The sequence below is a fragment of the Muscardinus avellanarius genome, assembly GCF_963383645.1.
Source record: "Muscardinus avellanarius genome assembly, chromosome: 21".
In the NCBI taxonomy this organism is placed as follows: domain Eukaryota; kingdom Metazoa; phylum Chordata; class Mammalia; order Rodentia; family Gliridae; genus Muscardinus; species Muscardinus avellanarius.
This window is the reverse complement of record NC_137807.1, coordinates 1,945,667-2,085,344: the sequence shown is the minus strand read 5'-3', so window position 1 is coordinate 2,085,344 and position 139,678 is coordinate 1,945,667. Positions and strand designations below refer to the sequence as shown.

Sequence of the window (139,678 nt, the reverse complement as noted above, 5' to 3'; positions counted from 1 at the left end):
AGGGGCATTCTACCTTTGAGCTACACCCCCAGCCCCATTTTTTATTCTTTATTTTGAAATAGGGTCTCACTGACCTGCAAAGGGCCTCACTGAGCAGCTGAGGCTGTCTGCGAACCATGATCCTCCATCAGCCTTCCAAATGCTGGGATTACAAGCGTTATTGGAAGCAACAGGGAATGGGGGGAGAGTGGCTGAATGCCCCGGAACTCCGGGGTCTAGTAGCTGCCTTCAGGGTCACTGTGACCCGAGTGTCACCCGAGCCAAGTGCCCATCAGTTGCAAACTACTTTCTCCCAGAGTCCACGCGATCAGCCAGAAAAGAGGTACAGGTCACCCCTAGGGTCCTGGCCAGCCATGATATCCAACAGAGGCCTTCAGGTCACTACTCGAGAGTCGCCCGAGCCACGTGCCCTCAGATGCACTCTGCCTTCTCTCAGAGCCAACCTGCGAGAGAGAGAACAGCTCCCCAAAAGGGGAGGGGGTCCCGAGCAGGAAAGTCCCCCCTTTTGCCATCCGACTGGCCAAGGCCTGACCGCTTGCAAGTCCATTTTGGTTAGGGTGACTTTTGGGATTCCAAGGAGAATTTGCATAGGACATTTGCAAGTCCTTTGAAGGGTCTCCTTTCATTCAGTAGGAGTGTCCGACTTGCTCTGTGCTGGCTCCTGGGTTTGTTGTTAGTAAACAGATGGCTTTGTGAAGCTCTGGCCTTCTTGTCTCTGAGCCTTTGGAGTTTCAGGGATTTGTCGCCCCTCAGGAAACTCAGGAAATTCGCTTTTTTCTACCAAGGCCTTTTCCCTATCTGCCTATTTCCTTTCTATCTCCTCACAATGTGGTTTTTACTTAAAAAAAAAAAAAAAAAAAAAAAAAGCTGGGCATGGTGGCGCACACTTGCAATCCCAGAGGTTGGGAGGCGGAGACAGGAGGATTGTGCAGGTTCAAAGCCAGCCTCACTGGCTTAAGAGACCCTGTTTCCAAATTAAAAAAAAAAAAAAAAATATGAAAAATAGGTGTCTGGGACTGTAGCCCGGAGGTAGACGGGTTTCCAGGAACCCCAGTACCACCAAAATAATAATAATAATAATAATAATAATAATAATAATAGAGCTGAATGTGATAGTTGATGCCTATAATTCTAGTACTTGGGAGTCTGAGACAAGAGGATTGCAAGTTTGAGGCCAGCCTCAGGAACTTAGTGAGGGTGTTAGCAATTTAGCAAGACCCTGTTTTCAAATAAAAAAATAAAATTGGGCTAGGGGTGTAACCTAGAGGTAGAATGCGCCTGGGTTCAATCCCCAGTACCACCAAAAAATAAAATAAAAAGCTGGTACTAGGCAAGAATGAAACCCATCAGTCAGGCATGGTGGTGGTTCACATCTGTAACCCCAGCACTTGGGAGGCAGAGACAGGAAGATCTCAGGTTCGTGGCCAGCCTCAGCTACTTAGTGAGCCCCTCTGCAACTTAGTGAGACCCTGTTTCCAAATAAAGAAGAAAACAGGCCTGAGGATGTATCCCAGAGGTAGAATGCTCCTGGGTTCAATCCTCAGTACCCCCATAAAATAAAATAAAACAAGATAAAATAAAACAAAATAGAAGAAAGAGATGTGGGGGCGGGGGAGGACTGGTGCCACAAGAGAACAGGGTGTTCAAGGGCCGCTGGCAGGAAGAAACTGGGCCTTCTGTGGGCCTGGGTGGGCAGTGGAGCGGATGGGGAGGATGTCAGGGAGGGAGGCGGGACAGGAAGGCCAGTGGGCAGGGACGAGAGAGCAGGCCCCAGGGAGGCGGCCGGCTTTTAACTGGAAGGCATTGGAAGGTTTGATCAGGGCGTGAAATGATTCCCCCTGTGGCTCCTGTGGGGAGCGGAGTGGACGGCCAAGACAGGCCACATCCGCCCCAGGTTGCCCGGCCAGGGCTCAGCCGCCCTGTCTAGGAGGAAGCGCCGTCCACAGCGAGGGAGGGGGCGCACAGCAGTTCCATCTGCGCTGGGCCCCCCTGTAATAACCGTTCAGGATGTCCGGCTGGTATTTATAACCGAAGGAACTGACGCGTTCAGATCACTTGCAGAAACGTTGTAAGGAACTGACCGTCTACATAGTAGCCAGGCAGCGAGGGTCCGGTCCGGGGGCAGCGGGCCAGACGTGGGGCCAGGCCCAGTACAGCTCCCCTGGCCCCAGACCAGGGCCCCACACACCCTGAGGCCATTAGCGACTCTGAGGCCTGGAAGGAGTGACTCATGGTTATGTAAGGGTATGAGACCCCGCCCAAGGCCCTGCCTGGCCCGCCCAGGTCCCAGGTGTGAAGTTCCTGAACCCTGGCCCTAATTACCTGGCTTTTCTAAACAATGACCTGAAAAGCGGAAGGTTTTATGCAGGAGACGGATGGTGGCGTTGGCCCTATCAGTGTGCCTTCCCAGAACAGGAAGACGCTGACCAGGATGTCCAGAGTGGCCCTCTGTCTGGTCCCGGCCTCCAGGCTGTCTCCTGGATTCTCACTGCTCAGCTCGTCCCCATCCTCACTGGCCCGTGTGGGCTTCCCTGGCCTGCTGCCTGCTCTCCACACATTCTAGAAAATCATTTTTGTGTTTGTGTATGTGGTACTGTGAATTGAACTCAGAGGCACTCTGCTTTCTAGCTAGAGCCCCAGCCTGGTTTTATTTCTAATTTGGAGACAGGATCTCGCCAGGTTGCCGTCCTCCTGGCTCAGACTCCCAAGTACTGAGATTATAGACATGTGCTACCATGGCCGGCTCTAAAGGATCCCTTTTTCTCCTCTTCCTCCTCCCCCTCTTCATCTTCCTCCTCCTCTTCCTCCTTCTTCTTCCTCCTCTTTTTCTCTTCCTCCTTCTTTGTCCTGGTGATTGAGCCCAGGGGCATTCTATCATTGAGCTACACCCCCCAGCCCTTTTTCTCTTTTTATTTTGACATAGGGTCTTGAACCTGTGAGCCTCCTGTCCCAGCCTCCCAAGTACAGGGATTGAAGGCCTGCGCCACTACCCTGGGCTCATTAGAAGCCTCTTCTCCTCCTTTATTTTTTTTTGGGTGGGGTGGGGGGAGATACTGGGTATTGAACCCAGAGGCATTCTACTTCCAAGTTATTTATACCCCCAGCCCCAATTTTATTCCTTATTTGGAAACATAATCTCACTACATTGCAGAGGGCCTCACTAGTCTGCCCAGGCTGGCTTTGAAAGGAGATCCTCCTATCTGAGCTTCCCAAGTGCTGAGATTAGAGGCACGTGCCACCACGCCCGGCTCCATCTTCCTTCCTTCCTTCCTTCCTTCCTTCCTTCATTTATTTATTTATTTATTTATTTATTTATTTAAGTACTGGGATTACAAGTGTGCGCCACCGTGGCCCAGCTCCTGTATTTATGTATTTATTTATTTATTTATTTATTTATTTATTTGTGGTACTGGGGGTGGAACCCAGAGGCTTTCTCCCTCCGGGCTGTACTCCCAGACCTTTTTTATATTTTATTTGGAAACAGGGTCTTGAAAGGTAGATGGGGGGTGTCCCCCAGTCGCACAGAGAGACACACGGAGATCCATAATCGGTATTACGGATGTCTTTATTCGTGGGAGGTGGCGGGGGAGAGTGCGTCTCTCTCTCTCTGCCGGGCTCCCCTCTGAACTCTAAACCCTCTTCTTCCTGACCGGGAGGCCTGGTCCCCTCCCAGAATCACCTCCTAGCTTCCTGCCCTGCCCCCTTTTTGGGGGCTGGTGCAGCTCTAACCTTTCAGGTCTCACTAAGTTGCTGAGAGCCTCACTAAGTAGCTGAAGCTGGCTTCGAACCTGTGCGATCCTCCTGTCTCAGCCTCCCAAGTGCGGGGATTACAAGCGTGCGCCACCATGCCCGGCTTATTTATTTAATGTATTTATTTATTTTGCGGGTTTGGGGATGGAACCCAGGGGCATTCTACCTCTGCACTACACCCCAAGCCCTATTTTTGATTCTTTATTTTGAAACAGAGTCTCACTGAGTTGCAGAGGGCCTCACCAAGTAGCTGAGGCTGTCCTCAAACCGTGATCCTCCGGTCTCAGCCTCCCAAGTGCTGGGATTACAAGCGTGCGCCTCCATGCCTGGCTTGCCAGCATTAGTCATATAAACTTACTCTCTTTCCCCCATTTCCATACAGAGCTCTTGAAAGAAAGTCACTACACACAGTCCACACCTAAGGGGGCTGAATCAAGATCATAAAATATAAGTCAGATCTTTTTCTGTTTTTTTTTTTTTTTTGTACCAAGGATTGAACCCAGAGGCTTTCTACCTCTGAGCTACACCTCTAGTCCTATTTTTTATTCTTTATTGGGGTGTGTACCTCAGAGGTAGAAGGGCCCTCGGTTCAATACCCAGTGCTATAGAAAGAAAGAAAGAGAGAAAGAAAGAAAGAAAGAGAGAGAGAGAGAGAGACAGGGAGCACAAATATCCCCATAGAAGTGGTTGCTTCAGTTCTGCGCACCCACAAATACATGTGGACTGGGTACCAGGCACAGAGGCTGGACGTCTGCGCGGTGGCTCTGGCAGTGGCCCCGAGAGCTTGGCAGACCTGTCTGCAGAAGGCAGCTCACTCCTGGGCTGCAGAGTCCCTGCGGATAAGCAGAGAAAACAGCTCCTAGGTTTGGACATGGTTCCATGAAACAAGGTCTCTTAAGCCAGCGCGGCTGGCTTCGAACCTGCGCGATCCTCCTGTCTCCGCCTCCCAAGCGCGGGGATTACAAGCGTGTGCCACCATGCCTGGCTTGAATTTTATTTTTAAGGTACCAAAGGCTAAACCAGGGGCATTCTACCTCTGAGGTACACCTCCAGCTCTGTTTTGTTTTTTAGTTTGAAATAGGGTCTCACTAGGTTGCTGAAAGTCTCACTACTTACTGAGGTTGTCCTCACCTGTGATCCCCCTGTCTCAGCCTCCCAAGTGCTGGGATGACAGGCGTGGGCCCCTTCACCTAGGTGTTCTGAGTTACAACTTAATCTCTATTATGAGATATTGAGGTTGGAAACTTAATCCAACTATGGTGTTTCAAGGTGGGGCCTCTGAGCGGTGATTAGGGCTGCATGATGTCACTGGGGTGGGGCCGGGGACTAGAAAAGACACACATGTATTTCCTGTCTCTTGTCACGATGCTCTGTGTCACCTGAGGACTCTGTCCTGTAACACGCAGGCTAGCCCACAGGAAATAAAGCAACACGAGGTGGGCCCCGCAGGACCAGCGGCTCGCTGAGTGGGGAGGCACACACTGCAATTCCAGGGCTTAGGAGGCTGAGACAGGAGGATCACAGTTAGAGGCCAGCATGCTGTAACTTAGGAAGAGGGAGACTGTTTCAAAATAAATAATAAAAAGGGCTGGGAACACACACACACACACACACACACACACACACACGGTTGGGGAGGTAGAAGGTAGAATACTCCTGGGTTCAATCCCTAGTACCACAAGAAAAAAGAAAGAAAGAAAAAGAAGCCAGGTGTGGTGGCACACGCTTATAATCCCAGTACTTGGGAGGCTAAGACAAGAGGATCCAGGTTCGCAGCCAGCCTCAGCTACTTAGTGAGGCCCTCTGCAACTTAGTGAGACCCTGTTTCCAAGTAAAAAGTAAAATTGGGCTGGAGGTATCGCTCAGAGGTAGAATGCCCCTAGGTTCAATTTTCAGGACCAGAATAAAGAGAGGAGGTAAAGGAGGAAGAGGAGGAGGAGGAAGAGGAATTACGTGCAGCAGAAACCGGCCTGTACGGACGTCAGCTATTGGAATTATCCAACCCAAATTCCAAGAGAATTATACTTAACTATTTAAAGCAGTAATCAACAAGCTGGAAAATGTTTACAAGGAATCGAAAGCTATAAAAAGTGACATGGATGCCAGGCGTGGTGGCGCACTCTTGTAATTGGGAGGCTGAGACAGGAGGATCACAGGTTCGAAGCCAGCCTCAGCTACTTAGTGAGGCTCTCAGCAATTTAGTGAGACCCTGTTTCCAAATAAAGTATATATTAAAAAAATAGGTCTGGGAGTATAGCCCGGAGGTAGAAAGCCTCTGGGTTCCACCCCCAGTACCATTAAAAAAAAAAAATGACATGGAAGATCTGAAAAAGGACAAAATAGGCTTTTAGACATTTAAAAAAAAAAAAAAAGCCAGTCTTGATGGCGCAGGCTCCTAATCCTCGTACCTGAGAGGAGGAGACAGGAGGATTGGAGGTTTGAGGCCAGCCTCAGCAGCGAAGCGAGATCGTCAGCAACCTAGCAAGACCCTATTTCAATTAATAAAAAATAAGGCGTGCTGGCGCACGCTTGTGGTCCCAGCATTCGGGAGGCTGAGACAGGAGGATCGTGGTTCAAGAAGAGCCTCAGCTACTACTTAGTGAGGCCCTTTGCAATCAGTGAGACCCTGTTTCAAAATAAAGAATAAAAAATAGGGCTGGGGGTGTAGCTCGGAGGTAGAATGCCCCTGGGCTCCATCTTCAGTACCTAAAAAAAAATAGGGCCGGGCGTGGTGGTGCACGCTTGTAATCCCCGCGCTTGGGAGGCTGAGACAGGAGGATCGCACAGGTTCGAAGCCAGCCTCAGCTGGCTTAAGAGACCCTGTTTTCTTTCTTTTTTTTTTTTTTTTTTTTGGTGGTGGTGGTACTGGGGTTCCTGGAAGCCCTGCTGCCTCCGGGCTACACTGCGGGAGCCGCCTTATCACTGGACGCCCGTCAGCCGGCCGCTGCCCTCCCTGCCAGCTGTCCTTCACCCACCACACTGGCTCACCGCCTCCGCCTCCCTGGTTATCTGTGGGTTTAAAATAGACTGGCAAGGGAGGAATGCAGCCCAGCGAGCCCAGCTGGCAGCCTCCGGGTTTGGCAGACGCTCCCCTTGGGAAGAGCTTCAGCCCCACCTGGTTAGCAGCCTTTCTCTCCTGGGTCAGAAGGAAAACAGTTGGAACTCAAAACACAACCCAGATACCATTGCAACTGAGAGGGTAGGAGAGAAGAGGGCCAGAAAGGTCTCTGGAAAACACACTCGGCAGACAGACCGGCTGTCGGGCCGACTCGTTACAGCAGCAGGCTCTGCCCCATGCGTGCCCTTTTGTCAAGTCATCGCTGTATCATCGCAGTCAAGGAGCCAAGAGCTGAGTCATCATATTTTTCCAGCAGGGACTACTGAGCTCCAAGAAACAAGGTGTGTTGTTCTTTCTGTCCCTGGCCAGGACCCACGTTGGCCCCGCCAGGACGTCTCTTCTCGTCCAGATAGCTCATGGGCACCGTGAATCGGATTCCTGTCGCGCACAGGGCGCGCCGCCAGGCTCTGTAGAGAAAGCCGGTTGGTTTATCCTGATCCCCAGAGTTTACAGATAATTGGCAGGGACAGGTCAAACCCAGGGGCACAAGGTTCAGACAACTTGCAAGAAAACAAAATAGCCGGGTATGGTGATGCGCGCGTGTAGGCCCAGCATTCGGGAGGCTGAGATGGGGAGGCCCTTTGCAACTCAGTGAGACCCTGTGTCAAAAATAAAGAATAAAAAATAGGGCTGGGGGTGTAGCTTGGAGATAGAATGCCCCTGGGTTCCATCCCCAAGTACCGCAAAAAAATAAAAAATAAAAAATAAAAAATAGGGCTTGAGCCGAGGTACATGAATGTCCCTCCATTTCATCCCCAGTAACACACACACACACACACACACACACACACACACACACACACAAAAGCATAAGTAAAATTACATAAAATAAAAATCAAAAAGGTAGGAGTAGCCAGGTATGGTGGCGCACGCTTGTAATCCCCGCACTTGGGAGGCGGAGACAGGAGGATGGCGCTGGTTCGAAGCCAGCCTTGATGGCTTAAGAGACCCTGTTTCTAAATAAAATATAAAATAGGTCTGGGAGTGTAGCCCGGAGGTAGAAGGGTTCCATCCCCGGTACCACCAAAAAAAGAAAATAAGAAGAGAAATGAAAAAGGCAGGAGTAAAGCTTGTGACTGTATCTAGCAGATCCCCATATTTTTTGTTCGTGTTTTGTTTTGTGGAACTGAGTATTGAACCCAGGGGCATTCTACCCTGCGCTGCACCTCCAGCTCCACTTTTTATTCTTTATTTTGTTTTTATTTTTTATTTTATTTATTTTATTTTTTTTGCAGGTGGTCTGGGGGTGGAGCCCAGAGGCATTCGATCTTCGAGCTCCACCCCCTGCCCAATTTTTTATTCTTTATTTTGAAACAGGGTCTCACTGAGTTGCGGAGGGCCTCACTAAGTAGCGGAGGCTGTCCGCGAACCACGATCCTCCGGTCTCAGCCTCCCGAATGCTGGGATGACGAGCGTGCGCCACCACGCCCGGCTTTATTCTTCATTTTGAAGCTGGGCCTTACTGAGTTGCAGAGGGCCTCACTATATAGCTGAGGCTGACCTTAAATTGTGATCCTCCTGTCTCAGCCTCCCAAGTACTGGGATTACAAGTGTGTACCACCACACCCAGCTCCCTAGCCCTATTGCCCTATTTTTATTTTTATTTTGTTGTTGTTGTTTGCAGGTCTGGGAATGGAACCCAGGATCATTCGACCTCCGAGCTACACCCCCTGCCCTATTTTTTATTCTTGCAGAGGGCCTCACTAAGTAGCTGAGGCTGTTGGCGAACCGCGATCCTCCGGTCTCCGCCTCCCAAATGCTGGGATCACAAGCGTGCACCACCACGCCCGGCTCCCTAGCCCTATTTTTATTCTTTATTTTGAAACAAGGTCTCACTAATTTGCGGGTAACGGGGGGGGGGGGGGGCTCACTGAGTAGCTGAGGCTGGCTGCGAACCTGTGACCCTCCTGTCTCCGCCTCTCAAGTGTTGGGATGACAAGCATACGCCACTACTCTTGGCTTTGGTCTCTTCTTTTGAGAGGGGCTTCCTTTTCTGATATACCCCAAGTCACTAGTGTTTGTGTGTTTGTTTTTGTGTGTATGGTACAGGGGATGGAACCCAGGGGCATTCTTCCTCGGAGCTACACCCCCGGCCCTATTTTTTATTTTTATTTTGAAACAGGGTCTCCCTAGGTTGCTGAGAGCCTCACTACTTGCTGAGGCTGGGCTCAAAACTGTGATCCTCCTGTCTCAGCCTCCCAAGTCCTGGGATTATAGGCGTGCACCACTGTGCCTGGCTTGGTTTTTTATTTCTAGGATTTTATAATGCTTCTGAAGGACACCAGAAGGGCGTAGCAGAAGATAGTGCCATTTTTTTTTGGGGGGGGGGGAAGGGGCGGCTTTTGGGTGGATCAAAGAAAGCTGCTTCTCTTGAAGGGAGGCAGCCAAGCAAGGCTTCTGGAACCCCACGGTTAGGAACTGGAGGTGGAGGAGGTGGGCAACCCAAGCGCCAAATGATGTAAGATCGGCCCTGCAGAGCCGCCTCCGGGAGCCACTCAAGGTGTGTGTGAAATTAACTCACATCTTCACACATCTGCCTAAGAAGAGGCATGTGCAATTTCACAGCAACTAGAGCTCCGGATTTAGTGTCCGCATTAACGCCTTCTGCTGGGAAGAATGTGTGTGTGTGTGTGTGTGTGTGTGTGTGTGTGTGCGCGTGCGCGCGCGTGGTACGGTACTGGAGATGAAACCCAGGGGCATTTTACCTCTGATCTACACCCCAGCCCTGTTTTTTATTCCTTATTTTGAAACAGGGTCTCACTGAGTTGTAGAGGGCCTCACTAAGTAGCTGAGGCTGGCTGCGAACCTGCATGGCACTGGCATGACAGGTGTGCCCCACCACGTCCAGCTTCTTGTAGCAATATTGAAAATGGTTTGAGTGTTGTTTTTTAAGTCCATGCAGGATTCTTTTCCCTCTTCAAGTGAAGATTCTTTCCAAGCCGGGCGTGGTGGCGCACGCTTGTCATCCCAGCATTCGGGAGGCTGAGACAGGAGGATCGCGGTTTGTGGCCAGCCTCAGCTACTTAGGCCCTTTGCATCTCAGTGGGACCCTGTTTCAAAATACAGAATAAAAAAGTAATAGGGTTGGGGATATAACTCAGAGGTAGAATGCCCCTGTGTTCAATACCTAGTACCACAAAAAAAGGGGGGAAAAAAAGGAAGCCAGGCATGGTGGTACATGCTTGTAATCCCAATATTTACCTTTTTTTTTTTCTTTTTGGTGGTACTGGGGTTCCTGGAACCTCTGGGCTACACACACACACACACACACACACACACACACACACATATTTCTTTTTTTTTTTGAAACAGGGTCTCTTAAGCCAGCGCGGCTGGCTTCGAACCTGCACCATCCTCCTGTCTCTGCCTCCCAAGCGCAGGGATTACAAGCGTGCGCCACCAGGCCCGGCTTGTACTCCCAATATTTGAGAGGCTAAGACAGGAGGATCACAGGTTCACAGCCAGCCTCAGCTGCTTAGTGAGGTCCGCCGCAACTTAGACCTTGTTTCAAAAATAAAGAATAGCCGGGCGTGGTGGCGCACGCTTGTAATCCCCGCGCTTGGGAGGCGGAGACAGGAGGATCACGCAGGTTCGAAGCCAGCCGTGCCCTGGCTTAGGAGACCCTGTTTCCAAAATGAAAATGTAAAAATAGGTCTGGGAGTATAGCCTCGAGGTAGAAGGGCTTCCAGGAACCCCAGTACCACCAATAAATAAATAAAGAAAGAATAAAAAATAAGACTATTGATGGTATAGCTTGGAGGTACCATGCTCCTGGGTCCAATCTCCAGTACCACACACACACACAAAAGACCGCAAGGGTAGCCCGTGGCAGAGAACCCCTGTGTTTCATCTGCAGGAAAAAAGACAAAAAGAAATAGAAAGATGTAAATTACTTTCATGATGGAAAAAAATCTGTAAATCTTCTTTTTAAAAATATCACCTTGAGAAGGTTTCAGTTTCTAGTTTCTCCCTAGAGAGCTTGCAAGCCCCGTTCCTCAAAGTCGAGTCTCCGCGGTTGTACCGGGCGCCAGCCAGCTCGGGGCGGCAGCCAGGCTCCCATTAGGCTGCGCGTCCTCGCTAGCTTCTGGGTGCATGGACCTGACATCTTTTTTCTTTTTTCTTTTTTGGTGGTACTGGGGTTTCTGGAAGCCTTTCTACCTCCGGGCTACACTCCCAGACCTATTTTATTTGGAAACAGGGTCTCTTAAGCCAGCGTGGCTGGCTTCGAACCTCCTGTCTCCGCCTCCCAAGCACAGGGATTACAAGCCTGCGCCACCATGCCCGGCCCCTCTTTTTATTCTTTATTTTGAAGCAGGGTCTCACTGAGTTGCGGAGGGCCTCACTAAGTAGCTGAGGTTGTCCCTGAACCACGATCCTCCGGTCTCAGCCTCCCGAATGCTGAATGCTGGGATGACGAGCTGAGCGTGCACCACCACGCCCGGCTTGAACCTGACCTTAAAGCTGTCAGGCCTCTCCCGAGGACACACGCTTAGATGTTCATTGCCTCTGGGTTTTATCTGTGGTGTCAAGGCAAAAGAGGCAAAGAAAATTACTAGGCTGTCATCGCCATAGTAGTCGTCTCCTCCTCCTCCTCCTCCTCCTCCTCCTCCTCCTCCTCCTCCTCCTCTTCCTCCTCCTTTTCTCCTCCTCCTCTTCCTCCTCCTCCTCCTCCTCTTCCTCCTCCTTTTCTCCTCCTCCTCCTCCTCCTCCTCCTCTTCCTCCTCCTTTTCTCCTCCTCCTCTTCCTCCTCCTCCTCCTCCTCTTCCTCCTCCTTTTCTCCTCCTCCTCCTCCTCCTCCTCCTCCTCCTCCTCTTCCTCCTCCTCCTCCTCCTCTTCCTCCTCCTCTTCCTCCTCCTTTTCTCCTCCTCCTCTTCCTCCTCCTCTTCCTCCTCCTTTTCTCCTCTTCCTCCTCCTCCTCCTCCTCTTCCTCCTCTTCCTCCTCCTCTTCTCCTCCTCCTCTTCCTCCTCCTCCTCCTCCTTTTCTCCTCTTCTTCCTCCTCCTCCTCCTCTTCCTCCTCCTCCTCCTCCTCTTCCTCCTCCTCCTCCTCCTCTTCCTCCTCCTCTTCCTCCTCCTCCTCTTCCTCCTCCTCTTCCTCCTCCTCCTCTTCCTCCTCCTCTTCCTCCTCCTCCTCCTCTTCCTCCTCCTCTTCCTCCTCCTCTTCCTCCTCCTCTTCCTCCTCCTCCTCCTCCTCCTCCTCTTCCTCCTCCTCCTCCTCCTCTTCCTCCTCCTCCTCCTCCTCTTCCTTTTCTCCTCCTCCTTTCCATCTCCCTCCCTCACTTCCTTCTCCCCATCTACCTTACTTCCTTTTTGGTACTGAGGATTGAACCCAGAGGCCTTCTACCTCCAAGGTGTACTCCCAACTCTTTTTTTGTGTGTGTGGTACTGGGGTTCCTGGAAGCCCTTCTACCTCCGGGCTACACTCCCAGACCTATTTTATATTTTATTTGGAAACAGGGTCTCCTAAGCCAGCACGGCTGGTTTCGAACCTGTGTGATCCTACTGTCTCCGCCTCACCAGCGCGCACCACCATGCTCGGCCTCCCAATTCTTTTTACGTTTTCTTTTGAAACAGGGTCTCTGTGAGTTGCTGAGGGCCTTGCTAAGTTGCTGAGGCTGTCCTCGAACCTGTGACTCTCCTGTTCCAACCCAAGTACTGAAATGACAGGCATGTACCACCATGCCCAGCTCTTTTATTTTTATTTTCCTTTCCTTTCTTTCTTTCTCTCTTCCTTTTCTCCCCTCCCCCACTCTCTCTGTTATTGGGGATAGAACCCAGGGGCATTCTACCTCTGAACCACACTCCCAGCCCTAGTTTTTATTCTTTATTTTGAAACCGGGTCTCACTGAGTTGCGGAGGGCCTAAGTAGCTGAGGCTGGCCGCGAACCGCGGTCCTCCTCTCTCAGCCTCTCAAAGGCTGGGATTACAAGCGTGTGCCACACCTGGTTTATTTTTTAAATTTTGAAATAGGGTCTCCCGATTGTGCTACCAGGGGGACTCCAGATAAGGGAGGAGAAACCCCAGTGGAGCCAGGGAGGTGGTCTAGGGGAAGAGCAAGGCTCAGTGAAGGAGCCATGTCCGTCCGCTCTGTGTGCGTGTGGGAGAATACCAAAGTCCTCCTCTGTACCCTGTGCCCGCGCTGCAGAGGGGACCCGCCCAGGGCCGTGCGCGTGCGCGTCACTGCCACGCGGGCTGGGTTAGGAATGCACCAAAAAAGGTATATTAGAAAAAGAAAAGAGCCGGGCGTGGTGGCGCACGCTTGTCATCCCAGCATTCAGGAGGCTGAGGCAGGAGGATCGCGGTTCGCGGCCAGCCTCAGCTACTTAGTGAGGCCCTCTGCAACTCAGTGAGACCCTGTTTCAAAATAAAGAATAAAATATAGGGCTGGGGTGTAGCTGGGAGGTTGAATGCCCCTGGGTTCCATCCCCAGTACCGCAAACAAACAAACAAACAAACAAAACACTCAAATAACCACAACCTTCAATATAATTATTAAAATACTGCCCCCGTGTTTAGGAATCTTCTCCTCCTGTCCAAAGGCGGGAGGGAGTGTGCCTACAAGAATCTGTCCTTCTGGGTGGCTGGTATGTCATCATCGTAGGAGAATGCGGGTGTTCGCGTGACAGTGACGTGGTGGTGATATCAGGCTGAGTCCTAGAGGGGGTGCCCCGGGGAGAATTCCTCCAGGACCACATGGTGTGCGATGGACACCTCTTATCGTGGGGACACAGGTTCTCCCTGCTCCTCAACCTGGGAGCCATTTATCAATAATTCTACCAGAGAAAAACAGTTCAAATTCTAAGACTAGGAGATCTTAAGGTTCAATCAGGGAAGGCTATTTTTAAATATTTTTAATTGATTTATTTTTGTGGTGCTGGGCATTGAACCCAGGGGCATTCTACCTCTGAGCGACACCACCAGCTCTATTTTATTTTTTATTTTGAAAGAGGGTCTCACTAGGTTAACGAGTCTCACTACTTGCTGAAGCTGGTCTCGAACCTGCGATCCGCCCTCTCAGCCTTCCAAGTGCGGGGATTAAAAGCGTGTGCCATGATGCCTGCCTTTTTTTTTTTTTTAAGAGCATGTTTTCCAGAGCCGGGCATGGTGGTGCACGCCTAAAATCCCAGTACTTGAGAAACTGAGACAGGTCGAAAGCCAGCCTCAGCAATTTAATGAGGCTGTCCACAACTTAGTGGGAGACCCTCTTTCCAAATAAAAAATAAAATAGGGCTGGGGTATAGCTCAAGAGATAGAATGCCCTTGGGTTCAATCCCCAGGACCAAAAGCAAAACAAAAGAAAAAAAAACCAAAAACAGAGCATCCTTTCTCAGTAATTCCTGATACTATGTAACAGGAGATTGGTGGTTTAGACTGCAACAAGGTTCCCCTTTTTGAAAAAGAAGGTCTAGAAGCCATAATCCCAGCATTCAGGAGGCTGAGACAAGAGGATCATGGTTCACAGACAGCCTCAGCTACTTAGTGAGGTCCTCTACAACCTAGTGAGACCCTGTTCAAAATAAAGAATAAAAAATGGGGCTGGGGGTGTAGCTGGGAGGTAGAATGCCCCTGGGTTCCATCCCCAGTACCACAAAAAAAAAAAAAAAAGAAAGAAAGAAAGAAAGAGAGAGAGAAAGAAAGAGAAGGTCTGGTATATACATACTGCATACATTACCTGGGTTCATCAGAGAAAAATCCTGGTTAATCCATAAATATTAGAGACTTTTATCTGTAGGAACCCCTCCCTCCCCCCAAAAAAAGGGAAAAGTGAGCCAGGCATGGGGGCCTGCACACTGTTTATGCCAGTAGCTGGGGCATTGAGACAGGAGGATCGCAGGTTCGAGGTCAGCCTCAGCAAGCAGTGAGACTCTCATCAACCTAGAGAGACCCTGTTTCAAAATAAAAATAAAAGCCGGGCATGGCGGAGCATTCTTGTAATCCCAGTACTTGGGAGGCTGGGACAGGAGGATCTCAGGCTCACAGCCAGCCTCAGCCACTTAGTGAGGCCCTCTGCAACTTAATGAGAGCCGGTTTCAAATTAAAGAATAAAAAATAGGGCTGGGGGTGTAGCTGGGAGGTAGAATGCCCCTGGGTTCCATCCCCAGTACCGCAAAATAGTAACAAATAATAATAATAATTAATAATAGTAAAAATAAAATAAAAATAGAGCTGGGGTTGTTGCTCAGAGGTAGAATGTCCCTCGGTTCAATCCACAGCCTCTGCCTACCCCCCCCACACACACACGGAAAAGTATACAGGTTTGTTCCCGCATTCAGTTGACAGGTTTGATCAGGGCAGGGAACTTGGCACTGGTTTTCTTTTTTCTCTCAGGCACTTTGAAGTGACGGGAAGCTCTGGGAACAGCAAATAAGGTGACTGTGTGGTTCGCCCTGTTTGACAGAGGAAGCGGAGTGCGACTCGAATGGGTGGACGGCAGAAAACGGGTTTGAGGAGTTAGAAAAGGAACCGGAAGCTGGGTGTCCTGGCACACGCCCGTAATCCCAGTCCTTGGGAGGCTGAGACAGGAGGACCGCAGGTTCAAGAAGAGAGTCAGCCATTTAGTGAGACCCTGTTTCAAAAAAACAATAAAATAAAATAGGGCTGGGGGTGTAGCCCAGAGGTAGAATGTCCCTGGGTTCAGTCCCCAGTAATAACACACACACACACACACACACACACACACACACACACACTGGGTTGGTTGTTTTTATTTTTATTTTTTCTTTACTTTTTTTGGGGACTGAATACAGGAGCTTTCTACCTCTGAGCTACACCCCCAGCCCTATCTTATCATTTATTTATTTATTTATTTATTTAGTGTATGTGTAACTGGGGATGAAACCCAGGGAACTTCTACCTCCAGGCTACAGCCCCAGATCTATTTTTATATTTTACTTGGAAACAGGGTCTCACTAAGTTGCTGACAGCCTCACTAAGTAGCTGAGGCTGGCTTCGAACCTGCGCGATCCTCCTGTCTCAGCCTCCCAAGTGCTGGGATTACAAGCGTGCGCCACCACGCCCGGCTTTCTCTTTTATTTTGAAACAGGGTCTCACTAAGTTACTGAGAGCCTCACTAAATTGCTGAGGCTGACCTCCCATCTGCCGTCCTCCCGCCTCAGCTTCCCAAGTCCTGGGATTCCAGGTGTGCGCCACCCCCAGCATCATTTTTCAGAAGTGGGAAGACAAACTGGGTCGGCAGAGTCCGCACGTGTGCGTGGAAGCTCAGACCGCACGTCCTGCGGACAGTCAGAGAATTATTTTCTCACACAAAGCCCGTCCGCAAGCCAGCACATCTTCACTGAATGCCTGGCCTGGGCTCAGGGCTGAGTCACAGGGCATCTCGGAGGGAGGATGCCAGGCGGGGAGGCAGGGGACCCAATAATTCTTCAATTTAGGAGGAAAAAAAGAAGAAACTTCCTTCTCTGTGGCCTGTTTCCCTGTGTTTCAAATTCGGAGGCCGTAACGATTAGTTTTCTTCCGACTAGAATCGTGGTGGACTCCAGTGCAGGATGAATTCCCAGACTCCTGCATGTCGAGGGGCTTCCATAGCTGGGGTGATGGAGTCGTGGCGAGAACACAGAACCACCATCTGGATGTCGACGCCTCCCTTTGAGTAGGCGCTAGGGCTGCTCACACGTCCTTAGCTGCAAGGCCCTGGCATATTTGCTTTCTGTTTTCTGTGTGTGTGGTGCTGGGGGTGGAACCCAGGGGCTTTCTACCCCCTGACTACACTCCCAGACCTATTTTCTATTTTATTTGGAAACAGGGTCTCACTAGGTTGCTGAGAGCCCCACTCAGTAGCTGAGGCTGGCTTCGAACCCACGATCCTCCTGTCTCCGCCTCCCAAGCGCGGGGATTACAGCGTGCGCCCCCCGCCCGGCTGCATACTTGCTTTCTGACCATTCCTCAAACATACCACAAGAATCCTGACTCGGGGCCTTTGCCAGGGCGAGACCGTTGCGCTTCCTCCATAGATGGCGGCCGGTTCCTCCTGTCTTACTCTTCAGCGCTCTTTGTATGCTGTCTTTTCTGACAGGGTCATCTCTCCCTCTCTAAAGCAGGTCTTCCCTGTTATTCTCTGATTCCGGCAGCCATTTCTTCTTTGAGCTCTCCCAGTGTCCAGCCACCGAACTTGTTTTTCTTGGGCGGGGTCCCCTGTCAGTCTGTTAGCTCCGTAAGCTGGGCTCCGTTTTTGATTTTTACCAAACTGTATCCCTGGCGTCCAGTCCACATACATCTCAATGTTTGTCGCCTGGATGATCTGGCAGCCCCACGGTTCTGAGGAAACTGGTGGACCTAGAACGGTTACGCCATTAGCTCGTCTTCTTTGGGGCTCTCTGCTTTCCTTGATATCCCCCCCCCCCCTCAGTCATGGGGATTGAGTCCCGTCTATACCCTCAACCCACTAAAAATTTTTTTTTCTTAAATTTTGAAACAGGCTCTCACTAAGTTGGTGTGGACCTTCCTAATTTACTGAGGTGGGTCTTGAACTTGTGATCCTCCGTCTCACCCTCCCCAGTACCGGGATTACAGGTGGGCACTACCACGCCCAGCCTATTTTACTTTTGTGTGTGTGTGGTACTGGGGACGGAACCCAGGGGCATTCTATCTCCCGGCTACACCCCCAGTCCTAGTGTTTATTTTTATTTTTTGAAACAGGGCCTCACTGAGTTGCGAAGGGCTAAGCAGCTGAGGCTGTCCACGGACCGCGATCCTCCGTCTCTGCCCCCGAATGCCGGGATGACAAGCGTGGCCCCCGCGCCCGGCTCTATTTTACTTTTCAAAACAAGGTCTCCCGAAGTTCCTGAGGGGCTCGCTAAATTACCGAGACTAGCCTCGAACCTGCGACTCTGTCTAACCTCAGAATTTATTTTTTAAAATGATACTGGGGACGGAACCCAGGGCCATTCTACCTCCGGGCTACACCCTTCGCCCTATTCTAACTTTGTAACAGGGTCTCGCCAAGTTGCAAGGGCCCAGCTAAATAGCTGAGGCTGTCCACGAACCTGCGATTCCCGCTCGGCCGTCCAGGCACTGGGATTACAGCGTGCACCACCACGCGGGGCGTTTTATTTTATTTTATTTTATTTTATTTTATTTGCGGTACTGGGAGTTGAACCCGGGGCATTCTGCCTTCGAGCTGCACACCCCCAGCCCTATTTTGTCCTCTACTCTGAAACAGGGCCTGAGTCGCAAAGGGCCTAAGGAGCTGAGCCCGTCCTCCGACCTCCGATCCTCCTGCCTCCATCACCACGCTGGGCCTGTTTTATTTTATTTTATTTGCGGTACTGGGAGTTGAACCCGGGGCATTCTGCCTTCGAGCTGCACACCCCCAGCCCTGTTTTGTCCTCTACTGAAACGGCCTGAGTCGCAAAGGGCCCCTCTAAGGGCGGCGCCCGTCCTCCGACCCCCAGCCTCCCGCCTCGGCCTCCCGCTGCCGGGCTCCCGGGCGCGCCGCACGCCCAGCCGGGTCTTCTTTAACTCCTCCAGGAAGCCGGCCCCGGCGCCGCCCCGCCCTGACGTCACGTCCGCCCGCCCGCGCGATGACGTCACGGCCCAGGGCTGGCGTCACGCGCCCCCCCGCGAGGGGCGTGGCCTGCGGCGCTTCCGGTCGGCGGCCTGGCGGCGGCGGCGGCGGCGGCGGCGGCGGCCGGGCTCGGGGATGGCGGGCGCCGGCGGCGAGGCCCGCTTCGCGGGGCTGTCGCTGGTGCAGCTGAACGAGCTGCTGGAGGACGAGGGCCAGCTGGCCGCCATGGTGCAGAAGATGGAGGAGGTGGGCGGCGCGGGGGCGGGGCGCGGCGGAGGGGCCCGGGGCGCGCAGGTGGGGCTCGGCGGCTGGAGGCCCCAAGGCTGGTTGGGGTTTTTTTTCTTTTTTTGGGGGGGTCGCTAGGGTTGAACCCAGGGAAGTTCTACCGCCGAGCTGCACCCCCATCCCTATTTTATTTTTTATTTTGGATCGGGATCTCGCGAAGTTGTCAAGGCTCTCCCCGAATCGCGGAGGCTGGCCTCCAATCCGCGATCCTCCTGTCTCGGCTCCCCAGTGCGTGTGAAGCGGGGGCCCGGGATGGGGATCGGGGGCTCGAGGGCGATGGCTGAACAGGGACTTGGGGGGCAGGGAGGGAGTCGGGGGCTGAGATTGGATCCGCAGGGTGGAGGGGACGGAGTCGGGGTCTCATCAGGAGGCGAGGGTTAGGGGGTTTGGGCTGAGCAGGAATTGGGTTTCGAAGGGGAAGTCGGAATGTCTTGGGGGCCGAAGGCAGTTACTGTGGGTCTTAGCATAGATTTTGGGGGGAGAGTTAAGATTCTGCGGCTGGATCCGGGGGGAGGGTTTCGGGGGCCTTAGGGCTGGGCAGGCGTCCACCAAGTTGGACGGAGGAGGCGGAGCGGGGTTGGGTGTGAAGGGTCTACTTCTGAGGGGTCCCAGGAATGGCCCCGAAATTGCCTTTGCTTGGAAGTGTTCCACCAGACCGTTCTATTTTCCTCGGCCTGGGGGGTATTATGAGCGGATCGGGGTCCCTGGCACCCCAGGGTTGCCTCCCCCCTGGAAGACTTCTGCTATGGCTGGCTCTGTGCCTCAGTGCTCTGGCCCTCTGGGTTCCTGGAGCTCTTTCTGGGAGAGACCGGCCTCCTTGGTCGTCAAGGGCCAGCCCAGCCTCTGGAAGGCATGTGCCCGCCCCGTTGGCTTCTGCTTATCTTCCTCCATGCCTCCTGTGTAGGGCAGCGTATGGTTCATTCTTTTGCATTCTCCCAACGCTTTGGGGAATCTTTCTTTGAAAGTCAGATTCGGTGCCTGGGTCTCCACCAGGTGAGCGCGGCCGTCTAGCTGTCCCAGCCCACCTACCACTCCTCCTTTTGTCTACGGTCTGCGCCTTCCCACGGCCGAGGGCGCTGAGCTGTCCACCCCAAGCCCAAGTGTGGGGGCTTTTGACTCTCTTTCCGAAGAGGGATTGTTTAGCATCGAGCCAGCCCCGTTAAAGGGGGGCTTGTATGGAGTTTGCACATTCAAAATCCCTGGAAAACCCTCAACAGAGCATTGTGTGGCGCTACAGAGAGGCCACTGTAGTAAGATGGTATCGGTCTTCCCGTTAATACACCCCTTGTATTCACGGGCTTTGTAGCTTGGCGCACAGAACATTGCGCCGAGATGCCATTTACCCCATTTATGGTCTCCATGCGGCACTTTCCATTGTAGAGCAGGATAAGCGACAAAATCCATCTTTCTCCACTGAATGAGAGTTTCATGTCCACAGAGAAAGAAAATCTTGGCTTAGTTTCCCTGCTTTTGAGTTGCCAGGAGACCTTTGGTTGCTGTCAGCAGGGCATCGTTCTAGTTTTAATAATAAAACGATACGTGTGTGCCTCTGCTGCGTCTGCCCGCAGGTTGCTCTGTGATAGGTGACTGTTCTGTTTCAGTTAGAACCCGGCTGAGGCTTTATTGGTGGGACATTAATAGAAATAGGCTGCCCGGGGGGGGGGGGGGTGAGCCAGTTTGATTCTGGTAACTCCAAGGCTGTTGGGATGGACCTCGCTTATTTCCCCGACCCAAGAACCTGGCAGTTATTTTTTAAAGAGAAAGGCAAGTTAGCCTAGCAGGATTTTTTTGTTTTTTAATAAAAGTGGTTGTCGTACCAGAATACCCTACCAGTGATTAGCCGCAGCAATTCAATTTAAGTCACTCAACAATAGTTCATCTGGGTGTAGAGCCTTTATTTATTGGTGTGTTTATTTAGTACTGGGAATTGAGCCCAGGGGCATTGGACCTCTGAGTTAGGGTGTAGTGCTTTTAAAACAAGGAAACTGAATTTGGAAACTAAAGTACCTTAAGCAGCTCGCCTACCCACGGTGACACTGGCAAATCCGGTTGCCCTGGTTAAGGGAAGCCCGTCTCCAAAGGAGTGGATGTGATGCCTACCACCACTGTATTTGCTACGGTACTTCCACTCACCTGGGAATGCCAGGCATTGTCCTGCTTTGGGAGTGTTTTGAGACACAGAGGAAAATATTTTGTGAACGGTCTCCGCTTGACCGAGTGGAACGTTTATGATAGGGGTGTCAAAGAGTGTTCAGGCTTCGGAATCGCACACTCGAGGCTGGACGTGGCCACTCTGAGCTCTGTGATTGCAGGCGTCCCTCCCCTCAGACGGCTTCTGGAAAGGATGCTGTGATACCGTATCTTCTCATCAGTCGACACGAGGATCGGGTGCGGTAGCGACTTAGACACTTGGCACAGCCCGGAGGTAGCGCTCGGCAAAGAGTAACTGCAGCCCCACGCGGGGTTTGGGGCCAGCCTGGGCAGCTTACGGGGAGACCTGGTCTCAAAATAAAATAATAAATGGGGCCGGAGAAGTAGCTCAGCAGTAGAGTGCTTACCCAGCATATGCAAAGTCCTGGATTTAATATCTAGTATACAAAAAAAAAACAACAACAGTAATTACAACTAGTAATAATCACTGGAAGTTCTCTGCTTGAAAGATTACTGCCAATCATTAATACCTAGTCATCCTGACAGGTTAATGTCTCGTCTCAGAAACACTTCAGTAAACTTGATGAGCCGTCAACTTAGCAAACGCTGCCCGGTTCTGTCGTGGCCGCGGTACGGATCTCAGCGGGTCAGACAGTAAAGGGAACGGTTTCCCAGCATAGAATCCCTTAACCTGAATGGAAGGCTTTTTTTTTTTTTAATTGGCAGAAGGAAGTGTTTTAAATTGTAGAGTAGGCATCTTCCAGCCCGAGGGGATAGTTAGCGGCGGCCAGAAAGCGTGGCAGGGCTTTGGAGGCATTCATAAACGCAGCTGCGCGTTGTGCTCTCTACGCCGTTTTAATTGCGGTGTGTGCGTGGATTGAAAATGGTTTTAATTGCGGTGTGTGCGTGGATTGAAAATGATGTTGGAGCCCCAGGGCCGCGGGTTTGCCCTTTCTCCTCTGCCTGCCCCTGACTGGCTGTGGCCACCCCCAGCTGGAGCTCACCCCCCGGTGGTTTGCTCCGTCCAAGGCCTCCTATGCACACGCTTATCTTACTTTATTGGTACTGGGAATTGAACCCAGGGCCATTCTGCCTCTGAGCTGCAGTTCAGATTTTATTTATTTAATTTTTTGGTACTGGGGATTGAACCCAGTGGAGTTCTACCTCCAAGCTACACCCCCAGCACGATTTTTTTCTTTCTTTTTTGCATTACTGGGGATAGAACCCAGGGGCATTCTACCTCCAAGCTACACTCCCAGTGCTATTTTTTATTCTTTATTTTATTTTTATTTTATTTATTTTTGTGGTACTGGGGGTGGAACCCAGAGGCTTTCTACCTCCGGGCCATACTCCCAGACCTATTTTTATATTTTATTTGGAAACAGGGTCTCACTAAGTTGCCGAGAGCCTCACTAAGTAGCCGAGGCTGGCTTTGAACCTGCACGATCCTCCTGTCTCAGCCTCCCGAGCGCGGGGATTACAAGCGTGTTGCCACCACGCTCAGCTTATTCTTTATTTTGAAACAGGGTCTCACTAAGTTGCAGAGGTCTCGCTAAGTAGCCGAGGCTGGCCGCGAACCTCTGATCCTCCCGTCTCAGCCTCCTGAGTACTGGGATTGCAAGTGTACACCACCACGCCCGGCTCCATCTTATTTTTACTATTTATTTCTTTAGACTGTTGGCCGGGCTGGCCTCCAATCCATGATCCTCCCGCCTCAGCCTTCTAAGTAGCTGGGATTATAGGTGCACACTGCCAAGTCCCGCTCGTTTTTATTTTTATTTCAAGTTATTTTTGCGTGGCACTGGAATGAGCCTTTGTCCACTTCAGCCCCGCTGGGACCTGCAGGGCACTCCCTTAAAAGGAACCGTCCTTCACGGGGTTAGGCAAGTCAACGGCCTCTTGGGTCACTTCCCCGTCTGCCCCTGAGGCTGCGCTGCCCAGCCGGTTGGTGCTGACCGTCAGGCGGCGCGTGAGCCCAGAGCCTGAAAGCCAGATTGTCTGGGAAGCGAGCGCCCTGGCCTGGCGGCTTCCTAGAGGCCTGGGCTGTGAGTGGTGCGTGAGGCTGTGAAGCTTCTGCTTGAATCCTGATTGCTCGTTGAAGGGGAGCGCCCTTGCTTGAATCCAGGGCTTCTTCCCAGCATGCGGGTTGCTGAATGCCGGCGGGCCTGGGCTGAGGTCCCTGGCTGTGTGCTTCTGGGGCTGGCTTCTGTCCGTGTTGCTGGTCACCGTGGTCACCGTGGTCCGCGCGGAGGCTTCGTCCAGCTTGCCTGGTTCAGTCTCTTCTGTGATCTGTCGCTTTGTTGCCGACTAAACAAAACCGCTGTGCTCGTGAATGTCTTCTGAGGTCAGCTCTGGCTGATTTTCCATTTCCCAAGGAGGCATCCTGGTTTCTTGAGAAGGACGTAAGAGCTTGGTACTCTGCTTGGGAGGCCGAGCCAGAGGATCCATGGCAGGTTCGGGGGCAGCCTCACCAGTGTAGCAGGACCCTCGGCAATCTAGGGAGAGCCTGTTTGAAAAGAAAAAATAAAGTGGGGCTGGGGGTGTGTAGCTCAGAGGTGGCATAGCCCTGCGCTCAGCCCCGTCTTTCACACGCACCAGTAGAAGAGTATGTGCGTGCGTTTCAGTTCGGTTCTGTGTTCGGTTTCCTTATCTGTGAAGTGAGCACGGCCCTGGGGCCTGCCGTTAGCTGAGGGGTCCTGAGAGGGTAAGCGTTAGCCCTGGCCGGGAGGAGGCACCGCCAGAGGCCAGCGCGTTTTCGTTGTTCCAGAGCTGTTAGACCGTCTAGATGAAGCTGGAGCCGCGTCTAGATGAAGCTCTCGGCTCAGGGCGGCGGGCTCCAGCACGGCGAGGGCGAGTCCGGGCTGCCTCCTGCGGCCTTTGCCCAGTAGGTAATCTCTCCTATTGTGTTTCCTTGTTGGGAAGAGAGGGGATAATAACAGTTGCCTCCTCCGGAGTTACTGTGCGGATTGAGTAAGTGTGTAAGACGCTTGCCGCGGTGCCCAGCACAGGGAACACTTGGCAGATGGTTGTTACCATTACTGCCCAGACTTACGGGCATCGTCGTCTCGCTGCTGCAGTGGAAGGCTCCGCTCCCGTCCCCAGCTGTTGAGCCCTCACGGGTGCGAGGCAAGGTCACCCGCCTCGTCGTCGTCTCTCCCGGCTGTTACCCCCGAGCTCAGCCCCCAGCTTCACGACCTCGCTGAGGTCTTGCAAAATTGCCAAGTCTCGCCTTGAAGCCGCCATCCTCCAGTTCAGCCTCTTGTGTCCTGGGATTGCCGGCGTGCACTGCCATCCCTGGGCTTGTGCGTGACCCCCGTGGTAGGGTTTGGGCCTAATGAAGCACACAGACTTCTGCCGCAGGAGAGAAAGGTGCATCCGCCCGCGTTTCAGCTTGGGAACAGCCCTGGAGGCGGCCCAGCAGCTGGGTGCGCTCACGCCGCAGGCTGGCGCTCAAAGCAGTTATGGGGGAGGCTTTACGTTGCCAGCGCCGTGAGCCTGGTGGACTCCATCCTAGCACGCTTCTCCCCTCCAGCCAGCCCTGAGCGAGGCGGCTCTTTAAGCAGGCTTTGATGGACCAGTCAAAGGGACCAGTTGGTCGGGAAGGGACTGTGGGCGCAGAGGCAGAGGAGCGGGGCAGATTGCACACGGTGGGCCCTGTGGGCCCCTCCAGATGGCCCGGAGCCCAGAAGCAGCGGGGTTGGAGCGCCTGGGAAGATCGCTGTGGCGCCCGCCGAGGCCGGGTTGGTGTGGGAGGTGCAGGAAGAGCGGGTTGGAGGGGGGAATGACGCGCCCGTTAAGATGCAGTTAGGAAGCTGGGCGAGGTGGCCCACGCTTGTAATCGTGGTATTTGGGAGGCTGAGACAGGAGGATCACAAGTTCGAGGCCAGCCTTGGCAACGTGGAAGATCCTGTTTCAAAATAAAAAAAAGAAAAGGGCTGGGGATGTAGTTTGGAGGTAGAACACCTGCGGGTTCAACCCCGTTCCCTCCCCCCAAAAAAGCAGCAGCAGCAGCTGGGGTTTGAGCTAGGGTTGGGAGGGGGTGGGAGCAGCTTTACCCCCCCTCCCAGGACCTCTCAGCTGTCGCGGCCGCTGGCCCTAAGCCTCTCCCTGCCTCCTGCCTGGCACTCCTGGCGTCTTGCCAGTGCTGTGCCTCCCTGTGTGTGACTGGCCTGGGGGCACCTTTGTCCTCTTCATCTTTTTGGTTAGTGCTGCTGGAGGGCAGAGGTGACTGGGCCACGTGGCAGAGCAGGAGGGCGCCCCCCACCCCCGCGACCCAGCTGGGCTGTGAGGGACGGCCACCAGCGTGGAGCCGTGACGCCGCCCACCCGGCAGGCAGGAGGAGGTCTCTGGGCACCCTGCGAGCCAGGGGCACACGGGGCTTGTGGATGGGGAGAGGGAGAGCGAGCAGCAAGCCCCGCGGCCGCGCCTTGTACTGTTGGTGCCCTCTCCAGCGCCCGTGGCAGGCGTGGGAACCTCACCCTCGCCATGGCCTCCGGGAAGGCCAGGCGCCCATCATGGTAGCTGGGTGTCGCCGTGGAGCTCGGCGGGGTGGCTGCAAAGACCTCTGCTGTGGGCTCAGCTCTGCGGCGGGCGCGGCGGCCACGTTCCGGAGCCCTTCCTCCCCAGGCACGAGGGCAGGGAAGCTCTTTCCAGCGATTTTTTATGGTTGTTCTGGGGTTGGGTCCCAGGGGCCCTCTACCTCCGAGTTACACCCCAGCCCTATTCTTGTTTGTTTTGAACCAGGGTCTCGCTAGGTGGCTGTCTCCTAGTGGCCGAGGCTGGCTTACCTTTGGTCCTCCTATCTCAGCCTCCCGAGTACTGGGATTACCTGCCTGCGTCACACCTGGCTCTGCAGACAGCTTTTAAAAGTACTTTTCATAGAATTGTGAGGAGCCTTGTTTGTGGAAAGTAGTATTTGAATAATTACTTCTATTTCAAGCAGTGTCTTTGTTGGTGTTTCTTTTCAATCAGACCCTTTGTGCCCCCAGGTTAATTACAGCACCTGCAGTTATTATCCATAGCCCAGCCCTAGGATGGTGGAGGGGGCGTGAGAGCCAAGTAATGTTCACCCCAGGTAGCAGGGAAATTTACTTCTTACCCAGCCTTTACGGAGTCTCGCACGTAACACTTTGGAGATGTGAAACCAGTAAGCCAGCTTTTTTTTTTTTTCTGGTGGTACTGGGGATGGAATCCAGGGATGTTCTGCCTCTGAGCTACACCTCCAGCCCTTTCTAGTTTTTATTCTGAGGACCTCGCTAAGTTGCTGAGGCTGGCCTCAAACTTGCGATCCTCCTGTCTTGGTCTCCCAGGTGCTGAGATTCCAGGCATGCGCCACCACGCCCGGCCCGGCCAGTTCTTTTTTTTTTTTTTTTCCTTTTTCTTTCTCTCTCTCTCTCTTTTTTTTTTTTTGTACTGGGGTTTCTGGAAACCCTTCTCCTTCTGGGGTACACTCCCAGACCTATTTTTATATTTTTACTTGGAAACAGAGTCTCTTAAGCCAGCGGCTGGCTTCGAACCTGCGCGATCCTCCCGTCTCCGCCTCCCCAGCGCGGGGATGACACGCGTGGCCACCGCGCCCGGCCCGGCCACTTCTTCCTCTTCCTCTTGGGTGATGCTGGGGATTGAGCCCAGGGCTTCGCGCGGCCAGACGAGCACTGCCCGCTGAGCTGCACTTCAGCACCAGGTTTTCATCCTAGGATCGCGCAGATGTACAGAAGCCGACTTCACACACACATTGCGCACTGTGGGAAGTAGCAGAGCCCGCTCACCCCGGCTTGCCTGGGGCTTGGGCAGCTATGGAGGACTCGGGACTGTGACTCAGGAGAGTTAGCGCTAAGCAGGCAGCCAGGGGGCAGGGCAGGACCCGAGCCAGGGGAAGCTGAGCAGATGGCCTCGCAGGCGCGCGCCTGGGCTCCGTCCTCCACCAGCAGCCGTGGGGCTCACAGCTGGCCTGCGTCTGTGTGGATGGCTCTGGCCGCCGGGGAGGACGATGGAGAGGGATCAGACTAGAACCAGGGGCTCCGTTAGGGGCCGGGAGACCTTGATACCCTTGAACTTTGGGCAGCCAGGGTGGCAGTGCGAGGGCACGGGCTGGCTCACCTCACCGCAGGCCTTGCTGAGGCTGCCCAGTGTGAATGATGCGCTCGGTCATAGGACGGATCCTACAGCAGCGCCGTCTAGGAGGAAGCGGGAAAAACGAGCAGAGCTGGTATCATCAGGAAGAAACACCGCCGCTGGGCTGGGGGGCGCACACTCGTAATCAGCTCATCAGAAGGCCGAGGCGGGGCCGCAAGTCCAAAGCCCACCTGGGCAACTTAGGCTGTTGTTACTCGGAGGCTGGCTTCCAGTCTGCGGTCTTCCTGTCTCGGCCTACCAAGTATTGGGATTACAGGTATGCACAAACACACCGGGCTCTGGATAGGCATTTTCTTATTTGCATTTATGGAAAGGCTAGTCTGAAAATGCCCGCCCATCCACCCATCCACCCATCCATCCCTCTTTCTGTCTCTGGTGCTGGAGATTAAACCAGGAGCACACTCTAGCTGTCCCCTCAGCCCAATTTTATTTCTTGTTTGGAAGCAGCTTCTCACTAGGTTACTGAGCGTCGAGAGACTTGCTAAATTACCAAAGCGGCTTTGAGCCTGTGATCTTCCTGTCTCAGTCTCCCAAACACTGGGGTCACAGGCGTGAGCCACCACACCCCGCTTCTTACATGAATTTCTTGAAATTGTGGTTAAAGGAAATAAAGACCAGGAAAAAAAAAAAAAAGACTAAGCTCTTACTAAACACTGAATGCGTTGGTTGTTGATTCTGGCCAGAAACTAGGAGTAAATAAGAAAATCAGGGCCCAAAGGGGCCTGGTGGCACATGCCTAGGACCCGGAGCCCACAAGCTCCAGGCCAGCGTGGGCAATATAGGGAGACCTGGGAGGGAGGGAGGGAGGGAAGAAGAGAGAGAAGAGAAAGATGGGAGAGAAAGAGAATCGAAGTTTAGAAACTGTCGTCCATAGGCTGATTTTGTGGGGAGATGGAGAGGAGAATGTTGATTTTGTTACTGTTGTTTTACTGGAGATTGAATCAGAGGCCTTCTACCTCTGAGCTACACCCCAGCCCAGTTTTAGGTTTTGTTTGGAAGCAGGCTCTTGATAAGTTACTGAGGCTGGCCTCAAACCTGCAGTCCTCATGACTCAGCCTCTTAGTATAGGAATTACAGGCGTGCACTGCCACGACCGGCTCATTTTGGCTTTGTTTAGTTATTATGTGATTTCAGTAAATACTCCAGCAACTGATGAGCCGTGAGTAAAAAGAGAAAGAGTTGTTTCTGTGAAAATCATAAGCTGAGCGCTTTAGGGGAAAAAAAGATTCACCAGAACAAACTTCAGCCAGGTCGGTGGCGCACACCTGTGATCCCAGAGTGTAGGGAGTGAGGCAGGTAGGACGCCGCCAACTGCAGGCCCCAGTGCCCGCTCAGTGGTCTCGGTGTAAACCCAGGGTCTATCTGGAGAGATGTTTTCTCTTTCCTTTTCGTTTCTTTCTTTTTTTTGGTATTCTTCCTTTCTCTTTCTTTGTTTCTGAATAAGAAATAAAATCGGGGTGGGGGTGTAGGTTGAAGGCAAAATGCCTGTGGGTTCAATCCTGACTCAGTACCACACACACAAATCTTGCTAATTAATTAGGTGTGGACTAGATGTGGGGAAATGGGAGGATTCCGGGAGTGCTCCTGTGCCGCTGGCGTCACGCCTGAGTCGTCACTTTAGATGAAAGACTGTCCTGTGTAGAAAGGAAAGCTAAGCTAGCAGGCCAGTTCTTTTAAGAAAAGACCTTTATCTTAAATGGAAAATAGGCGTATGTTAAATTTGCATGTACATTCTTGAACCAAACTGCTTGTTTGTTTTTATTTTATTTATTTTATTCTTTGGTTCAGAAGATTGAGCCCAAGAGCATCCTACCTCCACTCCCAGCTCTGTTTTATTTTTCTTTGGGAACAGGGTCTCACCAGGCTGATAAAGTCTCACTACCTGCCGAGGCTGTCCTCAGACCTCTCATCCTCGTGTCTCAGCCTCCCAAGTACTGGGATGACAGGCATGCGCCGCCATGTCTGGCCAGATCGCTCACTTAAATTGGTATGTAGCCGGGCGTGGTGGCGCAGGCTTGTCATCCCAGCATTCGGGAGGCTGAGACAGGAGGATCGCGGTTCGCGGACAGCCTCAGCTGCTTAGTGAGGCCCTCTGCAACTCAGTGAGACCCTGTTTCAAAATGAAGAATAAAAGGCCGGGCGTGGTGGCGCACGCTTGTAATCCCCGCGCTTGGGAGGCGGAGACAGGAGGATCGCGCAGGTTCGAAGCCAGCCGCGCGCGCTGGCTTAGGAGACCCTGTTTCCAAATAAAAATGTAAAAATAGGTCTGGGAGTGTAGCCCGGAGGTAGAAGGGCTTCCAGGAACCCCAGTACCACCAAAAAAAAAAAAAAAAAAAAAAAAAGAAGAATAAAACATAGGGCTGGGGGTGGAGCTTGGAGGTAGAACGCCCCTGGGTTCCATCCCCAGACCCGCCAAACAAACAAACAAACAAACAAATTGATATCTAACTGGTTCTGGTTCTGGTTCTGTGGGGTGGAGGGTTCCGAGGCTCAGCTGCTGGGATTACTTTTCAGTAAGACTGGTGCTGAGTTTGGTAACCTCCTTGCTGTTGGAGGACTAGTCAGATAGCATTGCCGTTTCTGTGGGGGAGGGGTCCTGTTGTCTGACCCTCCCCAAGTTCCTATTATAAAGCCAGTAAATACCCCAGTTTAGGGGCTTGGGGTTGTTTGGTTTGGTTTGGGGAAGGGGGTTACTGGGGCAGTTCACCTCTAAACTATACCCCCAGCCATATTTTATTTTTATTTTGAAACAGGGTCTCACTAAATTGCAAAGGGCCTCACTAAGTAGCTGAGGCTGGCCTTGAACTTTCCAGCTTTCTGTCTCAGCCTCCCACGTACTGGGATTACAGGTGTGCGCCACCATGCCCGGTTATGCACCAGTTATTTTAAAACTCTTCCTACAAGCCGGGCGTGGCGCACACTTGTAATCCCGATACTTGGGAGGCTGAGACAGGAGGATCGCAGGTTCCTAGTCAGCCTCAGCTACTTAGTGAGGCCCTCATAACTTAGTGAGACCCTGTTTCAGAATAAAAGAAAAAAAATAGGGCCGGGGGTATAGCTTGGAGGTAAAATACCCCTGGGATCAATCCCTGGTACCACAAAAAACAAGTCTCTTCATACCTGTGATTATATTTCCTTGCTCTTCACCCTGTTGAGTAAGTCTGAGAAGTAGGGAGGGCTCGTTTTTCCTCTGAGTACTGGGAAATGAGTCTTCCAGGAGCACCAGACCTTGGCGTGCTCGCCTGCAGAGCTGAAAGGCTGCCAGGGCGGCCCGAGACACTCGGGTCTCCTTCGGGACTGGCGCGCTGATTCTCCAGCCTGGTCTTTTGCGTTCCCGTGGTCACCTAAGTGAAGGGCGTGGTGATTTTTAGACGCACGCCTCCGTCACCTGGAGGGATGGAGTGTGGACCTCTGCCTCCTGCCTTCTGAGGGAAGCAGATCTCTCCACAAGAAGGGTCTGGGCATCTTTAGCCAAGAGGCGACCTGAATTAATTCAGCAGTTGGAGGCGCCGTGTTGCGTGGGTGGAGTGGGTGGTTTGGTGGGGTTTCTGATAAGCACCCAATAAACCTCCTTCCTGAGTAGGCTGTAGTCTTGGAGACGATCCTGCAGCCCCCAGGGTAGTTGTATTTTAGGACAGTTTCATAATGTTCCGCAGCTCTTAGGCTGTATTTTCAGATCTTTTAATCTTGTCACCGTGTTAAAACAGTCCAACTCTGCAGCTGTCAAGTTGTTGGCTGTATTTTTCCCTCAGTAGAACGTATGAAGGGAGTTTTAAATCGAAATCAGCTGCACGGGGTTGTTTACAAGCACTCTAGGAAAGTGTAGCTTGGGTTACAGGCTTCCTCTGGAAACCTGAAGTCACTGGGAGACGGTAAACCTCAGCACTGGTGAGTTTGTTCTAAGTGGAAGATGAAGGCCAGGCCAGGCGTGGTGGTGCGCGCCTGTAACCCCACACCTGGCTCGGCTCGCATGTGGGTTTTCTAATAACCTAACCTTTGAGGCAAAGCCCAGGCTCAGATGGCCTGTGACTTCCGTAAGCTTTACCTGCGATTAGGTGGTGCCAGGTCAACCTGGTACGAGAGGAGACGCGGTTTCATGGCTGAGCCACCCAGCCTCGTCCATCGCAAGCTGCCTGCCGTACTGGAGGGCAGAAGGGACGAGAGCTTTACATTCACTTCATGTGTTAGAAATAGCTTCGCGTGTGTGCGCTGCTGGGGATGGACCCAGGGTAGCCGACCTCCAAGCTGCACCCAGCCCGACTTCTCTGTTCTTTATTTCAAAACAGGGTCTCAGTGAGTTGCAGAGGCCTCGCTAAGTAGCTGAGGCTGCCCGCGAACCTCAGTCCTCCTGTCTCAGCCTCCCGAATGCTGGGATGACAAGCGTGCGCCACCACGCCCGGCTTATAAATAGCTTTGAATTTAATATTTTCTGGAGAGGAGAACATGAAAATCAAAACAGGTTTCCCAGTAAAGGGAGCCAGTGTCCCTCTGAGAGGGGCCAGCCCAGTCGGGAGCAGTGGGCAGCCCTGGGGAGCAGGGCAGCGAGCGAGGGGCGGCAACTGCAGCCAATGGACACACCCCAGGGGGAAGCTAGCTTGGGGCTCGCCTGGGCCCGTTTTATTTATTTATTTATTCATTCATTGCGGTGCTGGAGATTGAACACAGGGGCATTCTACCTCTATGCTACACCCCTAGCCCTATTTTATTCTTTTGAAACAGGACCTCACTAAATAGCTGAGGCTGGCTGAGAACCTGCGACCCTCCTGTCTCAGCCTCTTGAGTACTGGGATTACAAGTGTGCACCACACACCCAGCTCCTATTTTATTTTGAAGCAGGATCTCAATTGTGGAGGGCCATGCTAAGTACTAGGATGGGATTTGATTTTTTTTTTTTTTTTTTTTTGGTACTAGGGGTAGAACCCAGGGGCATTCTACCCTGAGCTACACACCAGTGCCATTTTTTAGTCTTTTTAAAAAATTTTTAAATTATTATTATTATTATTATTTTTTTTTTTTTTGGTGGTACTGGGGTTCCTGGAAGCCCTTCAACCTCCGGGATACACTCCCACGGGCTACACTCCCAGATCTATTTTTTAACTCTTTTATGTGGAAACAGGGTCTCTTAAGCCAGTGAGGCTGGCTCCGAACCTGTGCGATCCTCCTGTCTTCGCCTCCCAAGCGTGGGGATTACAAGCGTGCGCCACCACGCCCAGCCTAGTCTTTTATTTTTTGAAACTGGGTCTCACTGAGTTTCGAAGGGCCTTGCTAAGTAGCTGAGGCTGTCCGCGAACTGGGGTCCCGAGTGCTGAGATTACAGCGTGTGCCCCCACGCCTGGCTGGGTTTGATTCTTAATGGAGGGAGGGATTCCCTACGCGGAGTGATGCGCAGACCCCAGGGCGGTGCAGGCTGGGCAACAGGTGCCCTTCTCCAGGGACCGGGCAGGGGAGAGGAGCTGCCTGCCACCACACCAGCCACAGGAGAGCCCGGGCGGCCTCGCCTCGCCCTGCCGTCGCCCTCAGTCGTGCCGTGGGCCTGTAACAGGGCTGTGGCTGGGGGGTAGCTCTGTGGTCCAGGTACTTGCCTGGTGTGTGCAAGGCCCTGGGTTCAGTCCCCAACACACACACACACGCGTGCCTCGGGCACAGCTCTGCAGAGCAGAAGTTGGCATCAGTGCCGCCACCCTCTGAGGCGCGGGGAGAGCCCATTCCTTGCCGTCAGCGGGCCTGCGGCCTCGGAGCCTGCGCGGCCCTCGAGGGGGAAGAGTGGCTTCGGGGTGGGCGGGGAGCCGCCTTTGTCCTGCAGAGTGCTTGCCTGTGAAAGGGCGCCTTCGCTCTGTGCACCGGGGCCCAGGATCCTGGGCGGCGGCAGGGCGCTCCCCAGCCCACCAAGGACCTGGCCCTCCCCAGGGCGCCAGCACACCCGCTGCTGTCCAGGGCTTCCGTTCTAACTGAAGTCAGTGGTGACGTTTACTCTGTTACGATGAGGGTCGTGCTGTAGTGCGGATCCGCTACCCAGCGCACTTTTCCACGGAAACACGAGCTTCGGCGGCGTGGACAGATTTGTCTGCCGTGGCGTCCAGGAAGGCACAGTTATAATTACCATGAAGGACCAGACTGTGGGCAGCTCGGATCAGAATTGCACGTTGTAGAAGTGGCGGGTTTGGAAGGCGGCCCTGGAAACCCGGCCTGGCCTGCACCGGCCGCAGGGGCCCCGCCGCCCGGCCGCCGCGCTGCAGTAGCTTGTGTGCCATGTTTTTGTCTGTTTTCTTTCTTACCGGTTTATTTCTTACCTTAATCATCAACCAAAATGAGAAGTAACCACGTGCCCCCCTGGTAGAATGTGCATTCTGAAAGTCCTGCACATCCTGAGGATGGGGCCGCTGTTTCGGCTGGAGGCAGCGCATAAGGGAATTTCCTCCCTCCTAAAACAAAGGCAGCTTATCTTCTTAGGACACCTGCCTGTCCTATTGTTGTAATATCTGGCAGTGTGTGTGTGTGCGGTACTGGGAATAGAACCCAGGGCCATTGTACCTCTGATCTACATCCCCAGCCCTATTTTGTTTTTATTTGGAAACCAGGTCTCACTAATTTGCAGAGGCCTAAGTAGCTGCAGCTGTCCTCAAACTTGCAATCCTCCTGTCTCAGCCTTTCAAGTACTGGGATTACAGACACGTGCCACCATGCCCAGTCCTAATAGGTGTTTTTTTTTTAATTTAAGAAAATGACCCTTTTCTGTAAAAATAAAATGGGTGAGCCAAGCATGGTGGTACATACCTACAGTCCCTGTACCTAGAGACTGAGACAGGTTTATCACAGGTTCAAGGCCAGCCTCAGCAATTTAGTGGGACCCTGTTTCAAAATAGAAAGGGAGCTGGGCGTGGTGGCTCAGGCTTGTCATCCCAGCCTTTGGGAGGCTGAGACTGGAGGATCGCGGTTCGCAGACAGACTCAACTACTTAGTGAGGCCCTCAGCTATTCAGTGAGACCCTGTTTCAAAATAGAGAATAAAAAAATTTAACAGGGGGTGTAGCTCGGAGGTCAAATGCTTCTGGGTTCCATCCCCAGACCCGCAAAAAAAAAAAAAAAGGGTTGAGGGTGTAGCTTGGAGGCAGAATGACCCTTGGTTCAGTCCCTAGTACCAACAAAGTACACACACACACACACACACACACACACTATAATGAATCAAACATGACAGCTAAAAGTAAAAAGGGGAAGGTAAAAATAAAATCCCACTGCTCGGGGTCGCCGTGGGACAGACAGCTGTCTGTACTTAAGGACAGACGCACGGGCAGAAATAACTTGATGCAGACGGCTCCTCACTAGAAACGCCACCGCGCATCTCATTTTTCTTTAGAAGAAAAAGGGAAACTGAAGTGGAACCGTGCATTTATAAAATGTCTCTTCAACACCGTGAGATGATTTCCTGAAAAGCCTTCTCTCTGCTTAAGCAGCAGCGTGGTGAGGAGGCCTCGGTGCGGCCTGGTGCCGGCTGCCACGCCCAGGCTGTGGCAGTGGCAGTGCCACGAGCCCGATGGCGCCTGCGGCCCTGGGCTTCCCCGGGGTGGACGGTCGTCCTCCTCCAGTCGTCCTCCACCGGGAGGCCGGGGCCTTTGCTTGTGTGGCAGGCGTGGTGAGTCCTCCCTGCCCTCCTCCCCTGGCCGTCACCGAGGAGCGCCCTGGGCGGAGTCTGGCCCTCTGATGGCTGGGGCTGCACTCACCGCCAGGAGACCCTGCCGCGGCGCAGGCACACGCTGGCCCCCGCGGCCCACCTGAGGGCCAAGAATCCTGGGCGGCCACTTGGAATTTGCAGCCCCGCCGCAGCACACACCTGTCGTCCCAGCACTTGGAGCGCAGGTTCAAGGCCAGCCTCAGCAACTTAGTGAGACCCTGAAAATAAAAAGGGCTGGAGGTAGAGCTTGGAGGTGGATGCCGTGTTCAGTCCCCAGCACCAGAAAAGGACGCTCAAAGGCGGGCCAGCCGCGGCGCCTGCCGTCGCTGCTGCCACCGTTGGCGTTTGGTTCGGCTCCCTTGCCGACTGGCGGCTGGGCTTTCCGTGTCCTGTTCAGAGGAATTGCTCTTTGCCAACAGCCGTGCTTCCCGGTCCCTCTTGGGACCACCTAACGTGCCCGACAGAGGATTTGGGCTCTACTTAAACCTCCAGGAGTGAGGTACTGGAGATGGGTTTTCAGTGAAACTGAGGCAGGGGCTTCCAGCGGAGCTGTGACGCGATCACCTGGGCGGGGGTCTTGGGCGAGGGCCTGGCTGGGAGCCCGGCTCACCGGCCCCGTGTGGGCAGCTTGCTGGGACCTCGCCTCCTGCGCCGCCTCTGCCTGGGACTCTCGGGCTTTGGGGGACGCCCGCCTCCCACGCGTGACCCCCACGCCGCTCGGCGTCAAGGACTTCATTGGGCCCAGCCGGTGCGCGAGGGTTTGAGCGCTCTGACAGCAAGGCCCTCCTTTCAGCTGGGACCGAACCCCGGGGCCACCTCACGCCAGGCGAGTGCTGCCTCCGAGCCACATCCCGCCGGCTTGCTCTTGGCTCGCTCTTGCTACGTAGTTTGTTATCCCTTTTTCTCAGACTGGGCCCCCAGTGGCTCCCGGCTTTTCGGGGGTGGAGGGGTCTGGATTGTTGAGCAGATCGTCACCAGGTGCCATGCCAGAGACGGCAGCTGGGGCTTGTATCTTACACCGCTGTGCGGGGAGGAGGCCAGCTGGGCAGGCCCGGCCGCCCTGAGCCGACGGGCTGGTCGAGGCTCCTGGGGGAGCAGCCGCTCCTGGCCGTCCGGTCCTCACCCGGCCCCTTCCCTTCGAGAGCTGTGGTTTGTTTGTAATTAGGCTTTGCGCCCGCGTCCCTCCGCCTTGCCCCGTGGACGCTGGTGGCCTTCTGCACATGCTCTCTCGGCCAGGCGTCCACCGGGTGCCGTCAGGGGCAGAACTGAGGACGTCCGGCAGCAGGAGGCCGCCTCCCCTCAGCTCAGCTCACCGGCTTTGTTTTTGTGGTTTTGTTCATGGAGAACGCTGTGCACAGCGTCACGGGCTGGGCCCGTGGGCTCGGCTTTTCCCTGCAGCATCACTAATTCCTCGTAGTCTTTTGGGGCGGGGGCTGTGCTGGGGTGGAACCCAGGGCGGTCTGCCTCTGAGTCACACCCACAGCCCTATTTTTTATCCTTTATTTTGAAGTGGGGTCTCCCTGAGTTGCAGGAGGCCTCACTAAGTAGCTGAGGTTGGCTGCAGACCGGACCCTCCCGTGTCAGCCTCTCGAATGCTGGGATCACAAGCGTGCGCCCCACGCCCGGCTCCTTGTGTGTTTGCTGAGCTGCATGTCTGGGTAGTGTCCTTTTCATTGCTGAGTAGTATTCCATGGTATGGCTGTATCACCACAGTTAATTTAAGTATTCACGTGGTAGATACCTAAATCCTGCTCAGAACATTCATGCAAGTTTTTGTATGATAATCGGCTTTCATTTTTCTGGGACAAATTCCCAAGATTACAGTTTCTAGGTCATATGGGAGTTACATGTTTTGGGGTGTGTGTGTGTGTGTGTGTGTGTGTGTGTGTGTGTAGTACTGGAGGCTGAACCCAGGAGCGTGTTACCTCTGAGCTACATCTTCAGCCCTATTTTATTATTATTTTATTCTCACTAAGTTTTGGAGGAGCTAAGTAGCGGAGCTGACCGCGTTCCTCCTGTCTCAGCCTCTCAAGTATTGGGATTACAAGCGTTCGTCACCATGCCCGGCTTTGTTCACTTAAATGAGACAGACTGCTCCGCTGCACCTTGGCGCATACGGCCCTAAAGCCCCCCCCCCCAGGAGCGGCTGCCTGGGGGAGGGCACCTGCCTCCGGGCCAGGTTGAAGTAGGCCTTCCCAGCGCGAGACCCCCTTGCTTCCTGAGGGCGGTGAGCCTGGCAAGCGCCCGGTGCTGCGCTAGTGTTGGGGAGCCCTCCTGGCGTGTGCAGTGCGGGGCTGGAGGTGCAGCGCCAGTGGGGATTGGGAGGGAGCGCGTGGGTTATAAGTGGGTGTGGGAGGTGGAGCGTGGAGGAGGAAGGGCGGGGCGGAGGGGAGGGAGGCGGCCAGCGCAGGGCGCAGAGCACTCCTGGCGCGGGGTGTTGGCCATGGAGACAGGGCGAGGGGGAGGTAAGCCACAGCCTGACGTGTGTGTGTCTTCCTTTAAAAACACTTGGGCTGTTTTCCTTCCCTCCTTCTCAGACCTCCCTCTCCCCCAGGGTCTGCTCCGCAGTCCCCACTAGTAGCCGCTGTTCCCACCAGAGCCTCTCGTGCCGGCCGCACCTGTGACCCCAAGCCTCGGGAAGCTGAGAGGAGGAGCAGCCTGGAGGCCAGCCTCCCCGCGGGCTGTCATGGAGGGGACGAGCTGGGCAGGCAGGCCCTCCCCACGGTGGGCACTCGGCAGCTCACCCGAGGCGCCTCTGGCTGCTTCCTTGATCTCGTCTGCTTACAAAGCTTGGGTTGGCGTTGTGCCAACTGGTCACCCTCTGATAAAACCGATTCTTCAACAAACTTTACACCGGCCTCGCTCAGCCCCCAGCCCCGTGCCCTCCGCAGCACAGTGGCAGCAGTAGTGAGGACAGGTCACAGCTCAGCCTCGAAGCAAGAGTTGTGCGCAGCGCAGGACAGAAGCCTGGCCTGCAGAGGTGCTGGAGAAGAAGCCGGGTTCCCTACAGACGGAACCGAGGCCAAGCCACGTCCCTCAGCGGGGCTGGTGTGGTGGCAGCGGGCTGCCCGCGGCAGGCGGGCAGCGGCCCCTGGGCCTGGCCGGCGGGCTCACCCTCCTGTGCTCCTTGCAGACGCAGACTGTCCAGCTTAACAAAGAGATGACGCTCGCCAGCAACCGGAGCCTGGCGGAGGGAAACCTTCTGTATCAGCCCCAGCTGGACACGCGGAAAGCGCGCTTGACCCAGAAATACCAGGAGCTGCAGGTTCTCTTCGAAGCCTATCAGATAAAGAAGACCAAATTAGGTAACTTTCTGGGAGGATCTTTTGAGAATAGAGTTGGGGGGGGGGATAGACTTTCAAGTTATTGCCCTATCAGGAAATAAATATTATCATGGAAAACACCAGGCTAAGACAGTGACTTTACAGCCACAAGACAGTGGTTTCTATATAAAATAGTGTTGCCAGTTTGGGAAGAGACCACTTTTTAAACTCAAGACGCCATCTCCAGCTGGGCGTGGCGGCGCACAGCTGTAATCCCTGTTCTTGGAAGGCCGAGACAGGAGGGCGCAGGCCTCCACCAGCCCCCGCAAACGAACAAGGCCTCCGTGACCTAGTGAGACCCTGTTTTAAGGATAAAATGGGGCAAGGGGTGCAACTCGGCGGCAGAAGTAGCTGAGGCTGGCCGGGAACCACTATCCTGTCTCAGCCTCCCAAATGCTTGGGTTACAAGCGTGCACCACCATGCCCGGCTTTAATGTCACACTCTAATATGTAGTCCTTATGAAGAAACGTAGGAATTAAATGTTAAGAATCCAGGAGCCGGGCGTGGTGGCGCACCTTGTAATCCCCGCGCTTGGGAGGCTGAGACAGGAGGATCGTGCAGGTTTGAAGCCAGCCTCTGCTACTAGTGAGGCTCTCGGCAACTTAGTGAGACCCTGTTTCCAAATAAAAAAATAGGTCTAGGAGTATAGCCCAGAAAACCTCTGGGTTCCACCCCCAGTACCACCACCACCAAAAAAAAAAAAGAATCCAGGGTGCTTTTGAGAGCTCTCAAGGGGACGCTTGGGTAAAGTGACCCCCTCAGCGCGGTTTACAGCGATGTCTGATGTGTGTGCTGTAATCCCCGCTCCCTGCGGTAGAAGTTCACGGTCTCACACCCAACCGAGAGAACTTGGAAAAGCGAAAAGCTTGCACCGTGGGTGCTGGTGAGTGTGTGTGACTCCCTCACTGCTGGGAAGGCATGTGTGAAGCCTGGGGGTGCTGGCAGCGCCTCCAGCTGGGTGTGAGCTGGGTGGGTGGTGCACACCTGCTGTACCAGTACCTGGGGAGGCTGAGGCAGGAGGATCTCGGATTCAAGGTCAGCCTCAGCAACAGACCAGTTAAAAATAAAATAAATATGCAGTGTGGCTGCAGGCGTAGCTCAGAGCTAGAAGGGCCTGGGCTCAAGCACCAGCAACACACGCGCACACACACACTCACTCCATCTGTGATCATCATTTGCACACATGGGCATACACCTGGCAGAAATGGATTTTGTGTCTATCAAAAGGTAAGTACAGCCGGGCACGGTGGCACACTTGTGATCCCCACGCTCGGGAGGCTGAGACAGGATCGCACAGGTTCGCAGCCAGCCTCCGCTACGTAGTGAGGCTCTCAGCGACTTAGTGAGACCCTGTTTCCAAATGAAATATAAAATAGGTCTGGGAGTATAGCCCGGAGGTAGAAAGCCTCTGGGTTCCACCCCCAGTACCACCAAAAAAAAAAAAAAAGTATAAAACTGTCGTGGCTCTATTTGTAATAGCTAAATTTGGAAACAGCCTAAATGTCCACCTGTGGAGTGAAGGGCAAGTGAGTTGTGAGGTTAACACGCAGTGCTGCGGCCGTGGGAGCGAGCGAGGCGTGCGCCCAGAGGTGGCGGAGGGCGGCGGGCGGTGCCTGGGCAGGCGCTGTCCTGAGGGAGGGTGGCCGGGCTTAGGTGGACCTCCAGGTCATCGCTCAGAAGCAGAAGCTGTGACCACAGCATCATCGTCCCTACTCAGAGCCGCTCTGCGGGAACCCAGGGGCACTCTACCTCCAAGGTACACCCCCAGCCCAATTTTTTATTCTTTAGTTTGAAACAGGGCCTCACTAAGTAGCTGAGGCTGGGCATGAACCTCGATCCTCCTGTCTCTGCCTCCCAAATGCTGGGGTTACAGTGTGCGCCACCACGCCTGGCTTCCCTCCCTCCCTCCCTTTTTTTTTTTTTTTTTTAATTTTTTGTGGTACTGGGAATTAAACTTCTGGACATTCTACCTCCAAACTACACCCTAGCCCTTTTTATTTTTTGTTTTAGGAACCGGTCTCCTTACGTTGCTGAGTCTCAGTACATTGCTGAGGCTGTCCTTGAACCTCTGACCCTCCCATCTTCAGCCTGACACGCCCTTTGCTTTTTCAGATAAGCAGTCCAACAGCGCCTCCCTGGAGACCCTCTTAGCTCTTCTTCAAGCAGAAGGGGCCAAGATCGAGGAAGATACCGAGGTGAGGCAGCCAGTCCTGGTGGGAGCCAGGGCGCCTTTCCCGCATTCAGGGCCACTGGCCGTCCACGGCTCACCCTCAGGACAGTGAGCCCCAGGTCTCCACGCCAGGAGGGGGCACGTCCCAGGAATGCAGGCTCCAGGGGCGGCCCAGGTGAGGGCTGTGGCCAGAGGGCGAGGCAGGGCGTCTCCGTGTCCTGCGTTCCTTGGAGCGAGTCAGGGCTGGCAGTGTGTGGCCGCCGTGGTCATCAGCCGCAAGGCTTTGGTGGGGGCATCATGAGCACAAGCAAGTCTGTTCCGCTGACCTCCAGGGCTCTTCTGCCAGCCGGGCACAGCCGCACGGAGCACCAGGGCGCTGGGGTCGGCGGCACCTCTCAGGCAGCGCGGCGGTGCAGGCCTGTGTCCTGCCAGGCCTGGCGTGGGCCACAGCGGCACCGCCCCTTCGCCCTGCTCTGCCTGGAGGTGGCTCGGGAGGTCGGCCAGGGCGGGCGCACCTGGGCCTGGCGCCCGGCAGGCCTCGGCACCTGAGCCCTGCGCCGCACGTCCTGTGACCGGCTTTCTCCTCTCTCAGAACATGGCAGAGAAGTTTCTGGACGGAGAGGTCCCTCTGGACGCCTTCATCGACGTCTACCAGAGCAGGCGGAAGCTGGCGCACATGCGGCGCGTGAAGGTGGAGAAGCTGCAGGAGCTGGTGCTCAAGGGCCAGAGACTCCCGCGGGCCCCGGCCCCCGAGCCCACGCCCGTCGCGCTGCCCTACCCGGCCCTGGAGGCCAGCGGGGCCCCCTGCGCCCTGCCCCGGCGTGTGCCCCCGCCGCCACCTCCGGTGCCTTCGGTGCGAGTGCCCACCGCCTTCACCGCTGCCATGGGCTCGGGCCCCACCGCTCCGTACCCAGGATTGCAGTGCCCGCCCCTGCCCCCCCGCGTGGGCCTCCCCCCTCAGCAAGGATTCTCCGCACAGCTGGTGTCGCCGTACCCCCCGGCTCTCCCCCAGAGACCCCCTCCCCGGCTGCCTCCGCACCAGCCGGGCTTCATCCTCCAGTGAGCGCCGCGCCCGCAGGGAGACCCTCGTCCAGGGCGCCCTGTGCACGGAGGCTGCGGGGCCCAGCCGCCGGCCGGGGCTGAGCTTCCTGTGGGGGCCGCGTGTCCGCCGGTTCTAGAACTGTAGGTCAGCGGTGAGTAGAGTAGAGCCCGGGTTCCGCGCACTGATGGCCGTGTGCCACCGCCGGCGTGGCATCCGTCTGCGTCCAGGTGGGGTCTCCAAGTACGCTAGTGTTGACAGACGCATTTCAGAAGAGCCCCCCCCCGTTCATTTACAGATGTGGCTCTGATATACTGCCACTTTATTTAATAAGCATGGCTAACTATCTGTTCTGTTTTGAAAACAGTGCTGTGTCTCAGCCCACCGTGCGTGGCCCGGGTCGCTCGCGGAGCTGTGGGGCGGCCGTCTCGCCCAGGCCCGCGCAGCCCAGCCGCTCCGCCCGAGCCCCCGCCGCAGCGCTTGGCTCCCGGCTGGGCCCGGAGCCAGGAGGCCGGCAGAGCTGCCCGCGCCGCCAGCCCGGGGCGCTGGCAAATGCCCGAGTTTTACTACAGGTGTATTTTTCTCTTTTATATTGGGAAAGAAGACTTTTTTGACACTCACAAGACCATTCAGGGAAACTTAAAAATGCAGATATTGTTTTGAGCAAATTGAAATGCAAATGGAGCCGATGCAGTCTTCCTGCCGCAGTGCGTGGTCACGCCAGGCCGCGCTGTGCCTTAGCTCCCCCGGTGCCAGGCTCCACGCCCGCAGGCTGCCAGCCACGCTGCCCTCAGGCCACAGCCGGCAGGGCCTGCAGCCCGCGTCCCAGAAGGGCTCGTCCATGCTCCCTGTAACCGGGGGAGAGACCACCTGCCACCTTCAGGCAGGATTCTCCCAGCCATCGCTCCCCCGGCTGGCCGGGCCTGGGCCAGGAGGGTTGCAGAAGGCCGGCCCTGGGGTTGGCAGTGCACGCCGGCTCTCCCTCCTCCCTGGGATCTTAGCTACAGGTGCCACGTTTGTGAATTCCCAGGGCCCAGCTGGGGGAGGGACTGCCCCTCACACCTGTGCCCAGGCATGTGCGCGCCCGCCCGCCGTGTCGCCAGCTCTTGACCTGTGGCCAGCTGCCGGCCAGCCACCACGCAGCGGACAGGGCCGAGGCGGTGCCGAGGAAGCTCGGCCGCCGGCCTGTCTTCTTACTGAGCTCTCCCGTCCCTGGACCTGAACTCTGCTTCCGTGGCTCTTGTGAAGACACAGCCGTGGAGGGCACGTGCCATCACGGGGCCGCACGCTGGGTGACTCTCCAGGAGTGGAGCCACCCCCATACCTCGGCTGCCGGCCCGGCCGCAGCCCGACAAGCACAGGGGTGTCGTGGGCCGCCAGGCTGCTCACCGTTGCCGCCCAGCGCCTTGCCGGGCACCGGTTGTAAAACTGTAGGACCCTTTTTAATAAAGTGAGGATTATTAGTACCAGCCTGTCACCTCTTTGTCTGGGGTGCGCGGTGTGTGTGGTCCTTGGGCGTCAGTGAACGGGGCCCAGCGGCTGCTGGCGGAGCCTCTGTCCTTGCTGTTAAAGACAAGCCACCATGGCTGAAGCCCGTCCGCGTCCCGGCACTAAGAGCGGGGCCTTGTGTCCTATTTTTTTTTTTTTGGTGGTGGTACTGGGGTTCCTGGAAGCCCTTCTACCTCCGGGCTACACTCCCAGCCCGACCTCAGGGCCGGGCAGCTGGGGGAAGCCTGGCTCGTGTCCCTCCCGGTGGAGGAATTCAGCGGCTCCAAAGGTCTGTCTTGAGGTGTGTCGAGGCGCGGAGACACTGCCCACACCGAGCCCAGCGGGCGCTGCGGACGTCACCCCAGCACCCTGGGTGGAGCTGCATGCCTGGGCCCCCGGGTGCCCGCCACTCGGCTGTGCTGCTGGTCTTGGGCACCTGCCCAGCCCAGCACACTTCTGCCCTCACCTCTGCCCCAACTGAGGTGTGCGTGGGTGCGAGGGCCTTGGGAGAACAGCCAGTGCGGCTTACCCCGGCCCCCGGAGCCTGGCAGGAAGCCCCTGCGCTCCCAGGACAGGCAGCAGGGTTTCTGTTTTAAAATAAAAAAAAAAAAATACAACAGGGCTGGGGATGTAGCATGATGCCTCTGGGTTCAACTTCCAGCACCAAAAACAAGGAGAAAAAAGCCTGGAGTTGCTCTTCTGGTGGCTGACAGGAAGCTTGGCCGATCTGTCGCCCTCTGCAGGGAGGTGGCTGACCTGCGCATGGGCTTGTGCCCACCTCAAAGTCACAGCCGGTCCTCTCCTGTCCTCAGCCCTCTTTGCTCATGAGAAGGACCAAGGAGGGGGAGGGACAGTGGCCAGGAGCGAGCAGTAGGGGGGAGGGGGAGGGGGAGGGGAGGGCCCGCCCACACGCCTGCTTGCTCCAACACCCTGTGCTGGGTCTCCAGCTCAAGTCGGATCACTTAGGACTTAGGCCACATCAGGTTTTGTTAAATACAGTAAAGGCGGGCATGGTGGCACACAATTGTCATCCCAGCATTTGGGAGGCTGAGACAGGAGGAGCACAGTCAGGAGGAGCACAGTTCGAGGCCAGCCTCAGATACTTGGGCCCTCTGCAACTCAGTGAGACCATGTCTCAAAGAATAAAAAATAGGCCGGGCGTGGTGGCGCACGCTTGTAATCCCCGCGCTTGGGAGGCAGAGACAGGAGGATCGCGCAGGTTCGAAGCCAGCCGCGCGCGCTGGCTTAGGAGACCCTGTTTCCAAATAAAAATGTAAAAAATAGGTCTGGGAGTGTAGCCCGGAGGTAGAAGGGCTTCCAGGAACCCCAGTACCACACACACACACACAAAAAAAAAAGAATAAAAAATAGGGCTGGGGGTGTAGCTCAGAGGTAGAATGCCCCTGGACTCCATTCCCAGTACCCCCCAAAGTGTAGCTCATCCCATGTTTTGCTGTATCTAGCAGGGTCCTTTGCAAGCCATGACATCTCATAAATGAAGCCCAGACCTGTGGCCCAGCTCAGTAGCCCTCGTGGGGCACGCCTCGCAGGCCTCGCACTGGGACACAGGCTCCTGGCATCCCAGGGTGTGAGGAGCACCTGGTGGGAGCCCGTCTTGAGGTTCGCAGCTGCACTGGTGGGCTTTCTCCCCGAACCTGAGCTGTCCTTCGATCCAGTAAATGCCAGTGACCTGGGGTAGGGGCCGCGCCGCCTTCCCTCTGACGTGCTCCTGGGGACGTGGGTGTTTGTAAGGCCAGCTCCAGGCTCGGGAGTGGAGGCCCTTCGGTCTCACTGATAAATAGAGCAGCAGCCGGTGGCAGTCAGACCCGGCCAGCAGGGAGCCAGGTGCCCACCACATACTCAGACCCCAGGAGATTGGACCTGTCGCCCCAACCAGCCAGCAGCCACCCCTCTCCCATCCACTCCTGGGCAGTGGGGGATTAGCGGCCGGTGGGCAGGGGCACAGTGGGGTTCCAGGCCAGGAAAGGGGTGGCCTTGGCCGGAGGGGGTTGGTGGTTGCTGGCCCTGTGTTAGGGCCCGAGCGCACCATCGGAGGAAAGCTGGCGCTGCAGAACCTGCTGGCACCAGCAGGCTCCCTGCGTCCCGAGCGCTCTGCTGACACCTGTGTGACCTGTGGGAAACCGGGCCCCACGAGGGGCCTCGTGCCACGCACAAAGGAATAGACAGGCCTCGCTGGGGCACCGCTTTATTGCAGCGTGGGAATTCCACGCAGGGCACGGGCTGGCGGGCCCGCATCCTCAGGCCCTGCCCAGTCCTGCAGCCCCAGGGCGGAGGGTGGAGGGCGCAGGGAGGCCGGGCACCTGTCCCGATCAGCTGAGGCTCTGCCCTCCCTGCCCGCCCCCCTCTCGGTCCCAGGAATACACATTCATGAACTCCACCGGGGCTGGGCAAGGCCGGGGCTCCGGGCTCAGGCTGCCCCTCCCTGAGCTTCCATGTAGGGAGGGCTGGGGACCATCTGAGGTGGGAGACAGAAGACGAGAGGGCAGCCACAGAGTCCAGCTGGAAATGCGGGTTCCAGGCGCACAGGTGCCCCGGGCCGGGGCTGCTCGCAGGTGCCGGCCCAGCGCGGCCCACTCCTCACGCTTGGCTCCCCGACGGCCTCCTGGGCTCCCCTCATGGACCCCTAGCACCAGGCCACCTCAGGACTCCCCGCTCCACAGAGCCACGTGCCCGCGAAGGCCCCGGAGGACGCGCTCTTGTCCCTGAGAGCCAGCAGGGACCGCCTGGCTCCTCATGTTCAGCTTCAGACTCCATGTCTAGAAGGCGGAGGCTGGTCGTCACGTGGCCCTGTTTCCCAGTGTGCTGACTATGAGTGGAGATCTTTAAACGCGGAATATTAAAAATGTTCCGTTTCCTGCCGAGTCGCGGCTCAGGCCTGCTGGGTCCTGGCGGCTCTCAGTAGAGCAGATAAATAGACGCATCCGACTGACCAGCCTGCGTGGCCCGGGCCTCCTCGGGTTCAGCGGAGGCCAGAGCTCTGGAGGACACCGATCCGGGCGGTGGGTGGGAGGGGATCCTGGGCACCAGAGGCAGGGCTGGGCCCTTGGGGTCCTCTCCAAGCCCCGGACCCTCTCAGGACAGCCATGCGCGGGCCAGGCCTGACCCCCGGCGCCCTGCTGACCCCGGGGGGCCTAATAGTTGAGGAGCTGAGCTGTGTAGACGCCGTCCTTTTTATCAAGCTGCAGGGACAGAGGACAGGGCTCAGGGGACATGGCCAGGGGCCCGGGGGCAGCCACCCACTTGGGCATGCCTGGCACCTGGTGGTCCGGTCTGGGGGCCACGCTGGGCTTCTGGGCCAGGGGTGGCTTCTTGGCGGCCCCGCTCCGGGGGGCTGCAGTGGGCCGGCTGGTCTCCTCGCCGGGGGTCCCCACGCCCCCCGCCAGCACGTAATGCTGTTTCCGCAGCTCCCCCAGCCGCACGCGCTCCGCCTCCAGCGTCTTCTCCAGCTCCAGGACTCGCACCTGCAGCCGGCACCGCCCGCTCAGTGCCACCGCCACCCCGGAGCCCTCCCGGAGCCCGGCCCGCGGAGGGACGGGCGGGGGCCGCGCCTACCTGGGTCTCCATCTCCTGCTTCTTCAGCTTGATGAGGGACAGGCCGGAGAAGTCCATGGTGTCTGTGGCGGGGGACAGGGGCGTGTCGGGATGTCCGTCCGCCCAGCCCCGGGAAGCCATGCCCCCGCCCACACCCAGGCCTCACCTCGGTCCTCGATCTGCTCCTGGCCTGACTTGGTAGAGGCCACGACGTTGGCGGCCCGCTCGTTGACGGTGCGGGAGCACTCCTGCAGGCGGCTCAGGTGGGGGCTGTGCTTGCTGGCCTTTACCTGGGGACGGGCGTGGTCAGAGCCGGCCACCCTGAGAGGGCCCCACCTCTGAAGGCCCAGGCCCGGCCACGGAGCTGGGGAGGCGGGCGGACCTCACCTTAGAGGCGGCCACCAGCTGGGCGGTGCTGGCCGCGATCTCGTGGGAGCAGACGATGAGCTCCTCGTACTTGCCCGTGTGCAGAACCACCTTGTCAGCCGACTCCCTGAGGACGGGCAGGGCCGGTCAGAGCCTGGGTCTGCCTGCCGGACAGCCAGACACCCCCACGCTCCGCACCTCCAGACCCTAGAGTCCCCAAGCCACTTGCCACTGGCGGGAGCCGGCCCCCGCCCACCCCTCCCCGGCTGGGATGACGAGGACTCACACCAGCTGCGTGGCGCCCCAGCCCACCGCCTTGGAGGCAGAGATGAGGCCCTCCGTCCACCGCGAGTTCTTGGCATAGAATTCCTGCTGCGTGGCTGCCCCCTGGTGGCGATGGGAGGACAGGGCAGGCGCCAGTCAAGGACAGGGCTGGCTGGAGAGGTCCCCCTCAAACCGCCACAGGGCACCTCTGAGGCGCCCGAGGCCAGGCTCACCCTGCCGCTGTCCACGATCTCCTTCTGCAGGCTGGTGGACGTCATCACCAGGAGGCGGATGGCCTGGCGAGACCAGGACACGCGTGAGTCCCGGGGCCTGGCGCAGCGCCCTCCCTGGGGCCACGGCGCCCACTCACCTTCATGAGGTCTGTGCAGGAGTTGAGGATTCTGAGGAGCAGCCGCAGGCAAAGGGGAGAGAAGGAGAGGGGCTGGTCGGGAGGCCCAGAGACCGCGCAGGGTGGGGGACGCCGCGAGGCCACGTACCCTGCTGCTCCCAGGACCCCGCTTCTGGGGAGCAGCAGTCAGGAGGAGCCTCCTGGAGGGACGGGCTGGGGGCAGAAGCGGGCTCACCTCTCGTTCACCTCCAGCTTCACCCCTGAGCTCGCGTGGCGGGCCTGGTTCATCATGTCCTACACCCAATGACACAGCCGTGAGCTGGCGGGGGATGGTGTGGGCAGAGGGGACCCCAAAGCTGCCATCCTGAGGCCTGGGAAGCCAGGGCCACCTCCTGCCCTTTCAGCTCAGAGACCCCGGAAACCCTGTCTGCCTCCTGCCCAAAGGCTGCGTCCAGGAGGCCAGGCGGCCGGCACCCACCCCAAGGCCCTGCAGGAGCCGGGGAGCCATCCGCCTGGCCCTTACCTCCATCCTCCGCACAGCGTCCTCGATGGCCGCGGATGTGGCCGCCATCTCCTTGTCGACCATGGCCCCCAACTCCTCCTGCCGCACGTCCAGGCTCTTGGGCTTTAGCTCCTGGGACAAGGGTCAGGCAGGTAGGGGGCAGAGGAGAGGCCCAGGGACCACAGCTGGGGGGCAGTCTCTGCCCCACGTCCTGAGGCTAAAGCTCCACACACGAACACCCCTTTCACCCAGCCCGGGTGATCGCAGAGTGTGGGCCCACGACCCCATCCCACGCGGAGCGTCTCACCTGGCCCAGCTGGAGGATGCCTTCCAGCGGGGTCCGCACCAGGCCGGGCTGGGCCTGGGGCAGAGCCTCTCGGTCCTGCAGCTGCCCCAGGAGCTCGAGAGCCTGCGCCCCGCACTTCCTGCAGGTGTCCATCAGGCCTGCCGCGGGAGAGGACGGGAAACACGGCGCGGCTGCCGAGACCCATAGGGACCATGTGCTGCCGCCTTCCCCTGCAGAGACCCGGGCCCCACTTACGGTCAGCAGGGTCAGTGGGGGCCAGGTGGGCGGTGGCCCCACCGTTGACGATGGTGTCGGCAGCCAGGTGGGAGAAGCGAGACAGGGTCGCCACCAGGGCAGAGGCGTCTGTGTGGACAGACAGGGCGAGGTCACTGATGGGGGGCACGGGACCTGAACGCCTGGAAGCCCTGCGGCATCCAGTCACCTGCCCAGGAAGCCAGATGAGCCCCAGTGCCCCCGTTCGGGGAGAGGAGAAGGGAACTCAGAAAGAAGGCGCTGCTCAGAGTCAGGTGTCCAGGAGCCAGCAGGGTGGTGACCACTGGGTGACCCGGCTCCTTGCTCCCCAGCAGACCCTGACGGCCCACAGGCACAGGGCTGTCTGCCTGCAGGGCCAGGGTGTTGGGTGACATGGACAGGGCCACCTGCTCAGCTTCCCCGAGCTGGCCAGAGACCGCCGCGAGGCAGGAGGCAGCCAGGCTGCAGCCTCCGCCTGCCCGTCCCCACCCCGTCCACTCACCTGCCAAGGCCAGGTAGTGAGCGTGGCCGTCCTCCAGGGCACTCACGGTGTCCAAAGCCGCCTGGGCCCGGCTCACCAGGTAGTCTGCAAACGCAGGGGGAGAGCAAGGTCAGGGCTGGGGCGGGGCCGGGCGGGCGCAGGCGGCGGGCGGGCGCCCACCTGGGGAGCTGGTGCAGCACAGATGCAGGGGGTCGTCCAGCCGGCTCACGGCGTCCTGCAGGATGCTCTCGGCCTCGGCGGCTGCGCCCCGCAGCACCGCGAACTGCTGGTCCTGCAGCTGCTGCCGCAGCCCCTGCTCCTGAGACTCCTGCGGGAGAGAGGAGCTCAGCCAGGGAAGCATCCAGAGGCCCCGACAGACAGCTCTCCAGAGACGCACAGATGGCCCCTGCGCTCACAGGAGGCTGCTCTCCTGCACCGGCCACTGGGAAAAGGCAGATCAAACCCCCAGGAGCAGCCCGGCAGGCGGCTGGCGCACGCCTGTGATCCCAGACCTCGGGAGGCAGCAACAGCTCACAGGCTGGAGGACAGCCTCAGCCACCAGAGACCCTGGTTTTTGTTTTGTTTTGTTTTGTTGCGGTACTGGGGATGGAACCCAGGGGCATTCTACCTCCAAGCTACATCCCTAGCCCCATTTTTATTCTTTATTGGAAACAGGATCTCACTGAGTTACAAAGAACCTCACTAAATAGCTGAGGCTGTCCACAAACCGGGAGCCTCCTGTCTCGGCCTCTCGAATGCTGGGATTACAAGCGTGCGCCACCCCGCCTGGCTAAGACCCTGTTTCAAGGCAAAAAAATTTAAAAGCGGGGGAGGTTCTGGGGGTGAAGCTTGGGGGTAGAAGACCCCTAAGTTCAAGATCCCTAGTACCAGGAAAAAAATGGAAGTGGCCACTTTCTGCCCACAAGACAGGCAGTAGGTGCTGGTGAGGGTGTGGGGACCCCGGAGCCTGGGGCTCCTGGTCTGGGCTTCTCTGGGGGGTGCTGAGAATGTTCTGGCAAGTGGGATTCCTGACTCAGAAGGAGCCTGCGCAGTGAGCACTGAGCTGCATGGCGAGAACCCGTCGGGGCGCGGCGGGCAGGGGACCGCACCTTCTGGGCCAGGCGCTCCTGCAGCGCGCCCCTCTCCTGTGCGCTGCGCTGCTGCTCCTGGCTCAGGGCCTCCTCCTTCTCGCGCACCAGGCTCTGGGCCGCCAGCAGGTCAGCCTCCCGCTGCCGCACAGCCCCGCTCAGCAAGTCCTTCTCTGCACTGAGCGCGTCCAGCCGCGAGCTCAGCTCCGACCCGCTCTGTGGACACGGGGCGCTCACGTGAGCAGGCGTCCGGGCCCTGCCCGCCTCACCCCGTATTTCAGCCGCACCGCCCCCATTATGCAGCACGATTTCTGAGGGTCAGAGCTGGCCTGGGACCAGCCGGGCGGTGCCAGCGGTGCCCCAGCCGGCCCTGCTCACGCAGGAGAGGCCCGACTTCCCTCCCGGCCGGCCCGGCACCTGCTCCCTGCGGCTCAGGGCCTCCTGCACGAGCGCCAGCTCCCCGGCCTTGGCCTCCAACTCCCGCCTGAGCGTTTCCATCCGGTCACTCTGCTCCTCCAGCTGGGACGGGGCGGGACAGCACAGCGCGGGCGTCACGGGCGCGGGGCTGGGCACCGGCGGGCCGCGCGCGCTCGGCGGGGACGACGCACCTTCATGTCGGACTCCCGCCTGGCCTGCTCCACCTGGAAGGCCAGCTGCTCCTTCACCCGCGCCACCTCCTCCTGGCTCTGCTGCGTCACCGTCAGCTGCTTGGCCGTGTCTGCGTTCTGCAGGACAAAGGACGGGCTCGCGCCGGCCACCTGGGCCCCGGGTCCCCCGCGGCCGCCGGGCACCCACCTTCCTGAGCAGCTCGGCGTGTGTGCGGACGAGCTCGCCGTGCTTCTCCTTCAGCTTGCTGTAGCGCGCCTCGGTGGCGCTGGCCTTCCCTAGACGGCAGGACGGGGCGTGAGCCGGGCAGGAGCGGCCGCGCCCTCGCCCGCCCGGGCGCCCCACGCACTCTCGGCCTCCTCGCGCAGGCCCTGGTTCCGGGCGCCGTCCAGCTGCGCGGCCCTCAGCTGGGCCAGCTCGTGCCGCAGCTGCTCGTTGTCCACCAGGGCCCTCTGCTTCTGCTTGCGCTGCTCCTCCAGCTCGGCCTCCAGCGCGTTCACCTGGCCCTTGAGCTGCGCGATGTAGCGCTGCGCCTGCGGCGGCACCCAGGGAGGCGTGGGGTCCTGCCCGCCCGCGGCCGCCCCGCCGCCGCCCGCCCGCCGCCCGCACCTCCAGCTTGATCTTCTCCAGCTCCGCGCGCAGCAGCTCCCCCTCTCTCCTCAAGCTCTCGATCTGAAGGTCCCTGGGCACACAAAGCCGGTTCTGTCGAGCAGCAGGTGTAGACCTGGGCACAGGGCCGCCCCGCGCCCCGTGGGGTTAGGGCAGCTCGTGGTCGGTCTTTCCAGACAGACGTGGCCTGACGGGCTCAGGCCGTTCGTTCCCCGGCCCCCCGCGCCCCGCGCCCAGCACCTGTCATCCTTCATGGAGCCGTTGGGGGGTCCGAAGGTCTGATCAAACAGGTCAGCCACCACCTGCAGAGGCGAGTAACCCGCGCTCAGTACCTGCGCCTCTAGCGGGAACCCACCCCTGTGCCCCAGCTGGGCAGGGGAGGCCCCATCACCCCGACACCCCCAGCCCCGTGCTGAGCCAGGCGTCCCTGGTGAGCAGGACCCGGGGCTCACCGCTGGCTCCCCGGCAGGGGGCCCCGTGCCGATTTCGATGAGGTTCTCGGGCTCCTCGTCCTCAGGGGCCTCCTCCGGGATCACCACCACCGGCTTGATGTGCTCGGCCAGCGCGGAGGCCCGGAGGAAGTTGGGGGGTCCCTGCAGGGGCGGCAGGAAGGGGCTGCCCAATCAGCCCTGAGGGCGCAGGCCCTCGCTGCCCCTGCCTGTGCGGGGCCGGCCAGCCGCCCCGGGCCCCTGAGAGACCGGCTGAGGGACCGGGCTGGGGCCGGGCGCGCACCTCGGGCAGCCGGGGGATCTGGATGAGTCTTTTGAAGTAGAGCATGTCCGAGGCTCTGCGGAAGAAGTTCCTGAGGCTGCGGGTGGGGGGAGGCAGGATGGTCACAGGGAGCCCCGTGGCCCGGGAGCCCCGAGGTGTCCTCCCAGCTGCGGCCGCCCTGCCCCTCCTGGTACCTGTGGAACTGCTCGTGGAACCGGTCCCTGTGGCCCTGCAGGGTGTCTGCCGGGAGACCTGGGGACAGACGGGTCTATGGGGCTCCCTGCAGGCCCATGTGCCGCGTCCCCCCTCCCTGGTGCCCGCAACCCTCGGAGACTGCAGTGACCCCACGCGCTGCCCCCCCCCACGCTCTGGCTTTCTGAGCCAAGGAAGCCAGGGGGTGGGTGACGTCACAGCAGTGCCAAGCCGTGCCCATGCCTGGCTTTGGGGACACCATGAAGCCCCCATGACAACTGGTAGGTAAACAGCGCAGCACACATCCTAAACCGGTGTGTCTCAGCCTGGGCCGAGGGCGGGAGCTCCTGGGGGTGGCGAGGCCAAAACCTTTTTCTGAACGCTTCAGCAACACGTGCTTTTTTGGTCCTGTTCCCCACAGAGCATAGCAGGACATACTCCAGTGCCCGCGAGGGGCCGTCCCCTCCTGAGCCAGGGGTTCAGCAAGTCATAAAAACATAAAACTGGCCAAGCGTGGTGGCGCACACTTGTCATCCCAGCATTCGGGAGGCAGAGACAGGAGGACTGAGGTTCGTGGACAGCCTCAGCTACTTAGTGCCTTTGCAACTTAGTAAGACCCTGTTTCAAAATAAAGAATAAAAATCGGGCTGGAGGTGTAGCTTGGAGGTAGAATGCCCCTGGGTTCCACCCCCAGTACCACCAAAAAAAAAAAAAAAAAAAAATCATAAAACTACAAAGCTGGGTTTGGTGGCACACACCAGTAATCCTAGTACTTGGGAGGCTGAGACAGGAGGATTGCAGGTTCAAGGCCAGCCTCAGCAAGTTAGTGAGGCTCTCAGCAATGTAACAATAAGACCCTATTTCAAAATAAAAAATTGGGCTGGAGCCAGGTTGGTGGCGCAGGTTTATAACCAGTACTTGGGAGGTTGAGACAGGAGGATTATGAATTCCCGGCCAGCCTCAGCTACTTAGTGAGGCCCTCCGCAGCTTAGTGAGACCCTGTCTCAAAATAAGAATAAAAAATAGGGCTGGGGGCGTAGCTCGGAGGTTGAATGCCCCTGGTCTCCATCCCCAGAACCACAAAAAATAAAAATAAATTGATTGATAAATAATATATTTTTTTTTAAAAGGGCTGGGAATGTAGCTCGGAGTAGAATGTGCTTGGGTGTTTCTCTGTCCCTCTCTTGCACACACACACACACACACACACACACACACACACACACACCTACACTATTCTGTTCACTGAGTCCTTTTTCTGAAACACATTTATATTCATGGGCACTGAGTTTACTACTACCGCGTTTTGTTTTTTTTTTTTTTTTTTTATACTGGGAATGGAACCCAGGGGCCTTCTACCTCCGGACTACACTCCCAGACCTATTTTTTATATTTTATTTGGAAACAGGGTCTCTTTTTTTTTTTTTCCGTGTCTGGGGATGGAACCCAGGGGCATTTGAAACAGGGTCTCTTACGCCAGCGCGGCTGGCTTCGAACCCGCACGATCCTCCCGTCTCCGCCTCCCAAGCGCGGGGATGACAAGCGCGCCCACCGCGCCCGGCTCTATTTTATTTGGAAGCGGGTCTCACTGAGTTGCTGAGAGGCTCGCTAAGTAGCTGAGGCTGTTCGCACACCGCGATCCTCCCGTCTCAGCCTCCCCAGTGCTGGGATGACTTGCTATTTATCTTTTATTCTGTTTTCCTTCTTCCTTCCCCTCCGACGCAGTAGCGCGGCTGGACGCGGGCCGCGGACTCACAGGAGTGCAGCTTGAACATGAGCTTGACCGTGTAGTGGTAGAGGTGGCTGCAGTCCTGGATGACCTGGATGAGCGGGGCCAGGCGGCACTGGCCGGAGGACATCTGGGACACGGCGATGGCCGTGTTGAGCTGCCGGAAGACTGCGAGGCAGACGGGGAGGGAGCGTGAGCCGACGCGGCCGGAGGCGGCACAGGGCAGCCCGCTCTAGGGACAGCCCGGCCGCCTGCTTCGAGACCCCTCATCGCCCAACGTAGTGGCACACTCCTAATAATCCCAGGACTTGGGAGGCTGAGGCAGGACGATCGCAGGTTCGAGGCCAGCCTCAGCAAGTACTGAGACTCTCGTCAACCCAGCGAGACCCTGGGTCCAAATAAAAATAAAATAGGGCTGGGGGTGTAGCTGGGCGGTAGAAGGCCTCTGGATTTAATCCCCAGTACTAAAAGAAAAATAAAATTCCCAGAAGGCCGGCTCAGGACAGGGCTGACAGTGCTTCAAGCCCTCTGGTCTCAAACCTTCTCTGGACTTTGGAGACGGGAGGGGGCTCAAGACGGTCACCCTGTCTAAAGACGCAGGGCTTGTTCAAAGTCACGGAGGACGAGGCTCTGCGAGCCCCAGTGACCTGGGACCTGACCTGCCGCCGGGGCCTCGGCAATCAGGAGGGCCGGCGGCGCAGGAGCCCCTCCTCGGCTGGCACCCGCTCTGGGGCAGAGAGGGGAACGACAGAGGGCGGGTGCAGCCGCCCGCCGGGCACCGCTCAGGCCCCGGGGTCCTGCTCCGGCCTTGCAGACCTCTGCAGTGACAGGAGGAGCAGGGAGGGGAGGGAAGGAGGAGGCGCCCCCCCCCCGCCCGGGGTTAAACATCTAATTACACGGCACGCTCGCTTTGCAAAGCCCGCAGAAGGCACTGCTGTGGGGCTGAGATATGACAGTAAGCACAGCCCTCCATCCCCGGGCCTCAGGCGGCAAGTCAGCTGCTAGCTGGCTCTCTCTCCCTCTCTCTCCCTCTCTCTCCCTCTCTCTCTCTCTTCCTCTCTCTCTCTCTGTACTTGGGATTGAACCCAGGAGCATCCCATTTTGAAACAGGGTCTTGCTAAGTTGCCGAGGCTGGCCTCGAACCTGCCGTCCTCCTGTCTCAGCCTCCCAGGTACCGGGATGACAGGCACTTGCGTGAGTTCCTTCCTACACACACGACGCCGCAGCCAGCTCTCTGCTGAGGATGTTGGGACGCTCTGCTTTCTGCTTAGGGGCTGAGGCAGGGCGGGCACCTGCTGATGAGCAGCTCCGGGAGTTTCCCAGGAGTCACCGGTGCCTGGCTGCCTCGGCGACCCGTTTCTGAGCTGCACCAGTGCGTCGTGTCTTGGGGGAGGGGCTGCGTGCTCTTGCCCAGGGCAGCGGGGCTGAGGGCTCTAGTCTCATGGCCTCTGCTGTGGGGGGCTTGGGCTGGGCATGTCTCTGTCTGGACTCAGAGCCCGGCGCCCCAGTCCAGCAGCACCGCGCCTCGGGCTCCAGGCTGGTCTCTGCCACTGGAACTGACTGCCTGGGGCTCAGACTGCAGACCCGGAGCCCTGGGGGGGGCAGCCCCGCCTCTCCTGACTCTCAGGCCCCCTCTGAAAGGAATTCCCCGGGGAGGGAGGAGGAGGATGGGTGCGGAGGGAAAGAGACCGAGTGCTTCCTGCATGGATGAACGCGGGACTCTGAATCCCACTGTACAATCACAGCGCACCAACAAGTAGAGAAAGGAGCCGGGCATGACCCCAGCATTCGGGAGGCTGAGACAGGAGGATCGAGCTTCGAGGCCAGCCTCAGCTACTTAGCGAGGCCCTTTGCAACTCAGTGAGACCCTGTTTCAAAATAAAGAATAAAGTAAGGCTGAGGGTGTAGCTTGGAGGTAGAATGCCCCTGGGTTCCATCCCTAGTACCACAAAAAAAAAAATAATTAATTAAAATAAAAATAAAAAGGCCTCTGCGGCCCATCCTGCCAAGTGGCGCACCAGGTCACCCACAGGCTGTTTTGACGCCAGCGCCCAGAACAGCCACCTGGCAGCCCGCGCGGCCTCCGAGCCGTCCTGTCCAAGGGCTGCCGGCTCCTGGCCAGGAAGCCTGCGTGACTCAGAGGCTTCCGTAGGGCAGAGAACAGGGCTGGAAAGATGGCTCGTGCGCGGAGGCGGCAGCGGCCCCGGGGCCGGCGGGACCTGGGGATTGAACCCCAGGGCATTCTACCTCTGAGCTCTACCCCCAGCCCTATTTTCTTTTCTTTTTTGTATGGTGCTGGGGATTGAACCCAGGGGCACTCTACCTCCAAACTACACCCTCAGCCCAATTTTATTTTATTTTTTTAATTTGGAAACAGGTCCCACCAACTTGCTGAGAGTCTAAGTAGCTGAGGCCGGCTTTGAACCTAGGATCCTCCTGTCTCAGCCTCCCAAGTACTGGGATTACAAGCGTGGCCACCACGCCCGGCCTGGTCACTGGTATCTTAACGCGCTCAGTCTCTGTCTTTGTCCTGCAGAGCCGGGATGGAGCCTAGGGATGGAGCCTAGGCCCCGAGCCGCACCCAGCCGCCATTCCTCTTACCCCGGCTCACCTGACTCAGAAAGCTTCAGCTCGCAGTCCATGTAGTCAAACATCTCCACGGTGAGCTGGAAGCTGCAGTGGGCAGGGAGGGAGGGAGGGGTCGGCGGGCGGCTGGGCACACCTGCCTGTGGCGAGGCCCCTGGGGGACCGCGGTCCTTCAACACCACTACACAGGACAAGTGAGCGGATCCCATCAACCTCCCTCCACCCACAAGGCCGTGGCCTCACCCCGCACTGCCACTAGGGGGCGCGCTGGGCCCGGCGCCGCAGACTCACATGTTGTTGACATCGGTCCCAGCAGCCTTCTCCAGCACCTCGTCCGTCACCTCCAGGCCAGCAGGAAACTGGGGGTGCTGCGGAGAGACCCCACCAGCTGCAGCCATGCTGGGCGGCCCGCAGGCTGCTCCCGGCCCCCGCTCCTGGCAGGGCTGCTGTGTCGAGGGCCTGTGTTCGCTATTTTTATTTCTTATTTTTGTAGTGCTGGGGATGAAACCCAGGGGCCCTCTCCCTCCCAGCTATACCTTCAGCCTGTTGTTGTTGTTGTTATTATTATTATTATTTGGAGATAAGGTTAAGGTCTTGCTAAGTAGCTGAGGCTGGCTTCAAACCCGCGATCCTCCTGTCTCAGCCTCCCAAGTCCTGGGAGGACAGGCGTGCGCCCCCACGCCCGGCTCTGTTCTAGCTCTCCGGGGAGGGGAGCGGCGGGGGGAGCCCCTCAGTCCTCTGCAGCCCCTCAGTGCTGTGGCGGGGCCGGGGGGCTTGGGGCGGAGAAAGGCCAGTCAGGGGCCGCAGGTGCAGCTGCGGCGGCTGGCGCCAAGGCCGGGCTGGGCCCTGTGGACTGTGCGGGAATGCCAGAGGGTCCTGGGCACTCCTGGTGCCCCGCCGAGGGGTGGACCCCGCGCCCAGGCCCCTCAGCCCCGCGACTCTCTGGGGAAGATACCTTGAGGTGGAAGGAGATTTTGGTCAGCAACAATTTGGTGTAGACATTGACCAGCTGCCCGTAGCGGTCATGCAGGTGGCCCTGTGGAGGACAGACGTCAGGGTGAGCGTCCGCCGCCCCAGAGCGTGCCCGGGAATCCAGGGACCGGGCAGGCGTTGGGGCAAAGAAAAGACGTGAGCGCCACGGCACCACGGCTCTGCCGTCCTGTCCCCCACGAGCCACTTACTCAGTCAACAAACATCTCCCAGCCTCCGTCAACCAACACCTCTCCCTCCCTCCCTCCCTCTCTCTCTCTCTTTGCAGTACTGGGGTTGGAACCCAGGGCATTCTACCTCTGAGCTATGCCCCCATCCCTATTTATTTATTTATTTTAGTGTTACTGGGGTTCCTGGAAACCCTTCTACCTCCGGGCTATTTTATACTTTTTTTTTTTTTTTAATTTGGAAACAGGGTCTCTTAAACCAGCACGGCTGGCTTCAAACCTGCGCGATCCTCCTGTCTCCGCCTCCCAAGTGCAGGGATTACAAGCGTGCGCCACCACGCCCAGCTGCCCATCCCTATTTTTTATTCTTTTAGTTTGAAACAAGGTCTCACTGAGTTGCAAAGGGCCTCACTAAGTAGTAACTGAGGCTACCTGCAAACTGCGATTCTCCAGTCTCAGCCTCCCAAATACTGGGATTACAGCCGGGCGTGGCGGCGCACGCTTGCAATCCCCGCGCTTGGGAGGCGGAGACAGGAGGATCGCGCAGGTTCCAAGCCAGCCTCAGCTACTGAGTGAGGCCTCAGCAACTTAGTGAGACCCTGTTTCCAAATAAAGTATAAAATCAGTCTGGGAGTATGGCCTAGAGGTAGAAAAGCCCCTGGGTTCCACCACAAAACAATAACAACAAAATACTGGGATTACAAGCATGCGCCACCATGCCTGGCTCCAGCTTGCTTTTCTTTCTTTCTTTCTTTCTTTCTTTCTTTCTTTCTTTCTTTCTTTCTTTCTTTCGTACTGGGGGTTGAGCCCAGGGGAGTTCAAGCCACATCCCAGCCCTATTTATTTATTATTCGTTTTATTTAAAACAGGTCTCACTGAATTTCTGAGGGCCTCACTAGTTGCCGAGGCTGGCCTTAAACCCGGGCTCTTCCTCTCAGCCTCCCAGGTACTGGGTGGCAGGCGTGCGCCCCCGTGCCCGGCTTCTCGTTTCTTTTTCATCTTAGTTTTGTTGTGCTTGCCAGAGAAACTCTTGTGAGGAGAGCTCTTTGTCCAGGGCAACGGGCCAGTTCCGAGCTGGGACGCTTATTAAAGTGGCTGTGGGTGGCAGGGCAGCGAGTCGGGCTGGGCACACTCCTCCGCCTCCCTCCTCCGACGGCCTGGGGCCTCACCAGCCTGGCCCGCCCGCGTCTGAGATCACCAGGGAGCTACTGCTCCCACTCCAGGGACCTAAGTGAATATGGTGGTTCTAGGCAGGGCGGGCCCTCCGCTGGAGCCCTGGCCTCCCTCCAAGCTGGCTGTGGGGCCAACTGTCAAGACGCCGTTGTCAAGAGGCGCAGCCATTGGGCCAGGCATGGAGATGGATGCCTGTCACCCCAGCGCTTGGAAGGCTGAGGCAGGAGGACCTCAGGCTCGAGGCCAGCCTCAGCAACTTACTGAAGCCCTCATCAACCTAGTGAGACCCTGTTTCAAAATAAAATATAAAATATGGCTGGGGGTGTATCTCAGAGGTAGAAGGCTCCTGGGTTGAGTTCCCAGTGCCACAAAAACAAACAAACAAACAAACAAACAAATAATAAAAAGAGGCCTAGTGGTGTCTGTCCAGAGGGAGCATTAGGCCCTCTTCCCAGCCCAGCACCTCTGAATCCTGGGGGTCTGGGGTGGATCCAGGACCTGGGCTAGCCAGGACTCTCTGATTACTGAAAGATATCTGGGAAGCAAGTGGGCAGGCAGATCCCACCCCTAATATCTCTCTCTCTCTCTCCCTCTCTCTCTCTCTCTCTCTCTCTCTCTCTCTCTCTCTCTCTGGTGCTGGGGATTGAACCCAGGGGCATTCTACCTTGGAGCTACACCCCCAGCCCTATTTAATTTTTTATTTTGAAACAGAGTCCTGCTAAGTTCCTGAAGCTAGCCTCAATCCCACAGATGCTCTGGCCTCAGCCTCCCATGTCCTGGGCCAACCTCCATTCTAAAGAGGCGGTCCTGGGAGGGCCCCGGGGAGCTGTGCCCACCACCCGGGTCTCGCAGTGTCACCCGGGTCGCCTGGCAGGGGCTGCCACATTTGCCAACTCGCAGGGACTGAACGCCCTGTGCCAGGCCCTGAGAGCAAAGCTTCGCACGGCCTGATGCCCGCGATGCCCGCGGCGGCCCCAGTGACCCTCCAGCCTAGGCTGGGAGAGGAGGAGGCCCTGGGGCCCCAGGCGCCGCCATTCGTTCAGCCTCCGTGCCCGCTAGGCCCGGCCTCCCTCGGCACCCACCCACCCACAGGCCCCCCGAGGTACCCGCCCACCCACAGGCCCGCACGTACCCACAGGTCTCCAGTCTCGCGGATGTTGCTGCGGTACCTCTGGCAGTCGTGCAGCACCTGGCGGGAAGGGCCGTCAGGACGGGGCCTGGGGGCGGCCCCCCTGCACCCCGGGACCCTGCCAGCCACTCACGTTGGGGTGCCCGTCGCGGAGGACCTTGTGGAGGACGTGGCAGAACTTCCAGCTGAGGATGGAGCTGCTGGGCAGCGGCAGGCCGATGGCGTAGGACCAGAAGGTGAAGGCGCCTTTCTCGTGGTGCGTACCCAGAATGATGCCTGCGGCGTCAAGGCCAAGCGCGGAGGGCCGGAGGGAGGGCGGCCCCGCCCCGAAAGACCACGCCCAGCCAGACACGCCCCGGCCACGCCCCGGCCCCGCCCCAACCCTGCCCGGCCCCGCCCCCGCCCCGCGCCGGGCCCTCACGCTCCCGGGTCCCCGCACGTCCAGGGCGGGCCCAGCCCCGCTCCCCGCCTGCGGACCCAGGTGCGGGCAGGATACGCCGGGCGTGTTTCTCCTTCACCGGGGCCTCCTGGCTGTTGATGGCTTTGCTGATGCTGATGGCCTGTGAGGGGCAGCGGAGGCCGAGTTCAGAACGGCCCCCAACCATCCAGGGAGAGCAGCCCAGAAAGACCCGGCAGGCAGGGGGCGGCCGGCCGGCGGGGTAGCGAGGCCCTCTCCACGGACCCGCAGGGCCTTCTGATGGTTGACTCACGCGCCCCCGCGGCCACGAGGCTCCGGGACGGAGGGAGGGAGGGAGAAGCGGGGCTCCGGGCTCAGGACACACGGGCCACCCTTGTTTATCCTCCGCCCAGGCGCTGCAGGAAGGCGAGGCCCCCCAGCCCTGCTCAGCATCCTCCACCCCACCTCTCCTCGCAAAGCCCTCCACGGCCAGAGCCCGGCCACTCAAACTGCTTCCTCCCGAGGTACAGTAACCCCTCTGCTGTCAGACGCCCCAGCCCACACTGGAGCATCAGCCCACACTGGAGCATCAGCCCACACTGGAGCATCCCTGTTGCGAGGCCGGAGGAGGGCCAGCTGGGCACCCCACCAGCAGCACCTGAGACGCACAGGGAGGCAGCCTCCTGCCAGCAAGGCCGGTGTCCTGGTGCCCAAAGGCTGTGCCCACCACTGCTGCAGCAGCCCACCCCCACCTCCTCTGAGCCGGCTTCCTGGGAGACTCAGGGACCCACAGCAGGTCCCGTCCCCAGCCTAACCTGGTGTCAGGTGTGAAGACCTCTAAGGACCTCAAGGACTGAGGAGAGCCCCCCCCCCCGCTGTGCTCACCCCCAGCCTCTGAGCCATAGCTGCCCCTGCCCCAGGGCAGAGGTGACCTGTGTGCTGTGAGACCCAGCGCCCTGTCCTGTTAGAGGAGCAGCCCTGTGGGGTCAGATGCACAGACCCCGGGGCTGCCAGGCCGGGAGCGGGCAGCAGCTGAGCGGCCCTGGTGCCCCACCACCAGCGAGCGCGCTGACCCCCTTTCACACACAGGGCCCATTGTGGCAGCTCCGTGGACGTGGGGCCCTGGGGCTGCAGCCAACTTCCCGCAAGGGTCCTAAGGAAGGGCAGGCAGGAGCTGGTGGCTCTAGTTTGCAAAGCCCTGGCCGCAGGCTCAGTGCAGTGGGGCCCCCTGTTGTCCTGTTTGCTGAGCCTGGGCCTTGCCTCCCGGGCCTCCGCTCCTTTGCAAACCAAGAGCAACACAAGGCCACAGTGAAACCCACGTGAGCCTGCGGCCTGCGCCCGGTGGGCATCACCCCACACAGGAAGAACCCTCCCATCACGGCGATTCAGACGCCAGCACAGGCCACACGCCTGGCAGAACGCGTGTGTCTCTCTCCCTCTCTCTCTCTCTCTCTCTCTCTCTCTCTCTCTCTCTCTGCAGTACTGGGGATGGAACCCAGGGGCATTCTACCTCCAAGCTACACCCCATGCCCTATTTTTTATTCTTTATTTTGAAACAGGGTCTCATTGAGTTGCAGAGGGCCTCACTAAGTAGCTGAGGCTGTCCGCGAACCCCAATCCTCCTGTCCCAGCCTCCCGAATGCTGGGATGACAAGCGTGCCCACCACACCCGGCACGATGCCATTTCCTTGAGAAGTAAGCTGAGGCTCGGAGGAGTTGGGAATCAGCTGTCTGTCCCTCTAACAAAGCCAAGCCAGGACCAAGGGACTCCACGACCCGTGTCCTTAGCGGCAGTGACTCAGCCCCCAGGGACTGCCTTCCCTGGTGGGGGGCTCCCGGGCAGGGTGAGCCACACCTCCGCAGGTGCAGGTGGCCGGCCAGCAGCTATGGTCACAAGCCAGGCATGTCCTGGCTCAGGGGTGTGTAATCCCAGCCTCAGATGCCCTGACACATGAGCTGCCTCAGACGACAACTGCCACCTGGTCCAGAGGGTTCCGGCAAGAAGGGTGGAGGAAGCCGCCCCCGCACAGGCTGCAGACCAGGGCGCCCTCTCATCTGAGCCCGGAAGGCTGTGGGGGAAGTCAGGGGGAAGTCCCCTCAGCATGTGCCCCCAAGCACGGAGTGCCAGCTTTCTCGGGGCCCCAGGTGCACCCCACTCCCCTCTCACTGTGGGGCTTGAGCCCTGTACAAATCTGATTTATGAGCTGGGCTTGGGGATGCATGCCCATCATCCCAGTACTTGGGAGGCTGAAATAGGAGGATCATAGGTTTGCCGCCAGCCTCAGCTACTTAGTGAGGCCCTGTACAAGTTAGTGAGACCTTGTTTCAAAATAAAGAATAAAAATTAGAGCCGGGCGTGGTGGCGCACCCTTGTAATCCCCGCGCTTGGGAGGCAGAGACAGGAGGATCGTGCAGGTTCGAAGCCAGCCGTGCGCGCTGGCTTAGGAGACCCTGTTTCCAAATAAAAATGTAAAAATAGGTCTGGAAGTGTAGCCCGGAGGTAGAAGGGCTTCCAGGAACCCCAGTACCACCCAAAAAAAAAAAAAAGAATAAAAATTAGGGCTGGGGGTGTAGCTCGGATATAGAATGTAGAATGTCCCTGGGTTCCATCCCCAGTATCTCTACCCCCCCCTCACACAAACACACACACACACACACACACACAAAACCTGGAGCCGGGCGTGGTGGCACACACTTGTAATCCCAGCATTTGGGAGGCTGAGACTGGAGAATCGCGGTTCGCAGACAGCCTCAGCTACCTAGTGAGACCCTCCACAACTCAGTGAGACCCTGTTTCTAAAGAAAGAATAAAAAATTGGGCAGGGGTGTAGCTCGGAGGTCAAATGTCTCTGGGTTCCATCCCCAGACCCGCAAAAAAAAAAAAAAAAAAAATCTGATTTATGGCTAATAGTAGTAACATGTTCTATATTCTCATCTGTCCCCACTCCAGGGCGTCAGCATGGAGGAACTGTCCCCCCTGTGTGGACGCGCGGGACCCCAGCTCTCTCTGGCGCCTGGCACCTGGGGGACCACGGGCAGGGAGCCCGGGAGCTCCGGGGAGCGCGGCCCCAGGAGGGCACCCGCGCGGGGGGCCTGGGCGCCGCCCGAGCAGGACAGGCTGGCAGCTGGCCTCCTGCAGCGGGCGCTGGTGGGTGCCCGGGAACACAGCCCCGTTGTGTGCGGGCAGGCAGATGTGTGGGCTGCCGGGCGCTGCACAAGGAGCCAGTGTCATACAGTGGGGGTTTGTGGCCCGTCCCAGGAGAGGGCCAGGCAGCCCGGGTGACCCCAACCCGCCCCCAGGAAGCATCAGGTTGGGCAGAGGGGGCGCGCCTGGGGTCCTCTCTGTGTGGGGTCTCTGCCGGGCGTGCCACACAACCCTGCTCAGGTGAGAGTGTCCAGGAGGGCTAACATTAATTTTTTCTTTTGGTACTAGAGATTGAACCTCAAAGTTATAGCCTTGACCCGATTTTATTTATTTATTTATTTATTTATTTATTTTTGTGGTACTGGGGATGGAACCCAGGGGCATTCTACCTCTGAGCTACACCCCCAGCTTTATTTTTTAAATTACTCTTTATTTGAAAACAGGGTCTCACTGAATTGCAAAGGACCTCACTAAGTAGCTGAGGCTGGCCGCGAACCTGTGATCCTGCCTGTCTCAGCCTCCAAGTACTGGGATGACAAGTGTGCACTACCAGGCCCGGCTTCAAAATAAATTTTTTTTTTTTTTTTTTTTTTTTGGTGGTACCAGGAACGGAACCCAGGGGCTTTCTACCTCTGGGCTCTACTCCCAGACCTATTTTATACTTTAGTTGGAAACAGGGTCTCACTAAGTTGCTGAGAGCCTCACTCAGGAACTGGGACTGGGACTGGCTTCGAACCTGTGCCATCCTCCTGTCTAGCCTCCCAAACCCTGGGATGACAAGCGTGCGCCACCACGCCCGGAAAAATACATTTTTAAAAAGGGCTGGGGGAAAGCTGGGCGTGTGGGCGCACGCTTGTCATCCCAGTACTTGGGAGGCTGAAACAGGAGGATCGCAGGTTTGCGGTCAGCTTCGGCAGACACACCTCCAGGGGACCTGCCCACTTATCAGCACCCCAACTCCTGCCTGACCCTGGGGAGAGGAGCCTCGGGCAGCCAGGAAGAGCAGTTGGCGCACAGTTGTGAGTTGCTGGGGGGCAGGAGGTGCACCTGGGGACCGCGGGGGGCCTCCCTGGTCGCGCTGGGGGCATCTCTGGCGGAAGCCGGGCAGGCACAACAGTGCGGGTTCCATGGAAGCGGTAAGGCATCCCGGAAATTGCTAGGGGTCCCGGAGAAGGGAGATGGGGTGTGCAGAGACAGAAGGTGGACCAGGGCAGGGGACCAGTTTTGCAGCAAACGGACGCCTGCCTCTCTCTCTGCACTGGAACACCCAGCAGGTCCCTGTGGGAGCCATGAGAGCCACGCTGAGGCGCCCCCAGTCACGTCTTACTGGCCTGGGGCCAGGCAACAGGAGAGGCCTGACCTTTGGCGGGCAGAGCGTGGGGACCAAGCCCAAGTGCCCACATGGAGTCCAGGGTGGGTGAGGCTCCCCGCGCCCTGGAGACACTCAGGGTCACCAGCGTCGTCACCCTTGGAAAGTACCCGGGTGCTGTAAGCTCGGCACACTGGCTTCAGTGACCCAGTGACCAGGGTTGCTGAGCGGGACCTGGCTCTGCCCGCGGCACCCCAGCCAGCCCTCGCCAGACTCCTGTAAGTGTGGGCAAGGTAACGGGTGCCCATGAAGCCCTCCCGCAGCCCGCACTGCTGCGCCGAGGGGCAGCGGGACAGAGGCTGCCTGTCCGGGGTCTCTCAGCTACCGAGGGCCGGCAGGACTGGCGCCCACGCCCCGGGGAACCCACCTGGGCACCTGGCTGGGTCCCAGGGCTCGGTGGCCTCCAGGAACGATGGGCGGGAGGAGGGAGAGTGTGCCAACACAGGCGTCCCTCTGGGCCCTAAGAGGAACCTGGGGACCACCAACACTCAGAGGCCCCCGCCTGACTGTAAACTGGGGCACAGATTCTAGATGGGGGGGGTCTGTCCATATGGGGGCTGAGAGGGCAGGCAGAGCAGGTGGCCCCCACATCCCACTCCGTGAGGCTCCACCCTGACGCTGGCCTGGCTCTAGTCTCCCCTCTAGGATCCCTCCAGGGACTCCTGTGCTAAGGCTGGGGGCTGAGCCCGCAGGATACCCTGCCCCGCTTCTGGGATGGCCCAGCCTTGTCCGGCTCAGAAAACCCACTGAAAGCCAGGCTTGGGGCAGGGTGTGGTGGCGCACACTTGTAATCCCAGTACTTGGGAGGCAAGACAGGAGGATCACAGGTTTGAGGCCAGCCTCAGCTACTTAGTAAGGCCTTCTGCAACCTAGGGAGACTCTGTTTCAAAACAAAACAAAAAATTAAAAAAGAAAAAAAAAAGGGGCGAAAGCCAGGCGTGGTGGCGCATGTTTGTAATCCCGGTACTGGAGAGGCCTGGACAGGAGGATCGCAACTCGGGGACAGCCTCAGCCACTTAGTAATGCCCTCCATGACTTAGTGAGAACTTGTTTCAAAATAACGAATTAAAAAAAAAATAGGACTGGGGTGTAGCTCGAAGGTGGAATCACCCTGAGTTCCATACTACCACAAAAAAAAAAAAAAAGAAAGGAAGGAAGGAAGGAAGAAAGAAGGAAAGAAAGGAGCACGCTTGTAATCCCCACGCTTGGGAGGCAGAGACAGGAGGATCGCGCAGGTTTGAAGCCAGCCGCGCAGGTTCGAAGCCAGCCGCGCTGGCTTAGGAGACCCTGTTTCCAAATAAAATATAAAAATAGGTCTGGGAGTGTAGCCTGAAGGTAGAAGGGCTTCCAGGGACCCAGTACCACAAGGAAGGAAGGAAGGAAGGGAAAGGAGGGAGGGAGGGAAGGAAGGAAGGAAGAAAGGGAGGGAGAAAGAAAGAGAGAAAGAAAGGGAGAGAAGAAAGAAAAAGAAAACAAATTGGACTGGGGATTAAGCTTGAAAGTAGAGTGTCCCTGGGCTCCATCCCCAGTACCACACACACAAAAAAAGGGCTGGGGTGTTACTTGGAGGTAGAATGTTCTTGTGTTCAATTCCTAGGGGGTGTGTGTGTGTATATATATTATATATAGTAATATGATATATTAAATATGTTTATAATATAAATATTATACAAAATAAATATATATAAATACACACACACACAAGAGGATATGTGGGCTCTATTAAACACTCCCCCACCGTGTACAAGGGAGTTGAGCATCGGATGGTCCCATTCTGATGCCGCTGGGGTCCGGGGTCCCGCCGCACCTCCAAGACCTGAACCAGCGCCTGGCGGTCAATAGATCTTTCTGGGACACCCGAGAGCCCTCTCCTTCCCGTGCACAAAAGCTCTTTCAATCACCAGTGTTGACTAAGGCAGGCGCTCTCTCTTCAGCTAATAATTTACCCACTAGAGTTAAATAGTAAAGTAAGTATAAAACAATTTCTATTTTTAAAAGCAACCCCGAAACGAATCAGACTGAAGCCTCCTTGTGTGCTGTCACGAGGCCCCACGGCGCGGCTCTCGGCGGGGACAGAGGCGTCCTTCAGGGAGCGGGGCGCAGGGGCACCGACCGAGCGGGTGGGAGCTTTTTTCTCTGCCTGGCTTGAAGGACAGAGAGCCCTCATTCACACGCTGGGGCCACCTCAAAGGCCTTTGATGGCCGCGGACACAGGCTTTCTGTAGCCCAGCAGGCCAGGAGGGCCACGTGGGAAGCGGTGGGCAGCCCACGCCGGATCAGGGCCGTAGGCAGGAAGTCAGGACAGCCAGGTCCTTCCCCACCCTGCGCCTCGCTCCCCTCTGAGTCCCCTGTCCCGTGGGGAATGTGGCTCCGACATTCCGAAGCTCAGGGGATGCTTCCCAGGCCAGCGTGGCAGCCTGCCCTGGGTGCTACTGACAAACCCAGAGCCAGACTCGCCATCGCCGGCTTAGCGGTGACGCATGGGAGGCCTGCCCGGAGTCGGAGCCGGCCAGGAGCTGTCTAGGTGACATCACCTGGACCTGTCTGTCCCACAAGCCAAGGGGCTGAGTCACCACTGCTTTTGGAGGCCGGTGTTTACCCTAGCCCTGCCTTCAGAGCTCAACCCTCTCCACGGGCTCGCTCATTCACAGAATGGCGCCACTGCCCTCCCCAGCCTCAACGAGAGGACAGTGCCAGCGGGGCGACGGCAGGCCACTGCTCCCCCGCAGCAGCACCGGCTGGGCACGGCCCGGCCCAGCACGGGGTCTCCACCGAGGAGCTCAGGGGCAGCGCTCGGGGCACGTCTCCAAGGCTACAGAGCCTGAATGGAAACACACGCCAGGATCACGTCTGTCCAGTTCTTCTTTTATTTTATTTTATTTTTTTTGTGGTACTGGGGATGAACCCAGGGACATTCTGCCTCTGAGCTGCACCCTTAGCCTTATTTTATTTTATTTTTTTGTTTTGTTTTGAAACAGAGTCTTGCTAAGTTGCTGAGGTTGGCTTCAAACCTGTGATCCTTCTGTCTCAGCCTCCCAAGTACTGGGATTACAGGCACGTGCCACCACGCCTGGCAACATCTAAACATCTATCCCTTCCTTCCTTCCTTCCTTCCTTCCTTCCTTCCTTTTTTTTTTTTTTTTTTGTGTGTGGGTGGTATTGGGGATTGAACCCAGGGCATTCTACCTTCAAGCTACACCTGTTGTCCTATTTTTATTCTTTTTTTTTTTTTTTTTTTTTTTTGTGTGTGTGTAGCACTGGGGATGGAAGCCAGGGGCATTCTACCTCCGAGCGACACCCCCAGCCCTATTTCTTATTCTTTATTTTGAAACAGGTTCTCACTGAGTTGCAAAGGGCCTCGCTAAGTAGCTGAGGCTGGCTGCGAACCTCCATCTCCTGTCTCAGCCTCCCAGGTCCTGGGATGACAAGCGTGTGCCACCACGCCCAGCTAAGTCTGTCTACTTCTTCCCGTCCTGCAGGTTGGTTGCAGTGTGTCAGGGCACAGGGACACGGAGTCCATAGTGCCGTTGGGTCTGGGAAAGCGCAGGAAGGGCGAGGCGGAGGGGGCGGGCAGCGTCACAAACAGGGCGACATTCTAGACGGCCCTGAAATTAATAGGGGCTGGCAGGTGGAGGGGAGGCGGGCGGGCTGGCGGGCGCAGCTGGCCAGCTGGGCTTCCCCGTCCCTCCACTGGGAGCCTCGGGCTGGGCCGCGGCTGGGATCCGGTGGCCGGCTGGGTTTCATTCATAGGTGCCCAGGGCCGCGCGGGCTGGATGCCGCCTGGCCTGGAGGGCTGGGGGGCCTCGCCTGCGCGGCCTCCCTCTTAGGAGGCTCTGCAGGAGTCCCGCATCCCTGACCTCTACACCACCCTGGAACACCTCCTCTGGGTGCTCTGGAGGCCCGGCCTCCTGGAGGGCGCCTCAAGGGGGCACACCGGTGGCTCCCTCTCCCAGGGACAGCTGTTCCCGCCCTCCTGAGCGCCCCAGCCCCTGCCGGGCCATGCTTCTCACCTCTGCAGCCCAGCCCCACTTCCTGTCCTGGCCACTTACGGAGGGTGGAACTCGGGGCACGGGCAGACCCAAGGGGGACACTGTTTCTAGCTCTGCAGGCCTGTCTGCTCTTCTGTACACAGTGTGACCAGGGACACAGCTTTTTTTTTTTTTTTTTGTGGTACTGGGGGTTCCTGGAAACCCTTCTACCTCCAGGTTATACTCCGAGACCTATTTTATTTTATTTGTTTGTTTGTTTGTTTGTTTGTTTTGGTGGTACTGGGGTTCCTGGAAGCCCTTCTATCTCCGGGCTACACTCCCAGACCTATTTTACACTTTTTTATTTAGAAACAGGGTCTCTTGAGCCAGCGCGGCTGGCTTTGAACCTGCGCGATCCTCCTGTCTCCGCCTCCCAAGCGCGGGGATTACAAGCGTGCGCCACCACGCCCGGCTGGGACACAGCATTCACTACACACCAGCACACACGCCCCACCACAGGGGGATCCCGTGATCATCCCCTTTGCAGATGGGGAAACTGAAGCGGGTGGCGGTGAAGCGAGAGTGACAGGCCTGACTCGGGCCTCTTTTTTATTTTCTGTGGCACTGGGGAGTGAACCCAGGGGCGTTCTACCTCAGCTGCACTCCTTGCTCTTTTTGAGACAGGGTCTCGCTAAGTTGCTGAGGGTGTCACTACCTTGCTGAGGCTTTCTTCAAATCCGGGATCCTCCTGTCTCAGTCTCTCAAGTACTGAAGTTCCAGGCATGTGCCACCATGCCTGGCTTCTATTTTTTATTTTGAAACAGGTTCTCACTAAATTGCGGAGGCTGGCCTCAAACCTGCAATCCGCCTTTCCTAGCCTCCCAAGTCCTGGGATTACAGGTGTGTACTTGCCTGCGCTCCCCTGCAGTTTGTACAGGGCGGCGCGGCTGTATCGTGCAGCCAGCGACAAAGGCCTGAGTTGTCAATAAATGTTAAACTTTACAAAATTTTGGCCCTGCGAGGCTGCCTAGGAGAGGTGCCACTGACCTGGAAAACCAGACCTATGAACCATCCGCGCTCTCTGCTCTTCTCCCCTCGGACCTGGGCTGTTTTCTCTGTAGTTAACGTCCACCCACGGGGCTTGGCTGGCTGTGCAGTGGCCTGGTGGCCACAGTGGGATAAAGTTTCCCTCATCCTGACCTGAGAGGAAGCTTCTAGCTCTGTCTGCAGATACGGAGGCAAACTATGGCTCAGAAAAGCCAGTGGGCGCAAAGAAAGAAAACAGCAGGACTCCTCAATCAGCACACCCCAGGCTCCTACCTGCTGGGGCCTCGGCCATGACAGGCTCCTAAAACGGCTTTCCTCTCTCAATCTCAGACTTTTAACTTACTTTTTTTGGGGGTGGGGGAAAGGCCAGTTAGATGTCTATTTGCTGAGGCCCTAGAACATGCTAGGCGCTCCACTACGCTTTACATTCAGAAGGTATCAGTCCCCTATGGCTGCTATAACAAACTGCCACAAATTTAGTGGCTTAAACGACATGCATTTATCATCTTACGGTTTGAGAGGTCAGATGTCTGGAATGGGTCTTACAGAGCTAAAAGCAAGGTGCTGGGCAGGCTGCTTGCCTTCCTGGAGGCTTCGTGGGCCACTCCCGTGCCTTTTCTGGCTGTAGAAGACCCACATTCCTTGGCCAGCGGCCCCTTCCTCTGTCTTCAAAGCTATTCCTGGCCAGAGGGATCCACCTTTCCTTCCTTCCTTCCTTCCTTCCCTTCTTTATTTCTTTTCCTCCCTCCTCCTCCTTTGTGCCACGAGGGGTTTTTTTTCTTTTTTACCTCTGAGATACACTCCCAGCCCTATTTTATGGTTTTTAATTTTGAAACAGGGTCTCACTAAATTGCTAAGGGCCTAAATTGCTCAGGCTGGCCTCAAACCTGTGATCCTCCTGTCTCAGTCTCCCAGGTACCGGGATTATAGCCATGTGCCACAATGGTCAGTTATTATTATTATTTTTTTAAACAGGCTCTAAGTTGCTGAGAGCTTTTTTTAAACAGTGTCTCACTAAGTTGCTGGGAGCCTTGTTAAGTTACTGAGGTTGTCCTCAAACCTGTGATCCTCCTGTCTCAGCCTCCTAAACACTGGGATGACAGACGTGAGCCACCGTGCCCAGCTTGGGGAAGTCTTATGTTTAGATCTCCTCTCCTCCACAACCTCATCCACTTTTTTTTTTTTTTTTAAGTACTGGAAGTTGAGTCCAGAGACATTCTACCTCCAAGCTACACCTCTAGCCCAATTTTATTTTTTTATTTTGAAACAGGGTCTCCCTAAGTTGCTGAGACTGGCCTTGAATCTGCGCTTCTCGGGTCTAGCTTCCCAGTACTGGGATGACAGGTGTAGGCCACCAGGCCCAGCACTTCTTTCAAATTTAAAGACTCTGTGATCGCACTGGGCCACCCGATGACCCTGCAGGATCTCCCCATCTCGAGGCCAGATGCTGAGCAACCCAATTCCATCTGCAACTCAAATTCCCTAACCGAAAAATGCAACAGTTACTGGCCCTCTTGGAGGAGCTGTCTCTCTTATCCCTCCCTTTTTTTTGCAGTAATGGGGATTGAACCCAGGGGCATTCTACCTCTGAATTACACCCCGAGCCCCTCTTTTTTAGTGTGTGTGTGTGTGTGTGTGTGTGTGTGTGTGTTGCTAGGGATTGAACTCAGGAGCATTATACCTCTGAGCTACATCCCCACATCCCCAGCCCTATTTTTTTTTTTTTTTCGGTACTGGGGATGGAACCCAGATTCATTCTTCCTCCGAGTGACACCCCCCAGCCCTATTTTCTTTTTCTTTCTTTCTTTTCTTTTCTTTTCTTTTCTTTTCTTTCTTTTGGTGGTACTGGGGCTCCTGGAAACCCTTCTACATCCGGGCTACACTCCCAGACTTATTTTTACTTTTTTTTTATTATTTGGAAACAGGGTCTCCTAAGCCAGCGCGGCTGGCTTTGAACCTGCGCGATCCTCCTGTCTCCGCCTCCCAAGCGCGGGGATGACAAGCGTGCGCCACCACGCCCGGCTTTATTCTTTATTTTGAAACAGGGTCTCACTGAGTTGCAAAGGGCCTAAGTAGCTGAGGCTGTCTACTAACCGCGATCCTCCAGTCTCAGCCTCCTGGTTACAAGCGTGCGCCACCACGGCCCGGCTCCTATTTTTTATTCTATATTTTGAAACGGGGGTCTCACTAAGTAGTAGCTGAGGCTGTCTTCTCACGTCGATCCTCCTGTCTCAGCCTCCCAAATGCTGGGATGACAAAGCCACCACGCCCGGCTTGTTTTTGTTTTGAAACAGGGTCTCCCTAGGTTGCTTGAGTCTCACTCAATTGCTAAGGTAGTCCTTGAACCTTCATACCCGTCTCAGCCTCTCAAGTACCGGGTTTACAGGCACGCAGCACCATGCCCAGCTCTGGCTTGAAAAGGGGTCTTATCAGCACTGGGACTAAAGTCACAGGAAGAGCAGGCTCGCTCGCTCTCTGGACATCTCACCGGGGTCACACGCGGGCTGTCACCCAGCCACAGCCACCAGCACCGGCTACCAGCGGGGGAGAAACATCCCAGAAAGCTAACCACAGAGATCTGTGCAAAACAGGGCGTGTCCCGTCCAACGAGCGGCCTGGAAGGAAGCCCTTCTCCTGCTCGGGCCCTCGGAGCCCAGGAGGGGAGAGACGAGGCTGCCCCAGGTTTGCGGCCCAGCTCTCCGCGGCGCATGCGCGCCGGGCCAGCGTCAGCCCGCAGCACGGTCCCCAGCGAGGCCTTGGCGCGATTGGATGTACCATTTTCTGTCCCGAAGGAGACCCGGCAGCAGCGACCTCAGCTCTCCAAGTCTCCTCCACCTTGGGGCCTGACTGGCAGCTCACTGGATATTTCTGGGAACGATCTCATTAAATATTAACCACTTACAAAACCTCATTCTTATATCCCTCGATAAGTCACGGTGAGGATTGGCAAGCCCTTACCCTGAACACCTGTGCCCAAAATGGGGCCCTGGGGCAGACTCGCCCGATGCAAAGTTGTTCATTACAGGTAACCCTTTCAGCCGGGCGTGGTGGCGCACGCTTGTCATCCCAGCATCCGGGAGGCTGAGACAGGAGGACCGCGGTTCGCAGACAGCCTCAGCTACTTAGTGAGGCCCTCTGCAACTCAGTGAGACCCGGTTTTGAAATAAAGAATAAAAATAGGGCTGGGGGTGTAGCTCAGAGGTAGATGCCCCTGGGTTCTATCCCCAGTACGCCAAACAAAGAACTCATCCTTTCAGCCTGGCCTGGTGGTTCATGCTTGTAATCCCAGTCCTTGGGAGGCTGAGATAGGAGGATCACAGGTTCAAGGACAGCTCCAGCAATTTAGCTATGCTTTCGGGACCTATCAAGACCCTGTTTCAAAATAGAAGATAAAACAGGGCTAGGGTGGAGCTCAGAGGTAGAATGCCCCTGGGCTCCATACCCAGTACCAAAAATAAAAATAAAAAAGTAACCCTTTCAGCCGCGTGTCGGCGCACACTTGTAATCCCAGTCCTCCGGAGGCTGAGACAGGAGGATGGGAGGTTTGTGGCCAGCCGCAGCTACTTAGTGAGGCTCTCTGCAACTTAGTGAGACCCTGTTTCAAAATAAGGGATAAAAAAATCGGTCTGGTGGGTGTAACTGGGAGGTAGAATGCCCTGAGTTCATCCCCAGTTACACACACACACACACACACACACACACACACACACACACACAGAGTAACCCTTTCAATCCCTCAAAAAGCACCGCCCCAAAAGCCTCAAAAAGCAAAACAAAACAAGCCACTTTGCGAACCACCAAGATCTATAGTAGAACCTCTCTGACATTCAGTAAGGTCGCCCTTGACTTAGCATTTAAGGGTAAGATCAATGGACTTGGCCTTTTAAGTCGCATCTTTTCATCTCCTCAAAAGCAAGAAAGTCAGGCGTGGTGGTGCAAACTTGTAATCTCAGGACTTAGGAGGCTGAGACAGTTAAAAAATATATATATATAAAGTTAATTTAAAAATAATAAAAATAAAAAAGGGCTAGAGGTGTAGCTCAGCAGTAGAAAGCCCCTGGGTTCAATCTCCAGTACTACAAAAATAAATAAATAAATAAATAAATAAATAAATAAATAAAGGAAAAATCTAAAAATCGGTGAGTTAACAAAGTTGTCAATAACACCCAGAGTCTCCTTGTCAATTAAATGTCTCTTCCTGTGTTCTACAAGTTTTTGGTACAATTAATTATATATTAATGACTTTAAATTATAGCTGGGCGTGGTGGTGCATGCCTGTAATCGCAGTATTTGCGAGGCTGAGCCAGGGGGATCGCAAGTTCCAGGACAGCCTCAGCAAGTAACGAGACTTTCATCAACCCGGCAAGATTCTATTTCAAAAGAAAAATAAAACAGGGCTGGGAGTGTAGCTCAAAGATAGAAAGCTTTCTGGGTTCCATCCCCAGTACCCCCAAAATAATAATAATAATAATAATAATAATAATAATAATAAATAAAAATTAAATGCCGCATTTGTTTTCATGACAGGCTTTCCGGGCCGGGCCAGATAACAACTATCTCAAGAATAAATGAATCATTTACGGGCAGGTCGGTGCTGGCGCTCGGCATGTGCGGAGTCTCTGCACCTTGAGGTTTTACTATCATTTTCGTTGTGATCACAGGCCCAAAGCTTAGCGAGTCCTCCTGGGTTTTCTCTTCCTCCTGAAGGAGCGCTGGGGTAATGTGCATGTGCTAACCTGTTTGGAAAGCAACCGCAGAAAGCCACCGCTCTCTCCACTAGCTCACCGCTCGATCTCGCTGGCTCGGACAAGGGGGAAGGAATTGGTAACAAAAGCAAATGTCACCACCTGCCGCGACAGAGGTGGGAGGAGTTCTCTGGCTTCCTTTAATTCTATGTAAGAAAAAGCCTTCAGCCATCTCAGTCTCGGTGGACTTATTTAGGCAAATAGACAACTAGGCCTCCCTCCACCCGGGCTCCCCGGACAGAAGGACACCTCAGAGTGTGTAAATAAATACAGAGGAACAGAACAGCAGACACCCAGCGACGCCTCCGCCCCGGTCCCCCGGCACCGACAATGTACAAACACACACACCCGCGCCATTATTTAATTTCCCAGCCACCTTCCCTGGATAGGCCCTCATTTGGGAGAGAGGCAGGCGCGTAGGAGCTCAGGAAGAGAGACGGGGAAGTTTCCGTCTGTCGGGCGCCGGTGTGTAACGAGGGGGTGGCAGCCTATTTATACGTGGGCCCCCGCGCTGGCAAACAAGTCTGGCGACATACATGAAACTTTTCACCAGGGCACGAAATAAGGGACTCAGCCGCCCTGGATGCAGCTCGGGAGAAAAGGAAGCAGGGAGTTTCCTTCAAGGAAATGCATGGCTTCCCGGGGCGGGGGCATCTGTTCTCGGCAGGGGAGAAGGTGGCAGAGCCGGGAGGGGCCGCTCAGCCCGGCACAGGAACCCAGGGCTGCAGCCACCGGAGACCCCAGCGCTCCCAGACCCACAGCCACCCGGCGGCCCCTACACCCTGGGCCACCGTGACCCTTGGCCACCTCAGTCCCCACAACCCCAGGCCACCTTGACCCACGCCACCGCCACCCTGTTCTCCTCCACCCTGGGGCCACGGCGACCCTCGGCAGCTACCCTGGTACCTTCAACCCCAGGCCACCCGGATCCATGGCCACCTCGGCCCCCTCGACCCCGGGCACCTTGATCCATGGCCACCTGGGTCCTCTTGACCCCGGGGCCACCCTGATTTATGGCCACCCTGGTCCCCTCAACCCCAGGCCTGATTCTCGGCCACCCTGGTCCTCTCGACCCTGGGCCACCTTGATTCTCAAGCCGCTTGGGTCTTCTCGACCCCCCCCCCATGGCGGCCACCCTGGTCCCCTCGACCCCGGGCCACCTTGATCTATGGCCACCCTGGTCCCCTTGACCCCAGGCCTGATTCTCGGCCACCCTGGCCCCCTCGACCCTGGGCCACCTTGATTCTCAAGCTGCTTGGGTCTTCTCGACCCCCCCCCCATAGCGGCCACCCTGGCCCCCTCGACCCTGGGCCTGATTCCCGGGCACCCTGGCCCCCTCGACCCCCAGGCCACCCTGATTCTCAAGCCGCCGGGGTCCTCTCGACCCCCCCACGGCGGCCACCCTGGTCCCCCGGCTCTGGGCCACCCTAGCCCCGGCCGCCTCGACCCGTGGCCACCTCGGGCCCTCGACCCCGGGCACCTTGATCCATGGCCATCTGGGTCCTCTTGACCCCGGGCCATCCTGATCTATGGCCACCCTGGCCCCCTTGACCCCCAGGCCACCCTGATTCTCAAGCCGCCCGGGTCCTCTCGACCCCCCCACGGCGGCCACCCTGGTCCCTCGGCTCTGGGCCACCCTAGCCCCGGCCGCCTCGACCCATGGCCACCTCGGGCCCTCGACCCCGGTGGCGGCCCGACTCCGGCCCGCGATCGCGGCCCCCCCCGCGGACACAGGCCCCCGCCCGCTCGCCTGCGTCTTGTCGAACTGCTCGCGCTCGGCCTCCAGGCTGTGGCCCGGCCTGCGGCTCAGCACCCGCGCCGGCACGCTCTTGATGCCGTTCATCCTGCCGCCGCCGCCCGGCTCCGCGTCTGGAGCGTCAGGCCCGGCCCCAGCCTAGGCACGGCGCGCCGGCCCCCGCCGCCGAGGGGCGGAGCCTCCGGCCACGCCCACGGCCACGCCCACCGGCCGAGGCCCCGCCCCGCAGGAGCCCAGGGCGCCCGGGACGCCCCGCCCTGCGCCTCCAGGCCCAGGACTCCTGGCCCCGCACACCCCCGCTTCCAGCAGGCCTGCGCCCTGCACCCCAGCGCCCCGGGACGCCCAGCCCCTCCCAGGGCTCCGGGACGCCCCCTGGCTCCCCAAGCCCCAGGACCTCTGGCCGGCCACGGCCCCGCCTGCCAGGACTCGAGGCTCGCCAGCCCTGTACCCAGGTCCCCACGACCCCAGGCACCCCGTCCACTGCCTGCGTACCCTCAAGCCCCAGAATCCGCAGGCACCCTTCCCCCCAAACTCGGCCATCCAAACCAAACGCGCCCCAGCCCTGTCGCCACACCCTCTAAAACCAAGCAAAACAAAACAAAAAAACTGTCTCTCTGCTCTCTGGCTGGGGACACTGCCGATTCCCCGCTAGCCCTGAGCTAAGTCTACACCCTGCCAGGGAAACTGGGGGGAAACTGGGTCTCCATGAATCTGGGTAATTGTAGCCCAACCAAGAGTGGTTTTTTTCTCTTTCTTTCTTTTCTTTCCTTCCTTCCTTTCTTTCTTTCTTTCTTTCTTTCTTCCTTTTCAGTACTGAGGATGGAACCCAGGGGCATTCTACCACCAACCCACACCCCCAGCCTTATTTTTTATTCTTTATTTTTTGTGGTACTGGAGGTGGAACCCAGGGGCATTCTATCTCCCAGCTCCACCCCCAGTCCTGTTTTTATTCTTTATTTTGAAACAGGGTCTCACTGGGTTGCAGAGGGCCTCACTAAGTAGCTGAGGCTGTCCAAGAACTGCAATCCTCCTGTCTCAGCCTCCCGAATGCTGGGATTGTGCCACCACACCCGGAATATAGCAAGACTGATTTTTAACTTTGGAGTGGGAGGTGCCCGAGGGTTCCTACAACGTGAGGCTGGCTGGGCGGGCAGAACCGGACAAAGCAGGAGGGACCACCAAAGTCACCCAGAAGATGCCAAGGAGCAAATATTGCTGCTTTAGGGGGATCAGAGGCTCAGGGCCAGCCTCTGGAACTTAATGAGACTCTGTTTCAAAATAAAAAATAAACCAGAGCCAGGCGTGGTGGCGCACGCTTGTAATTCCAGCATTTGGGAGACTGAGACAGGAAGATCGCAGTTTGTGGACAGCCTCAGCTACTTAGTGAGGCCCTCTGCAGCTCAGTGAGGCCTTTTCAAAATAAAAAATAAAGAAATAGATCCAGGTGTGGTGGCGCACGCTTGTAATCCCAACACTCGGGAGGCTGAGACCAAAGGATCGCGGTTCGCAGACAGCCTCAGCTACTTAGTGAGGCCCTCTGCAACTCAGTGAAACCCGGTTTCAAAATAAAGAATAAAAATAGGGCAGGGGGTGTAGCTCAGAGGTCGAATGCCCCTGGGTTCCATCCTCAAACCCGCAAAAACAAAAAAATAGGTCTGGGGGTGTAGCTCAGAGGTAGAAATGCACCTGTGTTTCTTCCCCAGTACCACCCCCCAAAAAAAGAAAGAAAGAAAAAAAAGAAGCCGGGTGTGGTTGCGCACACTTGTAATCCCAGCCTTTGGGAGGCTGAGGTGGGAGAATGGCAGGTTCACAGCCAGCCTCAGCTACTTAGTGGGGCCCTCCGCGGGAGCTCCGGGAGGCAGGGGCCTTCTTCTTTACCTCTCTGGTTCCTCTCGTCCCACTCAAGAGCTGGCACCAAACCTTTGAAAGTTGTACACGCAAGGCTCCCCTCTCACGCCACGGGAAAGAGAGAGTCAGCATGCGTTTCCTAATTCCAATCACCGAAAAGCTGCTTTGCCAGAATAACAGAGACTAACAACACTAGCTGATGTTTACTGAATGCTTGTGGCCCAACACCGGGCTAAGCCCTTTCCGTGTATTATCTCGACTTTAATTCTCAGCAATTCAGTCAATAGTCCCGGCCCCCAAAAAAGATCACAACAAAGGGCTTGTTCCTCCTGTGCCAGCTGTTTCTCAGACTCCTTTACCCACACGGACAAAGCAATTATCCTGTGACCTTCAGAATGGACGAGGCCCCAGCCCCTGCGGGCTAGAATATCTGCCAGCGACTTCTCAGTAGCAAACATCTACCATTCTGTTCATCCATTCTTTCTTTTTTCCTCTCTTTCGTGTGTGTGTGTGTGTGTGTGTGTGTGTGTGTGTGTGCACATTCTACCTCCGAGCCACACCCTTAGCCTTATTTTATTTTTTTTAATGTTAAAACTGGGTGTTGCAGGGCATGGTGGCGCACTTGGGAGGCTGAGACAGGAGGATTGCAGGTTCAAGGACAGCCTCAGCTACGGCTTAGTGAGATCCTCCGCAACTTAGCAAAACCCGGTTTCAAAATAAAAAAATAGCCGGGCGTGATGGCGCACGCTTGTCATCCCAGCATTCGGGAGGCTGAGACTGGAGGATCCTGGTTCATGGACAGCCTCAGCTACTTAGTGAGGCCCTCTGCAACTCAGTGAGACCCTGTTTTAAAATAAAGAATAAAAAATAGGGCAGGGGGTGTACCTCGGAGGTAGAATGCCCCTGGGTTCCATCCCCAGACCCACAATAAATAAATAAATAAATAAATAAATAAATAAATAAATAAAATTGGAGGATCAAAGCAGGGCCATGACAGGCTTCATCCATACAGCAAACACGCTAGGCCTGAGTTTCAGTTTCCCAGGAATACAACTGTTAAGTGCGAGTTTTGGCCCTTGGGTCAGGATGAAAAACTCCCAACCAACCCCAGGAGGCAGGAACCACATGGGAGGCACCGAGGATCCTGTCCGTTGCTTGTGTTAACAGCAGCAAAGATTCCTTTTGGTCTAAAGATAACTCCTCTGTAAATCACAGCCCACCCAGATGACGGAAATGTATAAAACTGCCTCGGACCAAAGACTCGGGTCCTTGTCAAGACTTGGACCCCAGCTCGAGCCAGTCCCCCAGTGAACCCTTCCTGCCTTTGCAGTATTGTGTGTGGTGGTCTCTGTCACCCTGGGGTCCTGGACTTTTGAGTATAAGAAAATAAAGAATAAAATATAGAGCTGGGGGTCTAGCTCAGAAATAGGACACCCCTGGGTTCAATCCCCAGTACCACAAAAATAAATAAGTAAATAAATATAAAACTGGGTCTCACTGCAAACCTGAGGTCTTCCTATTCCAGCCTCCCAAGTGCTAGGATTACAAGCAGGTGCCTTCACATTCCGTTTGCTTCTTTCTTTCTTTCTTCCTTCCCTCCTTTCTTTCTTTCTGTACTGGGGATTGAACCCAGGTTTTTGTTTTTTGTTTTTTGTTTTTTGCAGGTCTGGGGATGTAACCCAGGGCCATTCGAACTCCAAGCTACACCCCCTGCCCGTTTTTATTCTTTTTAATTTGAAACAGGGTCTCACTGAGTTGCAGAGGGCCTCCCTAAGTAGCTGAGGCTGGCTTTGAACCTGTGATCCTCCTGTCTCAGCCTCCCAAGTGCTGGGATTACAGGTGCGGGCCACTGCGCCCGGGGAATGTGGCTTATCCTATGAAGGCGCATTCCTGGGGCTACAAGGATATAAACTACCCCATCCTGAGCCTGGTGGCTCATCTCCCAGGCCGTCGTCAGGAGCGGGCCTGGTCCACACTGGTCATCGCTGACCATCATCAGATTCAAGTGCCATTGGACCACCTCTTAAGTGCTATTTAATTCCCCTAACCCCCAGGCTATTAGAAAGACAATACATTTTGGTGTTAACTTTGACCCATTTCTGGGAATACTCAACAAGACGGTTCACACACTCTGGGCTTACGAAAAGGATGTGAGCTACGGCACCCAGGCTGCCTGGCAGACACACACGCACACACGCATGTCCAGGCCCCAGCCTCCCCCTCCCCCTTCATCTTACGCCATCCCGGCCCATCAGGTCTTTGAATGTGTCACCCGCCTTCCTGCCCCTGAGCCTTTGCACATGCTGTTACTGGTGTCTGGAATTATGTCCCACTTCTCGTTTGCCTGGTTAGCACCCACTCCTTCTTTAGCTCTTGGGCTCCGAAGCTGCTTCTTCAGGGAAGCCCGCCCTGAACTGTCTGCCTGACCTCTGTCCCTTTTTATGCTGTCCCAGAATCTCCAAGCCTGACCTCATGACCTCTACGTGATGATTTGATTAAGGCCCGCCTTCCCCGGCTAGGATGTCGCCGGGATTAAACCGGCTTTGCACACAGCTGTGTCTTTTAGGGGCCGGCAAAGCAGGACTGTGGGGTCGACGTGGGGGTGCGTGCCTGTCACCCCAGCCCTTGGGAGGCTGCGATGGATGGTCATAGGTTCAAGGACAGCCTCAGAAAGCGGTGAGACTTTCATCACCCAGCAAGACCCTGTTTCAAAATCAAATATGAATATAGGAGCCGGGCGCGGTGGCGCACGCTTGTCGTCCCAGCATTTGGGAGGCTGAGACACGAAGATCACAGTTTGTGGCCAGCCTCAGCTACTTAGTGAGGCCTTCCGCAACTGTTTCAAAATAAAGAATAAAAAATCGGGCTGGGGGTGTAGCTCGGAGGTAGAATGCCCCTGGGTTCCATCCCCAGTACCGCCAAAAAAAAAAAAAAAAAATCAAATATAGATACAGGGCTGGGAGTGTGGCTCAGAGGTAGAAAACCCTTAGGTTCCATCCCCAACCCTGCAGTGGGGAGGGAGGGTGAGCCCACATAAAAATCTAAATTTTATTTTTCTCCTTTTTGATTTTTGGTACTAGGGATTGAGTTCAGGAACATTCTATCTCTAAGCTACACTTTCAGCCCTATTTTATTTTTTATTTTGAAAGTAGGTCTCCCTAAGTTACGGAGGGATGTCACTAAGTTGCTGAGGCTTGACTCAAACCTGCAATCCTCCTGTCTCAGTTTCCCAAGTACTAAGATTACAGGCATGCAATACTGTGTCCAAAGCCAGACATGATGAGTGGCGCACACTTGTCATCCCAGGATTTGGGAGGCTGAGACAGGAGGATCGCAGGTTCAAGGCCAGCCTCAGCAAGCAGTGAGACTCTCATCAACCTAGCAAACCCATTTCAAAATAAAAATCGCAGCTGGGCATGGTGGCACCCAGCATTTGGGAGACTGAGGCTGTCCATGAACCGCGATCCTCCAGTCTCAGCCTCCCAAATGCTGGGATTACAAGCGTGCGCCACGACGTCCGGCTGCTAGGTTTGTTTTTTATTTTGTTGTTTGTGTTAGGGCTTGTCCCCAGGGGCATTCAAATTCCAAGCCAAACCCCCAGCCCTTTTTTATTTTGAAGCAGGTTCTCACTAAGTTGCTGAGGTCTTTCTAAATTGTCGAGGCTGGCTTTGAACCTGATTCTTCTGTCTACCAAGTAATGAGATTACTGGCACACGCCACCACACCCTGCTGAGCGTTCTGGTTTTTAACCTACTTTGGTCCTGATGACTGTCTCGTTTGCTTAATCTGATCTTACTCACTGTCCCCTAGCACGTGAGGTTGCTAGACTCCTCTCCCAAAGGCGTACTCCTCACAGCATCCGCATCAGACACAGGCTTGCACAACTGCAAAGCCAGGGGTGGCCACGGACAGGGAGGCTCCCAGGGCAGGGCCAGGGCCGCCCCAGGACTGCTCCGCCAGGGCACCGCCAGGCTCCCATCCTCGGCCTCCTTCTGCAAGGTCTCTCTGCAGAGCACGCTATTGGCACCTTTTGGGCAAAACTGTGTGTGTGTGTGTGTGTGTGTGTGTGTGTGTGTGTGTGTGTGTGTGTGTGTGTGGTATTGGGGATGGAACCCAGGGGCATTCTACCTCCCAGCTCCACCTCCGGCCCTATTTTTTATTTTGAAACAGGGTCTGAGTTGTAAAGGGCCTCCATAAGTAGCTGAGGCTGTTGGCAAAATGCAATCCTCCTGTCTTAGCCTCCCAAATGTTGGGATGACAAGCGTGCGTCACCACGCCCGGCCTAACCTGTTTTTTTTTTTTTTTTTACTGTTTATGTATTGTCTTGGTTCAGAATTTCTTTCTTCAGGGATCTATTTCTGCTCACAAATTCTTTTCCAATGCTGAGATCATTTCTGGCAGGCAAGCTATAGCATAGTTCACCTGCCTCGTCTTCAGATGCTGTGCTGAGAGCCAGGCGCAGTGGCGCACGCCTGTAACCCCAGGACCTGCGAGGCTGAGACAGGAGGATCGCGGTTCGTGGCCAGCCTCAGCTGCTTAGGCCCATTGCAACTCAGTGAGACCCTGTTTCAAAATAAAAGATAGCCGGGCGTGGTGGGGCACGCTTGAAATCCCTGCGCTTGGGAGGCAGAGACAGGAGGATCGCGCAGGTTCGAAGACAGCTGCGCGCGCTGCCTTAAGAGACCCTGTTTCCAAATAAAAATATAAAATAGGTCTGGGAGTGTAGCCTGGAGGTTTAAGGGCTTCCAGGAACCCCAGTACCACCAAATAAATAAATAAATAAATAAATAAATAAATAAATAAATAAATAAATAGGGCTGGGGTGGAGCTAGGAGATAGAATGCCCCTGGGTTCCACCCCCAGTACTGAAAAAAAAAAAAAAAGAAAGAAAGAAAAAAGAAAAGAAAAAAGAAAAAAATTACAATATTGGGCTGGGGGGCGGGTGGAGCTCAAAGGTAGAACATTCCTGGGTTCCTTTCCTAGTATCACGCACGTGCGCGCGCATACACACACACACACACACGTTCTTGTTAAACTGCCCAGGCCGGCCCCAAATTTGCAATCAAACTTGGAGCACAGGCAGGTGCCACTGTGCCTGGCTAAAATTTGCCATCTTTGAATTGTATATGAAACACTTCACAAGAAGTGGTGGGGGTAAGAACAGGTGTTATCGGCATTATAATCCCCTAAGCTAGAAACCCCTCATCTGTAAAATACGTCTGTATTCCTTTCAAATCCTTTAGTCCGGAGTTTTCCTGGCTGGCGCCCACTCAGTCGGTCGGCCCGGGCCTCGGCCTCAACTGCGGCCCGCCGCGGCCTTCGCTCCGCACGGCAGCCTGGGGAGGAGGCCGCGCTCCCGAGGCGGCCTAAACTCACCCGCTTTCTTTTCAGCACCCTAATTAAAAAGGCTAACTGGGGTGGTTCTTCCACTCTGCTGAAAATCATCTCTCGAGAAACCGTGAACAAAGGCCCGTCTATCCCGCACAATAGAGCTTTGATATCTGCGATGCTTAGAAAAACACATTCCCATTGCTGAGCAGAGCGACTCGCCAGGTTTGGTTTTAAATGACTAACCTTCCCTACTTTGTTCCTGGCGAATTTTCACAAAACAACAAAGAAGCGTCTTTTTCTTTATTATTAAAAATATTTTTTATTGACTGAAGCTGATCAGTTCTCTTAGAAGGGACAGAGAGGCACGTAGAATATTCTTGAAAAAAATTAAGTTACAAGTTAAAACGGAAGTGTTTTTAGTCTTTTACACAAAATTTTAAAAAAATCCACATACACTTGATCTTCCGGCAGGACTGATGTGGGTGGATGGACTGCGGACCGGGCAGACGGGGCTCTGCTGGCTTGGGACGGACAGACCTCCGCAGCCCGGTCCCCCGAGAGCCTTTCCGTCGCTTCAGTCGTGCTTAGTGACACGAGGGAGCCCCGCGCTCACGCCGGGCGTGTGAGGGGACACCCCATTTCCCGTGTGCGGTGCTGGCTCTGCTCCGCCGCTGTTTAACCGTGCACCGGGCAAGGGCTTCTCTGCGTCTTCACAGAAGCCTTCCTTCTGAGCATAATTCCAAGTTTGTGTACGCACAATAGGCGTCGCTTCTTACAAATGGAAATAGTTCTTACATACAAAAGTGGCGAGTGGGAACAGATGCTTCAGAACGAAGCTCTCGGCGCCCGGGACGGCGCGGCTCGGACGCGGCTCCGGGGGTCGCGGTCCTGTCGTGAGGTGAAGCCGCCGCCTGCTTCTGGGGGGAGGAAACGGTAATCAGTGAGTCCTAGCACACTCCTCCACAATAGAAAGTGTGTGTGTGTGTGTGTGCGCGCGCGCGCTTGTGCGTGTTGCTGGGATTGAAACCAGGGGCGCTCTACCTCTGAGCTACACCTGACCCTGCCCTTTTTCAAAATTTTTATTTGGAAACAGGGCCTCACTAGGCTGATGAGTCTCACTACTTGCTGAGGCTGTCCTCGAACCTGTGATCCTCCTGTCTCAGCCTCCTACGTCCAGGGATGACAGGTGTGCACCACCATGCTCAGCTAGATTTCGTGTGTGTGTGTGTGTGTGTGTGTGTGTGTGTGTGTGTGTGTGTGAGAGAGAGAGAGAGAGAGAGAGAGAGATATTCAGTTCTACCTCCAAGCTACATCCCCAGTCCTATTTCATTTTTTTTTTATTCTGAAACAAGGTCTCGCCAGGTTGCCGACGGTCTCGCTCAGGTCTGCCTCAAGCCTGCCATTCTCCTGTCTCAACTTCCCAAGTACCAGGATCCCAGGTGTGCGCCATGGCGTCTGGCTAGATTTTTTGAGTGTGTGTGGTACTGGGGATGGATCCCGGGGTATTCTACCTCCAAGCTACATCCCAGTTCTATTTTATTATTTTACTTTGGAACAGTGTCTCACTAAGTAGCTGTGTTATTGGGGCTTGAACCTAAAGACATTCTACCTCTGAGATAAACCTCCAGTCCTTTTATTTATTTATGCTTTTTGTTTTGAAACAGAGTCTTGCTAGGTTACTGAAAACCTCCCTAAGTAGCTGAGGCTGACCTTGAACCTGCGGCCCTCCTGTCTCAGCCCCCAGCACTGGGGTCACAGGCATAAGCCTTCGTGCCCAGTTTAGATTCTACATTTTAAAACTGGGTCTAAGCCGGGCGTGGCGGGCACACTTGTCATCCCAGCATTCGGGAGGCTGAGACCGGAGGATCACGGTTCATGGACAGCCTCAGCTACTTAGTGAGGCCCTCTGCAACTCAGTGAGACCCGGTTTCAAAATAAAAAATAAAAACTGGGGCAGGGGTGTAGCTCGGAGGTTGGATGCCCCTGGGTTCCATCCCCAGACCCGCAAAAATAAAATAAAATAAAATAAAACCGGCTCTATGTATTCCGTGGATTTAAAATTCTAGAAACTAGCTGGGTGTGGTGGCTCATGCTTGTAATCTCAGTATTTGGGAGGCTGAGACAGGAGGATCGCAGTTCAAAGCCAGCCTCAGCAACTCAGTGAGACCCTGTTTCCAGATAAAGATAAAAAAATAGGGCTGGGGTATAGCTCAGAGGTAGAATGCTCCTGGGTCCAATCCCCAGTACTGCAAAATAATAATAATTATTATTATATTTATTTATTTTTTTTTTGGTGGTACTGGGGTTCCTGGAAGCCCTTCTACCTCTGGGCTACACTCCCAGATCTATTTTTTATATTTTTATTTGGAAACAAGGTCTCTTAAGCCAGTGCAGCTGGCTTCGAACCTGCACGGTCCTCCTGTCTCTGCCTCCCAAGCGCAGGCCACCACGCCCGGCACTAATAATTATTATTATAAAACTGTAGAGACTGAGCTAGAGCTGTTTTTCCTGCATTTCTCTTAGTAACTGGCCTTTACTCTGAATTTGGAAGGTATGTACAGTATACAGAGGTCAATAAAAGAGAAAGGATTGCTGGTCAAACAAACGCGGGCCTCGACTGCCCACTATCAGTGTCCCGGTTACTTATTAAGTGTCAATTCAGGCACAAGCGAGACGAGCAGGGAGACTTGCCCAGGATCACGCGAAGGCCCGGGCTCTGCCCTCTTCAGTGACTGCCAGAGGTATTCTTTTGAGCTGACTCTTCTGAGATGTCTAAGTTCTGGAAAACAATACCCAAGTTAGTGACCAGGATGGAGAAACCGGAAGCCACTTAACAAGACTGAACCCAGGGGCGTTCTATCTCACACCCCCCGTCCAATTTTTTATTCTTTATTTTGAAACAGGGTCTCGCCGAGTTGCAGAGGGCCTCGTCAAGTTGCTGAGGCTGGCCGCGAACCTGTGATCCTCCTGTCTCGGCCTCCCAAGTCCTGGGATGACAGGTGAGTGCCACCACGCCCGGCTTTAGTTTCTTTTCTTTTCTTTTTTTTTTTTTGAACTGGGGTTCCTGGAAGCCCTTCTACCTCTGGGCTACACTCCCAGACCTATTTTAATATTTTTTTTGGAAACAGGGTCTCCTAAGCCAGCGCGCGTGGCTGGCTTCGAACCTGCGCGATCCTCCTGTCTCCGCCTCCCAAGCGCGGGGATGACAAGCGTGCGCCACCACGCCCGGCTTTAGTTTCATTTTAATGGAAAAGTATTTAGATGTTCTTGCAGAGCTTTTTGTTATTTGATAGGAACACAGAAACGTTGAACTCCACGTCTTCCAACTATCTTTCTGCACCGGGCGTGTCTGAGCCATGACCCTTGATTACTAAGTCCAGGCTCCAGCTCCTGGCTTACAAGGAGGGCGCTGGTGACCGCTGCTCTCAGGCCCGGTGCTGGGTGCGCACCAGGGCTGGAGACCACAGAGCCGCTCGGAACGAGCAGTTACGCTAACACGTGAAACACTGACACTTACAAAGACCCACTCTGCGGCTCTGCGTGGAGTAAGCCCTGAGTAACACTCATGGGTGAATGCCAAGGTCATCAAGTACACTGTAGGGGGCTTTACGGTATTAAAGCTCAGCCGATGAACTACGATGCGGCCGGGCTGGTGGTGCCCGCCTGCAATCCTAGCCCTGGGGCGGCTGAGACAGGAGGGTCGCAGGCTGCGGGGCGGCCGCAGCGAGTAGCAAGGTGCTCAGTGACCGAGCAAGACCCTGTTTCAAAAACACAAAATAAAACAGGGCTGGGGCCGTGTGGCTCGGAGGCAGAAGGCCCCTGGGCTCCATCCTCAGGATCTCAAAAAGAGCAAAAGAGGCCGCCCTGTGTGATGATGGCGCCCGCCCGGCCCACGCGGTTGGGGAGAGGGACCCACGCTGTCGCTGCCGGCGCTGCCGTCCACGTTCTCGCTGCTGATGGGCAGCAGCGTGTTGAGCTCCAGGTTGGTGACCATCTGCCGCGACTCCGCCAGCAAGCGCTGCAGCTTACTGGTGGGCGAACAGTCGTCCTGCCGGGGAGCAGAGAGTCAGCCAGGAAACCGCCACGGGGTGTGTTCTTAAGAGTTTATGCTTCTAAGTACAACTGACGCAGATACCTGCTTTATTGGCCTTTAGAGGAGCGGGGCGTGGCGGCGCACGCTTGTCATCCCAGCATTCGGGAGGCTGAGACAGGGGGATCGCGGTTCACGGCCAGCCTCAGCTACTTAGGGAGGCCCTCGGCAACTCAGTGAGACCCTGTTTCAAAATGAAGAATAAAATATAGGGCAGGGGGTGTAGCTCGGAGGTCAAATGCCTCTGGGTTCCATCCCCAAACCCGCCAAAAAAAAAAAAAAAAGAAACATAAAGCACACATGCCAAAATGTACAGATCTGTTAGGTCCTAACGTAGGTGAGCAATTGCTGGCTGTCCTGTATTCATTTTCTTAATGTTTAAAATACTTATTTCAGCCGGGCGTGGTGGCGCACGCTCGTCATCCCAGCATTTGGGAGGCCGAGACAGGAGGATCGCAGTTGGCAGACAGCCTCAGCTACTTAGGGAGGCCCTCTGCAACTCAGTGAGACCCTGCTTCCAAATAAAGAATAAAAAATAGGGCAGGGGGTGTAGCCTGGAGGTAGAATGCCCCTGGGTTCCATCCCCAGTACTGTAAAAAAAAAAAAAAAATATATATATATATATATATATATATACATATATATAATTTCCCATTGGAAAAGGCTCTTTCCAAGGTCCCTTAGACAAACTGACATAATAGGCCGCAAGCCCCACCGAGGAGGCTGCAGGCTGCAGCTACTGCAGAAAATACTAACAAAAATCAAAAGTCGTGTCGGCGCCCACCTGCGCTCCCAGGGATGCAGGCTGGGGCAGGACGAGCAGTTTGAAGACAGCGCCTGCAATTAGTAAACTCCTACCTCAAAAATAAAAATTGCTGCGGGTGGGCTTGGTGGTAGAATCCCTCTGGGTCAATCCCTAGGACCACAAGGAAAAAGAAAAAAAAAGAAAAGATCCGTGAAGGCTGAGTACTGGGGACTGAGCCCAGGAGGACTGGAGCAGTGAGCTCCGCCCCAGCCGCGCCGAGGCCCTCAACGTCAGCACACATCGGGATCAGTCTTAGGAACGTGGTCTTCAAGCCGGGCACAGTGGCACACACCTGTGATCCGATACACAGGAGGCAGAGGCAGGAGGACCGCAGGTTGGAGGATAAATATTATCTTCAAAAACTTAGCGAGACTCTGTTTAATAAAAATAGGGCTGGGGTGTAGCGCAGAGGTGGGACATCCTTGGGCTCAGTGCCCAGTACCCATTAACAGAGAAACGCCACCTCTTTTCTCTCCTTCCTCCAGGGTCTATAGGTAAAAAACCATAATGTGAAAATTAAAAACATTTCTCTAAAATTCAACTTGTTGAATCAAAGTCATTTGACCTGCTCACCCTTTGAAATCAACTAGTAAGTCCGTGTGTGTGTGTGTGTGTGTGTGTGTGTGTGTGTGTGTGTGTGTGACTGAGGATTGAACCCAGAGGCATTCTACCTCTGAACTATACCCCAGCTCTGTTTTGTTTTTTATTTGAAACAGGGCTAAGTTGCTGAGGCTGGCCTTGAGCCTGCGATTCCACTCCCAAGCCTCCCAAGCACTAGGATTACAGATGTGTGCCACCATGCCCAGCTGAATTATGTGTGTGTGTGTGGGGGGGGGTACTGCGACATTCTACCTCTAAGCTACACCTCCGGCCCATTTTTAATTTTTTTTTTTCGGTACTGGGGATGGAACCCAGGGACATTCTACCTCCGAGCTATCCCCTCAGCCCTATTTTTTTTTATTCCTTGAGACAGGGTCTCACTGAGTTGCAAAGGGCCTCACTGAGTAGTAGCTGAGGCTGTCAGTGAACAGTGATCCTCCTGTCTCAGCCTCCCAAAGGCTGGGATGACAAGCGTGCATCACCACGCCCATTTTTTGTTGTTTCGAAATAGGGTCTTTCTAGGTTCCTGAGTCTCATTAATTTGCTGAGGTAGTCCTCAAACCTGTGATCTTCCTGTCTCAGCTTCCCAAGTACTGGGATTACAGGTGTGCGCTATTTATTATTTATTTATTCACTTATTTTTTATTTTTTTGCAGTACTGGGGATAGAATCCAGGGGCATTCTACCTCTGAGCTACACCCCAGCCCTATTTTTTATTCTTTATTTTGAAACAGGGTCTCACCGAGTTGCAGAGGGCCTACGTAGTAGCTGAGGCTGTCTGCGAACCTTGATCCTTCTGTCTCAGCCTCCCAAATGCTGAGATGACAAGCGTGTGCCACCACGCCCAGCTTATTTTTTATTTTAAAAGGGGTTCTACCTAAGTTGCAGAGGGCCTTGCTAAATTGCTGAGGCTGGCCTTAAACCAGTGACCCTCCAGTCTCAGCCTCCCAACTACTGCAATTATAAGGGCTTGCTCCTATTTTTTTTTTTTCTTAAAAAAAAATGAACAGAGCCGGGCGTGGTGGTGCACGCTTGTAATCCCCGCACTTGGGAGGCTGAGACAGGAGGAGCGCACGGGTTCGAAGTCAGCCTCGGCTACTTAGTGAGGCTCTCAGCAACTTAGTGAGACCCTGTTTCCAAATAAAATAGAAAAAATAGGTCTGGGAGTATAGCCCAGAGGTAGAAAAGCCTCTGGGTTTAAAAAAAAAAAAAAAACATGTATCAGCTTGCCAAAAAAAATTGCCAAAAAAAATGATTGCTTACAAAGAGCCTTGAAGTGCTATAGTTTGAAACATGGAGGAACGGGAGGAACGGCAGTCAGGCTAAGCAGGAGTGCTCCTGAGGAACTGAGGGCCTGTGGAGAGGTGCCCGGTGGGAGCGGGCAGGGCTGGGCACAACACACCTTCTCGCGGCCCAGCACCGCGTCTCTGGCCGTCAGCGAGCCCTCGGGTGGGTCCTTTTTCTCGGGCGGGGCGGCTGGCTCGCCCTCTCTCGGGGGTTTTGAGGCGTTCACACAAGGAGACTGCTGGATGGCGATGAGCTCACTGCGAAGGAGACGACAGGACGGGCGCTCAGCATCACGCGCACGCTTGTGCGGGTGCGCTCCACCTGCGGGCGGGGCGCACGCCTGGGACCCCTGGACCCGGGAGGCTGTGACGGGGAGGCCGAGGTGGGGAGGCCGAGACAGGGAGGCCGAGACAGGGAGGCCGAGACAGGGAGGCCGAGACAGGGAGGCCGCAGGTTCCAGGCCAGCACCAGGAACTCTGGAGACCCTGAGCAACATGGCAAGACTGATTCAAATAGTAAGTAAAGAGTTCTGGGGAGGTGTGGCTTGGAGATGGAATGCGCACCAGAGAGAGAGAGCTCGAGTAGAATACTGTAGACCCGAGTAGAATATTATAAAGTAATGCATACGTGTGTGTGTGTGTGTGTGTGTGTGTGTGTGTGTGTGTGTGACTGGGAAATGAACCCAGGGGCTTTCTACCTCTGTGCTATACTCCCAGCCCTATTTTTTATTCTTTGCGTTTTTTGAGGGGTGCACCGAGGGTGGAACCCAGGGGCATTCTGGCCTCTGAGCGACAGGCAGGCATGACCATACCCTGCTGTGTGACTCTATTTCAAAATAAAAAATAAAGTAGGGCTGGGGGTATAGCTCAGAGGCAGAGTGTCCCTGGGTTTAATCCCTTGCACACACACACACACACACACACACACACACACACACACACACACACACCACGGGCTCTGGGAACAGGATCACTCAAGAGGGGGGGAAATTGGACAGACGAAAGTCGGGCCTGTGGCGAGAACGTTAAGGTGAGCTCAGCTGGCGATGGGAAGGCCCTGGGGTGGGAGTGGAGGCGCCGCGGGGCTCACGAACCCCCCGGGAGGCCCTGGTCTCAGGAAGCAGAGAAGCAGGTGCCGCTTCTCCTGGCAGGCGACCTTTGTGTCAGGTGGGGCGGGATGCAGGCGTGCATATTTAGACAACAGAGTGGATACACGGGTTCTCGGACTCCGCGGAAAACATCATTATCTTCTTTACTTAATCTTGTGTTTGCGTGCGATGTCCTGGCATGTGCCTCGGCTGGCAGAGCAAGGGCAGCTCCATTATTTTCAGTAAGCGAGGTCATAAGGGCGTTCAAAGAAGATTCTCGGTGTGACTCTGAATTTATTTTATACACTGAATTGTGTATTCGGTATCATCTCAACTAGCAACCTTAACCGTGCCAGTTATTCAAAGATATGTATTTATTCACTCACTCATTCCTTTCTGCGGTGCTGAGGTTTGAACCCAGGGGCGTTCTATCTCCGAGCTACACCTCCAGACCCATTTTTTTCCTTCATTTTGAAACAGGGTCTCACTGAGTTGCAGAGGGCCTCACTAAGTAGCCGAGGCCGGCCGCGAACCGCCATCCTCCTGCCTCGGCCTCCCGAATGCTGGGATGACAAGCGTGCGCCACCACGCCCAGCTTTACAAAGATCTTTAAAAACCAAATATAACTAGAAGACATTAAGTGTAACAACCAAGTTTTTAAAATTTTAAGTTGGCAGAATGTGATTTAAAAAAAAAAAAAAACCCTGAAGCTTCTCAAAGGAACAAAGACTCCTGTAAATAATATTAAGTACCAGGAAGAAATTTTAATCGTGAATTCCTATGAAGGCCAATGCGATGATTAAGATGAGGTTCTCAACATAGAAACTCCACGCCTTCTGTACTTTAAGGCTGGAGAGCTATGCGCATTTCAAAATAGCAGCCGTCATAACGGCGCCACTCAGCCACAAAACTCAGCAGTTCTAACAGTAAGGGGGTCTGAACAACTCTACCTATGCTAGTATCTACTCCCTTCTCGTCTCTTTAAAAAAAAACCAACAGTAACTTTTATCAGCTTCTTAAACACAATACAAAAATTCTCTTACATGATTTTTAAAAAGGAAGGAAGCCTGGGAAACGTAAAGTTAAAGAGACAGGAGCTGAAGGAGGAGAAGCGCCCGGGCGTGCCGTGCCAGGACCCCGAGGCGGGCAGGGACCGCGGTGCCCGGGACGCGGGCTCGGCTGCCACAGCCCAGAGCGGGCGCCGGCGGCCCGGGACTCGTGTTTACACAAGACAGCCCGCCCGGCCCTCCTGGCAGCTGCTTTGCTTTTCTCCTTTGCTTTTATTTTTGTGGTACTAAGAATTGAATCCAGGGGCATTCTACCTCCAAGCTACACCCCCAGCCCTATTTTTTATTCTTTTTCTTTCTTTTTTTTCTTCCTTCCTTTTTTTTTTGTGGTACTGGGGATGGAATCCAGGAGCTTTCTACCTCTGGGCTACACTCCCAGACCTATTTTTTATATTTCTTTGGAAACAGGATCTCACTAAGTTGCCGAGAGCCTCACTAAGTAGCCGAGGCTGGCTTTGAACCCGTGTGATCCTCCTGTCTCAGCCTCCCAAGCGTGGGGATTACATGTGTGCGCCACCACGCCCGGCCTTTTTCTTTTCTTTTTTTCTTTTTTTGGTGGTACTGGGGGTGGGACCCAGGGGCCTTCTACCTCCAGGCTACACTCCCAGACCTATTTTTTGTACTTTTTATTTGGAAACAGGGTCTCTTCAGCCAACTGAGGCTGGCTTCGAACCTGCGCGATCCTCCTGTCTCAGCCTCCCAAGTGTGGGGATTACAAGCGTGCGCCACCACGCCCGGCTTTTCTTTATTTTTTGATGGCAACACTGGGGACTGAATCCAGGGACACTCCACCTCTGAGCTACATCCCCAGCCTCCCCCCCTTTTGTTTTTGGTACTGGGGATTGAACCCAGAGGCATTCTACCTCCAAGCTATACCCCCAGCCCTTTTTATTTATTTATTTATTTATTTATTTATTTATTTATTTATTTTGGAACAGGGTCTTGCTAGGTTGTTGAGGCTGTCAAAAACTTAATGAGACTCTGTTTTAAAATAAAGAATAAAAAATAGGGCTGGAGGTATATCTCAGAGGTAGAATGCCCCTGGGTTCCATCTCCAGCATCACATGCACACACACAAAGAAAAAGGGTCTCACTAAGTTGTACAGGGCCTCAAAAATTGCTAAGGCTGGACTCAAATCTGAGATCCTCCTGTCTCAGCCTCCTAGGTACTGGGATACAAGCATGCGCCATCACATCGGCTTTTTAAATTTTGAGACAGGATCTCCAGTTGCCCAGGGTGGCGTAGACCTTTTTGATTCTTTTGAAACAGGGTCTCGCTAGTTTGATGAGAATCTCAGTACTTGCTGAGGCTGTCCTCAAACCTGTGACCCTCCTGCCTCAGCCCGGCTTTGCTTTTAAGCAAACCATCTGTCCCAGAAGCCGTGCTCAGTATGAGCCGTTCACTGGAAGCAGGTGAGCCTCCGTACAGACCCTCCACAGTCCATGCTGCGGGAAGAGCCACGGCCAGCCTGCTCGGTTCCGGCGGACGGGCACCCCCAGGCAGGGCGCACCGGCGCTGACCGCGCGCCGCCACCGACCTGGACGAGGAGCTGAACTTGGCGCCACCGACGCTCCCGGAGCAGGTGCACACGGACTTGTGGCGGACGATTCTCTGCACCTTGGAAGGCTTGAAGAGGCTCATCCACTCCGTGTCCGACATGTGGCCCTGGGCCTCCACCACGAAGTCACTGGGCCCGCAGCACTGGGAGCCGCACAGGTCGCCGTCCCCCAGGCAGCCTTCGCCGTGCGGGCCGTCCCCGGGCAGCTTCTCGGGCGAGCAGCCGGCCAGGCCCAGGAACACGCTGACGTCGTGCCACTGCCTCCCGTCGGCCGGCGGCGAGGCTTCCGAGGGCCCCGCGCCTTCCATGGCTCTGGCGTGGCGCTTGCACAGGGTCGCCTTGCTTTCGGGTTCAGTCTGGATTTTCCCACCCAGAGACCAAGACTTCTGTTTCTCCAGCGTGTCTTTGGCGAACAGGGACGAGAGAGCCATCACACCTTTCTCCCCGCAAGCCGCGCCGAGCTGCGGCTGCTTCTCTCTGCACGCGTGGCAGGAGTGCTTGTCTAACCTGTTCTGCGGCGCCAGCGTGGCCTCGAGTTTTCGGTCCTTCACTGGTGACTGCTGCTTTCTCTCTCTCTTAACCTCAGCCTTCAGGTGGTTATTTTCAAGGTCTGCTAAGCACATGTCTCTGCTGCAGGGGAATGACAACAATGAGCGCCATGAGAATATGTCGTGCTCCCGCGGAGGCTCACGGCAGAGCCAGGTTCCTCGAGACCACGGGCTCACCCCAGCCCACCCCGCCTTTCTCACCGCCAGCGCGATTGCGCCCCCTTATCCCACCCCTCGACCCCTCGTCCTCAGCGCCGACTGAACTTCCTGCACTAAGTCCAAAAGAGTCCAGAACACCCTGTGGGTGCGGCTCACTTTACGGCCTGCCTCACAGATGCGCTCAGGTACGCTGACCTGTACTACCGCCGACTCCATACAAAATACCTGTGCTTTTATAATGGCAAGAAGTGGGAGTGTGTGTGTGTGTGTGTGTGTGTGTGACTGTGTGTGTGTTTTACTGAGGTTTGAACCCCGGGGCATTCTACCTCCGAGCTACACCCCAGCCCTATTTTAATTATGCAACAGGACCTCGCTGGGTTGATGGGTCTCACTACTTGTTACGGCTGTTCTCGAACCCGCAATCCTCCTATCTCAGCCCCGAGTACTGGGATTACAAGTGTGTGCCACCATGCCCAGCTGGCATAAACTTTAAAGCTTTAAAGCGTCACCTCCACTCATCTAGTACCTCCAGGGGTAATGAAGTCACGGAGGGAAAAGCCAGGGGCTCCTGGCCGCAAGAGCACCGAGGTGGGGTGAGAGCGGCCGGGCGCCCGGCAGCCGCAGGTGCAGCGGCCCCTCCCGCCCTCCGCCTCTCCCAGGCTCCCTGCACCTGACCCTCGGTCCTGCTCATAGGGAGGGGGCCACTGCCAGTGTAGCCCGGGGCACACCACGTGGGGATCCCGAATCCCTCCTCCTTTTCATGACTCCTGTGACATTTCTGCTCAGGACTGTGGACGGCATTTAACTGTGGTTAGTTATATGCCTGTTAAATTAAACCACACTTCACGGGAGCTAGCGTGGTGGCGCACGCTTGTAATTGGGAGGCTGAGATAGGAGGATCACAGGTTCGAAGCCAGCCTCAGCTACTTGGTGAGGCTCTCAGCAACTTAGTGAGACCCTGTTTCCAAATAAAGTATAAAATAGGTCTGGGAGTGTAGCCTGGACGTAGAAAAGCCCCCAGGTTTCACCCCCAGTACCATACACACAACACCACACTTTATGTATTTATACTTTAATTTTATGAAACCAACTTCATTCCTATGCTGCCTATTATGAGTTAAGAAAAATGTCTACTGTTTATTTGAGCTACACTCCCAGTCCTTTTTACTTTTCATTTTGAAACAGGGTTTTGCTAAGTTGTTGAGATGCTATGTGGCTAAGGCTGTCCTCGATCGAACCTGTGATCCTCCTTTCTCAGCCTCCCATGGGCTGGAATTACAGGCAGGTGCCACCACAGAGTTAAGATGTCTCCTCTTAACAATGTAAACAGGAAAATCAGGCTGGACAGTGACTGCCCTCGCGGCGGGCTCCTGCTGCGCGGCGGGTGTGTTCTGGGCACGGTTTCTCTGAGGCAAGCGCTTTATCCTCCACATCTTCCTCTTCACTAAACCCTGAGGGCTGGAAGGGAAGGGCGGCTTCATCCCTGGAGTTTCTGCTCTGGCTCAAAGCCTTCTACCCAACAGACACACGTCAGCGCTAATGATTTTACTTTTACCAAGTGGCTCAACTAGGATCATGCCTAAAATTCTGAAATCAGGTCCTTCCACAACTAGGATCACTGGCTCAGAGACTAATTTCCTACTACCGGAGGACTGGCGTTAAGTACTGACCTATGCTGACCCAGTGAGGAAAGAAAATCTAAGATCACAGCAAGCCTCGTCAAGACCATCTCACTAGAATCTGCCAAAATTACCTGGACTCCAAGGCCTTGGATTCCTCCAGCTTTGAGTCATATATCTGTATTAGCTCCTGAGAATTTTCCACATTGAAATTAAGAAACTGCAGATCGCTCTGTTGTTTTACATAAATCTGCCACAGATATATCGATGAGTCAATATAAAACGTAATAACCAAGCTAAATTGAAAAATAACCGGCACATCTTAAAACCTTAAAATATCAGCTAGTTACTAGAGAAATATGCTACCTAGGTTTGCCTTAATTTTCCTGTGTTCACACTACGATCTTTTAGTGGTCTTCTAGTTTTTAATTACCATAAGCAAGCGCCTACCTTTCACACTAAACATAGGTCTAGCGTAGTTAGCGTTCCAGAAGCACCATAAACAAGATGAACAGGCGTACAGCTTCCCAGGACGCCCACAAATCCCCCCAGGCAGAGGAGGCAGCTGAAGGGGTACCTGCCGCAGGCTGTGCAGCTCCGAATTCGTACGTTCTTGCTTCGACTTTGCAATATCAAGTAACTCGTCTTTCCTCTTTTCTCTCTCTACTGTTTAAGAACAAAAATTATTAAACATTTCTCATTGGCTAAAACAACATAACTTCTGTTTCTTCTTTTGTTTATTCATTTATTTATTTTTGCGGTGCTGAGGATTGAACCCAGGGGCATTCTACCTCCTAGCTACACCGACAGCCCTATTTTTTTTTTTTTTAATCTTTATTTGGAAACAGGGTCTCACTGAGTTTCAAAGGGCCTCACAAAGTAGTACCTGAGGCTGTCCATGAACCGCGATCCTCTGGTCTCAGCCTCCCGAATGCGGGGATTACGAGTGTGCGCCATCACACCAGCTTTAAACTTTTTACTTAGATTACTTTTTTTTTTTTTTTTTTTTTTTTTTTTGGTGGTACTGGGGTTCCTGGAAGCCCTTCTACCTCCCGGCTACACTCCCAGACCTATTTTATATTTTTTAAAAAATTGGAAACAGGGTCTCTTAAACCAGCGCGGCTGGCTCCGAACCTGCACGATCCTCCTGTCTCTGCCTCCCAAGTGCGGGGATTACAAGTGGGCCCACCGTGCCCGGCTTACTTACTTAGATTACTTTTATAACGAAAACATATAAAACTGTTTAAAGACGACTATCTTCAGTAGGAAGATGTTTGAGAAATCAGATTAGGAGCCGGGCGCGGTGCGCACGCTTGTAATCCCCGCGCTTGGGAGGCGGAGACTGGAGGATCACGGTTCGCAGACAGCACCAGCAACTCAGTGAGACCCTGCTTCAAAATAAAGAATAAAAATAGGGCAGGGGGTGTAGCTCGGAGATCGAATGCCTCTGAGTTCCATCCCCAGACCCACACAAAAAAAATAAATAAATAATGAGAAATCAGATTAGAAAATTATTAATTCATTTTACAAAATGGGTATATTATTGTCTAAAAACTTTCTAGGCCAGGTGTGGTTGCGCACACTTATAATCCAATGTACTTGGGAGGCTGAGACAGGAGGATCACGGCTCGCGGACAGCCTCAGCTTCTTAGTGAGACCCCTTGCAACTCAGTGAGACCCTGTTTCCAAATAAAGACTAAAAAAAAATCAGGCTAGGGGTGTAACTCAAAGGTAGAATGCCCCCGGGTTCCATCCCCAGCACCACACACACACACACACACACACACACACACACACACACACACGGCTGGGTGTGGTAGTGCACACCTACATCCCCAGTTACTTGGGAGAAGGACTGGTTGACCCCAGGAGCTGGAGGCCAGCCTGGGAAGCATAGTGAAACCTTGTCTCAAAACAAACAAACAAACAAACAAACAAACTTATAAGCTTCATTTTTTCCTCTACTCTTCCAGGATATTTTTTTGGTAGTACTGAAGATGAATCCAAAGGCATTCTAACTTCGAGCTACACCTCCAACCCAATTTTCTTATTTGTTGAAGCTGTCCTCAAAGCTGCGATCCTCCTTGCCGGGCGTGGTGGCGCACGCTTGTCATCCCCGCGCTTGGGAGGCAGAGACAGGAGGATCGCGCAGGTTCGAAGCCAGCCGCGCGCGCTGGTTTAGGAGACCCTGTTTCCAAATAAAAATATAAAAAAATAGGTCTGGGAGTGTAACCCGGAAGTAGAAGGGCTTCCAGGAACCCCAGTACCACCAAAAAAAAAAAAAAAAAAAAGCTGCGATCCTCTTGTCTCAGCCTCCCTAGTAATGGGATTACAGGTGTGCGACAACATGCCCGGCCAGGACTTTTTTTTAAAGTGGGATGGAACCCAGTGGCATTTCACCTGCGAGCTACACCCCCAGCCCTCTTTTATTCTTTATTTGGAAACAAGATCTCAATAAGTTGCTGAAGTCTTGGCCTCCCAAGTACTGAGATTACAGGCATGTGCCACCACACCCAGCGACTCCAGGAAATTGTATTCACAGCGTTTGTATAGTAATAAATTCTCTGTGGGCCTATGAGCTTCTAAGTATTAACGAAGTGCCTATAATAAATATGTTGATCCGAGGGTTTATGAATCCAACTGTAAAGCTACACATTTTCAAGACAAAATATTTTAAGAAGAGGCTGAACCCCTGGGTTCTATCTTCAGTACTGCAAAAAGAAAAAAAAAGGAAATGCTGTATCTTTAGTAACATAAGCAATATTATAACTTTGAGACAGCAATTTTAGGAATGAAAATAGTGACCTCTAGCGGTAAAAAAACTGTGTGTGTGTGTGTGTGTGTGTGTGTGTGTGTGTGTGTGTCCTAATCCTTTAATCATAGGAAATTAAAATTAAGAATACCAGCCGGGCGTGGTGGCGCACGCTTGTCATCCCCGCGCTTGGGAGGCTGAGACAGGAGGATCGCGCAGGTTCGAAGCCAGCCTCAGCTACTGAGTGAGGCTCTCAGCAACTTAGTGAGACCCTGTTTCCAAATAAAAAAATATAAAAAATTGGTCTGGGAGTGATGCCTGGAGGTAGAAAGCCCCTGGGTTCCATGCCCAGTACCACCAAAAAATAATAATGATCAATAAAGAAAGAAAAGGAAATTAAGAATTCCACTGTATTTGAAAGTTTTTTTGTATAACATTGTAATTGCCTCTTATTCTATAGAAATATATCTTCCTAGGAGGGGGCCTGAGATCAGGTCTGAGTTGACCAAAAAAATGTTACTCTAATTTTCTATTTAGAACTTTGCCTCCAAGAATGAGACACAGGCCTCGTACAATCTTGGTTGGCGGAGACGTCAGTAAGCTCTCCACTGGGGCTTCTCCGTCGGAAGAGGGAGAGGCGAGGCGTCACCAGCAGCTGGGGACCGTGGCAGGGGGCGAAGTGGGTGTCACGGCCGTAAGGGGGCGTGATTTCGCGGGGGAAGCTGGCTTGGTCAGGGAACAAGCCCCCAGCATTCTTCTTTCAGGGTCCCGCTGGTGCAGCGATACGCATGACATTTCCCAAGTAAGGGAACGACAGGTAACTGGAAAAATGCTCCCTTCCCAATTTTTATCTAGAATTTACAGAACTGTGACCATCCCCATGCCAGGTGCCCTGGTGCAATCTGTAATCCCAGCTACGTGGGGGACCAAGGCAGAAGGACTGCAAGTCCCTGGCCAGATCTGACAACGTAGTGAGGCCCTGTCTGTAAGTACGAAGTGCGGGCCAGGCATGGAGCGCAGCGCCTACCGAGCATGCGCAGGCTCCGGTACTGCGGAAACGAGTGAATGCGGGGACGGAAGGGGCTGTAGCTCAGCAGTAAGCGCCCTAGTCCAATCCTCGGTACTGCGAAATAAAATAAGCAAGCATCCTTCTTTCATTAATCCATAAATTGTATATATACATGCTGGAGATGAGCCAGGCACGGCTAATCCATAAGATTCCTTTAAAGTGTACTTTTTTTTTGAAACTTGGTCTGCTATGTAGCGCAGGCTGGCCTTGAACCCACAGCCTTCCTTGGCCTCTCCAGTGCTGGGATTCGGGTGTGTGCCGCCACAGCCTAAGCTATTTGGAAGCAGGAGTACTCCATTTTTGGTGAGAAGCACAGTCCCGTCAAGGAGGAAGGGAGTGTGGCGCCTTGTTTAACAGAAAAGGAAAGACTTATTTGGAGGCTTAATAGCAGCTTTAAAATCCCTACCTGGAGCCGGGCGTGGTGGCGCACGCTTGTCATCCCAGCATTCGGGAGGCTGAGACCGGAGGATCGCGGTTCGCGGACAGCCTCAGCTACTTAGTGAGGCCTCTGCAACTCAGTGAGACCCCGTTTCAAAATAAAGAATAAAAAATAGGGCTGGGGGTGTAGCTCGGAGGTTGAATGCCCCTGGGTTCCATCCCCAGACCTGCAAAAAAAAAAAAAAAAAAAAAAAAAAAAAAAAAAAAATCCCTGCCTGGTCCCTTACCAATCCACCAAAGGGCGGTTAAAAAGACCCCAAACTCGCCAGGCTCACCCCCGGGATCGCAGCACTTAGGAGGCTGGGGTGGAGAATGACAGGTTCAAAGCAGCCTCAGCAACGTAGCACAGCTCTGACTTGAAGTCAAAACTAAAACCAGGCAGGGAGGAGAGCTCAGAGGTAAAACGCACCTGAATCCAATCTCCAAAATATAAATGAACAAATAAGGCCGAGCCTATTTGAGAGGAGTCTCAGCCTGTCATCGTAGTGTCGGAGGAAGCTGAGGTTCTGAGCGTGTCACACGCCATCACTAAGCTCAGGATCTCACCGGTGAAAAGCAGCTCGTCGTGCAGACAGCTCTTCTCTTGCTTGAGGCGAATGATCTCTTCTCGCTGCTCGTTATTTTCTGTGGTCTTCTCATTCAGGTCTTCTTCAGAAACAGAAGGGGAAAAGTCCTCAAATAACTGCTGCTTCTTAGGGCACTCCAGGCCGGGCAGAGCACGCCAGTCCTCACCCTCCCGGCTGATGTGCGAGTCCTGGGTGCGCAGGCGCGGGTCCCGGCCAGGAGGCCGGCCTCTCCTCCCGCGCTCTCCCTCTCCGCCTCGGCCTCCCCTGCCTCAGCCCCGGCGGAGCCGCCCTTCTCAGTACGAAACTCTGGTGCTGCACTCAGGACGAAGGCTAGCTCCTCCTGTGGCCGCCCGGCCCTCCCGCCCGCCCCTTCTTTCTCTGGGCTCCTAGTACCAGCCTTTTTTTCTTTTTCTGGTACTGTGGATTGAACCCAGAGGTATTCTACCTCTGAATTATACCCTCCACTCTATTTTGTTTTATTATTTATTTTATTTTATTTTTGGTACTAGGGATCGAACCTAGAGGCATTCTTTTTTTATTTTTTATTTTTTATTTTTTTGGGTGGTACTGGGGGTGGAACCCAGAGGCTTTCTACCTCCGGGCTATACTCCTAGACCTTTTTTATATTTTATTTGGAAACAGGGTCTCACTAAATTGCCGAGAGCCTCACTAAGTAGCTGAGGTTGGCTTCGAACCTGCGCGATCCTCCTGTCTCAGCCTCCCAAGCGCGGGGATTCACTTTATTGTCTCTTCCTCAGCTGCCCAGTGGAGAGAGGCCGGAGAAGAGCAGGCCTCCCTCTCCCCGCTTACAGACAGGTCCACTTTGACATTATCCCCTATTTCCGTATTCAAGTCCGTAGCACTAGATATAGCAACTGTGTGCCAAGGTACTTGGTACACTGTGCCTCCGTTTCATTCCAAAAATTCAAGGATTATATTAGAAAGAAGTGAATCATACGTCACTGTGAGAGCAAAAATAGAAAAGAACCCCAAGGAATTTACAAAAATAAGACCTGCACCAGCAGGCGCTCCTCGCCCTGCGGCTCTGCAGCGGCGCCCGCCCCTGGCAAGCGAGAGCGTGTCAGGCCCGACCCGGCTCTCAGAGGCCGCACGCGGTTCTGTGCGTGTCTGGGGGCCGCCTTCACCGCGGGAAGAACCGCCTCCTGGCGCCGGGGAGGAGATGAGGCCCATGAAACAGAGGCCAAGAAGAGACGCTCCTCTGGGGCCCGGCAAGACCGGCCGGCCGTGTGGCTCGGCGCATCTGCAGGGTCTGCCCAGCGTGCGTGTGTGAGGCCCGAGCCCCAGCCCCAGTTCTGCCAAAACAAGAGGGAGGGATGGAGGGAGGGAGGGTCCGCTCTCTTTGCTGGGCACACAGGCACACGCCTGTGATCCCACAATATGGGAGGCTGAGACGGGAAGGCTGCAGGTTCAAGGTCAGCCTCAGCAACTTAGCAAGAGCACGGTTCAAAATAAAAATAAAACGTGCTGCGGGTGCAGCTTGGAGGCAGAATGTCCCCGGGTTTAGTCCCAGTACCGAAACAATAACAACAACAACAAAAAGAGCCGAATCCCTTTCTGGACCAACCCCAGCTGGATGACTAGTCACTCTGCTGAGACGCTGTTGTAGTTTGCTACCCAGCGTGTATCAGCAATCACTAGCCCGTACAGAGACCTAGAGTAGGATGATTTTAAAAGTAGGATGAAGGCCCAGGCTGGGGGCGCACGCTCGTCATCCCAGCACTCGGGAGGCTGAGACAGGAGGTTCGCGGTTCACAGACAGCCTTATCTGCTTAGCGAGGCCCTTTGCCACCCAGTGAGACCCTGTTTCAAAATAAAGAATAAAAAATAGGGCTGGAGGTGTAGGTCGGAGGTAGAATGCCCCTGGGTTCCAGCTCCAGTACCGCAAAACGTAAGAAATAAAAAAATAAAATAAGATGTTGGAGAGCCGGGCGCGGTGGCGCACGCTTGTCATCCCGGCACTTGGGAGGCTGAGACAGGAGGATCGCAGCCAGCCTAGAGAGGCTCTCAGAACCTAGTGAGCCCGTGTCCAAACAAGATATAAAACTGGGCCGGGTTGTGGCGTGAAGGGACGGTGCCTATGGGTTCCACCTCCAGTACCAAAAATCAATCAATCAATCAATCAAATGAGAGGCGTTGCGGTTTAGCTGTCACAGCAGTGCCGCGGCATAGTTCTGCGTGATGAGATGGCATTCCTGTCAGGAGGGGCCGCCCTGCCCTCGAGGACGAGGGCGCGGCTGAAGGCGGACCTCCTCCTTACCCTTGAGCTTGCTCACTTCGATCTTGAGCGTCTTCAGCTTCTGCTTATAGTCCTGCTTCTCCTTCACAATACAAGTCTCCACCATCTTGGCATCCCGCAGCGCGTGCTCTAAGAGTTTAAACTTCCCCGAACAGTCTGCGATGTGGTTGACCGCCTCGATGATATCTTTGTCCTAAAAACCAAGTCGAAAACTGTTATGCTAGAGCCTTCGATTTCGACTAATCAGAAAGCAAAGATCACTTGCGTTGAGCAGGCGCTGGCGCCACGGCCTCTTCTTGTAACTCACTGATCTCCACTGTGGCTCCGGGAGGGAGCAACTGCCGCACCCCTCAGGGACGCGCGAGGGCAGACACGGGCCGAACGTGTCCATGGCTGTACGCTGGGTAGCGAAGGAGCCGCCCCGAGCTGCCTGTCACTGGACCCCACTGACTCCTGAACAGAGCTGAGGACCAGACAACTTGATGACCTAAGAAACTGGCTTAAGAAGATAAGTGTTAGCCAGGCGTGGGCGCACGCTCGTCATCCCAGCATTCGGGAGGCTGAGACCAGAGGATCGCGGTTCGCGGACAGCCTCAGCTACTTACTGAGGCCCTCTGCAACTCAGTGAGACCCTGTTTCAAAATAAAGAATAAAAAATAGGGCTGGGGGTGTAGCTCAGAGGTAGAATGCCCCTGGGTTCCATCCCCAGACCTGCAAAGAAAAAAAAAAGAAAAACCGATGGAGCCAGGCACAGTGGTGCATGCCTATAAAGCCAGTACTCATGAATATAAACAGAAGGATCAAAGGTTCGAGGTCAGCCTCAGCAATTGAGACCCTCAGCAACTCAGGGAGACCTTGTTCCGAAACAAAAAAATAAATAAAAAGGGCTGGGGTGTAGCTCAGAGGTAGAATGCCCCTGAGTTCAATCCCCAGTACCAAAAAAATTTTAAAAAGGATTAGCAGCAATTTGATTGCCAATAATTTCATGACACCTAATATTGGATATCTGGTAAGAAAAAAAGTAATTCAGCCGGGCATGGTGGGCTGGCGCACGCTTGTCATCCCCGCCCTTGGGAGGCGGAGACAGGAGGATCGCGCAGGTTCGAAGCCAGACGCGCGCTGGCTTAGGAGACCCTGTTTCCAAATTAAAATGTAAAAATAGGTCTGGGAGTGTAGCCCGGAGGTAGAAGGGCTTCCAGGAACCCCAGTACCACCAAAAAAAAAAAAAAAAAAGTAATTCAGGAGCGGGTGAGATACTGATGGAAAGACCTCAAGTGATATATATTAATGTATTTTTTTGTTTGTTTTTTGTGGTACTGGGGTTTGAACCCAGGGGCATTCTACCTCCGAGATATACCCCTAGCCCCGTTTTTAATTTTGAAACAGGGTTTCAATAAGTTGCAGAGGGCCTCACTAGTAGCTGAGGCTGGCCCCGAACCTGTGATCCTCCTGTCTCAGCCTCCCAAGTACTGGGATGACAAGTGTGCGCCACCACGCCCGGCTTAATGTAGTTATTTTGAATGTCACTATGATGTCTAATTACAGTGCGTCAAAAAAGTATAAAAATTATCAAGGGATTTAGGAAAGAGAGGAAGAGCGAGGAGGGGGGAGGGGGGAGGGGAGGAGGAAGAGGAGGGGGGGAGGAGGGGGAAGGGAGGGGGAGGGAGAAGAGGGGAGGAGGAGGAGGAGGAGTTTTTAATTCAGTGTGCCAGGCCAGGCCCTGGAGACAGAAATCCGGGGGATCCTGCTTCCTCTTTCAATGCTTTGGAGACATCACTTAAAACCTGTTTCTCTTCTTTCTTTCTTCCTTCCTTCCTTCCTTCCTTCCTTCCTTCCTTCCTTCCTTTCTTTCTTTCTTTCTTTCTTTCTTTCTTTCTTTCTTTCTTTCTTTCTTTTTGGTGGTACTGGGGTTCCTGGAAGCCCTTCTACCTCCGGGCTACACTCCCAGACCTATTTTATATTCTATTTGGAAACAGGGTCTCCTAAGCCAGCGCGGCCGGCTTGGAACCTGCGCCATCCTCCTGTCCCCGCCTCCCCGGCGCGGGGATGACAAGCGCGGCTGTTTCTCTTATTTCTAAAACAAGAATTTCCATGAGCAGCTGCGGCCGCTCTGCACTGCTGGGTGGCTCAGGGCTGGGGAGATAACGTACGTGAAATCACTTTGCGAGCTGCAAAGTGCTCGGGCTAATGGAGGTAGAATTATTTTAATTACCTTTAGCTTTATCATTGTAGTGAGAGCCTGTTCTCTAGCTTGTAATTGTCCTACTTGAGCAGAAAGTTCCACTAATGTGTTGCTGAGATTTTCATTTCTAGCCTACAAGGGAACAACACAGAAAATACTAATTGAGACCTTTTGAAAACTTTCATTTCCGTCACTCGCCACAATCCACGCTCATTTCCCTATTTTGTTTCCTTTAAGTGTTTTTTTTTTTTTTTTGTGGTCCTGGGGATGGAACCCAGGGGCCTTCTACCTCTGGGCTACACTCCCAGACCTATTTTATATTTTATTTGGAAACAGGATCTAAGTTGCAGAGGGCCTCACCTAGTAGTTGAGGCTGGCTTCGAACCTGTGCGATCCTCCTGTCTCAGCCTCCCAAGCACTGGGATTACAAGCGTGCGCCACCACGCCTGGCTTTTTTTTGGTGTGTGTGTGGTAACAGTGGAACCCAGGGGCTTTTCTACCTCCGGGCTATACTCCCACACCTACTTTTATATTATATTTTATTTGGAAACAAGGTCTCACTAAGTTGCTGAGAGCCTCACTCAGTAGCTGAGGCTGGCTTCGAACCTGCGCGATCCTCCTGTCTCCACCCCCCAAGTGCGGGGATTACAAGCGTGCCCACCACGTCCGGCTTTAACTTTTTAAGAAAAAAGTGGGCTAAGTAGCAATCCAAAATTGGGGGTGATAGCATAATCCCAGCACTGGGGAGCCTGAGACAGGAGGGTTGCACAACAAGAATCTGAAGAACGTATCAACAACAGTCAAAGACTGTCTTTCTCGGTGCCTCTCAGAATAAACAAGCCCCCAAATCTCATCACTAAGCAGCCGGAAGCCTGAAGACGCAGTGTTACACGTCACTCTCCAGATGCCAAGGCAGGGTACAGACATGTTCATCACAGAAGACTCGGAATTTAAAAAGCAAAATCTGGCCGGGCGCGGTGGGCACGCTTGTCATCCCCGCGCTGGGGAGGCGGGGACAGGAGGATCGCGCAGGTTCCAAGCCAGCTGCGCTGGCTTAAGAGGCCGTGTTTCCAAATAAAAATATAAAATAGGTCTGGGAGTGTAGCCCGGAGGTAGAAGGGCTTCCAGGAACCCCAGTTACCACCAAAAATAAATAAATAAATAAATATTAAAAAAATAAAAGCTGGGCATGGTGGCATATGCTTGTAATCCCAGCATTCGGGAGGCTGAGACCAGAGGATCACGGTTTGCAGACAGCTTCAGCTACTCAATGAGGCCTTCTGCAACTCAGTGAGACCCGGTTTCAAAATAAAGAATAAAAAATAGGGTAGGGGTTGTAGCTCGGAGGTCGGATGCCCCTGGGTTCCAGCCCCAGACCCGCAAAAAAAAAATAAATAAATAAAATAAAATAAAAATAAAAAGCAAAATCTGAAGCTGCCCAAACTTGAGGAAACTCATTAGAGACCTTGAGAAGGGCTTTCTAAAACAAACTCTTGTTGATAAAGTCGATGTAGCCAAACCAAATGGCAAAAATAGTTAAGGTTGTAATCAAGGTTGATAGGACGGTGCTGTGCACTTAACCACACTGAGACGAATATAAAACCACGACGATGGCGATTCCACGCGTGCGCACGTGCGCACACACACAAAGACACGTGCTCTTTCTGTGCGGTGTTGGGGATGGAACCCAAAGGCGTTCCTCCTTCCAGCTACACCCCCAGCCCTATTATTTTTTTCATTTTCATCTTTTTTTTTTGGTGGTGCTGGGGGCGGAACCCAGAGGCTTTATTTGGAAACAGGGTCTCACTAAGGTGCTGAGCGCCTCACTAAGTAGCCGAGGCTGGCTTCGAACCCGTGCCATCCTCCTGTCTCCGCCTCCCAAGCGCGGGATTACAAGCGTGCGCCACCGCGCCCGGCTCCCCCAGCCCTATTTTTTATTCTTTATTTTGGAACAGGGGCTCACTGAGGCAGAGGGCCTCGCTAAGTGGCTGGTGCTGGCCGCGAACCGCGACCCTCCGGTCTCGGCCTCCGAGTGCTCACAGCATCTCTAGTGAAAGCACTTACGCCTGATCTTTCAATGACGAAACACAGAATCTGGGCTGAAGATCATCAAACTAAAGCCCACCTCCAGGTCCTCAGAGAGGAGGGACGAGTGCGTGGCCTTCTGCGCCATCTCCTGCAGCTGCAGCTGAGTCTTCTGAAGGGCCGTCTGGCACTCCACTTGATTGGACTCCAGCACTTTCACCTTCTTCGTGAGTGACCTGATTATTTCAGTTCTTTTATGCAGTTCACCTGAGGGAAATTTCAACAATAATTTGTGGTGAGGTCTGAAGCGTAAAACGTAGTATTTCCAAAAATCGGTGGTGGGCTGGGCGGGGGAGGGGGCGCACGCTTGTCATCCCAGCATTTGGGAGACTAAGACAGGAGGACCACGGTTCGCGGCCAGCCTCAGCTACTTAGTGAGGCTCTCAGCAACTTAGTGAGACCTGTTTCCAAATAAAATATAAAAATAGGTCTGGGAGAACCCGGGGGTGTTCTGCTTCTGAGTTACAACCCTGGTCCTGTTTTTGGTTTGAAAATAGAGTCTCGCTGGGTTGCTGAGAGTCCTGAGATGTTGCTGAGGCTGGCCTCGAACCTGCAATCCTCCTGTCTCAGCCTCCCAAGCCCTGGGATTCCCGGTGTGCGCCACTGCGCCTGGCTTTATCCTTGGTGGGGTCTTCACCCCCTCCCCTGTCTGCGGCCCCCCTCCCCCAGGCCGGCAGACCTTCTAGTTTGCTGCAGCGCTCCTCCAGAGTCAGCACTTTCTGCCGATCCTCCTCCCACGAGAGGAGCTGCCTCTGGTGCACGGCCACCATGTCGTTGAGCTCTTTGTCACGGTCCTTCAGCTCCGCGATGAGCTGCTGCAGCTCCTTGCGCTGCTTCTCGATGGTGGAGTTCTCGGCTTCCGACCCGATGTTCTAAACACAGACGCTGACGTCACGCCAAAGCCCACGCGCGCGACCCAGCCGAGGCTCTTTTCCGAGTCCTTATATTCCGTGGCTGCCAATTCTAAATAGTTACACTGGTTTCGTTGCGGCTAGCGGCGACGCCAAGCCACGCAGGTTTAGGCAAGTGCAAACCCACCGCGGACACCACCGCGGTCACCTTCCGAGATGCCACACGGGATTCTTAAAAAGGAAGACTCTACAGCCTCCACTGGCTAGCCACAAATCCCCTCACGTCCGCTTTTCCCCATGTACTGTCAGTCTTCTCCTTGGCCTAATCAGTGACCCCCCTGGACCCAGGGCTGGACATGCGAGCCACTGAGCTGCATAGGGCCCCGCCCGGACGCAACAGCTGTGGAGTAATTTTTTTGTTTTTTCGGTACTGGGGAGGGAGCCCAGGGGCACTCTACCGCCAAGCTCCACCCCCAGCCCTATTTTTTGTTCTTCATTTTGAAACCGGGTCTCGCTGAGTTGCAAAAGTCCTCACCAAGTACCCGAGGCTGTCCTCAAACCTGCAATCCTTCCTAACTCAGCCTCCCAAATGCTGGAATTACAAGCATGTGCCACCAGGCCCGGGTGAAGTAATTCCCATTTATGAACAAATGATTCTTATTAAAGAATGGAAATTTGCTGGGTGTGGTAGCTCACAGCCGTAATCCCAGTATTTGGGAGGCTATGCAGGAAGAATGTAGGGCTGAGGCCAGCTCGAGCTACACGCTTGTAATCCCAGCACTTGGGAGGCTGAGACAGGAGGATAGAAGGTTCAAAGCCCCCTCAGCAACCTAGTGAGGTTCTCAGCAACCTAGTAAGAGCCTGTTTCCAAATAAGTTATAAAAACAGGCTGGGGAAATAGCTTGGAGGTACAGTGCCTCTGGGTTCAATCCCCAGTACCAAGAAACAAAAATAAAAAATAAAAAGGGCTGGGGTGCAGCTGGAAAGCAGAAAGATCCTAGATTCAATCCCCAGCACCAAAAATAATAACAACAGTGGACTGAGCGGGGCGTGGGGGCGCACGCTTGTCATCCCAGCATTTGGGAGACTGAGACCGAAGGATCAGGGTTCGTGGACAGCTTCAGCTACTGAGTGAGGCCCTCTGGGTTCCCTGGTACGGGGTGAAGTGTGTGAGCCCCAAAGTGAGGCAGAGCATTGCACACATGTAATCCTAGCTACTCAGGAGGCTGAGGAAAAAGGACGCCACACTCGAGGCCAGTCTGGCCAATACAGCCAGACCGTGTCCCAGAAAAGAGAAAGGGCTGAGAGCCGGGCGCGGTGGCGCACGCGTGTCATCCCAGCATTCGGGAGGCTGAGACCTGAGGATCGCGGTTTGAGGACAGCCTTGGCTACTTACTGAGGCCCTCTGCCACTCAGTGAGTACGTGTCTCAAAATAAAGAATAAAAAATAGGGCAAGGGGTGTAGCTTGGAGGTTGAATGAACCTGGGGTCCATCCCCAGACCCACACACAAAGAAAGAAAGAAAGAAAGAAAGAAAGAAAGAAAGAAAGAAAGAAAGAAAGAAGAAAGAAAGAAAGCTAAGAATATAGTTCAGTGGTAGACCATCCCTGGGTTCAATTCCCAGTACCAAAAAAAATAAAAGAGGAGGAGAGCCCTTAGTGCTGGAGTTGGGTCCTGGCTGAGTAACAGGTGTTTATCAGGTTAAAGAAATGACATCTGGCCCCACATTTCCTTTTTTTTTTGTACTGGGGATGGAACCCAGGGGCGTTCTACCTCCGAGGACACCGTAGCCCTATTTTTTATTCTTTCTTTGGAAACACGGTCTCACTGAGTTGCAAAGGGCCTCACTAAGTAGCTGAGGCTGTTGGTGAACCCAGATCCTCCTATCTCAGCCTCCTGATGCTGGGATTACAAGCGTGCGCCACTGCGCCCAGCTTTTTTCTTTTTATACTGGGGATTGAACCTGGGAGCATTCTACCTCCGAACTATGCTCCCGGCCCTATCTAATTTATTTACTGGTGGCACTGGAGATCTATCTAATCTATCATCCACCTATTTATTTATGGCCCTGGGGAATCTATCCAGGGAGCTGGGGATTAAACCCAGGGAAGTCTACCTCTGAGCTACACCTCCAGGAGCCCAGGTTCGCGGCCAGCCTCAGCTAGTGGCAAGACGCTCATCAACCTAGTGAGACCCTATTTCCAAATAAAAATTTTAAATACTTAATTTTTAATTAATTGTTTTGCGGAATGGGGGATATAACCCAGGGGCATTCTCCCTCCGAGCTACACTCCCTGCCCTATTTTTTTTTTTTTTTTTAATTTTGAAACAGGGTCCCACTCAGTTGCAGAGGGCCTCACTAAGTAGCCGAGGCTGGCCTCGAACCCGCGATCCTCCGGTGCTGGGGCGACAAGCGACGCCCCCACGCAGGGCTCCGCGTTATGTTAAGCAGGGTCCGGCCAAGTGGCGGAGGCTGGCCTCGATCCTCATTCTCAGGCTCCCGCGCTGGGCCCGCGTCCACTGGCGCCGGCGCGGCTACCTGGCGCCGGGCGAGGAAGGTCGCCGAAGGGATCATAGGTGTTGCCTTCGCCCCGGAGGCCGACGGCGCGGGCGGCGTCAGCTCAGCAACGCCATGGCGCGCCGGAGTCCACGCCTGCGCATGCGCGCGCCGGCCCCGCCCCCGCCCAAACCGCCGGCCCGCGGGAGCGCGCCGCCGAGGTCTCGCGAGACTTGGGTTCGCGCGAACAGCGGGCTCTCTGCTGCGGTGCTGGATGCTGGGTTCTTCTCCCTGGCTCCTTGGGCAGGGTCCCCAAGAACCAGTTCTGTTTTGATATAAATAAATAAATAAATATATATTATATATTGTATATATATAATATATATTATATATAATATACATTATATATATATATATATATATATATATATATATATATATATATATATATATATATGTATGTACTGGGGATTAAAACCAGGGCCATTCTACTTCTAAGCTACACCCCCAGCCCTATTTTTTTTATTATTTTGAAACTAGGTCTCACTAAGTAGCTGAGGCTGGCCGTAAACCTGCGATCTTCCTGTCTCAGCCTCCCAAGCACTGGGGTGACAAGCGTGCACCACCACACCCGGCTCTATTTTTTTTTTTTTTTTGCAGTACTGGGGATGGAACCCAGAGGCATTTTACCTCCAAGCTACACCCCCAGCCCAATTTTTTTTTTCTTTATTTTGAAACAGGGTCTCACTGCGTTGCAAAGGGCCTCACTAAGTAGCTGAGGCTGTCTGTGAACCCCGATCCTCCTGTCTCAGCCTCCCGAATGCTGGGATTACAAGCGTGCGCCATCAAGCCTTTTTAATTTTTATTTGGAAATAGGGTCTCACTAGTTGGTGAGCGTCTTGCTACTTGCTGAGGCTGGCGGCGAACCTGCGATCGTCCTGGTGCAGACGCCAGGCCAGGTACGGTTGTTACTGGCCACCCTAGAGGACTGCTCTAAAGAAAGGATCACACCATTTGGGGGGGGGGGGAGTGCCTTTTTCTTCTTTTGAAAAATGGGAACCGTGGTACTTTGTCATGACAAGATTTGCCATATTCTAGGTTGAATCTAAGCCTTTTTACACATTCCAGTGACATCTTCACACCACCCCTTTTTTTCACAAAATGTTTTAGGAACTGGGTTATCAGAAGATGCTTAGGCCTGGCGTGGTGGCGCACACTTGTAATCCCCGCAGTTTGGTCCGCTGAGACGAGAATCACGCAGGTTCGGAGCCAGCCTCAGCTGAGTGAGGCTCTCAGCAACCTAGTGAGACCGGGTTTCCAAATAAAATAGAAAATAGGTCTGGGAGTGTAGCCCAGAGGTAGAAAAGCCCCCACCCCCAGTACCAAAAAAAGAAAAAAACAGACTAAAACATTGGGAGTATAGCTGAGGCAGAATGCCCCTGGGTTCCATCCCAAGATCACCACCCAAAAAAAAGAAACATTCTCACTAGGTTGATGAGAGCCTCACTAATTGTAGAGGTTGTCCTTGAACCTGGGATCCTTCTGTCTCAGCCTTCATGTTGCAATTTAAGTGTGAAGTAAAAAAGAGAAAAAAAGGTTCACTGTGTTCTTCACGAGGACAACTTTGATCCCGTGCTCTCCTGCACCAACACCCGGTACTGGCTACTCTTGGGCTGAACCGCCCCGGCCCCACGTGTGAACCAGGCTTTCCACCCGAGCTGCTGCGGGCGGGCGGCGCCGGCGCCCACGGCACCTGCCAAGCCCCCTGGGCGGGCCTGCTTCAGCAGGCAGCCCTTAGTAAAATTCAGGCAACGCAGAAATTCATTTTAAAACTTACATCTTTATTAACAGTTAAAATGAAAACCCCTCCGTTTCATTCAAGATTGTATTTACGTGGCAATAAAGGATAACTCCCTGGGTTCCAAGCTCCCCTTCCTCAGCCCATTCTAACCTCTATGGCATTTTTGACGTCTTCTTTTCCATTTGCAACACGTGGCTCAGTATGAAGTTTAAATTCATCTAACATTCATTAAAATTATTTCTCTTGTGAGAAAGGTATGTCTTGTTATTTCCCAGACTGTGCGCCGAGCGTGGGTACGTACTGATTGGTTAGCAGAATTTTACTCACACAAGGTGTAACCAGAACAGGCACCCCGAGCTCCCTGGAGAACGTTGAAAATGGACTCTGGCCTGCTCCACTGAACACCAAGCGCGCGTCCACGCATTCTTGGGAGATAAAATCTCAGCCCGGCACGGTGGCGCACGCTTGTCAATTCCAGTACTTGGGAAGCTGAGACAGGAGGATTGCAGGTTTGAATTGAAGCCAGCCTTGGCAACTTAGCAAGACCCTGTTTCCTCATAAATAAAATCGGGCTGGGTTATAACCTGGAGGTAGAACGCCTTTGGGTTTGGTCCCTAGTACCATGCAAAAAGATTTAATATGTGCTGAATACCCTACCACATGATGCACTTTTTTTGTTGATGTTGTTATAGAGATGGAACCCAGGGCGTTCTACCTCTGAGCTACACCCCCTGCCCTATTTTTTTAGTCTTTATTTTGAAACAGGGTCTCACTAAGTTGCAGAGACCCTAAGTAGCTGAGGCTGTCCGCGAACCATGATCCTCCAGCCTCAGCCTCCCGAACGCCGGGATGACAAGCATGCGCCACCGGCTTTATCTTATTCTTCTATTTGGAAACAGTCTCACTAACATTCCAGATGACTTTAGAGTGGCCGACACTGGTCGGCAACCTGCGCTCTTGTCTCGGCCTCCCAAGGACTGGGATGACAGGCGTGGGCCACCACACCTGGCTTCATCCAAAAATTATATGCAAGAATGATTATTACTTCAGGATAGTATCAAAGAAGTAACTTAAGGGTCGAACAGTGCATACGGTTTTAAGGCCTTTAATACATTTTTACCAAGTAATCCCCACAACAGCTTGAACAAGTCCTCTAAGTGTATGTTTTACTCACTAAATGGACTTTGTTGGTACCAATGAAAACAAATCCAAGCACAAATCTTTTAGATTCTCACCCATCTAGAAACTACTGTGCCAAAGAAACAAGGAGACACATTTCTGGAAAGGAAGCCAAATTCAAATTCCTTTTAAAACTCGCTGTTTTTACTCATCAAGAAAACCAACAGAAACGCTTCCCACGAAAGGCCGACAGTGCTGGTGCTGGCTGCGCGGCTCGGGGCAGAGGGCTTCCCGGCACGGCCCAGGCCCTGACGCCCGGCACCGCAGCGACGCCCACTGCACTTTCCCCAAAGAAAACCTTATAGAGAAAAGTCAATACCAAATGACCAAAAGCTTTTATTTAACTAAACTCCGACTCATGCGTAAACATGACGGGCTTCCTTGTTGACGAGACTTTGGCAATAAAAAACCAAGCAGCCGTGTACAGCTCGGGGAAGCCGCCGAGGTGCCCAGAGTTTTACTGCCAGGCAGATAGAGACACATCTGTCCACGGGCCTCGGCTCGGCTCGGACGGCGGCGCCCGGCGAGCGCGGTTACTTCTTGACTTCCCCGAGGTCTTCGATGCTGTCGTCGTCCACCTAGGGAACACAAGCGGGCCGTGAGCCGCGCCCGCGCCCCGCGGCCCGCCCCGCGCGCACTCACCTCGGGCCACTTCTCCTGAACCACCTCCACTATGTCGTCCGTAAAGTCCCCCTGAATGATGATCTCGTCCTCCCCGGTGACCGAGGCCCCGCAGGAGAACTTTTGAGCAAAAAATCTCTGTGCTTCTTTAAGATCAATTTCTGTTGTTGATTTTTGTTCCAAAAAAGAAAGTGCAAGACTGTAAATGGAATTGTGCAGCAAAGGTCTTTTACCATTTTGAAATTTCACCTGCATCTTAATTAAGTTCATGAAACGGAAAGTGCCGATGGCTTCCAGAGGCGGAGCTTAGGTCGACATCCTCGTCAAGGTCAGTAAAGGCTAAGCATACGGAAATGGCGGCATTCATACCTTCCCTAGCTCAAATAGCACGACCAAAATCATCCAGACGCACTCTACTTCCGAGCTTTACACACGCGCGCACACACACACACGCACGCTTCCAAGCAGAATGATGCTCTTTTGTTTAGTTTTCCTCACAACAGAACAATTTTACTATTTAAAATGCAGCCCAAAAGCCAGGCATGGTGACGCAGGCTTGTAATCCCAGTACATGGGAGGCCGAGACAGGAGGATCAAGGTTCGCAGCCGGCCTCCACTTAGTGAGGCCCTCTGCAACTTAGACCCTATTTCAAAATAAAGAATAAAAAAATAGAGTTGGGGGTGCAGCTCGGAGGTAGATTGCCTCTGGGTTCCATCCCCAGTACTTTAAAACAAAAAACAAACAAACAAAAAAAAAAAAACCAGGGTCGGGGTGTAGCCTGGAGGTAGAAGGCCCCTTGCTTCAATCCCCAGCACCACACACACACACACACACACACACACACACACACAAAGGCTCAGAGGTACTGAATCCTCAATATTGCAAATAAATAAATAAATACATGGCCCCCGTAATTATTGCTCAATGTCTGTTGTCCCATGAAGAGACCTGGGTCGACATCTTCAAGGCACTGAAACAGACATTCAGACTCCCTGACCTCTGTCTTCCCTGACAGGCCATTCTGCAACCCTCAGGACGGCTCGAGAGGAATCCTACCCGTCCTCCTCATCCTACACAAAGTACCCAAACAGGAAATCCAGAAAGAGCGAAGTGGTGTCACTGCCCTCTCCACGAGAGTTTAGAATTTCTTTTCTTTGGTACTAGGGGTTGGACCCGGGGAATTCTCCCTCCGACTACGGCCGCTCCGGCACCAGCTCGCCTGCCTTAATATTTCTGTAAAAGGTTTTCTGAAGCGACAGTTAGAAACTTTATGTTCTTTTTAGCTAAAATAGACCTACTAATTTCATACCAGATAGAGAGAGACAGAGCAGGACAGAATATAGCCCATTCGTCTTAAACCTACTTAATCCCCAGCTGTAACTACAAAACAAGCTTCAGTCTGACTCACCAAAAGTTGCAAGGCCGCACACCCTTGTTACGTATTTCTTCTTCGCTCTGGGAATTTTGGCTATGGTGACCTTTTGTGGCACGGTCTTCTTTTTCTGTTTTATTTGACCCCTTCCACCTTTATTAAGAAAGAGTTTATATTAGTTGTTTGTGTCTTATCATTATAGAAAACTAAGTATTTAAAATTGTTCCCTCCCTTTATTTTGAAACAGGGTCTCCCTAAGCTGCTGAGGCTGTCCTTCCACCTCTGGTCCTCCTGCCTCAGCCTCCCAAGTACTGAGATGACAGGCAAGCACTGCTATGCCTGGCAGGAGGTTTTTTAAAGTGCAAAGTCCTGTAAATGGTTCATAAAAAAAAAAAAAAAAAAAAAAAAAAGCAAAGCCGGGAGTGGTGGCACACACTTGTAATCCCAGTATGTGGGAGGCTGAGACAGGAGGATCACAGGTTCAAGGTTAGCCTCTGCAATCTAGTGAGGCCCTCCACAACTTAATGAAACCCTGTTTCAAAATAAAGGATAAAAAACAGGGCAGAGGGTGTAGCTCGGAGATCAAATGCCTCTGGGTTCCATCCCCAGACCCGGAATAAATAAGTAAACAAACAAACAAGCAAACAAAGAAACCAGGCTGGCGGTGTAGCTCAGAGGTAAAATGCCCCTGGGTTTAATCTCTAGTACCACAGGAAAAAAAAAAAAAAAAAAAAAAAAAAAGAAGTGACAAGAGACCGGGCATGGTGAGGCATGCCTGCCTGTAATCTCAGAGGCCGAGGGAGGAAAATTTCAAATTCAAAGCCAACCTAGCAATTTAACACGATCCTGTCTCAAAGCAAAAAAGACTGGGGATATAGCCCAACGGTAGAGCTCCTCCGGGTTCAACTCCCAGTAGTGAAAAAAAAGGAGGAGAAAGAGGGAGAAACGAGAGGATGGCATCTTATGTAAGCGTCCTGATCTGCGGGCGGCGCGGTGCACGCTTGGCATCCCAGTATTTGTCAACAGAGAGGAGGACACAGGTTCGCGGCCAGCCTCAGCTACTTAGCGAGGCTCTCTGCAACTTGATGAGACTGTTTCAAAATGAAGAATAAAAAACAGGGCTGGGGGTGTAGCTCAGAATGTCCCTGGATTCAATCCCCAGTACGGCAAAAATAAATAACTAAATAAATGTGCTGATTTCACTCAAACAGCACACACAGGAATCTTAGCTGCCTGGTTGCAGTTTATATTCGTAGGAAGCAAGCGTGTGTGTTTTCTTTTTCTTTGCGGGTCTGGGGATGGAACCCAGGGGCATTCTACCTCCTGCCCTACTTTTTATTCTTTATTTTGAAACCGAGTCTCACTGAGTTGCAGAGGGCCTCACTAAGTAGCTGAGGCTGTCTGCGAACCACGATCCTCCGGTCTCAGCCTCCCGAATTCCCGAATGCTGGAATTACAAGCGTGCGCCTGGCTTAAGCGTGTGTTTTCTCAGGTCTGATGTACCAATGAAGCCCAGGCCGTGCTGCTGCCCATCAGGAGCCCCAGGCAGGGCTGTGCCCTCCGTGGCGCGTGTGGGGTCCCCGTCGCTCACAGCAGAGGGAGGCTAGCGGCCTGGGTCAGTGCGGGTCGGTCTTACCTCTCTTCTGTTTTTTCTTCTCCTCTTCTTCCCCCACTGTTCCTTGACCTTCACTAATCCCAGCTTCTTGTTTGGGTGAATTTTCTAGATATGAAAATGAAACCCAAGAGCATTACTGTCATCTCCTACTGCAGGAGGGGCAACCAGCCCAGAGCGACCTCCTGTACAGGAGACGTTTGCCAACAAGTGGGTGGAAATGACCGTACGCCACATCCCATCGAGTCGAGTCCCAAGTCAACCGGGACGCGCTCGGTTTGCCAGGTGTGCCCAGGCAGGTGTGGAAGGCCGAGTTCCCGAGAGGCGCTTGAGGAAGTGAGACTGAGGAGTGGGGCCAGCGGGAGTGCCTCTGAATCAGTGTCCCCTGTGCTGGACCACCAGGGGCTAGGCTTCCGTGGTCAATCAGGCCGTTCCGGCAGCACACAGGGCTGGGGAGAGAAGTCCTGCACGCTGGGCTGTCTCAAGGTCCCGGTATCAGAAACAAGACCAGACAGACAGTCCTTCTTTACCCGTGTCTGTCCTTGACGTGTGCCGAGAATGGCTCTTTTCTCCATGTGACAACTGCTCTCCGTGTCTCCTGGGCTTGACATTAACACTTTGTTTGAACTTAATAGAAGAGGCTTCTATGAGCAGGCTTGCAGAAGTAGAAGGAGCTCTCTGCTTTTCTCTCCAGCTGCCTCATAAATAACGCCTAACAGCTAACTAAATAACAGCACAGAAATAACCAACTTATGACTAGGTGTCCCCGTGAGGACAGGGACAGGCCCAGCTCGCCGCGGCTCCTGGGAAGCAGCCGCGCACGACACTGCCGGCCCAGGGCGAGCCGTTCCTGCTTCTGCCAGACCCACCGCGGGGCCCTGACTCAAGAGCGACAGAGCCGCCAGTGGGAACCCTCTAGAACAGAGCCAGAACTAACCCTTCTCTTCCTAAGTTCATCTTTCCAGGTATCTATTACAGTGCCAGAAGGCTGACACAGTTAAATGACGGTAACAGAGCATGAAGTCTTGGAGATGCGAGAATCCTTAGCCCTATGACGGAGGAGCCGCTCGGCCCTGCCGGAGTGCCCCAGCATCTTCGCATGCTCATCTTGGCGCTGGGTGGGGCTCACGCCAGCAACCCCAGCACTTGGGAGGCTGAGGCAGGAGAATCACAGGTTCAAGGACAGCCTCAGTAAGTGGTGAGATTCTTATCAACTTAGTGAGACCTTGTTTCAAAATAAAAATAAAATAAGGCTGGGGGTGTAACTTAGAGGTAGAATGCCCCAGGGTTCAGTCCCTAGTACCACAAAGCTCATCCATCTAGTTAACACCTGGTCCTGGATAAGAGTTTTTCCTCCCCACATCCCACCCTCCGAGTCACAGCTGTGACCTGGGCGGGCCACGCTCAGAGCCAACAGCAGACACTGCTCACAACAGCAGCTCTGAGGGGTCTGACCAACCAGGGGGTGACCACGCAGCTCCTACCCCGACTAGTCATCATCAGGCTTAGAGGTTTGTGCCTCATGGATACAATTTAAAAATTAAGCAGCAAGCCGGGCGTGGGGCGCACACCTGCAATCCCAGGGCTGGGCGGCGGGACAGGAGGATCACAGGTTCAAGGACAGCTTCCGCAAGTACTGAGACTCTTGGCAACCTAGCGAGACGGTTTCCAAATGGAAGCAGGGCTGAGGGCGTAGATCAGAGGTAGAATGCAGCGGCACCACCACCAACAAAAATAAGAGTGAAAGCCCAGAGTTGGTCTACAACCTGTGGTCGGCCATTGTGCCCCCGACTTCATATCAACTCTTCTCCCATCCTTTGATCTGATCTAGACGTAAGGGCCCCTCTGACATCTCTTGTCCTTTACAGTGCTGGAGATGAACCAGCACCCCCCGCATGCTGGGCGGCACACGCTGGGCGGCGTCCGGCCCTGCCCTCGCCCGCAGAGCCCTTCTCTCCCTGTCTCCAAGTGGCCCACCTCCTCTTCCCAAAGGTCTTTGATCAAATGCCATCTTTTCAGCTAAATCAGCCCTGCTAAATGGCTAGTCCTTTTGCCCACAAGAAAAAATAAAACGTCCGTATTCCCAAGCATGGGTGCTTGTCTACCCCTCTCCTGCCCACTACCAACACCAACGCAGGCTTTGCCCGCTTCCCTCCTGTAACCTCCACAAGTCGCTCTTCTGTGTCCCCCGTTATCCTCAGAACCTAAAACAACCGGCATCCTACCGCGTGCGCAAAGGAAACGTGAACGCGCATTCACCCTCGCTCACTCACGCTGTCAGCTGATCCTTACATCTATCCTCTCGGACAGAACGTACATCAACTTACAATTAGTGGAGAATAATGAAATTCTATAGTAGCCTATGAAAGGAGAAATTGCTTATCTTTAACGCCATGTTTGTTTTAGGTATGCAAGATTGATAAAAGAAAAAAAACATTCATACCTACGGTGAGTTTTGCAAATTCATTTGGAAAATTCTTCTCTAACCACTGTCTACATTTAGCAACGTCAGGCATGTATTCACAGTACTGGGAAGGAAAAAGACAGAGTCACACAGAGCATTTCAACCAATACCTTTTATTCATCTTTACTTATTACTTTGCGGTACTAGGGATAGAACCCAGGGGCACTCTACCTCCGAGCATCACCCCCAGCCCTATTTTTTATTCTTTTATTTTGAAACAGGGTCTCACCGAGTTGCACAGGGCCTCACTAAGTAGCAGCTGAGGCTGTCCTCGAACTACAATCCTCCTGTCTCAGCCTCCCAAATGCTGGAATTATAAGCGTGTGCCACCACGCCCAGCAACCAATATTTACATATTAGTAAAAAAAATCATTCCCTAGATTGCTATACAGAAACAATGACTTCTGCCTGACTTCTAATCCACAAGAATAAACCTGTGGGCAAACAGGAAAAGCCCCATCAAAAAACTAGAACTCAAAAAGGATAGTAGAAGACTGGGTGGCATCTGGCAGTTAATCCCAGCAACCTGGGAGGCGGAGGCAAGTTCAAGGCCAACGTGCAATTTAGCGAGACTCTACCTCAAGAAAACAAAAAGTCTGGGGATACCACTCCGTGCTCCTGGGTTCAATCCCCAGTGCCATAAAAAGGGGCAGGAGGATTAGGCACGTCATCTCCACGGTTGTTCATTCCCTCTCCATCGAACAGAAAGACCATTAGAAAAAAGAAGCGTCGGCAGACACCTGCTCCTCGCTCGCCGCCAGCGCCTCCTGGCTCTCCTGGCTGGCCCACAGAAACGACACAGAAGGTCGCGGATGGACTACGCTGCCCTTTCTTTTCTCTGCCCAGATATGTGAGCTTTGGCTTAAGGGTTACCCTCGCTTCATTGCCTATTTGTCAGCTCCATGCAAAAAAAAAAAAAACCCCAAAATAAAATATAAAGCCAAGTGCAAAACAAACAGCCGGGCGGTGGCGCATGCTCGTCATCCCAGTACACGGCAGGTGAGGCGGGAAGATCGCAGGTTCGTGGCCAGCCTCAGCAACTTAGTGAGGCCCTCTGCAACTCCAGGAGACCCCGTTTCAAAATAAAATAACAAAATAGGGCTGGGAATATAGCTCAGAGATAAAATTCCCTGGGGTTCAATCCCCTGTAGCCCCCCCAAAAAAAGTAGTGCATGTATAAGCCGAGCCGGGTCCCAGCTGCTCAAGGCGAAGGCAGGAGGATCGCCTGAGCCCAGGCGTCCAGGACTAAACGGGCAGCAGCAAGGCCCCCCGCTCAGGCAGGAGCGCGGCCGGGGCGGCTCAGAGACCCTGTTTCAAAACAAAAAGGGCCGGAGGCGTAGCTCAGTGATGCAGTGCTTCCAAAAAAAATTTTAAAAAAGGAAGAAAAGAGGAAGGGAAATGAAAAAGAGAAAGCAAGCAAGCAAGCCACCTAGCTAGCTCAATCTTGGGTTAGCTCTAAAATCAAGCATGACCTCAAATGCAGAAGTGAAAAAAGAGAAAAAATGCAAAAAGACTTACCTCTACTGGTAATGAACAGACTGGGGGCGAGAGGAAAAGAGAATCGAAATGTTAACATCTAAACACGCGGGCTCATAACCATTATACTTGACAAATGCTTCTTTTCCACTTTTTCCTTGAAGTTTTTATTGTTTTGTGGTAGTGGACATTGAACCCGGTGGCATTCTACCGCTGAGCTACATCCCCAGCCCTACTTTTTATTTTGAAACAGGGTCTCGAAGTTGCTAAGGCTGGCCTTGAAAGTGGAAGCCTCCTGTCTCGGCCTCCAGGTCCTGTGAATATGGTGTGTGCCACCGCCCCCGCTCCCTCGCCTTTTCTCCTTGTTATCTTTTTCGGCACTGGGGACTGGGCTCAGGTGCATTCCTAGCTCCATCCCCAGCCCTAGGCTGGCTGCGAACCCGGCCCGCAGTCAGCCTCCCGAGCACCGGGACGACAAGCTGACGAGTGTGTGCCACATGCCCGGCTGCCTAACAGTTTTCCAACTCTGACTCTGCCGCCTCCCTGCCCTTGTTCCTCTGCCCGCGGCGTCCGCCCTCTGTCCTCTGTGCCTGCAGGAAGCTCCCTTCCCTTAGATTCCCCAGCCCACGGCGGCCACCTCCACGAAGTCCTCCCTGATGCCCACGACTGCCCAGCTGTCTTCCTGCACCATCCCCAGCCTTTCTCTCTGCCAGTCGCACTGGTATTGTCTTTCAGCGTTCGCCAACACTTACCTGGTGTGTTACGTGGAGATGGGCGGCAGGGGCCCTGCCAATCAGCAGTGCTCCCCGGGAGCCCGCCCAGGCCCTCCACACCAGAGGGGCTCTGTGAACTCTCAGCCTGCGCACGCGGCTCCCTCCGCGGCGGCGCTGTCAGTGCTACCCCGCTTGCTTACGAGAACTGCCCGACGGCGGCCACACACCTACACAACGCTGCTGCGGCAATCCCAAAGGGTGCCTAACCCACCTCACCACCAGCTTGTTCAAATAGCTTAAGACTGTTTATAAATCGGATGAAAACCTACACTGCCCTGGACAGTATTCATCAGGTAGAAGGGAAAGGCATCTTTCTTTTTCTTCCAATCGCTTCCACCTTGCAGTGCTAGCTCACCGACCCCTCCAGAACACAGCAAACAGATCCTATCGGACTCGCACAGGCTTTCTTTTTTGTGTGTGGTACTGGGGATGGAACCCAGGGGCATTCTACTTTGAGTTATACCTCCAGCCCTAATTTATTGTGGAGGGCTGGCTATGAACCTGTGATCTTCCTGCCTCAGCCTCCCAAGTACTGGGATTACAGGCATGAGCCAACACATCTAGTTTATTACTTATTTATGTGTGTGTGTGTGTGTGTGTGTGTGTGTGTCACTGTCACTGAAGATTGAACCCAGAGGCATGCTACCTCTGAGCCACACACCCAGCCCTATTTTATTTTTATTTAGAAACCCGGTCTCACTAGGTTAAGGAGTCTCACTACTTGCTGAGGCTGGCCTCAAACCTGTGACCCTCCTGTCTCAGCCTCCCAAGTACTACAAATACAAGTGTGGGCCACCACATCTGGCTTTATTTTTAATTTTGAAACAGGGTCTCACTGGGTTTTTGAGGGTCTCGCAAAGTTGCTGAGGCTGGCCTCACACCTGGGATCCTCCAGTCTCAGCCACCCAAGAATGGGGACCAGGCCTGCGCCCCACACTCAGCTCTTTTTTCAGTATTAAATGTCTCCTCTTTTCTTCAAGAGGCCCTCCTTCTACCCTTTTACACTGCCTCCACAGTAACGACAGCCTCATTTACCTCACATGTACATTTCTGGAACTGGCTTTTCAGTTTCTCTCTTCTCCAAATAACAAAGCATTAATCTTCTCCAGTTACATCTCCTGCTCAAGAAACTAACAGCTGCCCCACAGACGATGGGGAACGTGAAGCCACTTCAGCAACTATGAAGTGTCTGGCTGTGAGGAACACAGATAACATTCACTGAGAACCTACCACCTGCCAAACATTGTTACACAGCATCTATTTCATTTTCCCTCTTGTTTATTTATTTTGGTGCTTACTGGAGATTGAACCCAGGGGCACTCTACCTCTAAGCCCTACCACCAGTCCTATTTTAGGCTGTAAGGCCTCACTAGGTTGTAGAAGGCCTTCGTGGCTGAGGCTGGCTGCCTGCGGTCCTCCTGTCTCAGCCTCTCAAGCACTAGGATTACGAGCGTGCAACACCACCCTAGTCTAGCCTTTGTCTTGCAACAAGGTCTCACCAGGTTGCAGAGGGCCCACGTAGCCGAGGCTGGCTACCTGCCATCCTCCCGGGACACAGGCATGCGCCGCCACCTCGGCTACCCCTCTTTGCAGCTGCCTGAAGGAGGCTCTGCTGCCACCAATGAGGGGACTGGCCAAGTTCACCAGGATTTAAACTCTGATAAGGGCTGGGGTCAGCTCAGTGGCAAAGTGCCTGCCTGCCTAACAGTGTAAAGCCCTTGGTGCCACCCCCATCACCACAAGAAAAATAAAATAAATTCAGACAGACGTCAACATCTGAAGTCTGAATTTTTTTTCGTGGCACTAGGGATGGAACCCAGGGGCTTTCTACCTCCGGGCTACACTCCCAGACCTATTTTTATATTACATTTGGAAACAGGGTCTCACTGAGTCGCTAAGAGCCTCACTCAGTAGCTGAGGCTGGCTTTGAACCTGCGCGATCCTCCTGTCTCAGCCTCCCAAGCGTTGGGATCACAAGCGTGCCCACCGCGCCCAGCTTGAAGTCTGAATTTTGAAGAGGGAGCATCCCCCAGGAGCTACCCCAATCTTCTCACCCCGGTTTCCTGCTACACTCTAAATCATGATTCTGCTCCAATTAGCTCTTTCGTCCGTCTCCCCCGAAAATGCCATTGTAAATTTGCTACCTTCCTCTCCGCCTCCCAGTACTAAGGATGGAACCCAGGACTTGCCCTTTTCCGTTTTTTGTTTGGAAAAGAGTTTCGCTCCGTTGTGACGGGCCTAAGTTGCTGAGGCTGGCTACAGATCTTCAATCCTCTCAGTCTCCCAAGTACTGGGACGACAGGTGTGCACCACCACGCCCGGGCCACCACAGCGCTCCTGTCGATCCTCCTAGCACCGAAGGCTTCGCAGGCCCACTCCCTCAGAAGCTCCCCTGCTTCCTCCTCAGCACGTCCCTCCCATCCCAGAACTCCCAATCCAGCATTTACTCTGCCCAAGCGCTTCCCATACAGCCAGGCCTTAAACTCACCGGGGAGGAGGCACCCCGCTCAACGGACTGCCTGCAAGAACCAGCACAGAGACAGAGGTGAGAAGAATCTCCTTCTTAAAAAAGTCAAGGCTTCTCATCGACACGAATTATCAGTGCGGTAAAATCAAGACTTAGTGCGGTGCTTCAAAGGCCGCCTTAGAAGCGGGTGTGATGGCGCACACTTAAACCAGTACTCGGGAGGCTGAGACAGGAGGACCACAGGCTCACGGCCAGCCTCAGCTACTTAGTGACGACTCCACAACGTAGTAGACCCTGTTTCCAAATAAAAAGCAGGGCTGAGGGGGAAGGGGCTTGGATGCAGAGTGCCCCTGGGTTCAATCCCCAGTACCGCAAAAAAATAAAATAGCCGGGCGTGGTGGGCACGCTTGTCATCCCCGCGCTTGGGAGGTGGAGACAGGAGGATCGCGCAGGTTTGGAGCCAGCCTCGCTGGCTTAGGAGACCCTGTTTAAAAAAAAAAAAAAAAAGTCTGGGAGTGTAGCCCGGACGTAGAAGGGCTTCCAGGAACCCCAGTACCACCAAAACAAACAAACAAACAAACAAATAAATAAATAACAGGACTGGGAGTGTAGAGTGCCTCTGGGTTTCGTCCCAGTACTACAAATAAAATAGACCTCTGAAGCTTAGAGAAATCAAGTACCTTGCCCAAGACCACTACCTGTAACATGCTGCTGGAGGCAGAATGCAAACCCTGGCTCATGACACTAAAGACACAGACGATAAACACCCTAAAAAACTCAATCATTCCTACCAAAGGCTCCCCTGCCTACTCTCTTGCTGAGGGACCGCACGCAAGTTGAATTTTGTTACGAAAGACACCAAATAAAGGACGAGCTGCTGCTCCACGGCACCTACATCCCAGGTGAGATCTACTGCCTTCCCAGTCCATGAGAACAAGGACCTGGTGACTGATTCATCAGTCAGTTCCCAGCACCTGCAGCATCACAGGCACGGTGAGCGCTCCGAACAGTTCCTGGGAAATACTAATTGCCCTTTTACTTCCTTCTATCTTCAAGTTTCCTGTAGTTTTCTAAGACACTAATAAAATAAAGCATTGACAATACACGATTATTCCTGTACCAAAAGGGGGGGGGGCTCAACGAAGGAAAAACTCTTAAGGCAAATCCAGTTATTACTCAAACCAAGACGACTTCCCCTAGACTGGCCTCCTCACTCCAAGCCCACTCATCTGCTCCCTGCATGGCGCCATCCTATACTCTGCACGAATTCAGAGCCGCTCAGTTCACCTCAGCAGAGCTTCAAGCTTTTCCTCACAGCGCTGCTCACTTGCTCAAGGACGCCCTTCCCTAAGTCCTCTTCACCATCCCTTCACACAGCCTCTTCCCAGAGACCCTCCTCTAACAGCCAGACTAGCACGGAACATCCAGCTGAAAGCACCTGTTTTCACATCTGCTTCAACTGGACTGTGAGCTCCTCCATGCCACGCAGCAAGACGCTAATTCCAGAGATAGGGCTGGGCGCGGTAGTGCTCATGGCAACCCCAGTACTTGAGAGGCTAAGACACATGGCAGGTTCGAGGCAAGCCTCAGCAACTTGGCGAGACACTGTTCCAAAATGTAAAGGACTGGGAGTGTACCTCAGAGGCAGAATTCCCCCTAGGTTGAATCCCCAGTACTAAAAAGGAAAAATGACACAGGGAAAATCTGTTAACCCCTGCCTCCTCTCCTGAAGGCCCGCTCCCCGCTGAAGGTTTCACCTCTCGACACACAGCGACTAAAAGCCTAATTGGGCCCAACATGGAACCATCAGGGCATTAAAATACAGTGAGAAGAAAAACCCATCTTGAGCCTCCCAACACTTGCCTCCACAATAAAGGACGCGAAGGGGGTAATCTGCATCTAACTTGGCACTGTTCCTCGGCTCTCCTTTGCACTCGGCCCCGCTGGATTCGGAGACGTCTGTAGCCATTTCACAAACCTGGAAACGAGGAGAGCAACACATCTTCATTAACTTCATTAACCCGGGGGTGGGGGGCCGAGGGGCAGCACCGGGGCGCGGCCTGGCCATGCCTCCCCCAGCCCCCAAAGCTGCTCCAAGCCTCTGTCAAGAGAGAGACCACCAGCTGCCCCGGGCTCGGGAGACACGAGCCATTTTCGGGCACGTCTACCTCGTCCGCAGCCCGGCGGGAGCGCCCTGGGCGGTGAAGGTGGGGAGCTGGGGAGGCGGGGCGGGGCGGCGGGGTCGGCAGGGGGGCCGGGGGGGCGGCCGAGCCTGCGGACCCGGGAGGGAGCTGCGGCAGCGGCAGGAGGGGGCGCGAACGCGGCGGGTCCGAGGGGCCGGAGGACGCCGGGGACCCTGCGGGCGGGGTGGAGACCCGGCGGGACCGCAGCCTCCCTCGCGTCCCCCGCGACCTCCGAGAAGCGGGAGAGGCACGGGGCTCGTTACCCAGGCGGCCGCACAGCCCCCGCCGCCGCCGCCGCCGCTCCCGCCGCTCCCGCCGGCGCCGGAGACACATGCGAGTGCGCTTCCCCAACCCGCCGGCCGAGCCTGCCCACCCCGGGCGCGCTCACGCGAGACAACCGGCCTCTATCGCGAGATCTCAGCGGCCTCGGCGCAAGTATCGCGAGACACCTGGGCGCGGGGCGGGGCGGGGCTGGGGAGCATGCGCGGTCTGGCCGGAGGGCGGAGCCGCGCCGACGAGCGCCCGGCGGCCAGTAGGCGGCGCTCGCTACCTGTTGGAGAGGCGGGGACGTCCGCGGTGCGCGCGCAGATGGGAACGCGGGACGTGCACCTGACGCGGACGTGATTCCCTATTAATAGGCCCTGGGAACCGGCCCGGGTGTCTGTTGGACAAGTCGCCCTCTCGGCGGGGCGATTGCAGCTGGATGGGGCGTTGCGTTTAATCTCACTGTAGCCTACATTGGAGGTTTTTTTAAAAATCTATTTACTTATTTATTTATTTATTTTTAGATTTTATTTGGAAACAGGGTCTCACTAAGTTGCTGAGAGCCTCACTAAGAAGCTGAGGCTGGCTTCGATCCTCCTGTCTCCGCCTCCCAAGCGCGGGGATGACAAGCGTGCGCCACCACGCCCGGCTTATTTATTTTATTTTTATGGTGCTGGGAATTGAACACAGGGGCAGTCTACGTCCGAGCTACACCCTTGTTTATTTTTGTAAACAAGGTCTCCTTAGGTCGCTGTCTCGCTCTATTCTAAGGCCGGCCTCCACCCTGCCATCCTCCTGTCTCAGTCTCCCAAGTTTACAGGCATGCGCCACCGCACCAGACTGGAGGGTTTATTTATTTATTTATTTACTTATTCTTTTTTTTTTTTCTTTTTTGAAGTACTGAGGATTGAACCCAAGGGCATTCTATCTCTGAGCCACACCCTGAGCCCTATTTTTTATTTTTCCTTTTGAAACAGGGTCTCACTGAGTTGCAAAGGGCCTCGCTAAGTACCTGAGGCTGTCCGCGAACCGCGATCCTCCAGTCTCAGCCTCCGATATGCTGGGATGACAAGCGTGCGCCACCACTCACCACACCCGGCTAGGAGGGTTTATTCTTGAAAGGGAAGTATCGCCCACAATCTCACCACACTGACTTTTCATGGGTATCTTTCAGATATATCTATCCTTATATATGTTCTAGTTTGGAATTAATCGATCCTATCTGCTAGACATAACCATGCACAGTGTCTTAGATTTGCTGCCATCTATTTATTTTTTTTGAGGGGGGGAGCCTCATATGCATACTCAGCCCGAAATCCATTTGTGAAGTGGAGATAGTAACAGTCCGCTTTCAGAGTGGAGGGGTTAAGGATTGAAAAACCAAAGAAGTGTGCTGAGGCTGAGATAAGAGGATCACAGGTGTCAGACCAGCCTCAGGACCTAGAGGGACCCTGTTCCCAAATGAAAACAAACAAACAAACAAACAAATAAAATCGGGTTGTAGCTCAGAGGCAGAATGCCCGAGTCCAATTCCCTATACAGGAAGGAAGGAAAAAAGGAAGAAAGGAAAAGGAAAAAGTTTGTAGATGGAGACGTTCTTTCCTGTTTGGTTCTATACTTCACCCACACCCACCTGGTTCCCTCCTTCACCACCAACTTCATCCTCGGCCACAGCTAACCACCCTTTAATTTTCCGTTTATGACATATTTTGTGTGTGAACTCAGCTATCTGGCACTATCTTTACCACCAGATAATCATCCAGCGTGGACTCCACCCTGGCAATTCTCTTCAATAAAAGAGACCCTGTTTCAAAAAATAAAGAATTTTATTTTATTTTATTTATTTTTTTAACAATTTTTTATTGAACATAAGTAGTATACATTTATACTATATTTGGTGCCCTCTCCCCCCCGCCCCCTTTCCCCCCCCCACCAATGGTTGTCCAGGTTAACCATGTCTTATTCATAATTTTACACATGTTCAGGTGTAGAACCTCATTAATCCAGATCGGCCTTTCTCCTCTCCTATCTTTCCATTAAAACTTAGCTAGTATTTCCCCTCTAATATCTGGGGTCTTACTGGTATCCTTTGTGTTTTCTAGTTTGGGCATATTAGAGGAAACATGTGTATCTTCTCCTTCTGTGCTTGGCTGATCTCACTTAACATGATGCTCTCCAGGGCTTTCCATCTTCTTGCAAATGATATAATTTAAGAAAAAATAAAGAATTTTAAAAAATAGGACTGGGGGTGTAGCTCAGAGGTAGAATGCCCCAGGACTCCATCCCTGGTACCACAAAAGAAAAAGAAAAAGAGGGCTAGTGTTATAGCTTGGAGGTAGAATGCCCTTGGGCTCAAACACACACACACACACACACACACACACACACACACACACAAACAAGAAAACAGGAAAAACAGAAGTGCCCTCCATGGCATCCATTCTACATTATTCTAGTTTTTTGGGGTGGTTTTTTTTTTTTTGGTGGTGGTGGTACTGGGGTTTCTGGAAGCCCTTCTACCTCCGGGCTACACTCCCAGACCTACTTTATACTTTTTTTAAATTTTGGAAACAGGGTCTCTTAAGCCAGCGTGGCTGGCTTCGAACCTGCGCCATCCTCCTGCCTCCGCCTCCCAAGCGCGGGGATTACAAGCGTTCCCACCACGCCCGGCTGCATGATTCTAGTGAAAGAAGAAAATGTCTTGTGCCCACCCACACATGTATGATTCCAGTAATTACGGTTTCCATTCACTAACACCCACACCCCAAAGTGTACCAGGAACCACTCACTGGGGGTACAGAATCCCAGTGGGTTCATTCCACAAATTTTTCCGAGGTTTGAGTCTGTGGCCGGCCCTACGCTGGGCACTGGGCCACCTCGGTGAACTGAACGGCCTCAGACATGTTCACTGCCTTCTTACAAAAACCTGTGAAGTAAGTACCGAGACTCTGATTTCTAGATGGTAAAACCAAGGCGTGAAGGTGGAAATGAATTAAGGTTATGTATGCTTAAGATCACACAGCAAACGGCATATTTTATTGGTTTTCTTTCTCTTTTCTTCTTTTTTATTTATTTATTTATTTTTTTGGAACTGGGGATTGAAACCAAGGGGCATTCTATCTCTGAGCTGTATCTGCAGCCCTGCCTGTTTACTTTTTATTTATTTATTTATTTATTTATATTGTGGTACTGGGAATGGAACCCAGAGGCATTCTACCTCTGAGTGACACCCCCCCCTCGGCCCTATTTTTTCTTTTTTCCTTTGTTTTTATTTTTTTTTTTAATTTTTATTTTAAATTTTTTTATTTTTTATTTTTGTAGTACTGGGGATGAAACCCAGGGGTCTCTACCTCCGAGCTACACCTCCAGACCTATTTTATATTTTATTTGGAAACAGGGTCTCACTAAGTTGCTGAGAGCCTCACTGAGTAACTGAGGCTGGCTTTGAACCTGTGATCCTCCTGTCTCAGCCTCCCAAGCGCGGGGATTATAAGCGTGCGCCACCGCGCCCAGCTCTTATTTGTATTTTGAAACAAGGTCTCACTAAGTTACCAGAGCCTAAGTGGCTGAGGCTAGCCACACGGACACACACACACACACACACACACACACACACACACACACACACACACGGTTAAGCCAATGCAGAAGGGCTTTCTTCTGTACTGCAAAGGCATTCCCAATTGATACAATCAGAAAGCCAGGTATTTTCTTTACCACAAGGGGGAATCCGTGGCCAAGCAAAGCACAGCGAGAGAGATGGGCTGAGATAGGAGAATCGGAGGTTTGGGGTTTTTTTGAGGGTCTGGGGATGGGACCCAGGGGCATTCGACCTCCGAGCTACACCCCCGCCCTAGTTTTTATTCTTTATTTTGAAACAGGGTCTCACTGAGTTGCAAAGGGCCAAACTGAGGCTGAGGCTGGCCGCGACCCGCCATCCTCCTGTCTCAGCCTCCCGAATGCTGGCATAACAAGCGTGCGCCCCCACGCCCGGCTAGAATGGGAGGTTTGAGGCCAGCGCCACAACCTCGTGAGCCCCTGAGCAACCTCGTGAGACCCTGTTCAAAACAAAAAAATAAAATTGGGCTAGGAGGTATAGCTCAGAGGCAGAACACGCTGGGATTAACAAAAAAAAAAAAAAGAAGAAAGAAAGAAAGAAAGAAAGAAAGAAAGAAAGAAAGAAAGAAAGAGAGAAAGAAAGAAAGGAAGGAAGAAAGAAAGAGAGAAAAGTAAAAGTAAAAGAAAGAATCACGGGGCGATGTTGCAAGACTGGCCATTCAGACACAGCGGGGAGGAAGGGGCGGGTGTGGCTCTGACCTCCTGAGAAGTCTCCTGTTGATAAGAACCAGAAAGCCGTCCTGGGCCACCTGAGTTCCAAGTGACTTCTCCCGACACGTGATGCTGCGTCAGGGCCTTGTCTAGAAATTGCGGGTTTTATATTTTCCAGTCACAGGTCTGAATGGCCCTGACTTTGGACTCTTTTTTTTTTTTTTTTTTTTTTTGGTGGTGGTACTGGGGTTCCTGGAAGCCCTTCTACCTCTGGGCTACATTCCCAGACCTATTTTATATTTTATTTGGAAACAGGGTCTCTTAAGCCAGAGAGGCTGGCTTGGAACCCACGCGATCCTCCTGTCTCTGCCTCCCAAGCGCGGGGATTACAAGCGTGCCCACCGCGCCCGGCTTTTTGTTGTTGTTGTTTTTGAGGTACTGGCGATGGAACCCAGGGACATTCTACCTCCAAACTACACCCCCAGCCCTATTATTTGTTCTTTATTTTGAAACAGGGCCTCACTGAGTTGCAGAGGGCCTCACTAAGTAGCTGAGGCTGGCCGCGAACCGCCATCCTCCTGTCTCAGCCTCCCAAGTCCTGGGGTTACAAGTGTGCGCCACCACGCCCGCCTTGGACACTTTCTTTCACCGGGTTCTTTCTGGCCATTCTCCAAAAATGAACACTTGGGATGAAGTGGATGTCTGCTGACTGCCTTACTATGAGACATCAGTTCTCAATAGGAAGAGGCTTCACAGGAGGATCGCAGGTTCGAGGACAGCCTCAGCAAGTAGCGAGACTCAGCAACTTAGCACAACCTCGTTTCAAAACCCCAAATAAAATAGAACTAGGGGTGTAGCTAGTTCTCTGGAAAGGAAGAATACCCCTGGGCTCAATCCCCAGGACCACAAATTAATTAACTAATTAAAATAAGTATGCCAACAGCTGAGCTCAAGTTTCCGGAAGCCCTGCTCCACGGTAGAATTAGGGGCCTGAGATGTGAGGGACGGAGCTGGTTCTGCAGATGTTCATGAAAACCAACCCGTCCTTCAGCCTCTCCAAAAACCAGATGCTTAATAAGGTCAGTGGCTTTTCTTGCAAAACGGGACTGACAAGAAGGGACTCATCCAGTTCTGCCACAAGGGGCCCATGCATATTTAATGCACAGGAGGACTCATATCTAAAAGATAGTTTTATCAGGGTGAGATGGCACTTTGCTAAGTCAGCACTGATACCCGTCTTTGCTTAGTTAAACCAAGGACCCTTGTGATATGTGGTACCCAGCACCGTTAATCATATTGCAATATTTTGTTTACTTTTAAGCTATATCCCCAGATTCATTTTTTTGGGTGGTATTGGGGTTCCTGGAAGCCCTTCTACCTCCGGGTGACACTCCCAGACCTATTTTTATATTTTATTTGGAAACAGGGTCTCTTAAGCCAGCATGGCTGGCTTTAAACCTGCATAATCCTCCTGTCTCCGCCTCCCAAATGCGGGGATTACAAGTGTTCAGTGTTCCTGTGCTACTATGCCTGGCTCCTCCTCCTCCTCCTCCTCCTCCTCCTCCTCCTCCTCCTCCTCCTCCTCCTCCTTCTCCTCCTCCTTCTTCTTCTTTTTGGTGGTACTGGGGGTGGAACCCAGGGGCTTTTCTACCTCCGGGCTCTACTCCCAGACCTATTTTTATATTTTTATTTGGAAACAGTCTCTTAAGCCAGCGCGAAGCTGGCTTTGAACCTGCGTGATCCTCCTGTCTCCACCTCCCAAAACAGGGATTACAAGCCTGTGCCACCACACCCGGCCCCAGATTCATTTTTTATTTATTTATTTTTATATAGAAACATAGTCTCACTTAAGTTATCAAGGGCTAGCCTCAAACCCCCAATTCTCCTGTCTCTGCCTCCCAAATACTGGGGTTACAGGTGTGCACCACCATGCCCTGCCCTGTCTTTTAAATTTCTTTGAATCAGCCCTGCGTGGTGGCACACAGCTGTAATCCCAATACTCGGGAGGCTGAGACAGGAGAATTGCAGTTTCGAGGCCAGCCTCAGCAAGTAGGGAAACTCCCATCAGCCTTTTAATTTTTATTTTCCAAATAAAAATTAAAAAATAAAATAGGGCTGGGGGTGTAGCTCAGAGGTAGAATGCCCCTGGGTTCCCAGTACAACAATAAATAAATGAAATAAATAAATAAATTTCTTTGAATCTAGTTTCTCTTTCTCTTTAAAAATTTTCTCACATATACATTGTATATACTCAAAGAACCCACTGTTTGCAAGTTTTAAGGCTCCTTAGGAAATAGCAAGAAACTTCCTTCTCAGCCTGTGTCAGGTCAGGGTGACAGACACCTGGTCACTCTCTGGAGCAATACTCACGGCTTCGCTTTTGCTTCTGCTTTTTTCTTTTTCTTTTTCTTTTTCTTTTTCTTTCTCTTTCTCTTTGTGTGTGTGTGTGTGTGTGTGTGTGTGTGTGTGTGTGTGTGTGTGTGTGATACTGGAGATCGAACCCAGGGCATTCTGCCTCCAAGCTACATCCCCAGCCCTATTTTATTTTATTTTTTGAAAACAGGTGCTCACTAAGTTGCTGAGGCTGGCCTCGAACCTGTGATCATCCTATCTCAGTGTCCCAAGTACTGGGACGACAAGCCTCTGCCACTGTCCCCAGCTACTCGTGTATTCTCTAAGAAGAGTTTTCTTCCGTGTTTGGCCCCCAGCTTTCTCCTGGGTTATAGCCATTTCCCACAGGGGAGGAAATTTATATATATACACACACACACACACACACACAAATCACTTAAACCTTAAATTTGATCAGTATTTCTTCCTTTCCAGAGAAGGCATTTTGAAATAGTTTGGTAGAAAGCTCAGTGTGAGCTGGGCATGGTGGCACACACTTGTAATCCCAGCACTTGGGAGGCTGAGACAAGAGGATCATGCAGGTTTGAAGCCAGCCTCAGCTACTTAGTGAGGCTATCCATAACTAAATGAGACCCTGTTTCCAAATAAAATATAAAATAGGTCTGGGAGTGTAGCCCGGAGGTAGAAAGCCTCTGGGTCCCATCCTCAGTACCACAAAAAATAAAAAAGAGAAAGAAAGAGAGAGAGGGGGGGGAGGAAGCTAGGTGTGGTCGTGCACACTTGTAATTTCATTTCCATTACTTGGTAGTCTGAGACAGGATCACAGGTTCGAGGACGGCCTCAGCCAGTAGTGAGACTCTCAGCCTAGCGAGACCCTGTTTCCAAATAAAAATTAAAAAATAAAATAGGGCTGGGGGTATAGCTTAGAAATAGAATGGCCCTGGATTACTTCCCCAGGACTACACACACACACACACACACACACACGTCAGTGATTACCTCACAATCCACATATGTAGTCCAGTGTGTGTGTGTAAATGTGTACATTATATACTGGGTTTTTTCTATTTTTAGTATTTTAAGTATTGATCGTGACCCACGACTTGGAAAATGCTTTCTGTCGTCCTGTGACAGCGGAGCCTCCCTCCTGCCAATAACAGCTCCTAAGAACAGCAGACACCTTGACTACATGAACAGTTAACTACAGTACTGGGAAGGTTTTTGTGTTTAGTTGCAATAGGTTTTTCTTTTCCATGTGTCTGATACCATTGCATCTCTTATGTTGGAATGGTGATATATGATATATAGAGGTTTTCTTGTGTTTCAATTTGCTTTTGTCCAAGCAAAAAATCAGAAACCAGAAAAACAATTCTGTCAATTCTATTAGTGCTAGGGACCTTTGGTTGAAAAGCAGGCAGGAGATCAGAATTGTGTCTTTTTTTTTTTTTTTTTTTAATGGGTCTGGGGATGGAACCCAGGGAAATTCGACCTCCGAGCTACACCTCTGCCCTATTTGTAATTCTTTATTTTGAAACCGGTTCTCACTGAGTTGCAGAGGGCCTCACTAAAAAAGCTGAGGCTGCAGCAACTTAGTGAGACCCTGTTTCCAAATAAAATATATAAAATAGGTCTGGGAGTATAGCCCGGAGGTAGTAAGCCTCTGGGTTCCACCCCCAGTACCACCAAAAAAAAAAAAAAGCAAAAGCTGAGGCTGTCTGTGAACCGTGATCCTCCTGTCTCAGCCTCCTGAATGCTGGGATTACAAGCATGTCTACCACCCCAGGCCTATTTTTATTTTTTATTTTGAAACAGGGTCTCACTAAGTTGGGGAGAGCCTCATTAAGTAGCTGAGGCTGGCTGCACCCCTGCGATCCTCCTGTCTCAGCCTCCCACGTACTGGGAGGACAGGTGTGCACCACCACGCCCGGCTTCTCGGTCCTTTTGACGCTCCCTCCAGGCCAGTTCCTGCAGCACCTCCTGGGTCATCTTGAACTCCTGCTCAGGGCAAGTAGACACTGGAGCTCAACCAGGCGCGACACGCCATGAGATCTGATTTTGGAGAATGGATGGAGGAGGAGTGAGTCTGCCAGGGGAGGGAGAACCCACTGAGAGGCAGTTGCTCTCTGCCAAAACCTGGACCGGCCAAAGCGGTAGCGACGCGGCTGGAGAGGAAACCTTGGATCAAAGATTGGCCGACTGTGGGTTGTGGTGGGGCCAAGGAGAGGGACCAGGCTGAAGCCATCAGCCACCAGGCGGACAGTGCCCAAGTTCCCACTGTCTGATGTGGACTCTGAGAAAGACGATGAGAACTGATTCTTCTTCTTCTTTTATTTTTTTCGGTACCGGGGATGGAGCCCAGGGGCATTCTAACTCCAAGCTACACTCCCAGCCCTATTTTTTATTCTTTTATTTTGAAACAGTCTCACTAAGTGGCAGAGGGCCTCGCTAAGTAGCTGAGGCTGTCTGCAAACTGTGATCCTCCTGTCTCAGCCTCCCGAAGGCTAGGATTACAGGTATGCACCACCATACCCAGCCCCCTTTTCATTTTTTATTTTGATACAATGTCTCTCTGAGTTGCTGAGGGTCTTACTAAATTACTGAGGCTGATCTTGAACCTGTACTCCTCCTGTTTCAGCCTCCCAAGTACTGGGATTACATAATCTGGGAACCAGTAAACTTTTAGAAAGAAACTGATCCAGCCAGGTGTGGTGGCGCATGCTTGTAATTCCAGTACCTGGGAAGGTGAGACAGGAGGATCATGGGTTTGCAGCCAGCCTCAGCTACTTAGTGAGGCTCTCCATAACTTAGAGAGACCTTGTTTCAAAATAAAGAATAAGCCGGGCGTGGTGGCACAGGCCTGTAATCCCAGCTCTTGGGAGGCTGAGACAGGAGGATCTCACAGGTTCAAAGCCAGCCTCAGCTACTTAGTGAGGCTCTCAGCAACTCAGTGAGACCCTGTTTCCAAATAAAGTATAAAATAGGGCTGGGAGTATAGCCCAGAGGCAGAAAGCCTCTGGGTTCCACCCCCTAGTACCACGAAAGAAAGAAAGAATAAAAAATCGGCCTGAAGGGCTGGGCGTGGTGGCGCACGCGTGTAATCCCCGCGCTTGGGAGGCAGAGACAGGAGGATCGCGCAGGTTCGAAGCCAGCCGCACGCGCTGGCTTAGGAAACCCTATTTCCAAATTTAAAAAATGTAAAAATAGGTCTGGGAGTGTAGCCCAGAGGCAGAAGGGCTTCCAGGAACCCCAGTACCACCAAAAAAAAAAAAAAAAAATTGGCCTGGGAGTATAGCTCAGAGGTAGAATGCCCCTGGGTTCTATCCCTAGTACCATAAAAATAAATTAATTAGTAAATAAATTTTAAATATAGGGCTAGATGTACCGCAGAGGTAGAATGCTCCTGGGTTCAATCCCTAGTACCTCAAAAATAAATAAAAATAAATAAATTAATAAATAAATTTTAAAAATAGGGCTAGATGTACCGCAGGGGTAGAATGCTCCTGGGTTCAATCCCCAGTGCCATAAAAAAGAGAAAGAAAGAGAAAGAAAGAAAAAAATCAAAGAAGGAAGGAAGGAAAGAAAGAAATTTCAGAGTGTTGAGTGGGAGAAGGATTTCAGAGAATGTCTTAGAGGAGGAGGAGCCAGGCAAGTCAAGCATTGTGTCAGTAGTTCTGGTGGGAGGGACAGTGACCTGGGCTGAGGTGGGGCAGTGTAGACCGCTATCAGGTTGATTTGAAATCTGTCATTCAGTTGAACAAATAGAGCGTGCGTGCGTGTGTGCGTGTGTGTGTGTGCGTGTGTGTGTGTATGTGTGTGTGCATGTGTGCATGAGCGTGTGCGTGTCTGTGCGTGTGTGTGTGTTACTGGGGATTGAATCTGGGGTGTTCTACCTCTCTCCCTTGAGTTATACCTCCCAGCCTTATTTTATTTATTCATTCATTTGTGTGTGTGTGTGTGTGTGTGTGTGTGTGTGTGTGTGTGGTGTTGGGGATGGAACCCAGGGCCATTCAAACTCCAAGCTACATCCTCTGCCCTATTTTGTATTCTTTCTTTCTTTTTCTTTCTTTCTTTCTTTCTTTCTTTCTTTCTTTCTTTCTTTCTTTCTTTCTTTCTTTCTTTCTTTCTTTTTTGGTGGTACTGAGGTTCCTGGAAGCCCTTCTACCTCCAGCCTACATTCCCAGACCTATTTTATATTTTGATTTGGAAACAGGGTCACTAAAGCCAGCGCGGCTGGCTTCGAACCTGCGCGATCCTCCTGTATCCACCTCCCAAGCGCGGGGATGACAAGCGTGCGCCACCGCACCCAGCATCCCCACTATTTTTTTATTCCTTATCTCACTAAGTTGCAACAGGGTCTCACTAAGTTGCAAAGGGCCTCACTAAGTAGCTGAGGCTAGTCACGAACCCTGATCCTCCTGTCTCAGCCTCTCAAGGATTGGGATGACAAGCGTGCGCCACCACGCCCGGTTTATTTTATTTTTTATTTTGAAAGAGCGTCTTGCTAGGTTGCTGAGTCTCGGTACACTGCCGAGGCTGGCCTTGACCCTGCGATTCTCCTATTTGGCCTAAGTACCGGCATTACAGACTTGCGAGCCTGGCTGCTGTTGAGCTTCAGGCAGCGGGGGGAGGCCAGGACCCGGCGTTCTTCCAAGGTACCCTCCCCCACCCTCACCTCTTCCCTAAACTTGGAGCTGAAAGGCGCAGGGCACAGAGATGATCCCTTAAAGCCAAAGGACAGGAAGTCTCAGCGAAGACTTTAGTTTCTCATGCGGTTTAATTTTACCCATGAGTCTTTTAGAGACAAACTCCTTAATCAGCTCCCCCAGTCTTCACCCACCCCCACCAACAGACCCAGCAGCAATTCAAGTTGCAATTAAAACAGCCCGGCTAGTGGTGGCCCAGCCTGGAACCCCAATACTTGGGGGGCTGAGTCAGGAGCGTCACGGGTTCAAGGCCAGCCTCGGCAATTGACCAAAACCTCCACCAACTTAGCGAGACCCTGTTTCCAAATAAACATAAAATGGGAGCCGGGCGTGGTGGCGCACGCTTGTCATCCCCGCGCTTGGGAGGCGGAGACAGGAGGATCGCACAGGTTTGAAGCCAGCCGCGCTGGCTTGAGAGACCCTATTTCCAAATAAAATATAAAATTGGTCTGGGAGTGTGGCCTGGAGGTAGAGGGGTTCCATTCCCAGTACCACCAATAAATAATAAATAAATAAATTAATTAATTAATTGATTAAATAGAGTTAGGGGGGTAGCTCAGAGGTAGAATGCCCCTGGGTTTAATTTGCAGTAACCGTCCCCTACTCCCTCCCCCCAAAAAAAGTAAAAACATTTCTATTGTGGTGGTGTTTGGCCCTCTGGACCTGCCAAATGGGAAACTCTGCCAATTTCTCTCTGCAGAAATACTAGGCTCTGCTTTCCTGCAGAGGGAACTGGCTCCCCAGAGGCTCTCCAGAGACACACATGAAAAATGGGCTTGGGGCACTCGGTTTACAGTCTCAGCCACTTAAGCAACTGGCCCCTCGGGTCCCTGGGAGGGCGCGGGGTGGGGGTGGGGCGAGGGGAGGAAAGGGGACTCCTTTCAAAGAATTTTTCTTATTTATTTATTTATTTATTTATTTATTGCAGTAGTAGGGAATGGAACCTAGGGGCATTCTACCTCCGAGCTACACCCCCAGCCCTATTTTTTATTCTTTATTTGAAAGAGGATCGCACATGTTCAAAGCCAGCCTCAGCTACTTAGTGAGGCTCTCAGCAACTCAGTGAGACCCTGTTTCCAAATAAAATAGAAAATAAGCCGGGCGTGGTGGCGCACGCTTGTCATCCCAGCATTTGGGAGGCTCGCGGTTCGCGGCCAGCCTCGGCTACTTAGTGAGGCCCTTCGCAACTTAGTGAGACCCTGTTTCAAAATAAAGAATAAAAAATAGGGCAGGGGGTGTAGCTCAGAGTTAGAATGCCCCTGGGTTCCATCCCCAGTACCACACACACACACACACACTCACACACAAAATATATATATATATAATAGGCGT

At 53.8% G+C, this 139,678-nt stretch overlaps 4 protein-coding genes across 4 annotated transcripts; 1 reads left to right on the top strand and 3 right to left on the bottom strand.

The window, feature by feature from the left end:
• Nucleotides 1-18,491: 18,491 nt before the first annotated feature.
• VPS37B (VPS37B subunit of ESCRT-I) lies at nucleotides 18,492-41,189 on the top strand (the record flags this gene model as incomplete). Its single annotated transcript, XM_080717717.1, has 4 exons — nucleotides 18,492-18,636; nucleotides 37,766-37,937; nucleotides 40,069-40,151; nucleotides 40,719-41,189. The coding sequence occupies exons 1-4, from the start codon at nucleotides 18,526-18,528 to the stop codon at nucleotides 41,187-41,189; spliced, it is 837 nt and encodes a 278-aa protein (XP_080573843.1). The 5' UTR covers nucleotides 18,492-18,525.
• A 4,616-nt stretch (nucleotides 41,190-45,805) lies between these two features.
• On the bottom strand, nucleotides 45,806-76,199 carry HIP1R (huntingtin interacting protein 1 related; the record flags this gene model as incomplete). The annotated part of the gene is made up of 32 exons (XM_080717432.1): nucleotides 45,806-45,853; nucleotides 45,932-46,135; nucleotides 46,227-46,288; nucleotides 46,372-46,495; nucleotides 46,593-46,698; nucleotides 46,858-46,958; nucleotides 47,069-47,131; nucleotides 47,206-47,236; nucleotides 47,420-47,478; nucleotides 47,708-47,818; nucleotides 47,994-48,130; nucleotides 48,228-48,335; nucleotides 48,727-48,810; nucleotides 48,886-49,033; nucleotides 49,815-50,009; nucleotides 50,211-50,312; nucleotides 50,402-50,518; nucleotides 50,589-50,677; nucleotides 50,749-50,932; nucleotides 51,009-51,081; nucleotides 51,249-51,310; nucleotides 51,461-51,601; nucleotides 51,741-51,816; nucleotides 51,914-51,971; nucleotides 53,668-53,808; nucleotides 56,252-56,313; nucleotides 56,518-56,594; nucleotides 57,182-57,262; nucleotides 59,689-59,745; nucleotides 59,819-59,961; nucleotides 60,182-60,245; nucleotides 76,107-76,199. 32 exons carry the CDS (start codon nucleotides 76,197-76,199, stop codon nucleotides 45,806-45,808), a joined length of 3,201 nt encoding a protein of 1,066 aa, XP_080573558.1.
• A 7,917-nt stretch (nucleotides 76,200-84,116) lies between these two features.
• On the bottom strand, nucleotides 84,117-110,887 carry CCDC62 (coiled-coil domain containing 62; the record flags this gene model as incomplete). The annotated part of the gene is made up of 12 exons (XM_080717594.1): nucleotides 84,117-84,208; nucleotides 87,186-87,339; nucleotides 90,189-90,330; nucleotides 93,739-94,416; nucleotides 96,247-96,362; nucleotides 96,690-96,778; nucleotides 100,918-101,019; nucleotides 103,216-103,387; nucleotides 105,407-105,508; nucleotides 107,502-107,668; nucleotides 108,141-108,333; nucleotides 110,852-110,887. The coding sequence occupies 12 exons, from the start codon at nucleotides 110,885-110,887 to the stop codon at nucleotides 84,117-84,119; spliced, it is 2,043 nt and encodes a 680-aa protein (XP_080573720.1).
• Nucleotides 110,888-114,169: 3,282 nt separating this feature from the next.
• Nucleotides 114,170-126,550, bottom strand: DENR (density regulated re-initiation and release factor). The gene is made up of 7 exons (XM_080717488.1): nucleotides 126,439-126,550; nucleotides 121,378-121,397; nucleotides 119,839-119,923; nucleotides 117,420-117,503; nucleotides 115,820-115,936; nucleotides 114,432-114,571; nucleotides 114,170-114,367 (listed from the first exon to the last, which is right to left on the bottom strand). Exons 1-7 carry the CDS (start codon nucleotides 126,542-126,544, stop codon nucleotides 114,323-114,325), a joined length of 597 nt encoding a protein of 198 aa, XP_080573614.1. The 5' UTR covers nucleotides 126,545-126,550; the 3' UTR covers nucleotides 114,170-114,322.
• Between the last annotated feature and the right edge of the window lie 13,128 nt (nucleotides 126,551-139,678).

Bases quoted from the DNA above. Each gene is read 5' to 3' on its own strand.
- DENR (XM_080717488.1), bottom strand. From the start codon at position 126,544: ATGGCTACAGACGTCTCCGAATCCAGCGGGGCCGAGTGCAAAGGAGAG. The intron at 115,937-117,419 runs GTAAGACCGACC...TTCTTAATAAAG, and splicing joins GAAGAAAAAACAGAAGAGAG to GTGGAAGGGGTCAAATAAAA. The intron at 114,368-114,431 runs GTGAGTGCGCGC...TGTGTTCCCTAG, and splicing joins TTCAGGAGAAGTGGCCCGAG to GTGGACGACGACAGCATCGA.